The sequence below is a fragment of the Bombina bombina genome, chromosome 5 (assembly GCF_027579735.1).
Source record: "Bombina bombina isolate aBomBom1 chromosome 5, aBomBom1.pri, whole genome shotgun sequence".
Lineage (NCBI taxonomy): Eukaryota > Metazoa > Chordata > Amphibia > Anura > Bombinatoridae > Bombina > Bombina bombina.
This window is the reverse complement of record NC_069503.1, coordinates 177,412,119-177,556,297: the sequence shown is the minus strand read 5'-3', so window position 1 is coordinate 177,556,297 and position 144,179 is coordinate 177,412,119. Positions and strand designations below refer to the sequence as shown.

General features: G+C 39.7%; 1 protein-coding gene across 1 annotated transcript; it reads left to right on the top strand.

Moving 5' to 3' along the window:
• Nucleotides 1-23,840: 23,840 nt before the first annotated feature.
• RHEB (Ras homolog, mTORC1 binding) lies at nucleotides 23,841-121,501 on the top strand. The gene is made up of 8 exons (XM_053713797.1): nucleotides 23,841-24,306; nucleotides 45,982-46,053; nucleotides 71,503-71,570; nucleotides 80,721-80,803; nucleotides 81,622-81,678; nucleotides 81,772-81,819; nucleotides 92,956-93,037; nucleotides 120,966-121,501. Exons 1-8 carry the CDS (start codon nucleotides 24,255-24,257, stop codon nucleotides 121,056-121,058), a joined length of 555 nt encoding a protein of 184 aa, XP_053569772.1. The 5' UTR covers nucleotides 23,841-24,254; the 3' UTR covers nucleotides 121,059-121,501.
• Nucleotides 121,502-144,179: the final 22,678 nt, after the last annotated feature.

Here is a 144,179-nt window from a genome sequence, read left to right as displayed (position 1 = left end):
GGAATTTGTTGCTTCAAGATTGAGTTCTAAGAGTAAATCTTAAGCTTATATTAGTTTGTTCTTAATAAGGAACGGAATCCTAATTCTTCCCCAAGTAACATGTTTATAATTGGAAGCTTTCTTCAACATGGAATGAATTTAAGCTATTTAAAACATCAAAGTCAGCCCCCCAAATTTGCATGTAGGTGCGGTTTTTTTATTCCAGCTTAGCTGGTAAGGGGCAGGTTTTGACTTTTTTTAAATTTGTTTGGTTCAATTCGGTCCAAACTTCTTAGATTGGGGTACTGAATAGGATTCAGAGTAAAACCGCCTGTGAGAAGTTTTTTTCTCTCTAGCATATTCCAGCTATTCCAGTAAAGGCTCACACTTTTCTGAATTATGTTTCAGACCTGTATGTGTTGGGTACTTGTGAGGCGCGGCTGGTTACCCGTTGGGGTCTCAAGGCGCTGCTCAGACCTGGAGTTATCTGGGGTATTCATACCAGTTCCATTTCAGGAACAGGGTTTGAGGTTTTGTTCAAAACTATTCATTGTCCCAAAGAAAGAAAATCTTTTTGATTTGTCATATAAGAGTTCCTTCTTTCAGAATGGTGTTTATATGGTCTATTCTGCCTTTTTGGTCAGTAAGGGCATTATTTGTTTACAATAGATGCATATCTTCTTCTGTTTTCATTCAGATTATTTTCATTTTCTGAGATTCTCTTTTTTTCACAAGCATTACCAATTTGTTGCTTTTCCTTCTGGTCTAGCAACAGCTCTGAGAATCTTTTCAAGATTCTCAGTGTTTCCTTATTTAGACGATCTCGTGGTACTGGCTCAGTCTTTTTCGTTCTGCAGAATTTCATACGATTCAACTTTTGTTGTTTCTTCTAAGACATGGTTGGAGGATCTTTTTATCAAAAGATCCTTGGTTGCTCAGACAAGGGTCACCTTTTTTAGGTTTCTAGATAGATTGTGTCAATGTCTTTGTCTCTAACAGACAGGAAACAATTATATTGGGTTCAGTTTGTCGGAACCTTCAGTCTCTATTATTTCCTTCAGTAGCTATATGCATGGAAGTTTTAGGTCTCATGGCTGCAGCATTGGATTCAATTCCCTTTGCTCATTTTCATATGAAACCTTTCCAGTTTTTTATGCTGAATAATGGTGCAGGGATTCTAGGATATAATTTTTAATATCTTTGAATTCCAATGTTCAACTATCTTTGACTTGGTGGTTAGATCACCATCATATAGTTGTACGGGTCTCTTCGATTCATCCAACCTGGACCTTGATCACTATAGATGCGAGTCTTTTAGGTTGGGAGGCTGTCTGGGGATCTCTGTCAGCACAAGGGGTTTGGAAATCTCAGGAGGCGAGATTACCATTCAATATTTTGGAACTCCGTGCATTCTCAGAGTTAGTCAGTTTTGGCTTCTTTTTGAAGAGACGTTATTGTTTTTCAGACAGACAATGTCACAACTGTGGCGTATGTCAATCATCAGGGTGGGACTCTCAGTCCTTAGGCTGTGAAAGAAGTATCTCGGATACTTGCTTGGGCTAAATCCAGCTCCTGTCTAATTTCTGCGGTCCATATCCCAGGTTTAGACAATTGGGAAGCGGATTATCTCTGTCAATCAAGCTTTACATTCGGGAGAATGGTCTCTTTACCCAGATGTGTTTTTTCAAATTGTTCTGATGTGAGGGTTTCCAGTAATAGTTCTGATGACATCTCATCTAAACAAGAAAACTTCCCAGGTACCTATTCAGGTCCGGGGATCCTCAGGCGGAAACAGTGTATGCATTGACACTTCCTTGGAGTTATCAATCTGCCTATATTTTTGCTCCTTCTGGTTCTTCTTTTTAAGAGTGATTTTTCAAAATCATGGAGCAATTGTTTGTGCTGCTGGTGGCTCCAGCATGGCCGCTCAGGTTTTGGTATATGGTTCTTGTTCGGATATACAGTTGCCAACCTTGGTCACTTCCATTTAGGCCAGACCTTATATCTTAAGATTTGTTTTTTCCGTCAGGAAATCAAATTATTAAATTTGATGGTATGGAAATTAAAACGCTTAGTGCTTAGTCATAGAGGTTTCTCTGACTCAGTGATTAATACTATGTTGCAGGTTCGTAAATCTGTGTCTAGAAAGATTTATTATCAAGTTTGGAAGACTTACATCTTATGATGCTCTTCTCATAATTTCTCTTGGCATTCTTTTAGAATTCCTAGGATTTTATAGTTTCTTCATAAGGTTTTGTCTGCAAGTTCCTTGAAAGGACAAATCTCTGCTCTTTCTGTGCTGTTTCACAGAATAAAATGCTAATCTTTCTGATATTCATTGTTTTGTTCAGGCTTTGGTTCATATCAAGCCTGTCTTTAAGCCAATTTTTCCTCCGTGGAGTCTTAATTTGGTTCTGAGGGCTTAACAGGCTCTTCCGTTTGAGCATATGCATTCTTTGGACATTGAATTACTTTCATGGAAAGTATTGTTCCTTTTGGCCATCTCTTCTGCTATAAGAGTTTTTGAATTATCTGCTCTTTCTTGTGAGTCTCCTTTTCTGATTTTTCATCAGGATAAGGTGGTTTTGCTGTCTTTATTTAAATTTTTACCTCAAGTTGTGAATTCTAACAACATTAATAGAGGAATTATTGTTCCTTCCTTGTGTCCTAAATCCTAAGAATTTTTTGGAAAGATCCTTACATTCTTTGGATGTGGTCAGAATTTTGAAATATTATTTTGAAGCTACTAAGATTTCAGAAAGACTTCTAGTCTATTTGTTATCTTTTCTGGTTTTAGGAAAGGTCAGAAGGCTTCTGCCATTTCTTTGGCGTCTTGGTTAAAGCTTTTGATTCATCATGCTTATGTGGAGTCGGGTAAATCCCTGCCTCAAAGGATTACGGCTCATTCTACTAGGTCAGTTTCTACTTCCTGGGCTTTTAAGAATGAAGCTTCTGTAGCAACTTGGTCTTCTTTGCATACTTTTACTAAATTCTACCATTTAGATGTTTTTTCTTCTTCAGAAGCAGTTTTTGGTAGAAAAGTACTTCAGGCACCTGTTTCAGTCTGATTCTTCTGCTTATAATTTCAGTTTTTTTCATTATAAAGATTAAAACTTTTGATTTGGGTTGTGGATTGTTTTTTCAGCGGAATTGGCTGTCTTTATTTTATCCCTCCCTCTCTAGTGACTCTTGCGTGGAGTTCCACATCTTGGGTATCCCATACGTCACTAGCTCATCCCATACATTACATGAAAGAAAACATAATTTATGTAAGAACTTACCTGATAAATTAATTTCTTTCATATTGGCAAGAGTCCATGAGACCCACCCTTTTTTGTGGTGGTTATGATTTTTTTGTATAAAGCACAATTATTCCAATTTCTTGTTGATGCTTTCGCTCCTTTCTTATCACCCCACTTCTTGGCTATTCGTTAAACTGAATTGTGGGTGTGGTGAGGGGTGTATTTATAGGCATTTTGAGGTTTGGGAAACTTTGCCTCTCCTGGTAGGAATGTATATCCCATACGTCACTAGCTCATGGACTCTTGCCAATATGAAAGAAATGAATTTATCAGGTAAGTTCTTACATAAATTATGTTTTTCAGCAAAGGATATCAAAAGAATGAGCAAATTAGATAATAGACAATAGACAGATAAATAATTAGATAATAGACATAAAATAGAAAGTTGTTGAAAATGACATGCTCTGATGGACTTCCGGTAGGCGGGATCAAGCGAGCAGACGCGTGTGAAGTACGCAGCCTGCTTCCAGAGGCCTAAGAAAGGAACCGCGGCATTGAGTGCCTATAGGCGGGCCCAAACCACCCAGCCCAGGACCCGTATTTGCCGCCGCCAAGGAGGCCGATAGCCCTGCAGAGACTGCTTACATCGGCCTATATGGCCCATCTACAGTGAGCGCTACGCAAGCCCCCAGAGACACACGCTGCCCGCCAGGACCCAAGGAGCAGTTGGTGAGCGGGAGTAGCAGCGGGAAAGGTGTCATAGACATCAACTTCTTGGCCCAGGAGGAAAGGAGACAAGCGTTTCTTGTTCACCAGCTCAGAAAACGGCCCAAAGGGATTCTGAGCATAACATCACCTCGGCCTGCCAGCAAGTCTATATATTTGAAGTAGCCGCAGGAGAGAAACCCCTGTCGTGCGGAGGAACCACAGAACTTAAAAATAACTCTACTGAACAAGATAAGTTTGAATTTGTTGCGCTCAGTAACTTTGATGAAACATTGATTGCATATATATGGTAGGGGGGGGGTGTCAGGTGTAGAGCTACATTGTGAACATATTAGAGTTCCTGCGAGAGTAGGGCCTGACGCAGGTTACTTATCCCCCCCCCCCCCCCCCCTCCCAGTGCATTACAACCCCCAGAAGGAAAAAGGACTTGATTGAAGGTTACCAGCATACTGGGAACTATTACTTCCCCTGTAAGAAAGGACGGTAAAGAGTGAACTAATAAAGAAGAGAAGAGCAATTACTGGCCTAAAAGGGAAAAGAGAAAGGAAAAAGAAAACGAGATCTTTTAAAGCATAGGTTATTGACTGGGTTTGCTGCTGGAAAAGAAAGGAAAAGAAAGCCCAGAGAGACGTTTTTCTTTTCATTCTTGCTTACTGAATTAAAATGTGGGAGTTATAAACATTTTCAAGCAACTTCTGCCATAACAACACCAGTAGTGGAACTATTAGTATTCTTGTACAAGCATACTGGTCAAAGGAACTTTTAGTGAACGTGGCCCTGTGGTTAACCCTGGGTTAAAAGAGACATATTACTTATTTTCTTTTTTTGTTTTTGGCCTGATAATTTTGTTATAGGGTTAAAAACCACGATAACATGTAAATAACTATAACATTAAGTAATACTATATATGTCTTACCCTTAGATACTTAAAATACTTCAGTTTGGTGTATTATGCAAAGTAATATAGGGTTAAAAGCTAAGGTGAAAAAGGTGACAATATACAAATAAGCTAGCTTTAATTCCTAAGACAAAAACCACTCCAGGATCCAAACCTGCAAGCCTTTTCTTTTATAAGTAGTATACAACTTAACATTGAACTTTCCTGTTGGAATTTTCTTTTTTGTTAGACAAGGGCAATAATTATCACGATATTATAGGCCAGATAGAAAAATGCAAATATAAGGCCTAACCTGTAAGAAGTGGTAAAGGATTTAGGTGATAAGGTCAGATATATACACCATACAGAGTGATTGAGAGATCTCTTACTGTCTTACTTCTAGGACTAAGGATTTTATATTTCCCTATGTGCCTATATCTACAATTACTGACTGTTCATAAGGTCTTATAAGTAAAATCTGGTAAAAGAGGAAAGTTGGAAAATTAACTGAATCTAAACCAAGGGTCACTAAACATTGTATATGCTATAAATAGTTTGGAATAGTAGAAAAGCCTTGCTTCCAAGTGTTAACCGCTAAATCTAGCTTAATACTGAACTATTGTATTAGAAATCTTTCTCAGAAACCCTTAGTAAAAACCAACTATTACTGTGGTTGGTAAGTTAAACAGAAAATTAAAAGCAAGTATAGAGGTCTTATATGTAAAGGTGTGGTAAAAGATAATATGTCCTGTACGGGTTAAGCCTGAACTTAAGAAACTACCTAAAATAGGATTGGTACATATAACTTTAAAATTTTGGAAAGTATAAACCCAACTCACTTAGATATAACTCCCCCCTCTAAGCAGGCGTCAAGATTTTAAATTAGATTTTTGCAGATCTCTGCATTTAATAGTCACAATATAGATGGTCTAAAAAAAGGTACATTATACACATAAAATTAATCTCAGGCCCTGAAGTATAGAGTACGCAAAACTTGAACAACATATATTCAGCTTACACAGCTGAAGGTAGAAGGGAAAAATAACAAACACGGACAAATATGCCTATGTTCACTTAAAGGGGCAGTTTATAATCTAATTCAACTCGGAGAAGTTATTTGTACCCCCTTATCAATAGAGTAGGGCCTTAAACACCCTCAAGAATAAATACACAGTCTGGTCTCATTTATTAATACATAGTCACATTTTTTAAACATAAGGGGATATCACTTAACTGAGGGGCAAAGGAGGAGAACACACACACACACATATATATATATATATATATATATATATATATATATATATATATATATATATATATATATAAAAATATTTAAATAAAAGCAAAATCACTTCACCAGGTATGTCTTCCAGAAGTAAAAATCAAGAAAAAAAAGGGAATAGAATTTCCCAGGAATCACATGGGGGAATAGGGGAAATGAATCTTGCACAAAGTTCTAACAATGACGAATTGATCAAACAGCTTGACGCACTATTTACACCCAAGTTTGACTTAATACAGAATAATATCACCTCACTAACACTTGAAGTAAAACAATTTGCAACCAGACTCACCTATGCAGAACAAAGAATATCAGATATTGAGGATGGGGCCCTACAGAGGGAACAGACATTACGCACTATGTCCACCCAGATTGAAAATATGAAAAATAAACTTGAGGACCTAGAAAATAGGGCCAGAAGAAATAATTTGCGCCTTATTGGCCTGACGGAGGATATTCATGAGAAAGATCTCAAGAGATTTATGGAGGTAGATTTAATGGGTCTATTGAATATTGGAGCTGAAGCTCAAAATATAATAATTGAGAGAATACATAGAATAGGCCCAGAAAGACAAGACGAGGGAAGGAATAAAACAGGTAGACCGGTTATTATGAAACTGCTGAATTTTCAGGAAAAAGTTAAAATTATGAACGCCTATCGGAAGGCAAATGGTGAAATTAATTATAAGGGTAGGAAACTTTTATTGTTTAACGACTTTTCTTATGAGACATCTAATAAACGGCGACTACTTGCGCCAATATGTACCAAACTAATACAAGAAGGATGGAGAGTCAGACTTTTATACCCAGCTAGACTCAGTATACACACTAATGCAGGGAATAGGGTATTCACGGACGTAGAGGAAGTTAATGAGTTTCTTAAAGACCATAGAGACAGCTTAGAGAGACAACAAGGTCTTGCATTATGAATCTTGCTTCTTCTTTCTTGAAACCTTTTTGTGCTGGTTTTCTTCTGCTTGTTTAACATATAAAAGAGTGTAATGTATATAAATTATGTTTTTAGAAAAATGTTTAGAATAAAATTGAGGCATGGGGAAAGAACCCCCTTTAAGGGGAAACTGGAAGGAAAGAGGAAGATTTCCACTGAAACAAATGGAATTATCGAAGTCTTGGTAATCCATAGTGATAGTTTAGAGAGACATAAAAATTGCCCCCTTTTTTTTTTCTTCTTCCTCTCTCTCTTTCTTTTTTCTTCTGTTCCCCCTCTTACTTGCCCCTCTCCTTCCCCCCCTCTCCCCATTCTTACCCCTTGTCCGCTATTATTGGTGCTCTATCCCGCAAATATACCAATAGTCATGGATATATCACATTGGAATTAGCTAAACCCATACATTTATAAAATGAGTCTTAAAGTAGTATCCTGGAATATAGGGGGAGTTACATCACCCATGAAACGTAAATCTATTCTGAGATACGCAAAAAAAACTAGGTGCCCAAATACTGCTTTTGCAGGAAACACATCTAAAAGGGGAAGAGGCTATCAAATTAAAAGGGGGATGGGTTAAAGAGGTTATATATACCACAGGGCATCAAAGGAAAAAAGGAGTGGCTATTCTGTTTAGCAAAATAATAGACTATAAAATTGATAAACTAGTGAGAGACGAGGAAGGAAGATATATTATACTGGAAGTTGAAATAGCGGATAGAAAGATTGTTATATGCAATGTTTATGGTCCAAACGAGGAGGATGCAGACTTCTGGCAAAGCTTACGGGATAAGTTGTTAATATACTCTGGAAATACTATAATTATAGGAGGAGATTTTAATATTGCTCCCAATACCACATTAGATAGAAGTAGATGTAGCGTAGACCAAGTAATAAGGCAAAAATCACTAGATAAATCTACAATAGCGAGAAGAAAAAGAGAGTCCCTTGTTATAAAGAGGTTTCAACAAGATTTAAAATTAATTGATATATACAGAATTAGACATCCTGATGAAAAAGAGTATACATGTCTCTCGAAATCAATTTTTTTTTTATCTAGAATAGATTACTTCCTTATCTCAGAGAAGTTAATAGACTGTATTCAAGAAACACTTATTGACATGATAACTATATCAGATCATGCCCCTATCTCAATCACATTAGATCCTAAACAAAAGAGTCGGAAATTCAATCAGTTCTTTTTTCCGAAATATTTAACAAAAAATAATAAGTTTATAAACTTTCTAAAGTCTAAGTGGGCTGAATATAAGCAGTTTAATATTAGTTCTTTTGACAAAACTCATATATACTGGAATGCCGCGAAAGCTGTACTAAGAGGCGAGATTATGGCATACCAAATAAAACAAACCAAAAAAATGCATGCATATAGACAGCAGATAACTAACTGCTTGATTAACAAATATTCTAGCTATATTCAGGCAAAAACTGTAGATAACTGGCAGCAATATATTCAGGCTAAAAAAAATAGAGACAATTACCTTATGCAAAATGAAATCAGAGAAAATATAAAATCTTGCACACAGTTTTATAGGTATGGTAACAAGGTGGGCAGCTTTCTAGCACGAATTGATAAAAATTATAAAACTAAAAGTTTTATAAAAAAAATTAAAGACAAAGACCATATAAGGACTCATACCGGGGACATACAAAAGGCCTTCCTTGAATACTTTACGGAGCTCTACTCAGCACAGCATATTAATCTTAATACAAAGGAGACATTTTGGAACTCCCTGACATTTCCAAAGCTACAAAGTAACTGTCTAATAAAAATTAACGAACCTATTACAGAAAATGAAATAAGACAAACAATCAAAGTAATGGCAAATAACAAAGCGGCAGGTCCGGATGGTCTCCCAACCAAATTCTACAAAATTCTTATAGATGAAATAACTCCTACATTGAATGCTTTGCTGAATGGGCTCTGGAGCGGACAATTGGAACCATCAGCTGATTTTAATAAATCTACAATAATAGTAATACCTAAACCGGGAAAAGACCCACAATTAATAGACTCTTATAGACCTATCTCATTACTCAACATTGATTATAAAATATTGACTAGTATATTAGCTAAAAGGATACAGGTTTCATTGGACACAATAATACATCCCGACCAAACAGGTTTTATGAAAGGGAGGTCTTCAAATGTTAATTTAAGGAAGGTCTTTTTAACAATCTCAGATCAATGGTATAATGATAAATATAATAAAAAAGTAAATAAAGAGGACATCTCAATAGTATCACTGGATGCAAGCAAAGCTTTTGACTCTGTCACGTGGGACCACCTTGTTACCTCTCTTATAAAATTTGGATATACAGGTAATAGTCTTAACTTAATTAAGAAACTTTATAGTGAGTCTAGGGCCGCCATAATTATTAACGGTAACAAAACATCTTATTTCCCCCTCTTAAGAGGGACAAGGCAGGGATGTCCTTTATCGCCCCTAATTTTTAATATCGCTTTGGAACCTTTATTGATTGCTCTTAGAAGCAATATACAAGGGATTGAGATAGGTGGCAAGAGAATACAACTGGCGGTTTATGCAGATGATTTACTGGTATTCTCTAGAAATTCGAACAAAAATGTTAACAAAATATGCCAGATTATAGAAAATTACGGCTCTTTTTCAGGGTATCATATTAATCAGTCTAAATCTGAAGTATTATGGCTTCATAAAAACCAGAAACAAAAATATTTAAATAAGTAACTAAATATATGACATATTTGGGGGTTAAAATATCTAGTGATCCTACAGAATGGTATGCTCTGAATATTTTGTGAAACCGTCAAAAGATGGAGCTCTCTCCCACTTTCTATTTCTGGTAAAATAAACTTGCTTAAGATGATAGCACTCCCAAGGTTATTGTATCTTTTTCAGAATATACCTTTCTTAATTAAGAAACACGATATTAAGATAACTAATCATGCAATTAAAGAATATATATGGAAGAACAGAAAGCCTAGACTTAGTTACCAAAAATTAGTATTTAAAAAAAAGAACATCTGGGCATGGGCCTCCCTAATTTAGTAATATATAATCTTGCAGCAGTGACAAGATTGCTTTAGATTGGCTCTTGGAGAGTAATCATTTTACTTTACTAGAGATAGAAAATGGTCTGATAAAACCTCTCTACTTAAAAATTATTCTCCATCTAGAAGTTAAAAATCTTCCACCCTATGTTAAAAGAGTAGATCTCCTCAGGGATACCGTTGTAGCATGGCACAGAACATGTAAATACTTAGGTATATATCCCTATGCAACACAATACTTACCTATTAAAGGAAATTCAGAATTCAAACAGGGTCTCTCCTCCAAAATCTTCTCAGTTTGGCATGAAAAGGGATTATCTAATGTTATCCAATTAATAAAAAATTATCAGGGTACAATTCAGGTTGAAGATTTCGAAATAATTAAAAATAAATATCTCCTTTCAGAGAAGCATTTTTTCTCTTTTTTACAAATCAGGCACTATTGTCTGAAACTAATACAAATACAAGGGAATAACTGGGATCTCTTACCACTAGCTCCGGTAATTAATCTTATTAAAAGCGGTAAATATTCGATATCATTGTTATATAATCTAATAAATAATATTAATTATAAACAATATATTGAAAATGGAACTGCAAAATGGAGAGAATTGTTCTTTCCGAACCTCACCACGCAATTAATGTTAAAAAGTGTGGAGAGAGTGGAAGAGGCATCACTAGCTATCCCTATGCGTGAACAGCATGTAAAGTTAATGTGGATGGTGTATATTACACCTGAGAAGATTGCCAAATGGGGTGGCATGGGGGAAGGAACGTTGTGTACCAAATGTAGACAACCAAAGACAAATTTGATACATAGCTTTTGGCTTTGCCCTAAGATACAAAGATTCTGGGGAAAGATAAATTACTGGCCAAGTAAAGTTTATCAAAATCAAATTCTCTTACAACCAGAACAGATTTTTTTTTTCCATTATAAGAAAGAACAGTTGCAAAACAGGAAATTTATAACAATGGTAATATTGTTAGCAAGGAACCTTATATTGAAAGGATGGAAGAATGCAAAATCACCCTCCTTTGGGAATCTTGGGAAAATTATTCACCACCAATTTCTTATAGAACTACAAGATACTTTATATCACATTGACACTAACACAATATGTTTTTTTAATAAATTAGAGAATTGGATTAAAACTAGGGAGATTGAAGAGCAGAAGAAAATAATTAGAAATTTTGAAAACACAGTCTATATGGAAAATTGCAGACTGAGAGGGGAATGGCTTTTTGAAGAGGTTGACTAGATCAGATTACAGACTGGGGGGGGGGGGAAGGAGGAGAGAGAAGCCCTTTCTTTTTTTTTTTCCTCCCCGGGTATGGATTGGGAGTTGGGGGGGGAATTTAGTTATTTCAGTAATATGTGCCTCAAGATATTATAAATTCAAACTGATTGTCTCTTATATAGAACTTAGGGGGAAAGGTATCAATATAGATTTCTTTGTGGTTGAAAAGGAGAAAAGATAGAAGGTATGTTAGATCTTCTTTTTCTCTCTGGCAATAGGGAAGGGAGAATGTTATCTCTTCTCCCATTATCGTTACCGTTATGTTTCACTGATATGCTTTCTCTTTATAAGATTTAATTTATGAAATTGGTTAAAGTAGAGAAAATATATATTCTATTAAATATTAGTTGAAACAAAAAGTATAGATTATGAAAATGTTATACTCCGACTTTGTTAAAAATCTGGAAAGATTGATTGCTCAGAGTTTGTATTTGATGTATGAAATCAATAAACCTTTTGAAAAAAAAAATAAAAAAAAAAAAATTACATGCTCTTTCTAAATCATGAAAGAAAAAAAATGAGTTTCATGTCCCTTTAAGTAGCTTTTCTGGAAATGGTAAAACATGTGTTTCATTTTTTCCAATTCAATACCTATTTTCATGTCTGTAACATCTTTGGCTTTTGAGATATAAGTATCCTTATAAATCACACCCCCCCTTTAGTGGATTTCCGGGAAATGGTAAACTACGAAAAATGTAAATACCGATTTTCATGTCTGTAACATCTTTGGTTTTTGAGATATAGGTATCCTCATAAATCACCCTCCCATCCTTAAGTTGATTTTTGGGAAATGGTGAAACACGTGCTCCTTTATTTTTAAAGGAGAATGTAAATACCAATTTTCATGTCTGTAACTTCTTTGGCTTTTGAAATATAGGTATCCTCATAAATAAATTACCCCCCTTTTCCACCCCCTTAGGGACGTAATTTCTAAAAATTCTTCCTTAGTGGGTGCCTACGTCATAAAAAAAAACGTACCTGTGACGAACCAAGGTTATCCAACCCTGCGCCCGTCACTTATTTGGCACAGAAAGGGTTTTCAGCCCCCTTTTCTGTCACCTATAGGTCACAATCTAGCCACACCAGGCAAGCTTGTGATTCAGTTTAGTGGGTGCAAGAGTTAATTCGCATTCCCTTAATCTGTACTAGACGTAAGAGAAATGCCCAACACTCCCTTGTAATGCCACCCACAATAAACTATAAATCCTATAGCTCAAATGCTGCCACCACTTAAAATTTATTAAAGGGAAAATCTTAAGGAAAACCCCAGACTTTACACATTAACTCTAGAAATACAATTTAGCAGAAAATAACCTAAAATTATACAGTTCTAATATTCCAGTCTCTTTCAGTAACGTGGTTCAATTATTAGACAAAGGCCAAACTTAATAAAGGAATTATTTATTATGCCAAAAATATTATGCACAATGCATGATTAATAAAAAGTTGTTACAAATAAAATTACACACGCAAACAGTATTTTAAAATAAAAAGGAGAAAAACAGAATTGAATACTTTCCTAGTCTTCAAGATCTGCGCCAGGGGCTGGCATGAAAATGATGGCTCCTTACTTCTGTACAGCAGCTCCCCTTGTAAGAATGACAATCTTATTGTTAAAAAATAAGAATCTTAAACCTACTTCTCAGAGATCATGTTGCTTAACCACACCCTCCTGGGCGGGCTAAGAAACCCCACTGTCTTTACAAACTTCAATAGACTAAATTTCTTGCCTGAATTTATACAATCCATTATCATTCCTGCTAGGTAAGAAATTTCTATATTTACATATTTAGAACCTCTTAGTTTTATTGGGAGAACCAGTTTGATATCAAATATGCCATAGGTTGTCATATTTACCTGCCGTTAAAGTTATAACACTTTTAACCCACATATGTACATAGTATACCAATGTCCTGTCAGTGACCTGGTCAGTTTTTGTAATGAAGGGCCTGTTTTGCATCATGCATTCTATTGACAGCTTAAGCCATAAACTTTATCCTGTGTATCTCTGTGACTAAGAGCTTCAGTGATTTTATGACTCAATGCATACACACTAGCATTTGGTGGCTAGTTAGAGGGTTCTGGCACTTCAAAGAAAATACAAACACAATTCTTCTTGAAAACAAATAACTGTTTTGAGTGCAAGCTGCACAAAGTTAACTCCTTAGGAGCTGAATCCTGAGATATTTGTGACACCTCCCCCAATAAGAGACGCAAAAGGGGGTGGCTACAAGCCACTCCCGATGCGTGTCAAAAGGAGCTTCCCCTTGCGGTGAGAACACCATTGCTAGACAGATTGCACCTAGCAGTTTTGGCAGCAGGATGCCCTCCTTTTAAAAGTAACACACTAGTTGCTCTACCCAACTGATTGAATATATTGCAGGGCCCTTCCCATGCAGCCTCTAGTTTGTTCTGTCTTATGGGCGTGAGTACAAGAACATTATGGACCATCTCACACACTCCCTCTCTGGCAGTAAACTCCTGCAACTGTTTTTGTGTGAATATGGCATCTCTGGGTTTTGCAGGTACCTCCCCCAATAAGGTTGGCATCTTATCCCTGAACAACACATCATCCCCTGTTACAGAGGTGCCTGTGAAACCTAGTGTCTTGCTACCTATGGTGTGCTCTCTAAACATATTGTGTGCTGTCAGTTGCTGCTTAACTACCATAGGCTCTTGCCCTCCCACTGGAGTAGAATTCCTGTACTCCTGCACTCTGTTATGGTTGGTAGGGGGTTGACTAACTGCCCCCCTTCTCCTCACTGTGGGTTCTAACTGCTGAGCCTGCTGGGGACACTGATGCTGCACATCTATCAGTGTATTTGCTGAATGGCACTGTGGGGCTGTGTAAATACACTTCTCTGTACTCCTCCCCCCTGTGCCTGCAGTCTGTGTCAGTCTCTGTCCCCTAGCCTGTGCAGTCTGTTTATAGGTCACAGCTGAGGTTACTGGGGTCTCTGTCACCCACAATCTTTCACACTCACCCTGGGGGTCCCTCAAAGAGTATCCTGTACCCTCCTCCCCCACACACTCTGAAATCTGTGGTTTTGCTGCTTCTGTCATAGAGTGGGCTAGTTTGCCCCCCTGCTCTCTCTCACAGTCAGTCTGCCACTTTGCATAATCACACAGAATCTGAGATCCTATTGACACTGGTGCAGACAAGCACACATCTTCCTTCTGCCATTTATCACAACTATTGTGTCTTTTCAAAGGGTACGGAATTGTCCCTGGCAGAGACTGGCACACATCATCCAGCGGCCCAGTCACCCAGTCATTCTCTCCCCCGTCAATCTCACCTCCTTCTATAGAATCCACTGATTCAATCACAGGCAGACACGCACCCCTCATCTGCCTTCTCTCACAAACAGCTTCTCCCTGTACAGGTAAACTCAGTTCAGGCACAGACAGACCCACACAGTCTATCGGCCTTTCTCCATCATCAGTTTCTCCCTGAACAGCTAATGGTAATTCTGCCGATACTGCTGGTTTAAGTACAGGAAGACACACACCGTCTGTCTGTCGTTCTCCCCAGTCAGCATCTCCTCGTACAGCTTCACCTCTCAGCACAGACACCCCCAGTTCAGGCACAGCCCTGCGCACACATGCACTCTGTCCTCCCTCCTGGTCATAATGTCTCTGAGCATTTTTACACACAGCCCTTTCCACATAAGGGTCCGCAACTAATGTCACTAGGTCACATGTAGCATTGTCAGGCACATAAAGAGATAACAATCTACCCAAATCAGTACCCAGTAAAACATCATTAGGAATATTTTCAGATACCCCCACATTTCTTAAACCTCTCCCCACACCCCAATCAAGATATATACGTGCCATAGGCACTGCAAGTTTCATTCCCCCAATCCCTTTAACTGCTAGAGTCTTTCCAGGGATAATGTTCTCAGAGTTCACTAGCTTTGGATGCACCATAGTCACTTCTGCACCTGTGTCCCTTAGCCCTAGGGTTACCTTATCTCCAACAGTCACAGGTTGCAAGTTCTCATGGTTGTTTTCCTCTGGACAGGTAACAAACAAAATAGATGCTGGTACTTCTGAGGGATTACTTCCTCCAGCTGATTGCCCCAAGTTAATCCTCTCTGGGCAAGTGGAGCTGATGTGGCCCACTTTGTTGCAAACAAAACATCTGCGGGTATCCCCCTGCCCAGATGCAGCACTCGCCCCTCCTTTCCCAGAGGGAGCAGACACACTGGATAAAGGCACAGCAGGTTTTGTGAAGGGGGGTCGTGCAGCAGCTCCTTTACAGGTGGATCCCCCCTTAGAAAAGGATTTCCTCCCATTCTCTGGAGACCTGTTAGCTGTGTAAAAATCAGCCAGCTCGCCAGCTTCCAATGCTGTTATGGGCTTCCGATCTAAAACCCATTCTTGAACTCCGGCTGGGCACAGCTGCATAAATTGCTCCTTCACAATCAAATCTTCCAGCTCCTCCATAGTGGCAACTTTTAATCCTCTGACCCACTGTTTAAAGGCTGTCCTCAAGTTTCCAACAGCTGTAATATAGCTCTCTGACACACCTTTCTGCAGGGAACGGAATTTCTTTCGGTAAACTTCAGGAGTAAGATTGTATCTCCTCTGCAGGGCAGCTTTAATGGAATCATAGTCCTGATCAAACTCTGGGGGTAGTTCAGCAAACGCCTCCAGTGCAGGACCTTTCAGGCCAGGGGTAAGGTACTTGGCCCACTGCAACTGTCTGCAAACTTTCTCAAAGCTACGCAGGAATACATCCACATCTCCATCTTTCTCCAGGGTGGGAAAGTTCTCTGCACGCACTCTGGGAGCAGGTAGGTCTCTAGGTTCACCAACAACAGGTGAGACCATCCCTCTCTCCAACCGTGCAAGCTGTAGCTGATACTCTCTCTCTGCCTGTCGTTCAGCAGCCTGTCTCTCAGCTGCCAGAGACGCCTGTCTCTCAGCCACAGCAGCTTGTCGTTCAGCAGCCTGTCTTTCATAAAACTTTGTAATCAGTTCCATGCGCAAACTTGCATCCACTGAGCCCATATGTTTAAGAACAGTTTGCAAATAACAGTCCAAGGGATCCCCAGATTCTGATGAATCGCTGCCCCCAGCTGCAGACATCTCTCCTGAGACCTCAACTGGTGTGATTTGGCTGTTATCATATTCAACAAGAGCTTGTATTAGTAAATCTTTGTTCTTTGAACGTGTTGGAATATCCCGCTCCTGGCATAGGAGTATAAGTGCCTCTTTAGATCGCTGCTCGTATGCCTCCATAGCAAAAATAAAATAGAAAAGAACAACAGAGAATAGGGAAGGGGACTGTTTGCAATGTGTCACTATATAATGCACTGAGTTTTAGCCTTTGGAAATTGTAAGAAACAATCTCTTTTAGTACCGGGATTTCCACACTAGCAAATCCACAAGCACTAAAATCTAATAATAAAAAAATTTATCTACACCGCTGCCCACCAATTTGTGACGAACCAAGGTTATCCAACCCTGCGCCCGTCACTTATTTGGCACAGAAAGGGTTTTCAGCCCCCTTTTCTGTCACCTATAGGTCACAATCTAGCCACACCAGGCAAGCTTGTGATTCAGTTTAGTGGGTGCAAGAGTTAATTCGCATTCCCTTAATCTGTACTAGACGTAAGAGAAATGCCCAACACTCCCTTGTAATGCCACCCACAATAAACTATAAATCCTATAGCTCAAATGCTGCCACCACTTAAAATTTATTAAAGGGAAAATCTTAAGGAAAACCCCAGACTTTACACATTAACTCTAGAAATACAATTTAGCAGAAAATAACCTAAAATTATACAGTTCTAATATTCCAGTCTCTTTCAGTAACGTGGTTCAATTATTAGACAAAGGCCAAACTTAATAAAGGAATTATTTATTATGCCAAAAATATTATGCACAATGCATGATTAATAAAAAGTTGTTACAAATAAAATTACACACGCAAACAGTATTTTAAAATAAAAAGGAGAAAAACAGAATTGAATACTTTCCTAGTCTTCAAGATCTGCGCCAGGGGCTGGCATGAAAATGATGGCTCCTTACTTCTGTACAGCAGCTCCCCTTGTAAGAATGACAATCTTATTGTTAAAAAATAAGAATCTTAAACCTACTTCTCAGAGATCATGTTGCTTAACCACACCCTCCTGGGCGGGCTAAGAAACCCCACTGTCTTTACAAACTTCAATAGACTAAATTTCTTGCCTGAATTTATACAATCCATTATCATTCCTGCTAGGTAAGAAATTTCTATATTTACATATTTAGAACCTCTTAGTTTTATTGGGAGAACCAGTTTGATATCAAATATGCCATAGGTTGTCATATTTACCTGCCGTTAAAGTTATAACACTTTTAACCCACATATGTACATAGTATACCAATGTCCTGTCAGTGACCTGGTCAGTTTTTGTAATGAAGGGCCTGTTTTGCATCATGCATTCTATTGACAGCTTAAGCCATAAACTTTATCCTGTGTATCTCTGTGACTAAGAGCTTCAGTGATTTTATGACTCAATGCATACACACTAGCATTTGGTGGCTAGTTAGAGGGTTCTGGCACTTCAAAGAAAATACAAACACAATTCTTCTTGAAAACAAATAACTGTTTTGAGTGCAAGCTGCACAAAGTTAACTCCTTAGGAGCTGAATCCTGAGATATTTGTGACAGTACCTTACAAATTTCATGTTCCTAGGTTAAACGGTCTGAGCTGGGCATTGATGAGTCAGTCAGGACTTATATATATATATATATATATATATATATATACATACATATATACATATATATATATATACATACATATACACTGTATATCCATACAGTCATGGCCAAAAATATTGGCACCCCTGCATTTCTGTCAGATAATGCACCACTTCGCCAAGAAAATTGTTGCAATTACAAATGTTTAGGCATTTTCATATTTATTTATTTTGTTTGTATTGGTATGACACAAAAAAAGTGTAGAAAAGAAAGCCAAATCTGACACATTCTACGCAAAACTCCAAAAATGGACTAGAAAAAATTATTGGCACCTTCTCAAAATTGTAAGAAATAATTGCATTCCAAGTTTGTGATGCTTCTGTAATTTGTAATTAAACTCACCTGTATCAATTAACAGGTGCTGACAATATATAAATCACACCGGCAACCAGTTAAAATGGTTAAAAATTGACTCAACCTTTCTGTTGTGTGTCGCTGTGTGCCACACTGAGCATGGAGAAGAGAAAGAGCAGCAAAGAATTGTCTGAGGATTTAAGAACAAAAAATGTGGAAATAGCATTGTGGAAAAGTCCATCTCCAGAGATCTTAATGTTCCTGTATCCAATGTATGCAACTTTGTCAAGAAGTTTACAGCCCATGACACTGTAGCTAATCTCCCTGGACGTGGACAAAAGAGAAGAATTGAACAAAGGATTGTTTGAATGGTGGATAAAGAACCTCGATCAAATTCCAGACAAATTCAAGCTGACCTTCAGGCACAGTTTATAAATTTGTCAGCTTGCACTATACGTTGCAATCGAAATAAAAAGGGACGCTATGGTAGGAAACCCAGGAGGACTCCACTGCTGACACAGAAACATAAAAAAGCCAGATTGGAGGCAGTCAAAATCATTTTGGGAGAATGTGCTGTGTACAGACTAAACAAAATTACAGCTTTTTGGTAAAGCCCATCATTCTACTGTTTTCAGAAATGGAAATGAGGCATTTAAAGAAAAGAATACATTCCCTACAGTAAAACATAGTGGAGGTTCACTGATGTTTTTGGGTTACTTTGCTGCTTCAGGCACTGGATGTCTTGACTGTGTGCATGGCATAATGAAATCTGAAGACTACCAAAGAATTATGTGGTGCAATGTAGGGCTGTGTCAGAAAGTTGGGTCTCCGTCAGAGATCATGGGTCTAACAGCAGGACAATGACCCAAAGCACACGTCAAAAAGCACCCAGAAGTGGTTTAAGACAAAGTGCTGGAGAATACTGAACTGGCCAGCAATGAGTCCAGATCTCAATCCCATAGAGCACCTGTGGAGAGATCTCAAAACAGCAGTTGGAAAAAGGAACCCTTCCAATCTGAGAGACCTGAAGCAGTTGGCGAAAGAAAAGTGGTCCAAAATTCCAGTAGAGAGGTGTAAGAAACTAATTGATGGTTACAGGAAGGGATTGATTTCAGTTATTTTTTCTAAGGGGTGTGCTACCAAATATTAAATTGAGGATGCAATAATATTATCCAGTCGATTTTTGCGAGGAATGTGTCTGATTTGACTTTTTTTCTCCACTTTTTGTGTCATACCAGTACAAACAAAATAAATAAACATGAGAATGCCTAAACATTTGCAATTGCAACAATTTTCTGGGCAAAGTTGTGCATATATATATAAATACACACACACACAGGGTATATTAACGTGTGTATACAGGTAACCCTTATCTTGTGCCAGTTCAGTTTGCGTAGTTTCACAATAGTGTCTGTTCCAAGTGATCAGGGGACCAGAATTAAGGAAATGATTCCACTGGCTTATTTGCTGAAAACAAAAGATTTGCAGAAGAGTTTTCGCCACCTGCATTTATAGCACAGCACTGTAATACTGTGTACAGCACATGTGAGCAATTTGTCACTTGTTTGTTTTCTTAAAGGGCCAGTACAATGAACTGTAACAACAAAAATTGCTATCATGCATATAGAAGAGCTGGCCTTTTTGATATTTAAGCAAACAGGAAGTGTATGTCTCTGCACATTTAGCCACCAATAAGCAAGCATAACCCAGGTTCTGAACCTAAAATGGGCTGGCTCCTAAGCTTACATTCCTGCTTTTAACATAAAGATAGCAAGAGAACGAAGAAAAATTGATAATAGGATTAAATGAGAAAGTTGCTTAAAATTGCATGCTCTATCTGAATCGTGAAAGAAAAAAAATGGGTTTAGTATCCCTTTAAGTACTTACACTGCATAAAAACTGCATACAAAATACATTTTAAAAGCATTAAAACTGCTATTTTGTTTATCAAATGTTACTTTGTATATCAGGGACCTACCCCTTGACAATCTTCCCAAGTAGAAAAATAAGACTTAGCACTGATCACTTATTGTGTAGAATGTTGCAGGATCAAGGTTCTAAAATCTGAATCCTGCTTCTCCTCCCATATGATGATATAAAGGGACATAAAATAAATTGTCTTTATATATGCATAGTATTAACATTACTGTATGCAAAGTAAATGTTTTAAATAGCAATAAAACTGTCCTGTTTAGCTGTCCAGTAAAATTACATTTTAAAATCATCTTATTTCCTCTGCAGAGAACAATTCGGGACACATAAATGAACTACTATAGCAGAGCTTTCCAAACTTTTCATGTTGGAGACACACTTTTTAGACCTACATCATTTTGCGACACAGTAATTAAGTTGTACTAGCAACCAGGAGGTTAAACTAATTTGTTTAAAGAGATAATGACACATACATAAATTATATAATAACAAAACATATTTACAAGTAACAGTATGTATGTGCAAGAATTAAAAAAGTTTAATAACACCAATTGCTACTTACTATTTTAAAGGGATGTATGAGGTTGATGGGATGAACACGGTTTCTGAATATTTAGTGGAATATTAGATAAGGACACTCGCATTTCATCATCAAGTATTTTTAAGCTTCCACTTCCGATCCATATATCAAGAGCAGGAGCAGCAATGCACTACTGGGAGCTAGCTGCAAAAAAACCAACACTTTGACTTCTGCTCAGCGTTTAAGCTAGAGAAAATATATAATGAGCGCAGAATGTGGCCACCAAACTCCTGTAACACCTAAGAGTCCCTTACGTAGGCTAGGTACTAGAAGAATATAAAAAAGAGCAGGAGCGCTGCAGCTAAAGGTGGATAGAGCTAGACAATAGAAATAATGTGAAACAAGTAAGTGAGCCAAACTAAATAAATAAAGTGGATCAAATATAATTAATATGTATAAATGCAAAAAGTTAATGCACAAAAACAGTTAATAATGGCAATGCCAAGATTTAATAAAGGTACAAATAAGAACAGTACGAGCAATAAAAAACAGTCACTAATATCAGCTAAAAACTAATACTAATGTCAACTAAAAACGGACGTCTCCGTATAAAATAAGGGGAACAGGTTGCCACCACATTAAATGGAATAACAAACAGTCACAAACTTCAGATAGTGCAAATAGCAAATCCGGATAAGTAATAAAATGACTCCTTTAAGTTCTGGTAACAGTCTTACCCGCGGGCAGTGTGTGGCTTAGGAGCCTCCGTGAAAAACTTACAGCCGTGGACGGATGACGTCACCTTTATGGGCGCTGTCCCATAGAAACAATCTGATTGGTCTTATAGCGATCCTCTTGAATGAGATAACAGTGTAGCTGCCGGACTCCCCACAGCAAAGTAGCCGCTCATCAGTGCCTAAAAGCACACAGGGTACTTGTTGAGAATGAGGTGTGGGAAGTGCAAATAGCAATCTTGGTTCACAGTGATTCCACTGCAGATTAGGTCAGTGACCTAGCTGTAAATTTAAGTTAGCCGTCTCAGTGCACAAATTAATTCCGGTACAATGATAGGTCGTGCTGGCTTGTTCGATAGTTGTTTGAATCTTTCCAACCAGGTCTCATAGGCACCACAGATCCAACAACGTGGTGTAAATAATGTAGCTCAAACTACAAAGATAAATATATAACATCTGTAGGTTGCATTTTCACATCAACGCGTTTCTCCCTCAGGAGCAGCAGTGCTCTGCAGGTCCCAAAAAGTATTTCTATTATGTGTTTAAAAGCTATACGGGGAAAATAAAAGCATGGCGGTCTATGGTTAAAATTACCTGCTCTAAGGCAGGCGTGGGCAAGAGGTAGATTGCGGTCTACCAGTGGACCGCGAGTGAATTTTAAGGTGACCGCCTGTAAGATTTCAAAAGTCTGCATAATAAGAGAAAGATTTCTCAAACATCTACAGTGGTGAGGCTCTTCACTGAGAATCTAGAATTCTAGATAGAATCTATATTCTGAGTGAAGAGCCTTGCCACCATAGATGTGTGAGAAATCTTTCTCTTATGCAGATTTTTGAAATCGGCTATGACTCTGAGTCTATGACGGCGGTATGGGCACTGTACTTCAACATGCGACGTGGTTGTAGCTGAACTCGCTGCCCCAGCTTTGGTTACAGGACCTGCCCACTAATCAACCTGACAATGGTGTCCAGCCAATAAAGCTACTTTGTAGAATGAGTCTCGAGCCATCTTGATTGTGAGACTACTTATCATACGCAGACACAATACACAAATAAGGTTTCTCGACGGTCCCAGCATGACGTCGTAAAGAGAGAGCTCTCGCAGTAAGGTCCTATTTGTTTTAAAAAATACAATTTTCAGCCAGCAGGTCCTATATGTGTCAAAAATTCGATTTTCAGCCAGCAGGTCCTATTTGTGGCAAAAATACAATTTCAGCAGGTCATAGTTGTGGCAAAAATACAATTTCAGCAGGTCCTATTTGTGGCAAAAATACAATTTCAGCAGGTCCTAGTTGTGGCAAAAATACAATTTCAGCAGGTCCTATTTGTGGCAAAAATACAATTTTCATCCAGCAGGTCCTATTTGTGGCAAAAATATTTTTTTCAGCCAGCAGGTCCTATTTGTAGCAAAAAAAAAAAAAAAAATTGCACCCAGTTACACAGTGTGTGCTGGACTATTCTTTGTGTTTTTTTTTTTTTTAAATAAATAAATTATTGTAATTATTATTATCATCAAGACTGGTGTTTTTTTTTTTTTAGTTAGGCGACCATGTCACTTGGAATACAATTTTAGGTAGCCCTTGCCTTTACAAAAGTCTGCCCACCCCTGCTCTAAGGAATTGTTTTTTTACTATAATGACACTTTAAACAACCTAACGACACACTAGTGCTTCAAAAATATTGATGATCAGCCCCATTTGTTTGGATTTTTTTCATTCTATGATGGTTTATATTACATTTTCAAAGAGTTTAAAAAAAAAAAACAATTGACAGAATAAAGCAAGTTATTTAACTTTTATTTCGGAATGACCTGCATCTTAATCAAAAAGAACAGAAGTATCAATTGCACCCAAACTATTTTTAAATTTAAAAAAAAAAAACAGAGAAATTTTGATTGCCATGACCGCCAACGCCAGATACCGCGATATGATATAACCTAAACCCAGCCCCTTGCAGTAAAATACAGGCGGGACAATGCGCCACCAACGCACTACGCACAATGTAGCCCTATAGCTTCCTTCCCTTCTAATGACAATCTGTCTCCGCCTTACCTGTCAGCAGCCAATAGTTGTTCAACAAATTCCACCCTCACCTGTCAGAGAGGCATGGTTATTATCGAATTAGGGACAGGATATTGTCGCAAGTTCCGCCTCCTGCTCAACGAATTATCCAATCAGGTTCTTTATGACAAGAATACGACCCAACCATAGACGCGCGGGGAGGGAATGACGCAGCGAGTTTTGAGCTGTCCTATCTTCGGATTCTAGCGAGGGAGGAAGGAAAGAGTCGTGAAGAAGAAAAAAAATAATAAAAACAAATACGTATTAAAGGAAGGAAGTAGGAGGGAGTAAAAATAAGAAGCGGTGACGTGATACGTATATTGATTAACGCGCGTGTTAAACTGAAGATTGCTGGAGGTTTTTCGAAACAGCGGGTGGGAGGACATTCTTGATACCGGCATACAGACGGTGTTTGAGGAGTACAACTTCTAATATCTCGTGCAACCCGCGTATTTATTAACCGGTTACTTGCTTCGGTGCGGGTTGTAGCGGATGAGACTCCCTTTACTTTGATAAAAAAGAAACCATTTTACCTCCGAAAACGGAGACCAAGATGCCGCAGCCTAAGTCGCGGAAGATGGCCATCCTGGGGTACCGGTCAGTTGGTAAGTGTTGGGGGGTGACTAGCGCGCCGGGCGGGTTTGGCAAGTGAGCACCAAGCGCACACGATTCTGCTTTTGTAGCTGCGCCTCACCTGCCTGTTGTGTAATGGTGCACATGGCTGGGGTACACGCATTCGCCCCCCTTTCTGCAAGTGCACTAGTTTACACGGAACTTCTGGCAGAAGGAAAGTGAGTGGGGGGTGCTGCTAATTCCTACATCCCCAATAATCAGGATACACGCTGGCTCAAAGGCCTGTGTACTGGCTCAGTGCGGTTTCCCCAGTGGCCGAAAGTTGTCTGTCCGCTGACACATGTTCCTTTTTGTACTAAACGTGTATCTGCTGTGTGTAAACTGCCCAGGAAGGTGACGTTTCTTTTTTTTTTTTTTTTTTCTGTTGTGAGTATTGGCTCAAATATTCAGATTTATTCTGCTCTATTTAATATTGGTGCCTTGTATAGTAGTGCCCATAAATCTGCCACTGGGTAGTAAGTGGAGTAGTATATAGGGGTAAAATGGCCTTGCCCAAACTAGTTAATTTGTACTTGTGAATACATTCCACATCAGTTTTACTGACACTTTTTGTATTAACCCCTTAAGGACCAGCGACGTACCCTGTATGTCACTGGCCTTTTTTTGGAACTTGATTGTTTTATAGCACGGTCTTGCCACCAGCGTTGAGACTGCTCTATTCCACAAAGCCTGCTGGAGGGAGGGCATTAATAGCGTGTTCTTGCTAGACTTGTGCTATTATGTCCTGAAAAAACCTTTAACGACCAGTGACATACAGGGTACATTGTGGTCATTAAGGGGTTAATAATCAAAATAGTGAAGTGAAGTGAAATCTTCTATAGTAGGTTGCAGGCAGACACAGTTCTCCCACAAAAGAGAGAGCTTTTTGTGATGACGGGAACATTAAAATGTAACTTGGTGCTAGCTAGTTCCTGGCAAATGTTCAGCCCCCTAGAAGTTAAAGGGACACTGAACCTAATTTCTTTCGTGATTCGGATAGAGCATGCAATTTTAAACAACTTTTTAATTTGCTCCTATTAATGTTTCTTCGTTCTCTTTCTTTATTTGAATAAGAAGGCATTTAAGCTATTTTTTTTGGTTCAGGACCATGGAAAGCACTTGTTTGGTGGGTAAATTCACCTACCAATAATCAGCAAGAACAGTGTGTTGACCATAAATGGGCCGGCATCTAAACCTACTTTCTTGCATTTCATATAAAGATACCAAGAGAATGAGAATAATTTGATAATAGGAGTAAATTAGAAAGTTACTTAAAATTGCATGCTTTATCTGAATCGCAATAGAAAAAATTTGGGTTCAGTGTCCCTTTATGATTTAGAAGTTAAAATAGCTCTTATTTCTAAATTCTTAATCAGATTAGAATAGAAAGATACTTAACTTTTTACACAGAATAGATTTATGGTTCCATATGTGACAGTTCTGTGATGGCTACAGATCCTTTCAATAGACTTAGAAATTGATACAAAAGTAAAAAAACAGTATTAAAATATAAATGCAAAAGTATCTTTTTAAAGTAATATTTAGATTAGATTTACACAATTCTGAAATCACATTGTATTCTGCTACAATCCATATTGCCAATTATTGTATAAATGCTTTGGATTGGTAGCGAGTACAAATATTACTGTAAAATGTCCTTTATTTACTCTATCTTTTATAACCCTCTCCACCCCCCCTCAAAATCAGCCCAGTTCACATGCAGGTTGTGTGAGCCTAATAATTGCTGCTATCCAACATTTACACTTTTTTGTTGTTGTTGTTGTTTCTCCTTTTACTTGGGTGTTTACATGTGATACATATTTATATGTATTGGTAGCCAGGCTGTTCATGGATTTTATATTGAGACCTAAATACATCTCCTAGTTTTTTATTGGCCTGGGGGGGTGTCTAGTGGCTTTTTTAAATGGACATTGCACATTGTTTTAATTTTTAATTGTCCCTAACTGGCCTGAGCAGCAGAAATAAGATAATACACAGAGGCTTCCACTATTATGTAAAATTTTAGTTTTATTATTATAACTTTTTTTCCCTTATTAATCTCAGGCATATCTTTGCTTTAGACACACACTAAATGCTAGTTGTGTTCAGTGTTCTTCAGGTTTGTATGCAAATACCATTTTTTTTTTGTGTGTGCTTCTGTATTTTATTGTATAATTGCTTTATAATGTCAGTTACCCACCACAATTCTTTAAATGATAAAATACACTAAAACATCAGTTAACATCTTGAGAATTTAATATAGAAGGTTTAGATATACATAGTAAAACAACTTTGCAATTTACTTTCGCTGTTATTTTGCTCCGTTTTCATGTCATTTATCTTGGAAAATTGTGGCTTTTCAAATACTCAGAACTGAAAAAGCACATTGCAGGCTTATGAAAGCTACCCCTGCTACATAGATTGCAACAATTGGCTTTAACAGATAATTGCAAAACAAATCTTTATACCACTGACTTTCAAACCTGTCCTCGGGCCACATTTTGAGGATATTCGAACTAGAACTCAGGTGAAACGGCTAATTAGTAAACCTGGTTATTTTACCTGCTCTCATTCAAGGTAATCAAGAAAACCTGGACTGTTGGGGAGGCCTGAGGACAGGTTTGAAAACCACTGCTCTATACTAACATAATGACTTGTACCTAGCCTTCTCAGCTGCAAACTCAAGCCCATATTGATTCCTCTAAATGAAGCAATGCTGTACATTTTTTGAAAAATTAAAATAAAATGGTTTGACATTATGTTCTATAGCTAATCAACAAGTAATGTATTGTAATTAATGTTTTTGCTCATGTCGTTTTTTATTTATTTTTTTGGAGAACATTTTAGTGGAGTTGAATATATGTATACAAAACGTTTACATTATTAGGAAATATGAACTCATATCTGCTAAGGTTAGAATGTGTCAGTATGCATTCACAGCTTCTGACACATTGGGCTTGATTTATCAAGCAAGGGTGGACAAGGATGTACATATTCGCCCCTGTCCGCCCCAACTCTCCTCTGGTGGGCAGCAAACCGTTGGCAGAATTCAACATTGGACACAAGCACTATTTTGTTTGCACTTGCTTGCAATCCTCCTGCCTGCCCGCTGACAAGAGCTGTCAATAGAAGAAATAGCGCGTTCCTACACCTGCCATATTCATCAAATGACCAATCTGAAATTAACTAATCGTTCCCCCCCCCCGGGGCGTTAAGCCCTTTTGCACAAACGTCATGGCCCGGGGGGGAAACAACGATTAGTGGATCATCTGTCAATTGATGAATATGGCTGGCGGAGGAACGGCACTTATCCTATCATTACAAGGTACAAATCACAGAAGATAAGTATATACTACACAATTGATGAATGAAACTCTCATTCATTATTAAAATTCTTTCCTATGGCTTGAGCGACACTGCTCAAGTTGACATTCACTTTGAAGGGTTATGAAACTCAAATCCACAAAGTTCACTAAAAAAAGATTAAAGTATTAGTCTTACTATTATTCCCTTAATCTATATAAGCAACATTACTTCACCACTCTTATCTCTATTCTTTCTTCAAACCCCAAAACGTCTGTTCTCCACGTTCAATACTCTTCTCCGCCCACCTCCTACTAAAACTTCTCTCAGCTCAAGATTTTGCCAGCTACTTCAATAACAAAATAGACTACATCAGAAATGAAATCGGCTCTCAACATGCTACCGGTCTCAAACCCCCTCAAAACCTCACTATCATCCAAAACCCAGATAGCCATAAATTTATCTTTTACCACGTTTCTGCCATTATAATAGCCTCTCTCCTCACTACCTGTCCCCTCGACCCCATCCCCTCACAGCTACTCCCTGCCCTCTCTTCTACCCTTACTTTTATACTCGCACATCTTCAACCTCTCCCTCAGCACTGGTATATTTCCCTCAACTCTTAAACACGCACTGGTCACACATATCCTCAAAAAAACCTCTCGACCCAACCTCCCCATCCAACTACCGCCCTATTTCCCTACTCTCTTGCCTCAAAGCTTCTAGAAAAGCTAGTATATAAGTCTATCCCATTTTCTTACACTAATCAACACTCCGGCCGGAGACAAAATACCCCTAGAATAGACCCCTACAGCTAGTATATAAGTCTATCCCATTTTCTTACACTAAACTCCCTCCTTGACCCGCTGCAATCTTTATTTCGCCCCCATCACTCCACTGAGACAGCAATTGTTAAAGGAACACTAAACCCAAAATTTTTCTTTCATGATTCAGATAGAGCATTCAATTTTAAGCAACTTTCTAATTTACTCCTATTATCAAATTTTCTTCATTCTCTTGCTATATGTATTTAAAAAGCAGGAATATGATGCATAGGAGCCGTCCCATTTTTGATTGAGAACCTGAGTTATGCTTGCTTACTGGAGTGTAAATGAAAGCATCAAATAAGCAAGCGCTATCCATGGTGCTGAACCTAAAATGGGCTGGCTGCTAAGATTTACATTCCTGCTTTTAAAATATAGATATCAATTTTTATTAATTCTCTTGCTAATAGGAGTAAATTAGAAAGTTGCTTAAAATTTCATGCTCTATCTGAATCATGAAAGAAAAAATTTGGGTTCAGTGTCCCTTTAAGGTTAACAACGACCTACTTACAGCAAAATCCAAAGGCCACTACTCTCTGCTTATCCTTGATCTGTCTGCAGCCTTTGATACGGTCGACCCCCCTCTTTTGCTCCAAATCTTCGGCATTTGCGTCACAGCTCTCTCGTGGTTCTCTTCCTATCTGTCTAACCGTACCTTTAGTATAGCCTTCTCTGGGGCATCCTCTGCCCCGTTACCACTTTCTGTTGGGGTACAACAAGGCTCCGTCTTCTCTTCTCAATCTACACATCTTTAGGTTCCTTAATAAAGTCCCATGGGTTTCAATACCATTTGTATGCCGATGACACCCAAATCTACCTCTCTGCACCAGACCTATCTTCTTCCTTGCAAACCCGTGTCATCAACTGTTTTTCTCATCTTGGATGTCCTCTCAATACCTTTAAGGGGCACTGAACCCCAAAAAAAGGATTTTGTGATTCATATAGAGCATGCATTTTTTTTAATTTTTTTTTTTTCCTTTTTTTTTTCTTCCTTTTAAATATTTATTTAGAGCATGCAATTTTAAGCAACTTTCTAATTTACTCCTATTTCTTCATTCTCTTGCTATCTTTATTTGGAGAAAAAAAAAGGCATCCAAGCTAAGGAGTCAGCCAATATTTGGTTCAGTACAATGGACAGCACTTGTTTATTGGTGGAAGAATTTATCCACCAATCAGCAAGGACAACCCAGGTTGTTCACCAAAAATGGGCCGGTATCTAAACTTACATTCTTGCTTTTCAAATAAACCTACCAAGAGAATGAAGAGAAATTGATTATAGGAGTAAATTAGAAAGTTACTTAAAAATTGCATGCTCTATCTGAATCACAAAAGAGAAAATTTGGGGTTCAGTGTCCCTTTCAGCTAAATCTCTCCAAAACTGAGCTCCTTATTTTCCCCTCTTCAAAAATCTCCACCCCCAACTTCTCTAACTGTAACTCCATAATTTTCCTTACCTCACATGCTCAATGTATTGGAGTCACACTTGACTTAGATCATTCTTTCACTCCTCACATTCAGTCCATGGCTAAAGCCTGCCGCTTCCACCTTTAAAAACATCTATAAAATTAGATATTTCCTTTCACAAGACACAACTAAGATTTTAATCCACTTTCTCATCCTTCCCCGCCTCGACTACTGCAACTCCATCTTCTCTGGTCTCCCTAGCTGCCGCCTAGCTCATTTACAATCCATAATGAATGCCTCTGCCAGGCTCATCTTCCTTACACTTAGCTCTTAATTTGCTGCACCTCTCTGCCAATCCCTTCACTGGCTTCCTCTTGCCTCCAGGCTTAAACACAAAATTCTCACTCTGACACACAAAGCCCTCAAATGCACTGCCCCCCCCACCCCCACATCTCAAACCTTGTCTCCAGATACTCTCCCTTCCGACCCCTTCGCTCTGCCCACTATCTCCTCCTCCTGCTCGTTACCTCCTCAAATTCTTGTTTACAAGACTTCTCCAGACTGACTCCCATCTTGTGGAACTCTGTCTTGCTCCACAAGACTCTCCCTTAGTTTTGAAAGCTTCAAGCGCTCCCTAAAGACTGTACTATTCAGGGATGCATACAACCTACACTAACTTTTCCTAACTCCACTGCTATCCCCTTGAACCCCTTAGCATGTAGGCCTATGAGCACAACTGTTTGTAGATCACCCACGTAAGAGCCAATTACAACCGGGCAACTCTCGGCATGGACCTCTACCCATTTGACCTCCTTAAATGTTACCTTGTATACAGCATATATTTGGAATCTATTAGCGCTCTACAAGATGATGATGATGTCAAAATTAAACATTCATGATTCAGAGCATTCAATTTTAGCATCCTTCTAATTTACTCCTATTCTTCATACTCTTGGTATCTTTATTTGAAAAGGCAGGGGTGGAAGCTTAGGAGCCGTTGTTTCACTGGTCACCTTTTGAAGATCTTTTGTTAGTTCATAATCTATCCACTGACCTACCTTTCAACACATACACATGCTTAAGTAAATGTAGATAAAACGGCAAATGATGATATATATTTGTCTACATTTACATTATAAAAACATTACTTCCTCTTTGTGGCATATTTATCATAGTTCATACAGTGTTCTCAGGTAGTTAACCATCCTACCTATTTTTGCTGCTTGCAGGTAGCATTTCTTTCCCATATTTATCATTGCACATGCAAAAACTTTGACAAGGTCTGTTCTTACAATTGGTTGCCCATCATCCCAGTCAGATCAGTCCAGGGTGATTTTAATCTGCCAACCTCTGAGGTGGCAGAGGGTTTAGGAAGCAGTGAGCCTGCAGTCTCAACACTTCCACCCATACAGACCTGCAGCGCTCAGGCTTCAGCTCCTGCCCTGTTGAGTTCTTCAGCGTTGGCACGAACTGGATAGTCACGTGACCGGTGCTTGAAGACAGTCTCCGTCAAAGCGGAAACACACAGAAACTGTAGTAAACTGGCTCAGCACTAGGTAATGAGCAATCTCTGTAGCCACAAAATATAAAACTTTGAAATTTTTTCGAACATCTTAAACATAGGATCCAATCAAACATGATAGTGGTAACAATTGTTAAGTGAACACTTACCATTTTTTTAAGACCGAGTACAAGTACCGATACTTGTTTTCAAATACTCGCCGATACCAATTACCAATACTTTTTTTTATGTCATGTGACAGTTTACCAAGCACAATACAGACTAATTATTTAAGATTCCTTCTTTATAATTATGAAGGACTGTAGCTCAAAATACATTATGAAATAATAAAACAGGTTTTATTTGTCACAAAGTTCACAGAACATGTTTAGAAATAAAAATATTACAATAAAATATATTAACAATAAATAATAAATATAAAATTGCAACCAACCAAAAGTGCCATATAGTAAAAAATAGAACAGAATACTGTTTAATCATGGTGAACAACACTATGAGCTAGATTACATTTGACTGGTAAGCTTTACCAATGCTCTCAATACACGTCCTACTCCATTAAAGGCTATGGAGTTGGAAATGTGAACAGAGCATTGGTAAAGCTTACCAATCAAATGTAATCTAAATCTAGTCCTATAATTGCAGGATGAGTATTCATTGGGATTAACTTAATTTTTCTTATGAGTACTCTTCCTGCAATTATATAAGCTAAGATGTTCCTCAGAGTACAGTATGTTTTGAACATAATTGTGCAAGATGAGAACTAGCAGTATAAAAGGCAATGAAATGGGAACATGCAGTTTGAAAAAAACACCACAAGATAGCATATGGGTAGTAAGTGGAGGTATCGGTTTAAGTATCGGTGCATTTGCACGAGTACAAGTACTCATGCAAGTACTTGGTATCGGTACCGATACTAGTATCGGTGCAACCCTATATATATATATAAACACCACACACACACACACCACACACACACCACACACACACACACACCACACACACACACACACCACACACACACACACCACACACACACACACCACACACACACACACACACACACCACACACACACACACCACACACACACACACCACACACACACACACCACACACACACACACCACACACCACACACACACACACACACCACACACACCACACACACACCACACACCACACACACACACACCACACACACACACACACACACACCACACACACCACACACACCACACACACACACACCACACACCACACACCACACACACACACACCACACACACCACACACACACCACACACACCACACACAAACCACGATAAGAATATGTGCATTTGAATCCTGCGTTAGGATCCAAATGTGGAAGATGGCCGCTAGTGGTGTTCGGCTATTTTCACAAGACCAAATCTATCTCTGAAAGTTCCACACTAAGATCTGTGCAAATTCATGTCTTAGTATGTTGAACTTTCATAAGAATAAATATGGTTATGAAAGAGCCAAATCCCTTGAGCGGCCACCTTCTTCCGCATTTGCATTCGAACAAAGGATCCAAATACGTATCTAATGATGAGTGTAGCAAATCTTGTAACCTTTGAATGCGCACATCAGTCTGAACTTTGCTAGTATCATGATTCTTTTAACAGGTAAGTATCCAGATATTAAGCCACCCACTGTCTACCTTCATATAAATATATTCATAAAGCTTTGTATGTTTTATCAATTGGCCTTTGAACCATTTGATTTAAAATAATGTGAATTTTAATTTATTTAAAGTGAAGGTCAATTTTGACAAATTAGTGCCCGCTATTTAATAATCCTATTAAAGGGCCACTAAGTAAATATTTTCTATGCCTGTTACTAACTAACTATCCCAAATACGCTTTTTATCAATAGCATTTCATTAACATATCTCTACCGTATATCAGAAATCTTGTCTGCAAATTTAATTGTTTTCCAAACCTACTCCGTGAGTATCCTTTGCTCTGTACCAATCCGTTTACAATACCTAGGTTTCAAAATGGCGCTTTAAACACAAAGTTATTGGTTTAAGTATTTTGAACATGCAGTGCTGAAAATAGTGGGCAGGATAACGTGACATCATCGGCGAATAAAAGCTATAACTTTTAGAACGTTATGAAACTTTGTTTTGGAGAAAATATAGGTCAGTAGATTTTAATTAATGTTTATTAACTTTAATATGTTAGTTGTTTAGCTTAAAAATTATAACAGAAAGTAATCCTTTAAAAACATGGGCACTTTAATTCATCAAAATTGACATTTCAAGCGTTTTTCTTCAAAAACTTACCTTTTTATTCCTGACAGCCGCTGCAGTGATTTCTCCGCCCGTCACAAGCCCTCTTTGCGGGTGCAAAATGACTAACCTGGCTTCATCCAATCGCAGAGTTTCCCGGGGGAACGCCGTGATTGGAGGAAGCCGGATTTAATTTCTGACGTAAGCAGAGGCTTCAACGGCTGGGGGAAATCGATGGAGCAGCTTTCAGGATTAAAACGTAAGTTTTTGAAAAAAACGCTTGAAATGTCAATTTTGATGAATTAAAGTGCTCTTGTCTTTAATAGGATTATTAAACGGGCACTAATTCGTCAAAATTGACCTCCACTTTAATTGATTCACATTTTGTAGACAAAATTCTTCCTTTTTATGGAAGATTCATGTTACCTTGCAGAGCTTAGACTGATGTTCCCAGAAAATCTTGGAATCTGAGTCCTACATCATTGTGATTTTATTTTTCTGATAAGATCATTGGTGCTGTCTGTTCTCTTCATGTTTATTCTCCTTGGCCTCTGGTCCTTTTTTTTTTTTTTTTTTTTTTTTTTTTTTTTTTTTTACGTTCCATATACTTTCCCTAGTCGATAAGAGACCTGAAACCCACTTTTTTTTTTTTTTTTTTTCTTCTCGGGATTCAGACAGGTCATGCAATTTCAAACGACTTTCTAATTTACTTTTATCAAATGTTTGTTCTCTTGGTATCTTTTGTTGAAAAACAAGGACATAAGCTCAGGAGGGTGCACATGCCTGGAACACTATATATGGCAGCAGTTTTACAAGAATGTTTTCCACTTGCAAGACCACTAGATGGCAGCTTTATTTCCTGCTATGTAGTGCTCCAGAAACTTACCTAGGTATCTCCTCAACAAAGAATATTATGAGAACAAATCATATTTAATAATGGAAGTAAATTGGAATATTTTTTTTTTTTTTAATTGTAGGTTCTGTCTGAATCACAAGATAAGTTTTAGCTTTCATATCCTTATAAGTATTGTAAACTATATTTATACTTCACCTCTTGCTTTTGTGTAAATTATGCTTGTCTCGCTCTCCCGTCAATGGCAAACAAGCAATTTCTATAACCTAGGTTTTCTTAAACCAGCCATTAAAACCTAGATTACAGACTTTGCTTTTTATCTTCTGGGGACTGTGTGACAAGCACAATAGTTACATAAAAGCAAGAAAAGGTGTGAATATCCTTTTAAATATCTTGTAACCACTGTGATGGATAAGATAAGTAAGGTCTTTGTTACAGTTATAACATTTTTATACCTAGAATTCTCTGATAACTGTCGGCTGCTAAACAGTGGTGAACTAATTGTCACCTTTTGCAGAAGCTTCGTGAAGCACTATTTCTGTCATATTAACCTAGACAAACAGCTAGTGACATTTCAGGTCACACTGATGGGTTCTAGTCCAGAAAAATCACAGCAAGCAGCAATTGTATCCAAAGGGGCTTTATAGATTTGTGCAAAACTTCAGCATTAAATTGGTCAAATGTTTACCAAAGTATTGACTTATTTTTAACCTGTAATAATCGTGCCACCAGTCACCTCAGGTTAAATTTGCTCCTGTGGTTTTCACTTTTTTTTTTGACAAAAAATGTTTCTCTATTTTAGAATGATACATATCTCTGTTGGTTTAGTATATTTTTCTGCCTGTGTCCCTTTTAATAAACAGTAAATCTTAAATGTATGGCTTACGGATAGCATGCAATTAGGGAAAAAATAATTTCCAATCTATTTCTTTAAGTGGCATTGTACTTTTTGGTATCCTTTGAAGACTAAACCTATGTATTTTCATAGGAGCGGAGTAGTGTGTACATGTCTAGCATTACAGAAGGAGTGTTTTCAACAATGTTTGTAGCAATGCTATACATTGTTGCAAACACTGCTGTCAGAACCACATGCATGCTTTAGGTTTTTACTCGAGCTACAGAGAGGAAAGCAATTTCGATAATAGTTGCAAGCTGAATTTTTTTTTTCCACGTTATTTTTTCACAAAAATACAAGACGGCAAATTATATACTATTTGCATATAGGTAGAAAGAGGGTATAAGTATTACAAAAAGGGGAAAAAACAAACATCCCGATCAGATTTGTTACAACTTAATCTATCTATCATTGGCAATGTACATTGTGCCTTCTCTACAGCCAACTATGCTGCTGAGCAAGGCCTCTAATCTGTCCACACATTGATTTTATGACTCTGCAAGTTCTCATAACAAAAATACTAGGAGTTGGTTCACCTTGCTTCTTTGGACATTGGGTGGAGATTGTACAGCCGCAGGTTAAGTCTCTGCCAGGGTAAAAGTGTGGTTCTACACCTTATTGGTGGAAGGGATTGCAATTTCAAGGGAGAGCTGTATAGCTTAAAGCAGGGCTCGACAAACCTTTATACAAATACCACCGTCTGGCTCCTAAAATTATATCTGGCTACTAAATGCTCTTACTGGCTCCTACATTTTAAAGTTTTGTCAACCCCTGGCTTAAAGGAATACAAAACCCCAATATTTTTTTCATGATCAGATAGAACATGCATCTTTCTAATTTACTCAATGTTTCTTCATTCTCTTGGTATCTTTATTTGAAAAGCAGAAATATAAACTTAGGAGCTGGCCCACCAATCAACAATGCATGTTCTATCTGGATCGTGAAAGGAAAAAATTGGGTTTAGTGTCCCTTTAAACAAATATTGAGCCTGCTATTAGTGTTCTAATACAGGGCTCAAAATTTTAAGTCATAAGCTACTAGCCAGGGCAAAATGTTACTCACCACTTCTGATCGCACCCACTACTCCACATATGTTTAGACATTGTGAAATACCTTATTGTGTAGTCATTTTTGATATTTTTATTTTCTATCATAACAAATTAAATGGTTACATACAGTAACAAAAATAAGTTCATAGCCGTATAGAAACATCCACTAGGGGTTTTGGGAAGACAACCGCTGAATGGAAAAAAGGAAGTTGTTGAACTGAGGGAATGCAGAGTGCTGAATTTTTTTTTTTTTTTTTATTTTTTTTTTAAATCTTAATCTTCTCTAGACTTTCCCTTCTCTCATATACTTTTTTTCTTTATCTCCATTCTCTTAGAGTGAATGTTAATTTTTTTTTTTGATGAATGTTTGGTTTTTAAAAATACTATTAAACAGGGACACTTTCATAAAAATTTACATTGCAGCGTGTTTTTGTTTTTAAATACTTTTTTCTTTAGCAAACGCAGACAGTCGGTGTTCCTCCGCCTGCAGCTCCTCTGTAATTGCCTCGGCAATGATGAAACCGGTTTCCTCCATCGTGGCGTGCACCCCAGAGCGTCAATCTCGTGAGGCACGCCGTAAATGGAGGAAGCTGGTTTCATTATTGAAGTGGTAAGTACAGAGGAGCTGCGTGTGGAGGATCGCGGTCTGTTTGCTAAAAAAAAAGGTAAGTATTTAAAATAAAAACGCTGCAATGTATAGTTTCATGAATGAAAGTGTCCCTGTTTTTAATAGTTTTAAAAAACTGGCACTCATTCATGAAATTTTACTTTCACTTAAAATTTCTTCTCCACTTTTACTTTTCCTGTCCAATCCCTCTCTCTGTGCCAGTCTACCCTCTCAGAAGTAAGTCTAAGCACTAATGGGGTCCCTACATCTCTAGAGGAATAACTTATCCTTGCACTTTCATGGATATATAATATCCCTTCAGAAACTATTTTAGCACATAGCCCAAAATGTACACTCCTACTGCAGAACTGAAAATGTGCTAACTTTGCTACTTACAACACCCCACAGTGAGTGAATGTTGGTTCAACTTCACTCACTAACTTTCACTTGCCAGAGTTACATTTCCAATGGTTAGTGGGCGAGTGGAAATTGAGGCCTGTTCTAATAACAATACAAATATAGTATAATAGTAATAAAACATAGCAATTTAAGGTTTTACATGTAAGTGTGTATGTGGAGAAGGCCTTTCAAGCCTCAGGTTATAAGTAATGAGGGATTACCCAAATATAATAAGGCACATTTGAGGGGTGCCAAACAAAGTATTTTCTTCATGTACCAGTTAGATCTTTAATTCAATTTTTTTTTTTTTTTTTTTTTTTTAATAAGTAGAATTTTACAGTTGTAGCTTTAGCTGGGCTTTAAATTGTAAGATGAGGTCTGGGGGTAAGGGTATTTATAAAGGCTGTGCCTTAGCTAAGTGGGTTGTAGTAAACACAACATCAGATGTGTATATACTTGCAGAGGCTGAAAGCAATGCTCAGCTAGAGCTGAACCTGCTAGCGGGACCAATAGCAAAAGTATTGTCTAATTAGATTATCATATCTCCAGGTTGGAAATATACTAAATGAGCATATAATGGCACTCTGCACCTCAAGACACATTTGACTGAGCTAACGTGGTTAAAGGGACAGTAAACACCAAACACTGTTATAGAAATATACTTTTTACCTCTAATTACCTTGTATCTAAGCTTCTGCAGAATGCCTTCTTATCTCAGATTTTTGACAGACTTGCATTTCAGGAAACTAGTGCTGACTCTTAAATAACTCCACCTGATTGAGCACAGTTATTTATATGAAACACATGAACTAATGCTTTCAGATAAGAGGCGTCCTTCAATGGCTTAGAAATTGGCATATGAGCCTACCTAGGTTTAGCTTTCAACTAAGAATACCAAGAGAATAAAGCAAATTTGATGATAAAAGTAAATTAGAAAGTTGTTTAAAATTATGTGCCCTATCTGAATCATGAAAGTTTAATTTGGACTTTACTAGCCCTTTAAATGCCTCACTCGGTTAATCATAGGACACCAAAGATCAAATGTAACTCTTACCCTTATTAAGGGAACAGGGAAATGGCCAATGCAAACAGTAGCAATAAAAAAAAAATGTGAATAGAACAGTAAAACACTGCTGTATGCTGTACCTAGTTTTATTTTGTTTGGTTAAAGCAGGCATCCATCAATGTATGAGTTGGCTTGAGAAGGCATCATGCATTGTCCCTTTTACTTTTAGTCACAATCAGCCATCAAAACTGCTAATGGATATTAATACTTTTGAAGTCAGTCACTGTTTGATTACGATGGGGGACAAGGGATGAAGAAAGGTCAATACAGTTACAAAGCAAAACCCTGCATGTTTACTCCTGTGACTATGCTCTGGCAATCCATAGCTCAGCCCTCAGAGCCAGATAGAAGTTCACCCCATTCCTGCCTGGGCCTTCACATCACATTTGGCAAGGACATTTACCATCCCAGGTAAGGAAACAAGATATGCAATCCTATCCAGGTCATGCCAGCATTAATAGTGCAAGCATTAGGGACTCGACTAAATAAGCCTTCACTGGTCAAAGCTCTACGTTGTGCGATCTCCATTTACTCTTTCCTCCAGGTTACTCTGATTTCTGACATGTCCATTGGGCAGGACAGATGCAGCAAGTTGTGCTGGCTATTCAAGGTCTAAAGTAGCAGTACGTGAATTTTATTGGCAAAAATTGTCCCCCTCCAGCTGTTAACTTTGTGATGGACATAGCCGATGCTTGGCTCCTTCCCTGGACTTTTTAAATTGTGTTTTCTAGGTGCGTTATTAAAGATTAATGTTGACTTTTCTCACATCTTGAACGAGAACTTTTGTACTTCCGAAAAAAATATTTTTTAAAAAAAAAATAAACAATGTGATGTCCAGATTGCTTTTGGAAATGAACCCTTCCCTTATTTTGTGTTCACATGCATACCACAAGTCCCAGGCATGGATTTTTAACTTGTGTCGATTACCTGTAACAGAAACAGATGAGTGTTGTCCCCTCTTTCAAATGATTAGGTTTTTATCAGTTAATTACAGTAGCACAGTGGTCACCCGATAGACCCATATGCCACAAATTCATTGTAGGTGATGTAGCCCCTCTGTCGCTCCCATAAATACATAGGGCTCGATTTATTAAGCCTTTACCTATTGACTGCAAGTTTACACACAAGTCAGGATTTATTAAGCCTTTAACTACCTATTGACTGCAAGTTTACACACAAGTCAGGATTTATTAAGCAGCAGTAATCAGACTGCTGTTTCCCTGCCCTGTTCTCTCCACCACTTGGAGAATTACAATCTCCCCGGTGTCTTCCGACCGAGGAGGTTGACAGCTGTGCATGGGCAATGGGCAGGGTTGCACAGGAGCGCTTGTGGTCATCAGAAAGATTGACAGCTTCTGCCCACGTGTGATTGGCTGTGCGTGGGCAGGGGGTGGTGTTGCACAAGAACGCAAAATAGTGCTCTTGTGCAATGCTGAATTCCGGCAGCAGATTGATGTCTGCCCTAGCTTGATAAATCAAGCCCATTGTATCAATTGTTGAAAAAGGAGAGAATATGTACATATCGTATCCTATACTAATGGGAGCTGCTGCTAATTGGTGCCTGCACACACTTGTCTCTTGTGATTGGCTTACTAGATGTGTTCAGCTAGCTGCCAGTAGTGCATTGCTGAGCCTTCAGCAAATTATATTAAGGGAATTTGTTTATAATTGTATGTTCTATCTGTACCTTTTTAAAGGGACATAAGTGCAATAGTAAATGCTCTAATGCACTAGAGCACTTTACAGTTGCATCGATTTGTACCTCATATGTATGTAAACCCCACTGAGAGATTAAAAACATTTAAGAGTATCAATAGACACCACAGCTGATTGGAACCTGTGACCAACTCAGTTGCATGCAGTTGTGGTATAGTAAAGTGCAGAAGAGCAATTTACTATTATTTGTATGTCCCTTTTTATGTTCGAGACTTAAAGTGAATGTAAAGTCAACTGCAATCGGTCACGCCACAGGGGTGCGCTGTATATGTCAGACATGTAGAACAAGAAAGTCGGCTCTGGGACATTCACTTTAAAACTGCAAAAAGAAAAATGTCTTAATGCACTATTGCTTGCATATGACATAGGTAATGTAATCACCTAGTTAAAGGGACTATTTACTCAAATGGTCTCCATTTAATTTGTTCCCAATGATCCACTTTACCTGCTGGAGTGTATTAAATTGTTTACAAGTATTTCCATTAGCCTTATATTGGCATTTGAATTAGTTTATTTAGCCTGTGGTATCCCCACCCACCCTGAAAGTTTTTGGCCTCAAGGCCCAGCTGTGTTAACACAGCCAGTAGAAGAAAGTACCCTCCCAGTGGGTTATAGAAGAGATAAGGTAATAATACAAAGTTGATTTTCCATTGTTCTCTCCATCAAGTATTGGTGATTTGTTTATGGACAGATATAAGATAAAGAAGCTGGTATATGTATACAATGTGATAAAGTAATGAGATCTGATTATACCTAGACGCTTAACCCATTGTATTAGGTTGTGGCTTCAAAACACAATCGGCTAATTCATATACACAAATAAGCCTTATAAAAGCAAATCTCATACATTTCATGCTCTGCAGCTGGTAAAAAAAAAGTAATTGGAAACACATTAACAATTTTATAGCATACTGCCCCTTTAAATTCTGCTCCAGAGCAGTAAAGCACTAATCAGACCTAGCTAAACATATCAGGTGACTAGAGGCAATGTGTCTGTAGCTACCGATCACCAACTACCTCACAGTAACACATTACTGCTCCTGAACCTACTTAAATGTGTTTTTTGTTTGTTTTTTAACAAAGTAAATTTGGCATTTAGAACAAACTGAACAAAGTACATTTCGTAATTGAAGTAAATTGAAAAGTTCTTTGAACTTGCGTTCCCTTTAATACTCTTTGCAAAGAAAGATCAAATTGCTTTCACAAAAGTGCAAGATGATACAAAGTTAAATTTATGTTTACTCTACAAATTTTCAATTTTTATTGCAAAACACTATCTTGTTTAGGGCTGCAACTAACTATTTTCATAATCGATTAGTCGGCCGATTATTTTTTCAATTAATCGACTAATCGGATAAAAAAAAAAATCAATAATTGTTTCCTATATTTTAAATAGAATCCACATACTGAGTGTTAAAAATATAAACTTCAGACTAAAACTTTACATTAACACAACGGTTTGTCCAATTTATAAGCAGCAGAGCAGTGTTTTATAATTAAGCTAAACAAAAACTGTTTGAAAAGAGGTAGAACTTCCAGCTTGGCAAGCGGCCTCTCAAAAAAAGTAACCCTTGACTTCATTCTAACATAAAACATATCTTTAATATCTATATGCAATGGTAAATAACCAGCTATAAGGTTAGGGGAAAATATCTAGTCCGCTCTAAAAAATAACATATAGACTTATAAAGGATGAATCTGGTACATATCACAATTGAGTAAAAATATAAAAAAAAACAATAAAAACAAATCAAAAGCACTAAGGACTATATATAAACATGACAAAGCCTTACACATTTATGTATACAGTACATTAATCATTAGCGGATCACTTGCTATTGCTGATTATAAGTGCACATCAATTCAAATAACTCCCATCAATCTAGGGGCAAGGTATAAATAACAAGCTCAGCACTATATCATGCAAAGCATAGTTCCAAATCACCAGATTTAATATAAACAATACAAATTGTGACTATTCTATCTGGGTTGCACATAAGTCAGGGGTAGTTGTAAACTTATACTGTCTTGAAAAAGGGAAAAGTAAATGTCTGTAGACGTCCTTTAGGCTAAGGACATAACCATAAAACGCAATACCATGTGCTGGAGCTCAGTGGAGTGAAGCAGCTGGTGTTGTGCACAGACCAACTAATTGCAAACCAACTAATCGATTATGAGATTCGTTGACAACTATTTTCATAATCGATTATTATGATTATGCCGATTAGTTGTTGCAGCTCTAATCTTGTTCTTTTTAAAGAAGCTGAACTGGTATTCAAGAATCAGTGTAGTAATTAGGAAGTCATTACTCATGCTGGTGATTCCCTTGTACGGTAGAGAAAATGACAGAAAAAAAATCCCTTTGTTTTCATTCTTTGTGGGGGATTTTTACAATTTGAGTATTTAATTTTGGTTGGTCTGCTGGAAAAACAGCATATGATCTGCGTAAGATTAAAAGCAGTGAGTGCAAAAGCCTAAAATAGCTTTAGTACATTTGTGTGAAACAGCGCTGCAGTGAAAGGGTTAACTGGAATATCCAAGTGATTACCTCTGAAAAAGTTCTAAAACTATCAAAACGGATAAATATATTATATAAAGCCGGGTTTGACAGATTTATATAAAAATTAGGAGCCAGTTTTAATTTATATTTTTTTTTTAAATTGATTTATTATGGTGCCTGCATATTTTTATTTAATTTGTAATATAGGGGAATCCAGATAAAATAGGATACAGAACTAGAATTTAAGAAGGCATGGCTTCCATGGTTTGTCAAGCCCAAATGTAAAGGCTTTTTTAAGATTGTGTTATGGCGTAGAACTTTGTTGTACTTGTCTTTAGGTTTACTCAGCCTGAGTCTTTAAAGGGACATTGTACACTAGATTTTTCTTTGCATACATGTTTTGTATATGATCCATTTATATAGCCCATCTGGTATATTTTATTTTTTAAAAATGTATAGTTTTGGTTTTTTTAAAAAAAACGTTGTGCTGATGTTCAGACTCCTAACCAAGCCCCACATTATCAGATGTATACATGCATTTAGACTCCTGCAGGCTCCTACTTATCTGTCTTTTCGTATGCAGGGAGGTGGGAGAGTGTCTGTTCTTGTTTACCCAGCCCCTTTCAGTGAGTGTCCCAGACCACCTCATATAATTGCTAAACTGGGAGCTTCCAGGTAATTTTTTAAACTGGATTTGTAGCTCAGCATCTGTGAATATTCTTTATCGTAGTGTCGTCTACATGCACTTATATGAAAATTAGTGTATACTGTCCCTTTAAGACACCACACTTAGGTGTGGTTATCTAAAAATATCTATAATTGCTATGAGGTCTTTCACCAGATTCCTGAAAGACATATTTTACATTGAAACCTGAGTATATCCACTGGGGCATACTCTATCTCTGATATTATAGTTGTCGGCAAATCATTTTGAAAGGGCCATAATATTGCATGTAATTTTAATTCTTGCGACCCTGCGCTACGATGTGTTCCCCCCCCCCCCACAGAGGTTTAACACACATTAGAAGTACCACTCGGGACTCGCAGTACTAGTTATATAGCTGGGTCATGTGGCTAGCGCTGCTGAATGGTTTAATGTTTCCACTGGGAAATACCTTGGAAAATATTGTATTGTATAATGCAATGACAAACTAAAAAGTACTGTAATAGGGGCGCCCTCTTTCTTTCGTTTTGTCTACCATAATTCAAAACCTTTATTTTTATATTAGAAAATGGGGTGTTCCTTATGCAGCATGTCTGAATTTCTCTCTCAGGTTATATCATATTCTCTAAGCCATTTTATACCTGGAGGTTTCCCTGCATTATCTTGCAGAATGTAAACTGGAGAGTTTGTCCAAAATGCTCTTAAAGGGATATACAACACATTTTCTTCTGTGATTCAGAAAGAGCATACCGTTTTTTAAAGTTCCCAATTTACTTCTTTTATCAAATATGCTTTGTTTCCAAGGTTCTTTGTTGAAGAGATACCTAGGTAGGTGTCAGCTGCAGCATTTCCTGCTATGGATGCTCCAATCTAGTGCTCTTGCAAATGCGTTACATTCTTGCAAAACTGCAGCCACACAGTGCTTTCAATAAAAGATGCCAAGAGAACCAAGAACTTGGTAATAGAAGTAAAGTAGACAATTGCATGCTCCATCTGAATAAGATCATTTTAGTTTCATGGCCCTTAAAGATGAGAGAGAGATGCAAATTAAACCATCTTGAAAACATGGTAAATTTTAATCTCGGGTTGCTTGAATTATTTGATCCGTGTTTAGTTCCGTGGAACATTTGCTCTAGTCTCTTAAGTTTCTCTGTTCCAGAGAACAGGTTTACTTTCTGTGGGAGTCATCTTGCAATTCACTGGTGCAGGTACAACCCGGATTTTAAAAGAATTGAGTAAGGTCTGCTCCTTTGAGTGTCATACTGATAGACTGTCTGCCATGTGGCGGTGGCATGAAATATACCAGAATGTAGCAAGCAGCGCCATCCAGGGTCTGAACCAAAAATGGTCTGGCTCCTAAGCTTAGAATCCTGCTTTCTAAATAGATAGCAAGTGAACAAAGATAAATTTATAATAGTAGTAAATTAGAAAGTTGCTTAAAATTGCATGACCTATCTGAATCATGAAAGAAAAAACGTGGGTTTAGTGTCCCTTTTAATCTAAAGAGACTTTAAGATGATTAGGGTGTAGACTGTCCCTTTAAACAAATGTCACATTACTTGAAATTATGCAAGGAAGATGACAAATCAGCATAGTACTTTCCCTGAAGTACTCGTGTACTACTTCAGTATTTGTAGTATTAATATTCTAAGCTGTGCAGGTAACTCTCTTGTGTTGACCAATGCATTATCTAATAGATTAGCCTGATCACAGGCCATTTTTTCTTGTATCTTGTTGCAATTCTCATCTTATGGCAGCTGCAGTTTCGGCAGCAAATTTTTTTTTTTATAAAAACTTATCTCGCAAAACTTTCACCTTTTTGGAGTTTAAAGTGATTGTAAATTTAGTGCAATTTGGAATTGCCAGCGTATTCCTTGTGTCTGTAGCACCTAAATCTGTTTTTTTTTTTTATTATGTAAAAGGTATGTTTATAAATTTAGATTTTAATTACCGAGTTTTAAAAATGTTGGCTCCGCCCCCGGCATTTCATCCTGGTTTGTTCATGATCTAAGTAGAGAGCGGATCCACCCGCTCTCTACGTCATATGAACATCTCTGTCTTCATGGTTAGATTTGCACATGCGTTCCGACTATCTGTCTGCCATCTAACATGTAGCGCATTCGCTTTGAAAATGGGAGGCGTGTTTGTTTGTTTTTTACAGTCGCTGACTGGCCTGAATTTTGATTGCATGTTAAAAAAATAAAATACAAAAGTGACTTTCAAAATCAATGGCAGCGTTTCTACGGGTGGAGGAATGGAGGGTCAATTGGAGGATTATAAAAGTAAATATTTTTTAAAAACTAGCGTTTTAAGAGATTTTGATGAATGAAAGTCATTTTGATTTACTGTAGGACTGCATGTTTGAAACTGTCATTGTTTACCATCACTTTAACTCCCTGAAAATTTCTTGTTTCACATTGTGTGGGAATCCTTATAAATTTTATTTTGGTGGACCTAGCTTCCTAAAAGGTTTGGCACCGGGCTAGCACTTAACTTGCATTTTCACTTCTGAGGGTTCAGGACTTGTAGATTACATATGCTACTGTTTTATTAATAAAGGGCTATATATCTGTACGTCAACTAACATTGAAATATTTTTTTTATTTTTTTCAGGGAAGTCTTCACTGACCATTCAGTTCGTTGAAGGCCAGTTTGTTGATTCTTATGATCCAACTATAGAAAACAGTAAGTGTTCTACAGAATAAATTATGTGCATATTTTATAGTTTTACTATGTTAGTATTTTGTTTTCTCCAACATTGGTGTGTCCGGTCCACGGCGTCATCCTTACTTGTGGGATATCTCTTCCCCAACAGGAAATGGCAAAGAGTACCAGCAAAGCTGGCCATATAGTCCCTCCTAGGCTCCGCCCACCCCAGTCATTCTCTTTGCCGTTGCACAGGCAACATCTCTACGGAGATGGTTAAGAGTTTTTTGGTGTTTAAATGTAGTTTTTATTCTTCTATCAAGTGTTTGTTATTTTAAAATAGTGCTGGTATGTACTATTTACTCTGAAACAGAAAAGGATGAAGATTTGTTTGTGAGAGGAAGATGATTTTAGCAGACAGTAACTAAAATCGATTGCTGTTTCCACATAGGACTGTTGAGATGAAGTAACTTCAGTTGGGGGAAGCAGTTAGCAGACTTTTCTGCTTAAGGTATGACTAGCCATATTTCTAACAAGACGATGTAATGCTGGAAGGCTGTCATTTCCCCTCATGGGGACCGGTAAGCCATTTTCTTAGTCAAACAAACAGAATAAAGGGCTTATTATGGGCTAAAAAACTGGTAGACATTTTTATGGTCTAAATCGATAGCTTTATTTGGGCATTTTATTCATATTTATGCTGACAATTTGCATTTATAAACTTGGGGAACGTTTATTAAACGGCAGGCACTATGTTAGACACCTTTTCCAGTCAGGGGGCCTTCCTAGTTGTAGACTGAGCCTCATTTTCGCGCCATTACTGCGCAGTTGTTTTTTGAGAGCAGGGCATGCAGATGCATGTGTGAGGATCTAAAAATTGCTGGAAAAGCTTCTAGAAGGCGTCAATTGGTATCGTATTCCCCTCTGGGCTTGGTTGGGTCTCAGAAAAGACTATAGCTGGGACTGTATAGGGGTTAAATTTATAAACTGCTCCGGTTCCGTTATTTTAAGGGTTAAAGCTCTGAAATTTGGTGTGCAATACTATTAATGCTTTAAGACACTGTGGTGAAATTTTGGTAATTTTTGAACAATTCCTTCATACTTTTTCACATATTCAGTAATAAAGTGTTTTCTGTTTAAAATTTAAAGAGACAGTAACGGTTTTGTTTTAAAACGTTTTTTGTGCTTTGTTGACAAGTTTAAGCCTGTTTAACATGTCTGTACCTTCAGATAAGCTATGTTCTATATGTATGAAAGCCAATGTGTCTCCCCATTTAAATTTATGTGATAATTGTGCCATATCGTCCAAACAAAGTAAGGACTGTACTGCCACAGATAATGAAATTGCCCAAGATGATTCCTCAGATGAGGGGAGTAAACATGATACTACATCATCTCCTACTGTGTCTACACCAGTTTTCCCCACGCAGGAGGCCCCTAGTACATCTAGTGCGCCAATACTTATTACCATGCAACAATTAACGGCTGTAATGGATAACTCCATAGCAAATATTTTATCCAAAATGCCTACTTATCAGAGAAAGCGCGATTGCTCTGTTTTAAACACTGAAGAGCAGGAGGGCGCTGATAATTGTTCTGTCATACCCTCACACCAATCTGAAGGGGCCATGAGGGAGGTTTTGTCAGATGGAGAAATTTCAGATTCAGGAAAAATTTCTCAACAAGCTGAACCTGATGTTGTGACATTTAAATTAGAACATCTCCGCACACTGCTTAAGGAGGTGTTATCTACTCTGGATGATTGTGACAACCTGGTCATTCCAGAGAAATTATGCAAGATGGACAAGTTCCTAGAGGTTCCGGTGCACCCCGACGCTTTTCCTATACCCAAGCGGGTGGCGGACATAGTAAATAAGGAGTGGGAAAAGCCCGGCATACCTTTTTGTTCCCCCCCTATATTTAAGAAATTATTTCCTATGGTCGACCCCAGAAAGGACTTATGGCAGACAGTCCCTAAGGTCGAGGGGGCAGTTTCTACTCTAAACAAACGCACTACTATTCCTATCGAAGATAGTTGTGCTTTCAAAGATCCTATGGATAAAAAATTGAAAGGTTTGCTTAAAAAAGATTTTTGTACAGCAAGGTTACCTTCTACAACCCATTTCGTGCATTGTTCCTGTCACTACAGCAGGGTGGTTCTGGTTCGAGGAACTAGAAAAGTCGCTCAGTAGAGAGACTCCATATGAGGAGGTTATGGACAGAGTTCACGCACTTAAATTGGCTAACTCTTATTTTAGATGCCGCTTTGCAATTAGCTAGATTAGCGGCGAAAAATTCAGGGTTTGCTATCGTGGCGCGCAGAGCGCTTTGGCTAAAGTCTTGGTCAGCGGATGTGTCATCCAAGACAAAATTGCTTAACATCCCTTTCAAAGGTAAAACTCTATTTGGACCAGAATTGAAAGAGATTATTTCAGACATCACTGGGGGAAAGGGCCACGCCCTTCCACAAGATAGGTCTTTCAAGGCTAAAAAGGTCTAATTTTCGTTCCTTTCGCAATTTCAGGAACGGACCGGCCTCTAATTCTGCATCCTCTAAGCAAGAGGGTAATGCCTCACAACCCAAACCAGCCTGGAAACCGATGCAAGGCTGGAACAAGGGTAAGCAGGCCAAGAAGCCTGCCGCTGCTAACAAAACAGCATGAAGGAGTAGCCCCCGATCCGGGACCGGATCTAGTGGGGGGCAGACTCTCTCTTTGCTCAGGCTTGGGCAAGAGATGTTCAGGATCCCTGGGCGCTAGAAATAGTTTCTCAAGGTTATCTCCTGGAATTCAAGGAACTACCCCCAAGGGGAAGGTTCCACATGTCTCACTTATCCTCAAATCAAATAGAGACAGGCATTCTTACATTGTGTAGAAGACCTGTTAAAGATGGGAGTGATACACCCAGTTCCAATAAAGGAACAAGGAATGGGATTTTATTCCAATCTGTTCGTAGTTCCCAAAAAAGAGGGAACTTTCAGACCAATTTTGGATTTGAAGATCCTAAACAAATTTCTCAGGGTACCATCGTTCAAGATGGAAACCATTCGAACGATTCTACCCACTATCCAGGAAAGTCAATTTATGACTACTGTGGATCTAAAGGATGCGTACCTACATATTCCTATCCACAAAGAACATCATCAGTTCCTAAGGTTCGCTTTTCTGGACAAACATTACCAGTTTGTGGCCCTCCCATTCGGGTTAGCCACTACTCCAAGGATTTTCACAAAGGTACTAGGGTCCCTTCTAGCGGTTCTAAGACAGAGGGGCATTGCAGTAGTACCTTACTTGGACGACATTCTAATACAAGCGTCGTCCCTGTCAAAAGCAAAGGCTCATACAGACATTGTTCTGGCCTTTCTCAGATCACACGGATGGAAGGTGAACATAGAAAAAAAGTTCTGTCTCCGTCGACAAGAGTTCCCTTCTTGGGAACAATCATAGATTCCTTATAAATGAGGATTTTTCTTTCATGTAATTAGCAAGAGTTCATGAGCTAGTGACGTATGGGATATACATTCCTACCAGGAGGGGCAAAGTTTCCCAAACCTCAAAATACCTATAAATACACCCCTCACCCACAATTCAGTTTTACAAACTTTGCCTCCTATGGAGGTGGTGAAGTAAGTTTGTGCTAGATTCTATGTTGATATGCGCTCCGCAGCAAGTTGGAGCCCGGTTTTCCTCTCAGCGTGCAGTGAATGTCAGAGGGATGTGAGGAGAGTATTGCCTATTTGAATGCAGTGATCTCCTTCTACGGGGTCTATTTCATAGGTTCTCTGTTATCGGTCGTAGAGATTAATCTCTTACCTCCCTTTTCAGATCGACGATATACTCTTATTTATATACCATTACCTCTGCTGATTTTCATTTCAGTACTGGTTTGGCTTTCTACAAACATGTAGATGAGTGTCCTGGGGTAAGTAAATCTTATTTTCTGTGACACTCTAAGCTACGGTTGGGCACTTTGTTTATAAAGTTCTAAATATATGTATTCAAACATTTATTTGCCTTGACTCAGGATGTTCAACATTCCTTATTTTCAGACAGTCAGTTTCATATTTGGGATAATGCATTTGAATCAATCATTTTTTCTTACCTTAAAAAATTTGACTCTTTTTTTCCCTGTAGGCTGTTAGGCTCGCGGAGGCTGAAAATGCTTCATTTTATTGCGTCATTCTTGGCGCTGACTTTTTTGGCGCAAAAAAATCTTTTCTGTTTCCGGCGTCATACGTGTCGCCGGAAGTTGCGTCATTTTTGACGTCCTTTTGCGCCAAATAATGTGGGCATCTTATTTGGCGCCAAAAAATTTGGGCGTCGCTTTTGTCTCCACATTATTTCAGTCTCATTTTTTCTTTGCTTCTGGTTGCTAGAAGCTTGTTAATTGGCATTTTTTCCCATTCTTGAAACTGTCATTTAAGGAATTTGATCAATTTTGCTTTATATGTTTTTTCTCTTACATATTGCAAGATGTCTCACGTTGCATCCGAGTCAGAAGATACTTAAGGAAAATCGCTGTCTAGTGCTGGAACTACCAAAGCTAAGTGTATCTGCTGTAAACGTTTGGTAGCTATTCCTCCGGCTGTTGTTTGTATTAATTGTCATGACAAACTTGTTAATGCAGATAATATTTCCTTTAGTAATGTACCATTGCCTGTTGCAGTTCCTTCAACATCTAAGGTGCAGAATGTTCCTGATAACATAAGAGATTTTGTTTCTGAATCCATCAAGAAGGCTATGTCTGTTATTTCTCCTTCTAGTAAACATAAAAAATCTTTTAAAACTTCTCTCTCTACAGATGAATTTTTAAATGAACATCATCATTCTGATTCTGATGACTCTTCTGGTTCAGAGGATTCTGTCTCAGAGATTGATGCTGATAAATCTTCATATTTATTTAAAATGGAATTTATTCGTTCTTTACTTAAAGAAGTACTAATTGCTTTAGAAATCGAGGATTCTGGTCCTCTTGATACTAATTCTAAACGTTTAGATAAGGTCTTTAAATCTCCTGTGGTTATTCCAGAGGTTTTTCCTGTTCCTAATGCTATTTCTGAAGTAATTTCCAGAGAATGGGATAAATTGGGTAATTCATTTACTCCTTCTAAACGTTTTAAGCAATTATATCCTGTGCCGTCTGACAGATTAGAATTTTGGGACAAGATCCCTAAGGTTGATGGGGCTATTTCTACCCTTGCTAAACTTACTACTATTCCTACGTCAGATGGTACTTCGTTTAAGGATCCTTTAGATAGGAAAATTGAATCCTTTCTAAGAAAAGCTTATCTGTGTTCAGGTAATCTTCTTAGACCTGCTATATCATTGGTTGATGTTGCTGCAGCTTCAACTTTTTGGTTGGAAACTTTAGCGCAACAAGTAACAGATCATGATTCTCATATTATTATTATTCTTCTTCAACATGCTAATAATTTTATCTGTGATGCCATTTTTGATATTATCAGAGTTGATGTCCGGTTTATGTCTCTAGCTATTTTAGCTAGAAGAGCTTTATGGCTTAAAACTTGGAATGCTGATATGGCTTCTAAATCGACTCTACTTTCCATTTCTTTACAGGGTAACAAATTATTTGGTTCTCAATTGGATTCCATTATCTCAACTGTTACTGGTGGGAAAGGAACTTTTTTTACCACAGGATAGAAAATCTAAGGGTAAAAACAGGGCTAATAATTGTTTTCGTTCCTTTCGTTTCAACAAAGAACAAAAGCCTGATCCTTCATCCTCAGGAGCAGTTTCAGTTTGGAAACCATCTCCAGTCTGGAATAAATCCAAGCCTTCTAGAAAAGCAAAGCCAGCTTCTAAGTCCACATGAAGGTGCGGCCCTCATTCCAGCTCAGCTGGTAGGGGGCAGGTTACGTTTTTTCAAAGAAATTTGGATCAATTCTGTTCACAATCTTTGGATTCAGAACATTGTTTCAGAAGGGTACAGAATTGGTTTCAAGATGAGACCTCCTGCAAAGAGATTTTTTCTTTCCCGTGTCCCAGTAAATCCAGTGAAAGCTCAAGCATTTCTGAATTGTGTTTCAGATCTAGAGTTGGCTGGAGTAATTATGCCAGTTCCAGTTCTGGAACAGGGGATGGGGTTTTATTCAAATCTCTTCATTGTACCAAAGAAGGAGAATTCCTTCAGACCAGTTCGGGATCTAAAAATATTGAATCGTTATGTAAGGATACCAACATTCAAAATGGTAACTATAAGGACTATCTTGCCTTTTGTTCAGCAAGGGCATTATATGTCCACAATAGATTTACAGGATGCATATCTGCATATTCCGATTCATCCAGATCATTATCAGTTCCTGAGATTCTCTTTTCTGGACAAGCATTACCAGTTTGTGGCTCTGCCGTTTGGCCTAGCTACAGCTCCAAGAATTTTTACAAAGGTTCTCGGTGCCCTTCTGTCTGTAATCAGAGAACAGGGTATTGTGGTATTTCCTTATTTGGACGATATCTTGGTACTGGCTCAGTCTTTACATTTAGCAGAATCTCATACGAATCGACTTGTGTTGTTTCTTCAAGATCATGGTTGGAGGATCAATTCACCAAAAAGTTCATTGATTCCTCAGACAAGGGTAACCTTTCTGGGTTTCCAGATAGATTCAGTGTCCATGACTCTGTCTTTAACAGACAAGAGACGTCTAAAATTGATTTCAGCTTGTCGAAACCTTCAGTCACAATCATTCCCTTCGGTAGCCTTATGCATGGAAATTCTAGGTCTTATGACTGCTGCATCGGATGTGATCCCCTTTGCTCGTTTTCACATGCGACCTTTTCAGCTCTGTATGCTGAATCAATGGTGCAAGGATTACACAAAGATATCTCAATTAATATCTTTAAAACCGATTGTACGACACTCTCTAACGTGGTGGACAGATCACCATCGTTTAATTCAGGGGGCTTCTTTTGTGCTTCCGACCTGGACTGTAATTTCAACAGATGCAAGTTTCACAGGTTGGGGAGCTGTGTGGGGATCTCTGACGGCACAAGTTGTTTGGGAATCTCAGGAGGTGAGATTACCGATCAATATTTTGGAACTCTGTGCAATTTTCAGAGCTCTTCAGTCTTGGCCTCTTCTAAAGAGAGAATCGTTCATTTGTTTTCAGACAGACAATGTCACAACTGTGGCATACATCAATCATCAAGGAGGGACTCACAGTCCTCTGGCTATGAAAGAAGTATCTCGAATTTTGGTTTGGGCGGAATCCAGCTCCTGTCTAATCTCTGCGGTTCATATCCCAGGTATAGACAATTGGGAAGCGGATTATCTCAGTCGCCAAACGTTGCATCCGGGCGAATGGTCTCTTCACCCAGAGGTATTTCTTCAGATTTTTCAAAAGTGGGAGCTTCCAGAAATAGATCTGATGGCCTCCCATCTAAACAAGAAACTTCCCAGGTATCTGTCCAGATCCCGGGATCCTCAGGCGGAAGCAGTGGATGCATTATCACTTCCTTGGAAGTATCATCCTGCCTATATCTTTCCGCCTCTAGTTCTTCTTCCAAGAGTAATCTCCAAGATTCTGAAGGAATGCTAGTTTGTTCTGCTGGTAGCTCCGGCATGGCCTCACAGGTTTTGGTATGCGGATCTTGTCCGGATGGCCTCTTGCCATCCGTGGACTCTTCCGCTACGACCAGACCTTCTGTCGCAAGGTCCTTTTTTCCATCAGGATCTCAAATCCTTAAATTTAAAGGTATGGAGATTGAACGCTTGATTCTTAGTCAAAGAGGTTTCTCTGACTCTGTGATTAATACTATGTTACAGGCTCGTAAATCGGTATCCAGAGAGATATATTATAGAGTCTGGAAGACTTATATTTCTTGGTGTCTTTCTCATCATTTTTCTTGGCATTCTTTTAGAATTCCGAGAATTTTACAGTTTCTTCAGGATGGTTTAGATAAAGGTTTATCCGCAAGTTCTTTGAAAGGACAAATCTCTGCTCTTTCTGTTCTTTTTCACAGAAAGATTGCTAATCTTCCTGATATTCATTGTTTTGTACAAGCTTTGGTTCGTATAAAACCTGTCATTAAGTCAATTTCTTCTCCTTGGAGTTTGAATTTGGTTCTGGGGGCTCTTCAAGCTCCTCCGTTTGAACCTATGCATTCTTTGGACATTAAATTACTTTCTTGGAAAGTTTTGTTCCTTTTGGCGATCTCTTCTGCCAGAAGAGTCTCTGAATTATCTGCTCTTTCTTGTGAGTCTCCTTTTCTGATTTTTCATCAGGATAAGGCGGTGTTGCGAACTTCTTTTGAATTTTTACCTAAAGTTGTGAATTCCAACAACATTAGTAGAGAAATTGTGGTTCCTTCATTATGTCCTAATCCTAAGAATTCTAAGGAGAAATCGTTACATTCTTTGGATGTTAGAGCTTTGAAATATTATGTTGAAGCTACTAAGTCTTTCCGAAAGACTTCTAGTTTATTTGTTATCTTTTCCGGTTCTAGAAAAGGCCAGAAAGCTTCTGCCATTTCTTTGGCATCTTGGTTGAAATCTTTAATTCATCTTGCCTATGTTGAGTCGGGTAAAACTCCGCCTCAAAGGATTACAGCTCATTCTACTAGGTCAGTTTCTACTTCCTGGGCGTTTAGGAATGAAGCTTCGATTGATCAGATTTGCAAAGCAGCAACTTGGTCCTCTTTACATCAAAATGGAAGAATTTAGTAAAAGTATGCATTTTCTTCTGAAGCAGTTTTTGGTAGAAAAGTACTTCAGGCAGCGGTTTCAGTTTGAATCTTCTGCTTATGTTTTTCATTAACCCCTTAATGACCGAGGACGTGCAGGGTACGTCCTCAAAAAAAAGGCAGTTAACGCCTGAGGACGTACCCTGCACGTCCTCGGTGTGGAAAGCAGCTGGAAGCGATCCTGCTCGCTTCCAGCTGCTTTCCGGTTATTGCAGTGATGCCTCGATATGGAGGCATCCTGCAATAACCTCACATGGCCATCCGATGCAGAGAGAGCCACTCTGTGGCCCTCTCTGCACCGGACATCGATGGCCGGTATCGTTGGTGGGTGGGAGCCGAATTGGGAGGCGGGTGGGCGGCCATCGGTGTGCCGCGTGATGTCACGGGGGGCGGGATCGGGGGCGTGACCGTCAGGGGCGCGCACGGGCGCGCGCGCGTGCACGGAGGGTGGCGGGCGGGCGCGTGCACGGGGCGGGAGCGGGTGGGAACCGCTACACTACGGAAAAGTATTTCATAATCATTTCATAAAACCTGGCTAATCATGTTTGTGCAAAAGCACAAAAAACGATCGTGGAGGGGTGGGGGGGTTGGTTTGTGTGTGGGGAAGCTACACTACAGAAAATTTCAACAAATTAAAAAAACAAACCATTTTTTTCTTCTAAACTGGGTACTGGCAGACAGCTGCCAGTACCCAAGATGGCGCCCATTAAGTTAGAGTGGGAGGGGATAGAGCTGTTTGGGGGGGGGATCAGTGAGGTTGGGGGCTAAGGGGGGATAGTACACAGCAGCATATGTAAATATGCTTAAAAAAATCATTAAAAAAAAATATATATAGCTTTTATTTTAGTACTGGCAGACTTTCTGCCAGTACTTAAGATGGCGGGGACAATTGTGGGGTGGGGGAGGGAAGAGAGCTGTTTGGGAGGGATCAGGGGGTCTGATGTTTTAGGTGGGAGGCTGAGCTCTACACTAAATCTAATATTAACCCTGCAAGCTCCCTACAAGCTACCTAATTAACCCCTTCACTGCTAGCCATAATACACGTGTGATGCGCAGCGGCATTTAGCGGCCTTCTAAATACCAAAAAGCAACGCCAAAGCCATATATGTCTGCTATTTCTGAACAAAGGGGATCCCAGAGAAGCATTTACAACCATTTGTGCCATAACTGCACAAGCTGTTTGTAAATGATTTCAGTGAGAAACCTAAAATTGTGAAAAATTTTACGTTTTTTTTAATTTGATCGCATTTGGCGGTGAAATGGTGGCATGAAATATACCAAAATGGGCCTAGATCAATACTTGGGGTTGTCTACTACACTACACTAAAGCTAAAATTAACCCTACAAGCTCCCTACATGCTCCCTAATTAACCCCTTCACTGCTGGGCATAATACACGTGTGGTGAGCAGTGGCATTTAGTGGCATTCTAATTACCAAAAAGCAACACCAAAGCCATATAAGTCTGCTATTTCTGAACAAAGGGGATCACAGAGAAGAATTTACAACCATTTGTGCCATAATTGCACAAACTATTTGTAAATAATTTCAGTGAGAAACCTAAAGTTTGTGAAAAAAATTGTGAAAAAGTGAACGATTTTTTTTATTTGATCGCATTTGGCGGTGAAATGGTGGCATGAAATATACCAAAATTGGCCTAGATCAATACTTTGGGTTGTCTACTAAAAAAAAATATATACATGTCAATGGATATTCAGGGATTCCTGAAAGATATCAGTGTTCCAATGTAACTAGCGCTAATTTTGAAAAAAAAGTGGTTTGCAAATAGCAAAGTGCTACTTGTATTTATGGCCCTATAACTTACAAAAAAAGCAAAGAAGATGTAAACATTGGGTATTTCTAAACTCAGGACAAAATTTAGAAACTATTTAGCATAGGTGTTTTTTGGTGGTTGTAGATATGTAACAGATTTTGGGGGTCAAAGTTAAAAAAAGTGTTTTTTTTTTTCAATTTTTCCTCATATTTTATAATTTTTTTATAGTAAATTATAAGATATGATGAAAATAATGGTATCTTTTGAAAGTCCATTTAATGGCGAGAAAAACGGTATATAATATGTGTGGGTACAGTAAATGAGTAAGAGGAAAATTACAGCTAAACACAAACACCGCAAAAATGTAAAAATAGCCTTGGTCCCAAACGGACAGAAAATGGAAAAGTGCTGCGGTCATTAAGGGGTTAAACTTTATTTTGGGTGTGGATTATTTTCAGCAGGAATTGGCTGTCTTTATTTTATCCCTCCCTCTCTAGTGACTCTTGCGTGGAAAGATCCACATCTTGGGTAATCATTATCCCATACGTCACTAGCTCATGGACTCTTGCTAATTACATGAAAGAAAACATAATTTATGTAAGAACTTACCTGATAAATTCATTTTTCATAGTAGCAAGAGTCCATGAGGCCCGCCCTTTTTTGTGGTGGTTATGATTTTTTGTATAAAGCACAATTATTCCAATTCCTTATTTTATATGCTTTCGCACTTTTTTCTTATAACCCCACTTCTTGGCTATTCGTTAAACTGAATTGTGGGTGTGGTGAGGGGTGTATTTATAGGCATTTTGAGGTTTGGGAAACTTTGCCCCTCCTGGTAGGAATGTATATCCCATACGTCACTAGCTCATGGACTCTTGCTAATATGAAAGAAATGAATTTATCAGGTAAGTTCTTACATAAATTATGTTTTCTGACAGAGGTCAGAAAATCAAAACTTCTAAGCTCTTGTCAAGTTCTTCATTCTGTTCCTCGTCCTTCCATAGCGCAGTGCATGGAAGTAGTAGGGTTGATGGTTGCAGCAATGGACATAGTTCCTTTTGCACGAATTCATCTAAGACCATTACAACTGTGCATGCTCAAACAGTGGAATGGGGATTATACAGACTTGTCTCCAATGATTCAAGTAGATCAGAAGACCAGAGATTCACTCAGTTGGTGGCTGACCCTGGACCATCTGTCCCAGGGAATGAGCTTCCGCAGACCAGAGTGGGTCATTGTCACGACCGACGCCAGTCTAGTGGGCTGGGGCGCGGTCTGGGAATCCCTGAAAGCTCAGGGTCTATGGTCTCGGGAAGAGTCTCTTCTTCCGATAAACATTCTGGAACTGAGAGCGATATTCAATGCTCTCAAGGCTTGGCCTCAACTAGCAAAGGCCAGATTCATAAGGTTCCAATCAGACAACATGACGACCGTTGCGTATATCAATCATCAGGGGGGAACAAGGAGTTCCCTGGCGATGAAAGAAGTGACCAAAATAATTCAATGGGTGGAGGATCACTCCTGCCACCTGTCTGCGATCCACATCCCAGGTGTGGAAAACTGGGAGGCGGATTTTCTGAGTCGTCAGACATTCCATCCGGGGGAGTGGGAACTCAACCCGGAGATCTTTGCCCAAATAACCCAATTATGGGGCATTCCAGACATGGATCTGATGGCGTCTCGTCAGAACTTCAAGGTTCCTTGCTACGGGTCCAGATCCAGGGATCCCAAGGCGACTCTAGTAGATGCACTAGTAGCACCTTGGACCTTCAACCTAGCTTATGTATTTCCACCGTTTCCTCTCATTCCCAGGCTGGTAGCCAGGATCAATCAGGAGAGGGCCTCGGTAATCTTAATAGCTCCTGCGTGGCCACGCAGGACTTGGTATGCAGACCTGGTGAATGTCATCGGTTCCACCATGGAAGCTACCTTTGAGACAGGACCTTCTTGTTCAGGGTCCATTCGAACATCCAGATCTGGTCTCCCTCCAGCTGACGGCTTGGAGATTGAACGCTTGATTCTATCGAAGCGTGGGTTTTCAGATTCTGTGATATACTCTGGTTCAGGCCAGAAAACCGGTAACTAGAAAGATTTACCATAAAATATGGAAAAGATATATCTGTTGGTGTGAATCCAAAGGATTCCCATGGAATAAGATAAAAATTCCTAAGATTCTCTCCTTTCTACAAGAAGGTTTGGAGACAGGATTATCTGCAAGTTCTCTAAAGGGACAGATCTCTGCTTTATCTGTCTTACTACACAAAAGACTGGCAGCTGTGCCAGATGTTCAAGCATTTGTTCAGGCTCTGGTTAGGATCAAGCCTGTTTACAGACCTTTGACTCCTCCCTGGAGTCTAAATCTAGTTCTTTCAGTTCTTCAAGGGGTTCCGTTTGAACCTCTACATTCCATAGATATTAAGTTACTATCTTGGAAAGTTTTGTTTTTGGTTGCAATTTCTTCTGCTAGAAGAGTTTCAGAGTTATCTGCTCTGCAGTGTTCTCCTCCTTATCTGGTGTTCCATGCAGATAAGGTGGTTTTGCGTACTAAGCCTGGTTTTCTTCCTAAGGTTGTTTCTAACAAGAATATTAACCAGGAGATAGTTGTACCTTCTTTATGTCCGAATCCAGTTTCAAAGAAGGAACGTTTGTTACACAATTTGGACGTAGTCCGTGCTCTAAAATTCTATTTAGAGGCTACAAAAGATTTCAGACAAACTTCTTCCTTGTTTGTTTATTCTGGTAAAAGGAGAGGTCAAAAAGCGACTTCTACCTCTCTTTCCTTTTGGCTTAAAAGCATCATCCGATTGGCTTATGAGACTGCCGGACGGCAGCCTCCTGAAAGAATCACAGCTCACTCCACTAGGGCTGTGGCTTCCACATGGGCCTTCAAGAACGAGGCTTCTGTTGACCAGATATGTAAGGCAGAGACTTGGTCTTCACTGCACACTTTTGCCAAATTTTACAAATTTGATACTTTTGCTTCTTCGGAGGCTATTTTTGGGAGAGAGGTTTTGCAAGCTGTGGTGCCTTCCGTTTAGGTAACCTGATTTGCTCCCTCCCTTCATCAGTGTCCTAAAGCTTTGGTATTGGTTCCCACAAGTAAGGATGACGCCGTGGACCGGACACACCAATGTTGGAGAAAACAGAATTTATGCTTACCTGATAAATTACTTTCTCCAACGGTGTGTCCGGTCCACGGCCCGCCCTGGTTTTTTAAACAGGTCTGATGAATTATTTTCTCTAACTACAGTCACCACGGTACCATATGGTTTCTCCTATATATATATTTCCTCCTGTCTGTCGGTTGAATGGCTGGGGTGGGCGGAGCCTAGGAGGGACTATATGGCCAGCTTTGCTGGGACTCTTTGCCATTTCCTGTTGGGGAAGAGATATCCCACAAGTAAGGATGACGCCGTGGACCGGACACACCGTTGGAGAAAGTAATTTATCAGGTAAGCATAAATTCTGTTTTTTATCTCTAAATTATTGTTCTAGTAAATCTACAAAGACCTAGCGGCCAGTGAAGGGTTGGTGATACTTTAAAGAACTGTTGTTCAGACACAGCCTACAATTTTAAAAATATTTCCAACAATTTACTTATCAAATTTGCTTTGTTCCCATGATATTTCTTGTTGAATAGATACCTAGGTAGGTGCCTGGAGCACTACATATCAGGAAATAGTGATGCCATCTAGTGCTCTTGCAAATTGATAACATTCTTGAAAAACTGTTGCCATATAGTGCTGGTGCCTCAAAGTATCTATATAAAAACATTGTGCTAAATTTGATAATGGAAGTAAATTGGCAAGACTCTTAATGCATGCTCTATCTGAATCAGGAAATTTTTAACTTTGATTTAATGTCCCTTTAACAAGTGCGAGTTTGTCAGATAAAGATGCTGCTTATTAGATGTTGAATGAACTAATAATGCGTATTAAATCACCTTTATATGGGTCAAATTTGTGACCATTTACAAGTGTGATATTGGCACTTGTGTACAACGTCAGTATTTGTAGTGTTAATAGTTCTAATCTGTGCAGGTACTTATGCTCTAAACTGTAATTGTGTTGACTATTGCACTTTCTAATAGACTAGCATGATCACAGGCTACTTCTTTCCTAAGATATAGCCTGTCTTTCCTAAGATATAGCCATCATTCCAATTACTAGTGGGAATATCACTCCTGTCCAGCAGGAGGAGGAAAAGGGCACACGGCAAAGCTGTTAAGTGTCACTCCTCTACCCATAATCTCCAGTGATTCTCTTTTCCTCTGTCAATGGAAGTGGAGAAGTTTGGTGTCTGAAGAAAAATTAAATTCTTTTTTCGCTACAAGCAAGATTTGGGGTCTAGCTGTGTCCACATCAATCTCTTCAGTAGAGTAGTGGTTCCTTTTAAGCAGAAAGTTGTGAGGTAGTCCTTGCTTGGTTTTCTAACATGTTTGCTGCCCTTAGTATAGAAGGCCAGAGTTGGTTACTCTGTTCTTTCTTTTTCTACAGGCCTCTGTAAGGAGTATGTGTCCTTTCATGCCTTGTGAGCTTTCTACCTGCTGAGATAGCAGGATTTGCAGGTAAGTGCTTTTGTCTTCTAGGTCTGGGAGACTTGCACTTAAAGGACCAGTCAACACATTAGATTTGCATAATCAACAAATGCAAGATAACAAGACAATGCAATAGCACTTAGTCTGAACTTCAAATGAGTAGTGGATTTTTTTTATAACAAATTTCAAAGCTATGTCTATTTCCACTCCCCTTGTACCATGTGATAGCAATCCGCTAATCACAAATGCATATATGCATAGACTGTGCTCAGTAGGAACTGGTGACTCAAAAATTGTAAATATAAAAGACACTGCACATTTTTTTTTAATGGAAGTAAATTGGAAAGTTGTTCAAAATTACATGCTGTATCTGAATCATGAAAATGTAATTTAACCTGAGTGTCCCTTTAAGAGGTTCTTTCTGCATCCTATATTTGGGACATTCTGAATGCTTAGTAAGGATTTAATCCAGGCACATATAATGCATGTGGTTAGACTTGGGGCTTAACCTCTTTTATGGGATATAAAGGGGTTAACTTTTGTGGCTCATTTGTTTACAATAGTCTTCCCAGTGGTCTTTTTTTTTTTTTTTTTTTTTTTTTTAACTGTTTTTTGACATTGCTATGCAAGGCTGCAACTTTTCTTGTTCAATGTGATCACGGTGGATTACTGTTATGAGGGAATGGCTGACAGTCTAAAGGTGTCAGTTTCTCTGTTAGTCGGCTTTGAATCACATGCTTTACTCAGTGGCGCAGTTTCATTTTAGCTGTTAACATGACCCTCCATTCCGCCCTTAGATAAGGAGCGGTTTTGGCTGTGCTGTTGAGACCGGCTACTTTTCTCTTGGTTTAATCTTTTGACTGTCAAGATTTGTTATACCGGAGGGGCAGGTAGGCACCTCAGTCAGATGCTGAGTGGTAGAAGTTTCATATTAAGGGGTTTATTTTGAGTGCAAAATTGCTCTACAAAAATTTAAAGTGACGGTATCCTTTATAAATTCTTATTTTGTTTTAATACTTGTCATTGAGCAGGAGTCTGCATTTGTAATACAATTTGGTTTTCTAGAAACTAAAAATTTGTCCATAGGAACAATTTTGTACCTAATGTCTAGATAGAACATTGAAATGTAAAAATACTTTTTTTTTTGTTTCTGAGGCTAATGCCTCTAAGGATGATGCTGTTCAGGCTATGCCACAGCTTTCTCCTCAAATGTCCCAAGCCTCAATGGCGTCCGTGCCCTGCAGTTCCTCTCAGCCTCCTGGGGGAGATAACTTCTGCGATACCTACGGCATTATCTGCATTTCCCATGATGGGGAAGCACAAGAGGAAATCTAAAAAAGTGTCAACGCAGGTTGTTCTCCCTCACAAGTGTGGTGAGGATACCTCGGTAGCCTCTGAGGGTAAAATCTCAGATTCATACAGTATAATTCCTTCATCTGATACTGAAGAAGTAAACTTAAGATTTAAGCTTGAACACCTTCGTGTATTGTTGAAGGAGGTATTGGCTACTTTGGACTACTCAGATTCTTCTGTCGTTGTCAAGCCTAAGCAATCTAGTAAACTTAATAAATACTATGTTACTTCCTCTGTGGAAGTGTTCCCTGTTTCAGATCGAGATACCGAGATACCTGTCTCCCGTTTTTAAAAACGGGTTTCCTGTTGCTGACTCCATTAAAGATTCATGACGCACGGTGCCTAAAGTAGAAGGGGCTCTTTTAACTCTGGCTAAGAGAACTATGATCCCTATAGAGGATAGCTGCTCCTTTAAGGATCTAGTGGATCAGAAGCTGGAGGCTTATTTGAAGGTCTTCAATGGCAACCTGCAGTTTGCATTGCCACAGTAGCAAGTGCGGCATCTTTTTGGTGAATTCCTTTATTTCTGATGCTAACATGCAAGTTATTAGACTGGGAGCCAAGATGTCTGGCTTCACTGTCCTAGCCTGCAGGGCGTTGTGGCTAAAATCTTGGTCAGCTGTTACCTCCAAATCCAAGCTTCTGGCGCTTCCTTACAAGGGTGTTAAACCTTAATTGGACCTGGTCTGGCAGAAATAATTTCTGATATTACGGGTGGCAAAGGGTCTTTTCTACCACAAGACACGAATAACAGACCTAAAGGAGGTCAAACTAATTTTCGTTCCTTTAGTACCTTCAAAGGCCAAAAGTCTTCCTCTCCCTTTTCCAAGCAGGAGCAGTCCAAGTTCTCTTGGAAGCCCAATCAGTCTTGGAACAAAGGGAAGCAATCAAAGAAACCTTCAGCTAAGTCTAAGTCGGCATCGGCCCCTGGTCCGGGATCGGATCCAGTGGGGGGCAGACTTTCCCTGTTTTGTCATGCATGGATACGAGATGTCCCAGATCCTTGGGCTGTGGACATAGTATCTCAAGGTTGCAAAATGGAATTTAAAGCTTTTCCTCCCAGGGGCAGATTCCATCTCAAGATTATCTGCAGACCAGGTAAAGAGAGGCATTCTTGAACTGCGTTCAGGACCTTTGCTCCCTGGGAGTGATAGTTCCAGTAAGGGAACAGGGTCTTGGATTCTATTCAAATTTGTTTGTGGTTTCCAAAAAAGAGGGAACTTTTCAACCCATTTTAGACCTAATGTGCCTCAACAAGTTTCTCAGGGTACTGTCCTTCAAAATGGAAACCATTCGTTCCATTCTTCCTTTGGTCCAAGAGGGTCAGTTCATGACGACCATAGACCTGAAGGATGCATATCTTTATGTTCCCATCCACAGGGATCATCACAAGTTCCTGAGATTTGCCTTTCTCCTGTTAAGTGTAGTCAGTCCACGGGTCATCATTACTTATGGGATATTAACTCCTCCCCAACAGGAAGTGCAAGAGGATCACCCAAGCAGAGCTGCTATATAGCTCCTCCCCTCTACGTCACACCCAGTCATTCTCTTGCACCCAACTAATAGATAGGATGTGTGAGAGGACTGTGGTGATTAAACTTAGTTTTTTATATCTTCAATCAAAAGTTTATTTTAAACGACACCGGAGTGTGTTGTTTCCTTCTCAGGCAGAATTTGAAGAAGAATCTACCTGAGTTTTTTGTATATGATCTTAGCGGACGTAACTAAGATCCGTTTGCTGTTCTCGGCCATTCTGAGGAGTAAGGTAACTTCAGATCAGGGGACAGCGGGCAGGTTCACCTGCAAAGAGGTATGTTGCAGTATATTATTTTCTAAGGAATGGAATTGACTTTGAAAATACTGCTAATACCGATATAATGTAAGTACAGCCTTAAATGCAGTAGTAGCAACTGGTATCAGGCTGACATGTATATATGTTAACACTTAAGTATTTCTGGGGAATGGAACTTCACTGGGAAAATACTGTATGCATATATCTTTTAGCCTAACTTGCAGTGGGAGTGACTAGCACAGGCTTTTTAAAGACATTTCATATATTAGATTTTAAACGTTTACTGGCATGTTAAATCGTTTAATTATCTGAGGTACTTGGTGAAAATTGTTTTGGGCTTTATTTTCCACATGGCTGTCGTTTTAAATTAAAACAGTTTACTCAGCTCCCCTCACTGTTGTAGTGTGAGTGGGAGGGGCCTATTTTGGCGCTTTTACTACGCATCAGAAATTCAGTCACAGTCTGTCTTTTTCTCCCTGCATGATCCAGGACGTCTCCACAGAGCTCAGGGGTCTTCAAAACTAGTTTTGAGGGAGGTAATCACTCACAGCAGACCTGTGAGACTGTGCTTGACTGTGATAAAAACGTTTATATTGTCAATTGTTATACGTTTTTTTTCTGATATTAAGGGTTAATCATCCATTGCTAATGTGTGCAATCCTTTGCTAAATTTGGTTTATATAACTAATCCGGTTCATTGTTATTCAACTGTGACAGTTTTTGTGTGCTTCTTAAAGGCACAGTAACGTTTTTACATATTGCTTGTAAATTTAGTTGAAAGTATTTCCAAGCTTGCTAGTCTAATTGCTAGTTTGTTTAAACATGTCTGACACAGAGGAAACTCTTTGTGCAATATGTTCAAAAGCCGAGGTGGAGCCCAATAGAAATTTATGTACTAATTGCATTGATGCTACTTTAAATAAAAGTCAATCTGTACATGTTAAGCAACATTCACCAGACAACGAGAGGGAAGTTATGCCGACTAACTTGCCTCACGTGTCAGTACCTGCATCTCCCGCTCAGGAGGTGCGTGATATTGTAACCCCAAGTACATCAGGGCAGCCATTACAAATCACTTTACAAGACATGGCTAATGTTATGACTGAAGTTTTGTCTAAATTGCCAGAACTTAGAGGTAAACGAGATCACTCTGGGATGAGAACAGAGTATACTGATAATGCTAGGGCCATGTCTGATACTGCGTCACAATATGCAGAGCATGAGGACGGAGAGCTTCATTCTGCGGGTGACGGATCTGATCCAAATAAATTGGATTCAGACATTTCAAATTTTAAGTTTAAGCTGGAAAACCTCCGTGTGTTGCTAGGGGAGGTGTTAGCGGCTCTGAATGATTGTAACACAGTTGCAATCCCAGAGAAAATGTGTAGGTTGGATAAATATTTTGCGGTACCGACTAGTACTGACGTTTTTCCTATACCTAAAAGACTTACTGAAATTATTACTAAGGAGTGGGACAGACCCGGTGTGCCTTTCTCACCCCCTCCTATATTCAGAAAAATGTTTCCAATAGACGGCACCACACGGGACTTATGGCAAACGGTCCCTAAGGTGGAGGGAGCAGTTTCTACTTTAGCTAAGCGTACCACTATCCCAGTGGAGGATAGCTGTGCTTTTTCAGATCCAATGGATAAAAAGTTAGAGGGTTACCTTAAGAAAATGTTTGTTCAACAAGGTTTTATATTACAACCCCTTGCATGCATTGCGCCTGTCACTGCTGCGGCTGCATTTTGGTTTGAGTCTCTGGAAGACACCCTTGACTCAGCGACATTAGATGAGATTTCACTTAAGCTTAAAACCCTTAAGCTAATTCATTTATTTCTGATGCCGTAGTACATTTAACTAAACTTACGGCTAAGAATTCCGGATTCGCCATTCAGGCACGCAGAGCACTGTGGCTAAAATCCTGGTCAGCTGATGTAACTTCTAAATTGAAACTACTTAACATACCTTTCAAGGGGCAGACTTTATTCGGGCCCGGTTTGAAAGAAATTATCGCTGATATTACGGGAGGTAAAGGCCATGCCCTGCCGCAAGACAGAGCCAAACCCAGGGCTAGAAAGTCTAATTTGCGTGCCTTTCGTAATTTCAAGGCAGGAGCAGCTTCAACTTCCTCTGCTCCAAAACAGGAAGGAGCTGTTGCTCGCTACAGACAAGGCTGGAAACCTAACCAGGCCTGGAACAAGGGCAAGCAAGCCAGAAAGCCTGCTGCTGCCCCTAAGACAGCATGAAGTGAGGGCCCCCGATCCGGTAACGGATCTAGTGGGGGGCAGACTCTCTTCGCCCAGGCTTGGGCAAGAGATGTCCAGGATCCCTGGGCGTTGGAGATCATATCTCAGGGATATCTTCTGGACTTCAAAGCTTCTCCTCCACAAGGGAGATTTCACCTTTCAAGGCTATCTGCAAATCAGATAAGGTTGTCAACAAACCAGATAAAGAGGCGTTTCTACGCTGTGTACAAGACCTTTTACTAATGGGAGTGATCCATCCAGTTCCGCGGTCGGAACACGGACAAGGGTTTTACTCAAACCTGTTTGTGGTTCCCAAAAAAGAGGGAACCTTCAGACCAATATTGGATTTAAAGATCCTAAACAAATTCCTAAGAGTTCCATCATTCAAGATGGAAACTATTCGGACAATCTTACCCATGATCCAAAGAGGTCAGTACATGACCACAGTGGATTTAAAGGATGCTTACCTTCACATACCGATTCACAGAGAACATTACCGGTATCTAAGGTTTGCCTTCCTAGACAAACATTACCAGTTTGTAGCTCTTCCCTTCGGGTTGGCTACGGCTCCAAGAATCTTTACAAAGGTTCTGGGCTCTCTTCTGGCGGTACTAAGACCGCGAGGAATTTCGGTTGCTCCGTACCTAGACGACATTCTGATACAAGCGTCAAGCTTTCAAACTGCCAAGTCTCATACAGAGTTAGTACTGGCATTTCTGAGATCACATGGGTGGAAAGTAAACGAGGAGAAGAGTTCTCTCTTACCACTCACAAGAGTTCCCTTCTTGGGGACTCTTATAGATTCTGTAGAAATGAAAATTTACCTGACAGAGGACAGGTTAACAAAGCTTCTAAATGCTTGCCGTGTCCTTCATTCCATTCAACACCCGTCAGTGGCTCAATGCATGGAGGTAATCGGCTTAATGGTAGCGGCAATGGACATAGTTCCTTTTGCACGCCTGCACCTCAGACCACTGCAATTGTGCATGCTAAGTCAGTGGAATGGGGATTACTCAGATTTGTCCCCTACGCTGAATCTGGATCAGGAGACCAGAGATTCTCTTCTATGGTGGCTTTCTCGGCCGCATCTGTCCAGGGGGATGCCCTTCAGCAGACCAGACTGGACAATTGTAACTACAGACGCCAGCCTTCTAGGTTGGGGCGCTGTCTGGAATTCCCTGAAGGCTCAGGGATCATGGACTCAAGAGGAGAGTCTCCTTCCAATAAACATTCTGGAATTGAGAGCAGTTCTCAATGCCCTACTGGCTTGGCCTCAGTTAGCAACTCTGAGGTTTATCAGGTTTCAGTCGGACAACATCATGACTGTGGCTTACATCAACCATCAGGGAGGGACAAGAAGTTCCCTAGCGATGATGGAAGTATCAAAGATAATTCGCTGGGCAGAGTCTCACTCTTGCCACCTGTCAGCGATCCACATCCCAGGAGTGGACAACTGGGAGGCGGATTTCCTAAGTCGCCAGACTTTTTATCCGGGGGAGTGGGAACTTCATCCGGAGGTCTTTGCCCAAATACTTCGACGTTGGGGCAAACCAGATATGGATCTCATGGCGTCTCGCCAGAACGCCAAGCTTCCTCGTTACGGGTCCAGGGACCCGGGAGCGGTCCTGATAGATGCCTTGACAGCACCTTGGACCTTCAGAATGGCTTATGTGTTTCCACCATTTCCGATGCTTCCTCGTTTGATTGCAAGGATCAAACAGGAGAAAGCATCAGTGATTCTAATAGCGCCTGCGTGGCCACGCAGGACCTAGTATGCAGATCTAGTGGACATGTCATCCTGTCCACCTTGGTCTCTGCCTCTGAGACAGGACCTTCTAATTCAGGGTCCTTTCAAACATCAAAACCTAATTTCTCTGAAGCTGACTGCATGGAAATTGAACGCTTAATTTTATCAAAGCGTGGATTTTCAGAGCCAGTAATTGATACCTTAATACAGGCTAGGAAACCTGTTACCAGGAAAATTTACCATAAGATATGGCGTAAATACTTACACTGGTGCGAATCCAAGGGTTACTCATGGAGTAAGGTTAGGATTCCTAGGATATTGTCTTTTCTACAAGAAGGTTTAGAAAAGGGTTTATCTGCTAGTTCGTTAAAGGGACAGATCTCAGCTCTGTCCATCCTTTTACACAAGCGTCTGTCAGAAGTTCCAGACGTTCAGGCTTTTTGTCAGGCTTTGGCCAGGATTAAGCCTGTGTTTAAATCTGTTGCTCCGCCGTGGAGCTTAAACTTAGTTCTTAACGTTTTACAGGGTGTTCCGTTTGAACCCCTTCACTCCATTGATATCAAGCTGTTATCTTGGAAAGTTCTGTTTTTAATGGCTATTTCATCGGCTCGTAGAGTCTCTGAATTATCAGCCTTACATTGTGATTCTCCATATCTGATTTTTCATTCAGATAAGGTAGTTCTGCGTACTAAACCTGGGTTCTTACCTAAGGTAGTCACTAACAAGAATATCAATCAAGAGATTGTTGTTCCATCATTGTGTCCTAACCCTTCTTCAAAGAAGGAACGACTTCTGCACAATCTAGATGTAGTCCGTGCCCTGAAATTTTATTTACAGGCAACTAAAGATTTTCGACAAACTTCTTCCCTGTTTGTCGTTTATTCTGGACAGAGGAGGGGTCAAAAAGCATCTGCTACCTCTCTATCCTTTTGGCTTCGTAGCATAATACGTTTAGCCTATGAGACTGCTGGACAGCAACCTCCTGAAAGGATTACAGCTCATTCTACTAGAGCTGTGGCTTCCACTTGGGCCTTTAAGAACGAGGCCTCTGAACAGATTTGCAAGGCTGCAACTTGGTCTTCTCTTCATACTTTTTCCAAATTTTACAAATTTGACACTTTTGCTTCTTCGGAGGCTGTTTTTGGGAGAAAGGTTCTTCAGGCAGTGGTTCCTTCCGTATAGAGATCCTGCCTGTCCCTCCCGTCATCCGTGTACTTAGCTTTGGTATTGGTATCCCATAAGTAATGACCCGTGGACTGACTACACTTAACAGGAGAAAACATAATTTATGCTTACCTGATAAATTCCTTTCTCCTGTAGTGTAGTCAGTCCACGGCCCGCCCTGTTTTTTAAGGCAGGTCTAAATTTTTTAATTATACTCCAGTCACCACTGCACCCTATAGTTTCTCCTTTCTCGTTTGGTTCCTGGTCGAATGACTGGGTGTGACGTAGAGGGGAGGAGCTATATAGCAGCTCTGCTTGGGTGATCCTCTTGCACTTCCTGTTGGGGAGGAGTTAATATCCCATAAGTAATGATGACCCGTGGACTGACTACACTACAGGAGAAAGGAATTTATCAGGTAAGCATAAATTATGTTTTTTAGACTATCACTTTGTGGTTCTGGGGGCTCTTTTGGCAGTGATCAGGTCTCGGAATTGCAATGGCACGCTACCTGGACGACATATTGATTCAGGCACCATCTTTTCAACAAGCAAACTCTTGTGCAGAGAATCCTGTCTTTCCTACGTTCCCACGGATGGAAAGTGAATCTGGAGAAGAGTTCCCTTGTCCAGCTACAAGGGTGGTTTTATTAGAATCCATAATAGATTCCTTATCTAGGACAATTTTCTGAGACAGGTCAGAAAATCCTCTTTCCTCTTCTCTCTTCAGTCTACTGTTCAGCCATCAGTAGCTCAATGCATCAAGGTAATTGGTCTGATGGTCGCTTCCATGGACATCATTCACTTTGCCCGATTCAGTATGAGAGCTATGCAGTTATGTATGCTCATTCAATGGAACGGAAATCATTTGGATCTGTCTCAGAGGATAGCTCTAGACCAGTCGACCAGAGACTCTCTTCTGTGGTGGCTTTCTCAGGAGCATCTGTCTCGGGGCACATGCTTCCGGAGACCTTCCTGGGTGATCGTGACCATGGAGTAGTCTGGGACTCTCTAAAGGCGCAGGGACTATTGACTCAGGAGGAGTCTGCTCTCCCCATAAACGTATTGGAGTTGAGAGCGATTTACAATGCTCTGTTGGCTTGACCTCAATTGTCCTTAGCCCAGTTTATCTGGTTCAAGTCGGACAGCATCTCCTCAGTGGCTTACATCAACCACTAGGGAGTAACTCTGAGTTCCTTAGCCATGAATGAGGTGGCTAGGATTAGTCAGTGGGCGGTAGCTCAATTTGTTTATCTGCCATCCACATTCAAGGAGTGGACAACTGGGAGGCGGATTTCCAGAGCAGACAGACTTTTCATCCCGGGGAGTAGGCTCTCCACACGGAGGTGTTCAGTTTAAACATCAAGTAGGGTGTGCCGGAGTTGGGTCTGGTGTCTCTGCAGAACACAAAGGTTTGGTTCAAGGTCAAGAGATTCGCAGGCCGCTCTGATAGATGTCTGGCTGTTACTTGGGATTTCAGTCTAGCATACCTGTTTCCTCTCTGCTCCTTCCACGAGTCATTGCTCGTATCAAACAGGAGAGAGTCTGTACTTTTTTTTTTTTTTTTTTTTATTGGCTCCTGCATGGCCTCGCAGGATCTGGTATGCAGACCCAGTGATGTCATCTGTCACCTTGGAGGTTGCCTCTGAGGAAGGACCTAACTCGGGGTCCATTCCATTCCTCCAGCCAAATCTTGTTTCTCTGAAGCTGACTGCTTGGAGATTGAACTCTTAGTTCTGGCTAAGTCGACCAGGCTCGCAAGCCTGTCACTCGTAAAAATTTATAAGGTATGGCGTAAATGCCTTTTTTTTAATTTTTTAATTGGTGTGAATCAATGGGCTACTCTTGGAGTAGGGTCAGGATTCCTAGAATTGTCTTTTCTCCAGGAAGGTCTGGAGAAAGGGTGACAGACATGAATTTATCCGGAAAGCGTAAATTTTGTTAGTTTTACACTCAAATTTCCATTTAAATGGGTCAATCTGCTTTAAAAGGGCCCTTTGAAAGCATACCAGTATATTTCAGTTTAAATGGAAATTTGTACACCATACATGTTTAGCAAAAGTCTTCTGCTATAAGCCATGGGCAATATAAAAACTGTTTAGTCAACCGAATATTTTGTTTTGTGGGGGAATAGGAGTAGAAATAAGTGTGTATTACAACTTCTTTTTTTTCTCCCTTTAGCTTTTACTAAGCTGATTTCTGTGAATGGACAAGATTATCATCTTCAGCTTGTAGACACTGCTGGACAAGTAAGTTTTATTCTGTTTGTTTAAGAATAGGCTAGACAAGTGATTTCAGATTGGTCTGTTGTAGCACATGACAAACAGAATTTCAGGATCTGTGCTTGAATACATTTTTCAGGTTTGTCTGCTTTGATGCTGCTACATTTAGTGATGTAAATTATGCCTTTTTAGAAAAACATCCCTCATTCTCTATACTTTAGTGTCTTGCACTATCCCTGCAATACAGTTTTGCTTACAGTGTAAGAAACAACAATTATACATTATCGCCTTAGTGTAAAAATAAAATATGGGAGAGCGGTGATATAGCAGGGTGGATTTTATTTAAATGCTTACTTTAAATCACTAGTCATTAATACTATTTAATTAATGGATTCATTTTTAAAAGTATTTTCAGATTATTTTTTCAGCTATATAAAAGTAAATTAATTCTGAAATTGAACATATCCCAATAAAGGGATATAAAAGAGCGCTGATATTTAAAATATAAAAAAGCAATAATCAATATAAAACCAGGTAGTACACTTAAAATATAGTAGATCAAGTCTACCGTATTAGTCCTGTTTAATGTCCATAGACTGGTAGTAAATTGAAGGGATAAAGGTATCCTCCTGTTACGTGGGTAGGGCTGCTCCACTTGATCCCAGAGAGTGTGGAACTGTTAAAATAGAAAGTAGAGGGCGCCACAATAGCGTGATAACGTCTGGATATGTAGGTATAGATATAAGTAAGTATTATGCTTACCAGATGGTGTGACACTGTGCTGTGACTAGTGCAAGAAAGCAGACTAGCACTTATCAGTGGCTAGTACACTGTGGAAGCCAAGCTCCAAAGGCACTTGTCCTAGTTGAAACTCTGAGTGTGTCTCCTGTTGGCTGGACTTCTGGTGCTGCAGAGGTGTAATCTTTTGTGTGTTCAGTTGGTATTGATACACTACAACACAGACAACTTCAATAAAATGGCTTTTAATACTTATGACGCGTTTCTCAACCTCAAACAGGTTGTTTCATCAGATAAAAAAGTGAATGCCATCATTAACAATTAACAATTTATACACATTTGTGTGTCAAGAGGAAGTTGTCATCATATGTGTGATCCAATAGAAAAACATTTGTGTGCATTCAGCTTTGGAAACCACAACAGGCTCCCAGCTGTTACAATTTAAAAATTAGACAGAGTAACAAGGTTAAAATAGGGTGTGTATAAATGTAAGAATCTAAACTTTTAACCTATTGGTTACATTGTAAAAATGAATGAACAAAATAAAACAATCTTATCACTTTGTTTACATTAAAGGTTATTACATATATAACCTCACTTAATCATTTATTGTAATAGACACAATCCTTTTGAAAAAAATATATATGTTTAATTTAAAATAAGTGTATGTATGGAAAATGCATAGTTCATTAAGTAATCAGGATCTGAAAGGGAGTCTAAACTTTTAACCTATTGTTTGCATGGTGAAAGTGATGATTTAAAGAAAATGTTATTAGGTTTTTGTAGAAGATACTTGTATAGCCCCAATATAGTTTGTTATAATGGCTTGCAAAATGTTTCACCTCAATAGTTTGTTATAATAAACATAATCTATTTTAAAAGGAAATTATCACTTTGTTTTCATTAGAAGTTATTGCCTATGTAACCTCACTTGGTAGTTTATTGTGATAGACACAATTCTTTTGAATATGAAAAAATGTTTAATTGTAAACAAAATGTGTGTATGTATAAAAGGGTGATACATTAAATAATAAAGATCTGGATAGGAATCTTGACCTTTAACCTGTTTGCATTATAAATATGAAGAATTAAAAAAGTGTTATTACTTGGTTTATGTTGAAGATAAATACTTATGTAGCCTCAATATAGTTTGTTATAGTGTATTAATGTGTATATATAACCTCAAGAAAACGAGTTTGTTATAATATACACAATCTTTTTTTGAATATAAAAAGGTGTGTTTGTACATAGGGATGTGTATGTATGAAATGAATTGTTCAATAAACAGAGGTATTATTGCATATGCATGCAAACATGTTTATAAACCCCCCCTCTCCTTGTCAAATGTCTGCATCATGTGCCTGTACACCTACGCTTATAGTTGTGTTGTGTGTAATTGTTTGTTTGGGAAAATAATTGTTTTGTTAGAAAGATGAAGAAAAGAAATATTTCTCTTTGAGTGTATGGTATGTGTAAAGTGTGAATAATAATTAGTAATCTATGTCTGAAATTTCATAATGAAATCTCAATTGTCTTTTGTGATTGGCTGACTAGATGTGTTCATTTTGCTGCCAGTAGTGCAATGCTGTTCCTTCAGCAAAGGACAGCAAGAGACCGAAGCCAGTTTTAATAATGGACAGCTAGTTATAAAATGTGACCAAATGGACATGCAACGTAAGAAATTGGCCAGTGGCTAGGTCAACTGCCTCCCAATCCAAAGTTTGTGAGTTCAAACCTAACTAAATTTAGTTAGTGTAACTGCCTTTTTTCACTGTTATTTCAAATTTTGACTAAATTTGTTTCTTAAAGGTGCAGTAACGTTTTTTATATTGCTTGTAAACTTGTTTAAAGTGTTTTCCAAGCTTGCTAGTCTCATTGCTAGTCTGTTTAAACATGTCTGACACAGAGGAAACTACTTGTTCATTATGTTTGAAAGCCATGGTGGAGCCCCATAGGAGAATGTGTACTAAATGTATTGATTTCACCTTAAACAGTAAAGATCAGTCTTTAACTACAAAAGAAATATCACCAGAAGATTCTGACGAGGGGGAAGTTATGCCGGCTAACTCTCCCCACGTGTCAGATCCCGCTCAGGGGATGCACGCTAATATGGCGCCAATTACATCAGGGACGCCCATAGCGATTACCTTGCAGGACATGGCTGCAATCATGAATAATACCCTGTCAGAGGTATTATCCAGGTTGCCTGAATTAAGAGGCAAGCGCGATTGCTCTGGGGTTAGGAGAAATACAGAGCGCGCAGATGCTGTAAGGGCCATGTCTGATACTGCGTCACAATATGCAGATCATGAGGACGGAGAGCTTCAGTCTGTGGGTGACATCTTTGATTCGGGGAATCCTGATTCAGAGATTTCTAATTTTAAATTTAAGCTTGAGAACCTCTGTGTGTTGCTTGGGGAGGTATTAGCTGCTCTGAATGACTGTAACACAGTTGCAGTACCAGAGAAATTGTGTAGGCTGGATAAATACTATGCGGTACCGGTGTGTACTGACGTTTTTCCTATACCTAAAAGGCTTACAGAAATTATTAGCAAGGAGTGGGATAGACCGGGTGTGCCTTTTTCCCCACCTCCTATATTTAGAAAAATGTTTCCAATAGACGCCACTACACGGGACTTATGGCAGACGGTCCCTAAGGTGGAGGGAGCAGTTTCTACTTTAGCAAAGCGTACTACTATCCCGGTTGAGGACAGTTGTGCTTTTTCAGATCCAATGGATAAAAAATTGGAGGGTTACCTTAAGAAAATGTTTATTCAACAAGGTTTTATTTTACAGCCCCTTGCATGCATTGCGCCTTTCACGGCCACGGCGGCATTCTGGTTTGAGGCCCTGGAAGAGGCCATCCATACAGCTCCATTGACTGAAATTGACAAGCTTAGAACACTTAAGCTAGCGAACTCATTTGTTTCTGATGCCATTGTTCATTTGACTAAACTAACGGCTAAGAATTCCGGATTCGCCATCCAAGCGCGTAGGGCGCTATGGCTTAAATCCTGGTCAGCTGACGTGACTTTGAAGTCTAAATTACTCAACATTCCTTTCAAGGGGCAGACCTTATTCGGGCCTGGTTTGAAGGAAATTATTGCTGACATTACTGGAGGTAAGGGTCACACCCTTCCTCAGGACAGGGCCAAAGCAAAGGCCAAACAGTCTAATTTTCGTGCCTTTCGAAACTTCCTCCGCTTCAAAACAAGAGGGAACTTTTGCTCAATCTAAGCAGGCCTGGAAACCTAACCAGTCCTGGAACAAAGGCAAGCAGGCCAGAAAGCCTGCTGCTGCCTCTAAGACAGCATGAAGGAACGGCCCCCTATCCAGCGACGGATCTAGTAGGGGGCAGACTTTCTCTCTTCGCCCAGGCGTGGGCAAGAGATGTTCAGGATCCCTGGGCGTTGGAGATCATATCTCAGGGATATCTTCTGGACTTCAAAGCTTCCCCTCCACAAGGGAGATTTCATCTTTCAAGGCTATCTGCAAATCAGATAAAGAAAGAGGCATTCCTACGCTGTGTGCAAGACCACCTAGTTATGGGAGTGATCCATCCAGTTCGGCGGACGGAACAAGGACAGGGTTTTTATTCAAATCTGTGGTTTCCAAAAAAGAGGGAACCTTCAGACCAATTTTGGATCTAAAGATCTTAAACAAATTCCTCAGAGTTCCATCTTTCAAAATGGAAACTATTCGGACCATCCTACCCATGATCCAAGAAGGTCAGTACATGACCACAGTGGACTTAAAGGATGCCTACCTTCACATACCGATTCACAAAGATCATCGGTTTCTAAGGTTTGCCTTTCTAGACGGGCATTACCAATTTGTAGCTCTTCCCTTCGGGTTGGCTACAGCCCCGAGAATCTTTACAAAGGTTCTGGCCTCACTTCTGGCGGTTCTAAGACCGCGAGGCATAGCGGTGGCTCCGTGTCTAGACGACATCCTGATACAGGCGTCAAGCTTTCAAGTTGCCAAGTCTCATACAGAGATGGTTCTGGCATTTCTGAGGTCGCACGGGTGGAAAGTGAACGAGGAAAAGAGTTCTCTATCCCCACTCACAAGAGTCTCCTTCTTAGGGACTCTTATAGATTCTGTAGAAATGAAAATTTACCTGATGGAGTCCAGGTTATCAAAACTTATAAATGCTTGCAGTGTTCTTCACTCCATTCCTCGCCCTTCGGTAGCTCAGTGTATGGAGGTAATCGGCTTAATGGTAGCGGCAATGGACATAGTGCCATTTGCGCACCTTCATCTCAGACCGCTGCAATTATGCATGCTGAGTCAGTGGAATGGGGATTACACAGATTTGTCCCCTCTGCTAAATCTGGATCAAGAGACCAGAGATTCTCTTCTCTGTTGGTTGTGTCGGGTACACCTGTCCAAGGGTATGACCTTTCGCAGGCCAGATTGGACAATTGTAACAGATGCCAGCCTTCTAGGTTGGGGTGCAGTCTGGAATTCCCTGAAGGCACAGGGATCATGGACTCAGGAGGAGAAACTCCTTCCAATAAATATTCTGGAGTTAAGAGCGATATTCAATGCTCTTCTGGCTTGGCCTCAGTTAGCAACACTGAGGTTCATCAGATTTCAGTCGGACAACATCACGACTGTGGCTTACATCAACCATCAAGGGGCAACCAGGAATTCCCTAGCGATGTTAGAAGTCTCCAAATATAATTCGCTGGGCAGAGTACCACTCTTGCCACCTGTCAGCAATCCATATCCCAGGAGATCTGGGAGGCGGATTTTCTAAGTCGTCAGACTTTCCATCCGGGGGAGTGGGAACTCCATCCGGAAGTGTTTGCTCAGTTGATTCATCGTTGGGGCAAACCAGAGTTGGATCTCATGACGTCTCGCCAGAACGCCAAGCTTCCTTGTTACGGATCCAGGTCCAGGGACCCAGAAGCGACGCTGATAGATGCTCTAGCAGCACCTTGGTTCTTCAACCTGGCTTATGCGTTTCCACCGTTTCCTCTGCTCCCTCGACTGATTGCCAAAATCAAACAGGAGAGAGCATCTGTGATTCTGATAGCATACTTGGTATGCAGACCTAGTGGACATGTCATCCTTTCCACCATGGACTCTGCCTCTAAGACAGGACCATCTGATACAAGGTCCTTTCAATCATCCAAATCTAATTTCTCTGAGACTGACTGCATGGAGATTGAACGCTTGATTCTATCAAAGCGTGGCTTCTCTGAGTCAGTCATTGATACTTTAATACAGGCACGAAAGCCTGTTACCAGGAAAATCTACCACAAGATATGGAGTAAATATCTTTATTGGTGTGAATCCAAGAATTACTCATGGAGTAAGGTTAGGATTCCTAGAATATTGTCTTTTCTCCAAGAGGGCTTGGACAAAGGATTATCAGCTAGTTCCTTAAAGGGACAGATTTCTGCTCTGTCTATTCTCTTGCACAAGCGTCTGGCAGAGGTTCCAGACGTCCAGGCATTTTGCCAGGCTTTGGTTAGAATTAAGCCTGTGTTTAAACCTGTTGCTCCCCCGTGGAGCTTAAACTTGGTTCTTAAAGTTCTTCAAGGAGTTCCGTTGGAACCCCTTCATTCCATTGATATTAAACTTTTATCTTGGAAAGTTCTGTTTTTGATGGCTATTTCTTCGGCTTGGAGAGTCTGAGCTATCTGCCTTACAATGTGATTCTCCTTATCTGATTTTTCATGCAGATAAGATAGTCCTGCGTACCAAACCTGGGTTTTTACCTAAGGTGGTTTCTAACAAGAATATCAATCAAGAGATTGTTGTTCCATCATTGTGTCCTAATCCTTCTTCAAAGAAGGAACGTCTTTTACATAATCTGGACGTAGTCCGTGCCTTGAAGTTTTACTTACAAGCTACTAAAGATTTTCGTCAAACATCTACCCTGTTTGTCGTTTACTCTGGACAGAGGAGAGGTCAAAAAGCTTCGGCAACCTCTTTCCTTTTGGCTTCGGAGCATAATATGCCTAGCCTATGAGACTGCTGGACAGCAGCCCCCTGAAAGGATTACAGCTCATTCTACTAGAAGGGCCTTTAAAAATGGGCCTTTAAAAATGAGGCCTCTAAAAATGAGGCCTCTGAACAGATTTGCAAGGCCGCGACTTGGTCTTCGCTTCACACTTTTTACAAATTTTACAAATTTGATACTTTTGCTTCTTCGGAGGCTGTTTTTGGGAGACAGGTTCTTCAGGCAGTGGTTCCTTCCGCTTAATCCTGCCTTGTCCCTCCCATCATCCGTGTACTTTAGCTTTGGTATTGGTATCCCATAAGTTATGGGAACGGTGTAAAAGCCGGAACGGAACAGGCCTTTTATGTAGGAAATTGATTTAAAATATAATGGGATGTGTTAGACTCTTGAGAACAATTTTAGGAACAAGAAGATTTGTGATATAATAATTAATTAACCCTTTAACTACCAAAATAGTGTCCGGAACCAAACATAACAGCCCGGAACAGCACCTTACCAGCAAACCAGATACACCAAATTCACCAGTCACACATGACTAAATGTTATAAGTGTAATCGGCCACAAACCATCCACAGAAACCACATTATATCTGTTCCGGCCTTTAATACACTTTTTTTTTATAAAAAGTGACGGAACGGCACCTTCCCAGCAAAATATACAGACCAAATTCACCAGCCACACATAACTATATGTGATAAGTGTAATCAACCACAAACCATCCACAGAAACCACGTTCCAATACCCGTTCCGGCTTGTAAAACGCTTTTTCATGAAAAGTGACGGAACGGCACCTTACCAGCAAACCAGATACACCAAAATCACCAGTCACACATGACTAGATGTGATAGGTGTAATCAACCACAAACCATCCACAGAAACCACGTTGCAACATCTAGTTATGTGTGGCTGGTGAATTTGGTCTGTATATTTTGCTGGGAAGTTGCCGTTCCGTCACTTTTTATAAAAAAGTTTATTAAAGGCCGGAACAGATATAATGTTTCTGTGGATGGTTTGTGGCCGATTACACTTATAACATTTAGTTATGTGTAACTGGTGAATTTGGTGTATCTGGTTTGCTGGTAAGGTGCTGTTCCGTCACTTTTCATGAAAAAGCGCTTTACAGGCCGGAACGGGTATTGGAACGTGGTTTCTGTGGATGGTTTGTGGCTGATTACACTTATTACATTTAGTCACATGTGACTTGTGAATTTGGTGTATCTGGTTTTCTGGGAAGGTGCTGTTCCGGGCTGTTATGTTTGGTTCCGGACACTATTTTGGTAGTTAAAGGGTTAATTATATCACAAATATTCTTGTTCCTAAAATTGTACTCAAGAGTCTCTAATACATCCCATTATATTTTAAATAAATTTCCTTCATAAAAGGCCTGTTCCGGCCTGTTTCGTTCCGTTCCGGCTTTTACACCGTTCCTAAGTAATGGATGATCAGTGGACTGGATACACTTAACAAGAGAAAACATAATTTATGCTTACCTGATAAATTTATTTCTCTTGTAGTGTATCCAGTCCACGGCCCACCCTGTCCTTTTAAGGCAGGTCTAAATTTTAATTAAACTACAGTCACCACTGCACCCTATGGTTTCTCCTTTCTCTGTTTGTTTTCGGTCGAATGACTGGATATGACAGTTAGGGGAGGAGCTATATAGCAGCTCTGCTGTGGGTGATCCTCTTGCAACTTCCTGTTGGGAAGGAGAATATCCCATAAGTAATGGATGATCCGTGGACTGGATACACTACAAGAGAAATAAATTTATCAGGTAAGCATAAATTATGTTTTTAAGCAACTTTCTAATTTACTCTTACTATTTTTCTTCATTCTCTTGCTATCTTTATTTGAAAAAGCAGGAATGTAAGGCTAGGAGCCGGACCATTTTTGGTTCAGCGCCTAGGTAGCGTTTGCTAATTGGTGGCTGCATTTAGACACCGATCGGCAAGCACTACCCAGGTGCTGAACCAAAAATGGGCAGTCTCTTAAGCTTACATTCCTGCTTTTTTCAAATAAGATACCAAGAGAACGAAGAAAAATGAATACTAGGAGTAAACTAGAAAGTTGCTTAAAATTGCATGCTCTGATTCATGAGAACATTTGGGTTTAGTATCCCTTTAATAAAACTAAGGCTAAAACCAGTTTTCACAAAACACCAGGACAAGGGGTTATGATCTCATGTTTTATGGTATTAGGTAAGGGGTATTTTGCAGAAACTCTTCTTATAGAAAGGGTAATTTGATTAATGGGGTCAACAAATACTATGTACAGTGGGGGAAAATCTCTTTAAATCAAACGATGTATAAGGAGGGATTGTTGTGGATTTCCAGCCTTTAGTGCTTTTTACTTTCACATTGTCTCATATGTTGTATTACAAGGTAACATTTGAATGAGCTATGTTGACATTGTTAAATCACTTATGAATTTTGATCACGTTTTTTTTTTTCTCTCCTACATTCTAGGATGAATTTTCAATATTCCCTCAGACTTACTCTATAGATATTAATGGGTACATACTTGTATATTCAGTCACTTCAACCAAAAGGTAATTAAATAAAAATATATATATTCTTATGTTGTGCTTGCTCTGCAAGATTTTGTTTTAGAGTAATGTGGCCATCTCTTATTAGACTTCTTGGAATTAGTTTTTTTATTTTTCCTCACTTCTAAATTATCTATTTGTCAGTACACGTTTTGAAAAAATGTTGTTTATGGCATTTGCTCCATTATTCTGGTTCTCTCTAGCATTATACAAAATAACTTGCAAGTCTGTAAACAATTACTTGTAGTGCAGGTGGCAGAAACTACTTTTTCATAGGACAAAAGCTGTTTGAAATTAATAAATAAATATACCCCAAGAGGTTAAATGAATAATTGAGAATACTTTAAAGAGAACTTTAGTCTATGCCCTTTTTAATTTAAGAAATGTTGTTGCAGACAGGACCAGATTTATCATTGGGAGCACGGCTTGGTTTAGGCTTTCCGCTGCTCTATGCACACTCTTTGGGGTCACATTTTTTTTTTTTTTTTTTTTTTTTTTTATAAACTAATGCTGTCTTCAGGGAAGTGATATTTGCATTTCCCTCCTGAAACTAGCTAGCTAAACTTACCTGGTGAGCCAATGATGAGGCATGTGTACAGCCACCAATCAGATGGCATTGGCTATCTAGATATTCTCTAATAAAGGATATAAATAGAACAAATCAAATTTGCTAATAGAAGTAAATTGTGACATTGTTTTTAACATTACATTTTGTAATTGAACCATAAGTTTTTAGTTTTTGATTTTCCTTCCCCTTTTAAATGTCTGATTTGTACTAAACACTTTTTTTTTTTTTTTTTTTTTTTTTATTATAATTGCAGCTTTGAAGTGATCAAAGTTATTCATGAAAAGTTGTTGGATATGGTGGGAAAAGTTCAGTAAGTTCTGTAATTGTGTGTACATAATATAGTTTTTTTTGCTTTTTTTGTTTGTTTAATTTGTCCCCCTTCCCCCTTTTTGTTTCTTAACAGGGTTCCCATCATGTTAGTTGGAAACAAGAAAGACTTGCACATGGAAAGGTTTGTGACCCATTCATTACATATTTTTTAATTTGACAATTATAGTTAAAGGGACACTGAACCCAATTTTTTTCTTTTGTGGTTCAGATAGAGCATGCAATTTTAAGCAACTTTCTAATTTACTCCTATTATCAAATTTTCTTCATTCTCTTGCTATCTTTATTTGAAAAGCAATAATGTAAGTTTAGATGCCGGACCATTTTTGGTGAACAGCCTGGGTTGTTTTTGCTGATTGGTGGATAAATTCACCCACCAATAATCAAATGCTGTCCAGAGTTCTAAACCAAACATTGTCTGGCTCCTTAGCTTAGATGCCTTCTTTTTCAAATAAAGATAGCAAGAGAATAAATAAAAATTAATAGGAGTAAATTAGAAAGTTGCTTATAATTGCATGCTCTATCTGAATCACGAAAGACAACATTTGGGTTCAGTGTCCCTTTAATGCTTATGTATCCTGTGACATCAAAAAAAGCAAACTTAAATTATCTATTTTGTGAGAATCGTTATTTTAGCAATCCCACACTCATATTATTGTGGTTTTTTTTGTGTTTAAACTAACCTGAAGGGATTAAACAAATTAAGGCCAAATAAAATATTCACCCTATATATCACTTGGGATCTAAATTTATTTTAAACACTGCTATAAACATTTGTCTGTTTCTCTTGTAAGATGCATCCAGTCCACAGATCATCCATTACTTGTGGGATATTCTCATTCCCAACATAAAGTTGCAAGAGGACACCCACAGCAGAGCGATCTATATAGCTCCTCCCCTAACTGCCATTCAGCCATTCTCTTGCAACTCTAAACAAACATGGAGGTAGTAAGAGAGAAGTGGTGAAATGTAGCTGTTATTTTGCTTCAATCAAAAGTTTATTATTTTTAAATGGTACCGGAGTTGTACTATTTTGTTCCAGGCAGAAAAAAAGAAGAATCTGTCTGTTATTTATATGATCTTAGCAGGTTGTAACTAAGATCCATTGCTGTTCTCACACATGACTGAAGAGAGAACTTCAGCAGTGGAATGGCGTGCAGGTTATCCTGCTATGAGGTATGTGCAGTTAAGATTTTTCTAGAAGATGTGAATGCTAGAAAATGCTGCTGATACCAAATTTATGTAAGGTAAGCCTGAATACAGTGATTTAATAGAGACTGGTATCATGCTTACTTTCTGAGGTAATACTCTTTTCTCCAACATTGGTGTGTCCGGTCCACGGCGTCATCCTTGTGGGATATTCTCTTCCCCAACAGGAAATGGCAGATGATCCCTCCTAGGCTCCGCCCACCCCAGTCATTCTCTTTGCCGTTGCACAGGCAACATCTCCACGAAGATGGTTAAGAGTTTTTCAGATTCGGTGATAGATACTCTGGTTCAGGCCAGAAAACCTGTAACTAGAAAAATTTACCATAAAATATGGAAAAAATATCTGTTGGTGTGAATCCAAAGGATTCCCATGGAATAAGATAAAAATTCCTAAGATTCTCTCCTTTCTTCAAGAAGGTTTGGAGAAAGGTTTATCTGCAAGTTCTCTAAAGGGACAGATCTCTGCTTTATCTGTCTTACTACACAGAAGACTGGCAGCTGTGCCAGATGTTCAAGCATTTGTTCAGGCTCTGGTTAGGATCAAGCCTGTTTACAGACCTTTGACTCCTCCCTGGAGTCTAAATCTAGTTCTTTCAGTTCTTCAAGGGGTTCCGTTTGAACCCTTACATTCTGTAGATATTAAGTTACTATCTTGGAAAGTTTTGTTTTTGGTTGCAATTTCTTCTGCTAGAAGAGTTTCAGAATTATCTGCTCTGCAGTGTTCTCCTCCTTATCTGGTGTTCCATGCAGATAAGGTGGTTTTGCGTACCTAAGCCTGGTTTTCTTCCTAAAGTTGTTTCTAACAAAAATATTAACCAGGAGATAGTTGTACCTTCTTTGTGTCCGAATCCAGTTTCAAAGAAGGAACGTTTGTTACACAATTTGGACGTTGTCCGTGCTCTAAAGTTCTATTTAGAGGCTACTAAAGATTTCAGGCAAACATCTTCCTTGTTTGTTGTTTATTCTGGTAAAAGGAGAGGTCAAAAAGCGACTTCTACCTCTCTTTCCTTTTGGCTTAAAAGCATTATCCGTTTGGCTTATGAGACTGCCGGACGGCAGCCTCCTGAAAGAATCACAGCTCACTCCACTAGGGCTGTGGCTTCCACATGGGCCTTCAAGAACGAGGCTTCTGTTGACCAGATATGTAAGGCAGCGACTTGGTCTTCACTGCACACTTTTGCCAAATTTTCCAAATTTGATACTTTTTGCTTCTTCGGAGGCTTTTTTTGGGAGAGAGGTTTTGCAAGCTGTGGTGCCTTCCGTTTAGGTAACCTGATTTGCTCCCTCCCTTCATCCGTGTCCTAAAGCTTTGGTATTGGTTCCCACAAGTAAGGATGACGCCGTGGACCGGACACACCAATGTTGGAGAAAACAGAATTTATGCTTACCTGATAAATTACTTTCTCCAACGGTGTGTCTGGTCCACGGCCCGCCCTGGTTTTTTAATCAGGTCTGATGAATTATTTTCTCTAACTACAGTCACCACGGTATCATATGGTTTCTCCTATATATATTTCCTCCTGTCCGTCGGTCGAATGACTGGGGTGGGCGGAGCCTAGGAGGGATCATGTGACCAGCTTTGCTGGGACTCTTTGCCATTTCCTGTTGGGGAAGAGAATATCCCACAAGTAAGGATGACGCCGTGGACCGGACACACCGTTGGAGAAAGTAATTTATCAGGTAAGCATAAATTCTGTTTTATATTTACAATATAAAACGTTTGCTGGCATGTTTAAATGTTTTTATATATACTTTGGTGATAAAACTTTATTGGGGCCTAGTTTTTTTCCACATGGCTGGCTTAAATTTGCCTAGAAACAGTTTCCTGAGGCTTTCCACTGTGTTACTATGAGTTGGAGGGGCCTAATATAGCGCTTTTTTGCGCAGTAACTTTTACAGACTGACATCCAGCTTCCTCCAGGAGTCCCCTGAATGCTATAGGACATCTCTAAAGGGCTCTTAGGCTTTCCAAAATCGTTTGTTGGGGAAGGTAGGCCCACAGCAAGGCTGTGGCAGTAGGTGTGTCTGTTAAAAAAAGTATCGTTTTTTTTATCCGTTTTTTTGAACTAAGGGGTTAATCATCCATTTGCAAGTGGGTGCAATGCTCTGTTAGCTTACTATACACACTGTAAAAATTTCGTTTGATTTATGCCTTTTTCACTGTTTTTCAAATTCTGACAATTTGTTTCTCTTAAAGGCACAGTACCGCTTCTTATATTTGCTTGTTAACTTGATTTAAAGTGTTTTCCAAGCTTGCTAGTCTCATTGCTAGTCTGTACAAACATGTCTGACATAGAGGAAACTCCTTGTTCATTATGTTTAAAAGCCATGGTGGAACCCCCTCTTAGAATGTGTACCAAATGTACTGATTTCACTTTAAGCAATAAAGATCATATTCTGTCTTTAAAAATTTTATCACCAGAGGAATCTGACGAGGGGGAAGTTATGCCGACTAACTCTCCCCACGTGTCAGATCCTTTGACTCCCGCTCAAGGGACTCACGCTCAAATGGCGCCAAGTACATCTAGGGCGCCCATAGCGTTTACTTTACAAGACATGGCGGCAGTCATGGATAATACACTGTCAGCGGTATTAGCCAGACTACCTGAATTTAGAGGAAAGCGAGATAGCTCTGGAGTTAGACGAAATACAGAGCATACTGACGCTTTAAGAGCTATGTCTGATACTGCCTCACAATATGCAGAAGCTGAAGGAGAGCTTCTTTCTGTGGGTGATGTTTCTGACTCAGGGAAGATGATGCAACCTGATTCTGATATCTCTACATATAAATTTAAGCTTGAACAACTCCGCGTGTTACTCAGGGAGGTTTTAGCTGCTCTGAATGACTGATACAATTGCAGTGCCAGAGAAATTGTGTAGACTGGATAAATACTATGCAGTGCCGGTGTGCATGGATGTTTATCCAATACCTAAAAGGTTTACAGAAATTATTACTAAGGAATGGGATAGACCAGGTGTGCCGTTCTCTCCCCCTCCTATTTTTAGAAAAATGTTTCCAATAGACGCCACCACACGGGACTTATGGCAGACAGTTCCTAAGGTGGAGGGAGCAGTTTCTACTCTAGCAAAGCGTACTACTATCCCTGTCGAAGACAGTTGTGCTTTCTTAGATCCAATGGATAAAAAGTTAGGTTACCTTAAGAAAATGTTTATTCAACAAGGTTTTATCCTACAGCCCCTTGAATGCATTGCTCCTGTCACTGCTGCTGCAGCGTTCTGGTTTGAGTCTCTGGAAGAGGCTTTACAGGTAGCGACTCCATTGGATGACATACTTGACAAGCTTATCCCAGGGATATCTTCTGGACTTCAAGGCTTCCCCCCCCCCCCCCCAAAAGGGAGATTTCACCTTTCACAATTATCTGCAAACCAGATAAAGAGAGAGGCATTCTTACACTGTGTACAAGACCTCCTAGTTATGGGAGTGATCCATCCAGTTCCAAAGGAGGGACAGGGATTTTACTCAAATCTGTTTGTAGTTCCCTAAAAAGAGGGAACCTTCAGACCAATTTTGGATCTTAAGATCTTAAACAAATTCCTCAGAGTTCCATCATTCAAGATGGAGACTATTCGTACCATCCTACCTATGATCCAGGAGGGTCAATACAGGACTACAGTGGATTTAAAGGGTGCTTATCTTCACATTCAGATACACAAAGATCATCGGTTTCTCAGGTTTGCCTTCCTAGACAGGCATTACCAGTTTGTAGCTCTTCCCTTTGGGTTAGCTACAGCCCCAAGAATTTTTACAAAGGTTCTGGGGTCGCTTAAGGCCGCGGGGCATAGCAGTGTCCCCTTATTTAGATGACATCCTGATTCAGGCGTCAAACTTCCAAATTGCCAAGTCTCATACAGACATAGTGTTGGCATTTCTGAGGTCGCATGGGTGGAAGGTGAACGAGGAAAAGAGTTCTCTATTCCCCCTCACAAGAGTTTCCTTCCTAGGGACTCTGATAGATTCTGTAGAAATGAAAATTTACCTGACAGAGTCCAGGTTATCAAAACTTCTAAATTCCTGCCGTGTTCTTTATTCCATTCCTCGCCGTTCAGTGGCTCAGTGCATGGAAGTAATCGGCTTAATGGTAGCGGCGATGGACATAGTGCCGTTTGCACGCCTACATCTCAGACCGCTGCAACTCTGCATGCTCAGTCAGTGGAATGGGGATTACACAGATTTGTCCCCTCTACTAATCTGGATCAAGAGACCAGGGATTCTCTTCTCTGGTGGCTATTTTGGGTCCATCTGTCCAAAGGTATGACCTTCGGCAGGCCAGACTGGACAATTTTATCAACAGATGCCAGCCTTCTAGGTTGGGGTACAGTCTGGAACTCCCTGAAGGCTCAGGGATCGTGGACTCAGGAGGAGTCACTCCTTCCAATAAACATTCTGGAACTAAGAGCGATATTCAATGCTCTTCAGGCTTGGCCTCAGCTAGCGACAATGAGGTTCATCAGATTTCAGTCGGACAACATCACGACTGTGGCTTACATCAACCATCAAGGGGGAACAAGGAGTTCCCTAGCGATGTTAGAAGTCACAAAGATATTTCGCTGGGCAGAGATTCACTCTTGCCACCTATCAGCTATCCATATCCCAGGTGTAGAGAACTGGGAGGCGGATTTTCTAAGTCGACAGACTATGCATCCGGGGGAGTGGAAACTCCATCCGGAGGTGTTTGCACAATTGGTTCATCGTTGGGGCAAACCAGAACTGGATCTCATGACGTCTCGCCAGAACGCCATGCTTCCTTGTTACGGATCCAGGTCCAGGGACCCCAAGGCAACACTGATAGATGCTCTAGCAGCGCCTTGGTCCTTCAACCTGGCTTATGTGTTTCCACCGTTTCCTCTGCTCCCTCGTCTGATTGCCAAAATCAAGCAGGAGAGAGCATCGGTGATCTTGATAGCGCCTGCGTGGCCACGCAGGACTTGGTATGCAGATCTGGTGGACATGTCATATTTTCCACCATGGACTTTGCCGCTGAGACAGGACCTTCTACTTCAGGGTTCTTTCAACCATCCAAATCTAATTTCTCTGAGGCTGACTGCCTGGAGATTGAACACTTGATTTTATCAAAGCGTGGTTTCTCTGAGTCAATCATTGATACCTTAATTCAGGCACAAAAGCCTGTCACCAGGAAAATCTATCATAAGATATGGTGTAAATATTTTTATTGGTGTGAATCCAAGGGCTACTCATGGAGTAAGGTCAGGATTCCCAGGATATTATCTTTTCTCCAAGAAGGATTGGAGAAAGAATTGTCAGCTAGTTCCTTAAAGGGACAGATTTCTGCGCTATCCTTTTGCACAAGCGTCTGGCGGATGTCCCAGACGTTCAGGCATTTTGTCAGGCTTTAGTTAGAATCAAGCCTGTGTTTAATCCTGTTGCTCCACCTTGGAGCTTAAATTTGGTTCTTAAAGTTCTTTTTTTGGTAGCTATTTCCTCGGCTCGTAGAGTTTCCGAGTTATCTGCCTTACAATGTGATTCTCCTTATCTGATCTTCCATGCAGATAAGGTAGTTCTGCGTACCAAACCTGGGTTTTTTACTTAAGGTGGTATCTAATAATATCAATCAGGAGATTGTTGTTCCTTCACTATGTCCTAATCTTTCTTCAAAGAAGGAACGTCTATTACACAATCTTGATGTGGTCCGTGCTTTAAAATTCTATTTACAAGCTACGAAGGATTTTTTGTCAAACATCTGCTTTGTTTGTTGTCTACTCTGGACATAGGAGAGGTCAAAAGGCTTCGGCAACCTCTTTTTTTGGCTAAGAAGCATAATCCGCTTAGCCTATGAGACTGCTGGCCAGCAGCCTCCAGAAAGGATTACAGCTCATTCTACTAGAGCTGTGGCTTCCACGTGGGCCTTTAAAAATGAGGCTTCTGTTGAACAGATTTGCAAGGCGGCGACTTGGTCTTCGCTTCATTTTTCTTGTCAAAATTCTACAAATTTTATACTTTTGCTTCTTCGGAGGCTATTTTTGGGAGAAAGGCTTTACAGGCAGTGGTACTTTCCGTTTAAGTGCCTGCCTTGTCCCTCCCTTCATCCGTGTACTTTAGCTTTGGTATTGGTATCCCACAAGTAATGGATGATCCGTGGACTGGATACACCTTACAAGAGAAAACATAATTTATGCTTGCCTGATAAATTTATTTCTCTTGTGGTGTATCAGTCCACTGCCCGCCCTGTCATTTTAAGGCAGGTATTTTTTAATTTTAAACTACAGTCACCACTGCACCCTATGGTTTCTCCTTTCTCTGTTTTCGGTCGAATGACTGGATATGGCAGTTAGGGGAGGAGCTATATAGACAGCTCTGCTGTGGGTGTCCTCTTGCAACTTCCTGTTGGGAATGAGAATATTCCACAAGTAATGGATGATCCGTGGACTGGATACACCACAAGAGAAATAAATTTATCAGGTAAGCATAAATTATGTTTTTAAAGTAGCTCTTGTTGTATGAAAATACAGCAGTTAAACGGTCTGTGAATATTAGATGCTAGATATGATTTATTAAAATTAAAGATTAAAGTAACTTTTACAGATTTAAGTCTCTCTCCTATGCAGACATTATTTGCACACAGTAGCTGTCCCTAATTTACTCAGAAGTGGTTATAAGGGAAACTTAGGCATCAACATGATGCTGTCCATTACTTTATATCATCTCAAGGGAAGTGGAAACCATTTTTAACCCTTTATCGCTGGTCTTTGAACGGGGATTGTTTTTGATAGCACTGGCAGCGAGACCGCACTATTCCAGGATGCTTGAGGGAAGTCATAATGGCACGATCCTGCTGCTCGCGGTGACACTATGTCCAGGAAAAACCCTTAAAGTGATGGGTAAATTCTGACAATCAATTCATCAGCACACTGAATTATTTCACTTTTATTACCGCTCTGTTACCGTATTGAAACCAGCCTCTCTAAGATTTTTGATGATCCTTCTTGTGAGTGGCATCTGTTCTTGCCAATCACAGCCTCACCATGCGCCCCATGAAAAAGTATCTGCACAACGCTGACATGTTATTGAAATGCGTATACGCTACAACTTGCGCTATTTGAGCAATATAATAAGTGAATTGGCTGCTTCGCTAACAGTAAACAGTGCATCTGTTTAAAGCAAACAGTCGATCATTCCCTTATTATATTGCGGAAAATGTGTAAGTTGCAGCGCATGCACATTTCAATAACATGTCGGTGTTCCGAGCACGGGAGCGTGCAGATAGACGTTTTCATGGGGCACATGGTGAAGCTGTGATTATCTAGAAGAGATGCCACTCAAAGAAGGATCTTCCAAGATCTTAGAGAGGATAGATTCAATCCGGTAACGGAGCGGTAATAAAAGTGAAATAATTTAGTGTGCTGATGAATATTGAGAGAATATCAATATGCTAGTTAGGATAAGACCTTTAGAAATGTCAGAATTTACCATCACTTTAATGACCAGGACTTACAGGGTACATCATCAAAGATAAATTACAGGATAGGGGGCGCAAAATAAAGTTTATTCAGCACAGGAGCATCAGCTTTTTAATAAAAATAGTTGTTTGAAATATTCCCTTTTTTTATTTATTGTTATGGCCATTTAATGGGACAGTAAACACCTTGATTTAACCCCTTCAGGACAAGCATCAGTCCAAATTTAGAACATAAACATTGGGCAGTAAAGGAAGTCACATGAACATCTTTGCTATCTCATGGCTCTAAGTAGTGCTGATTGGCTCCTAGGGGACTGCCTGCGTTGCTAGGCACATCCCCCAGTCTGATTCACCAGAGTTGCTTCAAGGAGGGGTTGAACAGGATGCCGCCAAAGTTAGGATGTTCCATGCTATCCTAAAGCCCAGGGCTCTTAGGACAGCATGGAACGTCCAAACGGAGTCTGGGGTTAGTAGAATATGTTTAATGCATAGTACAAATTTGTGGTATGCTTTCATTTATTTTTGCCTATTTTTCATGTAATTTAAACTCTTAAAATTGTAGATTCTCTAATTCAGAGCTAGAAATGCACCCTGTTGACTTCTCAAGGCTAACTTTATATTGCATATCTTTTCCCAATTGGCTTCAGCCAAGGGTGTGGAACTTTTTTTTTCCTTCTTTATTATTTAAATCTACTTGTCAAAGGCACAAAAGTTGTAGCCCAATCTGCTTGTCCTTCATGACACGCAAAATTTAAACAATAGTATTTAAGGTCTTTATTGACTACAGCCTAGAGACAAACATAACCATTTTAACATTATCTTTAAAAAATGCAAGTAATGAGTTTAAACTTAACAGATCTCCAAAGATCTTGCAATAAATAAAAACAAATTTAAGTAACATTATTGTAAATATGAGACACATAAAATAGACGCAGTCTGAACCATGAGGCCTCTTTTATATCTACTCACATGCTTTGTTCCACCAGATATGAGCCAATAATAAACTGCTGCTGGGGTCATATTCCTCAAATTCAGGACCCTCCATTTTATCAAGCATTGAAGGACAACTAAATACAGTAGAATATAAGACCATGCAAAAGTATTTAGTCTGAATTTCACATGAGTAGATTTATTCCTTCTCCCCCCCCCCCCCCCCGACACTTGAGTTGTGTTGGGTTTTTTTTCCACTGCATCATGTGACAGCCATCAGCTGTGTGCGCTAAATCTGAATCATGAAACTTTAGTTTTGACTTTAGTGGTTGTTTTGTCCTGCATTATCTTGTCTTTTTTTAAGCCTTGTTCTTAGTTTAAATATTGGGGGTGTTTTCAACCATGAACATATTTAAAAATCCACTAACATAATTTATTAAAAATATATGTACAAGTTCTGACTTACTTGCTCTGATTTCATCATTCAAGCAATTTATTTAGCATGTAATGTCCCTTTTTAAGCTTTAGTAGTCAGTCTGCATATGTTTTTATTTAAAAGGACAGTCTACTCTCCACCTGGGTGCTAAGCTGTTTAACGTGTTTTTTTTTTTTTTTTTTTTTTTTTTTAAAGATCCCAAGACTTACACTGTTGGAAAGGTTAGGCGATTACCTTTCCAACGGTGGGTCTTGGGTCTGTAGATACAGACTTCTAAGCAGCATGCCCCCTTTTTCCAATTAACGTTATTTTTAAATAGTTGAGTGGTGATGTTGTCGTCACGTTATTGCGCGTGACGTCACCGCGCATAACGTGAAGCCCAGACGATGCCTGCCGCTATACAAGCCCGATTCCCGGGGTAGGAGCCACCAGATCTCCCTTAAGGTGGGAGAGTGCTAGCGATGGCTCTGAGCCGTTATTAGCACCTGAGTGGAAAACTTTGCGACGGCTCAGAACCATCGTTGGCACTGAAAGGGTTAATTAAATAGATAATCCCTTTACTACCCATTCCCCAGTTTTGCATAACCAGCACGGTTATATTAATATACTTCTTACCTCTGATTGCCTTGTTTCTAAGCCTCTGCAGACTGCCTCCTTATCTTAGTGCTTTTTACAAAGATGCCATAAACCAGAACTAATTGGCTAAAATGCAAAACTCCACTGGAGTTAGCAAAACATTATCGGACACATGAACTAGTACTGTCTGGCAGTGAAAAGCTAATAAAATGCTGAGATAAGTAGCAACCTGCAGGGGTTAAAAACAGGCAGATATTTAGAGATTATGAACGATATTAAAATAGCAATGTTGGTTGTGCAAAGCTGGGGAATGTGTAGTAAAGCCATAATCTCTTTTTAAACGATTTAAAATAAAGTAGACTGTCCCTTTAACTGCATGTATAGTAGTAAAAAGTGTTTTTTCTAACCAATGAAAAGTCTAGTTTATAAACTTAAAGCACCACTGCCCTCCAAGTGCAGCCCCTTATAAAATAATTCACAGGAGAGCACATTTGGAAGGTAATGGAAAGCTCTGGAAGTAGCTGTGCTTTTTAAATGGAAGAAATGGAATTTTCATGTGTGGGGTGTTTTATTTATGTATCAATCCTTTTTGGATTGACACATTTAAAGATTCAGAATGACTGATTTTCATACCCTTGTACATAAGATTTATGTATTTTCATTTTAAAATTAGAGTGATCAGCTTTGAAGAAGGAAAAGCTTTAGCAGATTCATGGAATGCCGCCTTCTTAGAGTCCTCGGCAAAAGAGAATCAGGTATGTTACCTAGGTACTAATTTGTCAAATGGTGCATGGGTACAGCCAAAAAGCACATTAGAACTCCTTGTTTTAGTAACACTGCTACAAATCGCTACCATACACACAATATGTATTTATGCTCTTTTAAATTGACTATGAAATGTGAGAGGTATATAATGAATTGCTACTAAGAATTCCTTTATCGATGGGTTCTGTTAATTTAGCAATCTTTTGGGCAGATAGTTTTGTCAATGTTATTCTGTCATAAAAGTTAAATGTTTACTAGCAGATTGTGTAGGTTATAATAGAAGCTTAAGGATATTTGCTATGCCTTTACTATAAAGTGTCCCCATTGTATGGCAAGGTCAGTTTACGTATATAGTTAGTATACGTTGCTTAAGTTCCCTAACTAGGAGAGAGCCTGCTTATATTACTTTCTGAAAAAAAAATTCCGAAGAGAAAGCAATTTCCTCTGCCCCTCCTGCCTTGTTGAATTCTAACCTAGTTTTGTGTAATTGAGCAGTTAGCTGCTTATTATGAGGTTGGCATTTATGATTATATCAATCTGTTCTACATTTTTGTAAAAGGGTTTGATTATTCTTGTTGCACGTCTTTAAGTAGAGCTTTTTGTTTAAGAATTTCTCCCCTGACCACCACTTTATGTGCTACCCATATCGTTTGGATGTTAGTGTGTGTGGCTAGATTGTGTTGAGAATACTCCTTTTAAAGTTTGCGCAATTTTACTTTCAACTATGGGCTTGTGTATAAGTCGTCCAAATTCAAGCAAAATTCTGTTAATGGCATGACAGGCTAATTCATACATAATACATAGTCCAATTTGAAATATGTCTTATGGGAAGTAGAGGAAAGTGTAGCATGTTTTGGGTATGGTGCAGTGTTCTGCTCCATACATCGAATAGAAAATTGTCAGCAAGGGACTTTAAAATGGCTGTCAACGAGCTATGTGGGAGCACTACTAGGATGAGAAATCTACCATCTATATTTACTCCTTCAGGAACTGAATAGGAAACATTCTATAAAAAAAAGTATTACCAACATGTTGTGTTTTGTAGCCTTAGAATTAAAATATCCAACAGGGTATAAGTGTGAAGTAAGGTGATAAAGAATCCAACATCTCTTCGGATAAAGGGTTAGAATTGGAGGACAGAAATAACATAAGATGTAGCAACAGTGGTATTTTTATGGAATGTAATGACTGCCCTTTCTAGAATTCCTGTCTCAAGATGGCGTCTCTAATCTAGAATAAACCTAATGATTATAAGAGTACATGTTTAACTAAAACATTAAAAAATAATCTCAAAGGCAATACTCAAAGCCATACGAATTAAATGCAGCCTGAAAAAAACAACCATTGGAGTTGGCCTTTGATAAGCTGAAGTAACTATAGGTGGTCTAAATATAAACAGATATCTCTCTGTAAAAAGTCCCTTTTCAAATTTCTGAGGTTGAAGGGTAAAGGGTCTATCTGGTTTGATGGGATCCTTAGGAGGCAGTTGATTATTTTCAGTTTCCTTGTCCTGTAAGAGGAAGAGAATGTTGCAGGATGTCAAGCTGTTGACAGAAGCGTTTCAGGTAATTTGGTGACTTATAAACACCTGGCTTCCTTTGAGGCAGAAAGGGAAGCTCCATCTATATGGTATCATGTCCTGATGGTGGGTGGTGAGACATTTTGGCTTCGCTTGGATAAAGTGAGGTTATTTACAAGCTAGTATCTTCTACCTTAATGGGGTGAGTCTAACAGGCAGCAGCTAACATTCTTTCATGTAATTGGCAAGAGTCCATGAGCTAGTGACATATGGGATATAAAATCCTACCAGGAGGGGCAAAGTTTTCCAAACCTCAAAATGCCTATAAATACACCCCTCGCCACACCCACAATTCAGTTTTACAAACTTTGCCTCCCTATGGAGGTGGTGAAGTAAATTTGTGCTTTATTTTTTTTCTGTGATACGCTCTTCTCAGCATTTTGAAGCTCTATTCCTCTTGAGTACAGTGTTTGTCAGAGGGATGTTAAGGGAGTATGGTTTTCCTTACAGGAATTTTTTTTTCATAGGTTCTCGGTTATCGGTCGTAGAGATTCATCTCCTACCACCCTTCAGATCGACGATATACTCTCATATTCCATTTCCTCTACTGATAACTGTTTCAATACTGGTTTGGCTATCTGCTATATGTAGATGGGTGTCTTTTGGTAAGTATGTTTTCATTACTTAAGACACTCTCAGCTATGGTTTGGCACTTTATGCATTAATATAAAGTTATAAATATATGTATTGTACTTATATTTGCCATGAGTCGGGTTTATGTATATTTCCTTCAAAATTGGGAAACCTATTTAGGAAGTTCTTACCTGGGGTATAGTCTTTTCTTCAAATTGATAGTTTTTTTTTTTTTTGGTTTTTTTTTTCATTAAATTTCACAGCCAAAATTAGGCTCGCAGGGTCGCAAAATGCTGATATTGCATTATTTTTGGCGCAAAGGTACGTTCGGTGATGCAAATTCGTAATTTCCGGCGTCTTTGTTAACCCCAGGTGCCCTTGCACAAGGTTGTCTGCCATGACGCAAGTTGTCATTTCTGGCACCAAAAGTTTATTTTGCATTTGCGTGCATCAAACTTGCCGCCAAATTTAATTTAAACCCCACTTCCTATATGCCTCTTGCCTTTTTTTTATGCCCAGAGGGCTATGCGGTTTGCATTTTTTTTTCTCTTACATTGGCAAGATGTCTCAATCTGATCCTTTCTCAAACAACTGTTGGAACCCTGCTGCCTGATAACAGTTCTACCAAAGCTAAGTGTATCTTTTGTAAGTTAGCAGATATTATATCTCCAGCTGTAGTATGTAACAGTTGTCATAAGCTTTTACATGCAGAGAATGTATCCTTCAGTACTAGTACAATGCCTGTTGTTCCTTCCACATCTAATGTACATGATATCCCTGTGAATATAAAAGATTTTATTGCTAATGCGATTCAGATGGCTTTGTCTGCTATAACGCCTTCTAATAAACGTAAAAGGTCTTTTAAAACGTCTCAAAGTTGATGAATCTTCAAATGACCTACACCATACTGAATTATCCTCCTGAGGCTCTATCTGATTCAGAAGATCCTACCTCAGTTATTGACACTGACAAATCTACTTATCTCTTTAAGATGAAGTATATACGTTCCTTGTTAAGAGGTGTTGATTACTTTGGATATTGAGGAATCTAGTCATCTTGATACTAAAACTAGTAATTGTTTAAATTCTGTTTATAAACCTCCTGTGGTTACTCCAGAGTGTTTTCAATTTCCTGATGCTATTTCTGATATGATTTCAAAGGAATGAGATGGGCCTGGTACTTTTATTCCTTCTAGGTTTAAAAAGTTGTATCCTTTGCCAGCAGATTGGAGTTTTGGGAAAAAATCCCCAAAGTTGATGGATATTTTTACTCTTGCTAAACGTACTACTATTCCTATGGAAGATAGAACTTCTTTTAAGGATCCTTTTACATAGGAAACTTGAATCATATTTATTTTCTGGCTATATTCTTAGGCCTGCTTTATCTATGGCTGATGATGCAGCTGCATCAACTTTTTGGTTGGAAAGCTAAGCGCAACAGGAAACAGATCCTGATTTATCTAGCATTGTTGGCTTGCTTCAACATGATGATCATTTTATCTGTGATGCTATTTTTGATATCAAAATTGATGTTAAATATGTCTTTAGCTAGGAGAGCTTTGTGGCTCAAATATTGGAATGCTGACATGGTATCTAAGTCTAGATTACTATCTTTCTTCCCAAGGTAACGATTTATTTGGTTCTCAGTTGGATTCATTAATTCAACTGTCACTGGGGGGGAAGGGAGTTTTTTTTTTTTGCCTCAGGATAAAAGATCTAAGGGTAAATCTAAAGCTTCTAATCGTTTTTGTTCTTTTCAACTGAGTAAGGAACAGAAAGCTAATTCTCCCCCCCCCCCCCCCCCCAAAATAATCTGGTTCCAATTGAAAACCATGTTGGAATAAATCCAAGCCTTTTAAGAAACCAAAGCCAGCCCCCAAGTCTGCATGAAGGTGTGGCCCTCATTCCAGCTCAGCTGGTGGGGGGGCAGATTCTGTCCAAAATCAGTGGATTCAGAGTATTGTCTCAAGGGTATCGAATAGGATTCAGAGTAAGACCTCCTGTGAGAATTTTTCTCACACGTTCCAGCAAATCCAGTAAAGGCTCAGGCTTTTCTGAAGTGTTTCAGATCTAGAGCTTTCAGGGGTAATCATACCAGTTCCGTTTCAGGAACAGGGTCTGGGGTTTTATTCAAATCTATTCATTGTCCCAAAGAATGAAAATTCATTCAGGCCAGTTCTGGATCTGAAAATTTTTAATAGTTTTTGTAAAAGTGACATCTTCCAAAATGGTGACTATAAGGACTATTCTGCCTTTTGTTAAGCAAGGTCATTTGTCCATGATGGAATATTAAGATATGAATCCTGTAAGTCTGATTCATCCAGACCACTATAGATTTCTGAGATTCTCTTTTCTAGACAAGCATTACCAATTTGTCGCTCTTCCATTTGACCTAGCGACAGCTTCAAGAGTTTATTTGAAGGTTCTCTGTGCCTTACTCTCTGTAATCGCATGGTATTGCGGTGTTTCCTTATTTGGACAATATCTTGGTACTAGCTCAGTCTTAACATTCTGCCGAATCTCACACGAATCAACTAGTGTTATTTCTTCAGACATGGTTGGAGGATTAATTTACCAAAAAGTTCCTTGATTCCTCAGACAAGGGTCACCTTTTTAGGTTTCCAGATAGATTCAGTGTCCATGACTGTGTCTCTAACAGACAAGAGACGAATAAAATTGGTTTCAGCTTATTGAAACCTTCAGTCTCCATCATTCCCTTCAGTGGCTATGTGCATGGAAGTTTTAGGTCTCATGACTGCAGCATTGGACGCGATCCCCTTTGCTCATTTTCATATGAGACCTCTTCATCTTTGTATGCTAAATCAATGGTGCAGGGATTATACAAGGATATCACAATTAATAACCTTAAATCCCAATGTTCGACTCTGACTTAGTGGTTAGATCACAATCGTATAGTTCAAGGGGCTTCTTTTGTTCATCTAACCTGGACTGTGATCACAACAGATGCAAGTCTTTCAGGCTGGGGAGTTGTCTGGGGATCTTTGACAGCACATGGGGTTTGGAAATCTTAAGAGGCAAGGTTACCAATCAATATTTTAGAACTCTGTGCTATTTTCAGGGCTCTTCAGGTTTGGCCTATGTTGGAGAGAACCATTCATTTGTTTTCAGATGGACAATATCACAACTGTTGCATATGTCAATCAGGGTGGGACTCTGTCCCTTAGCTATGAAAGAAGTATCTCGGATACTTTCTTGGGCGGAATCCAGCTCTGGTCTAATTACTGCGGTACATATCCCAGTTGTTGACAATTGGTAAGGGAATTATCTCAACTGTCAGACTTTACATCCGGGTGAGTGGTCTTTCCATCCAGATGTGTTTTTTCAGATGTGGGGTCTTCCAGAAATAGATCTGATGGATTCTCATCTAAACAAGAAACTTCCCAGGTACTTGTCCAGGTCCAGGGATCCTCAGACGGAGTCGGATGCGTTAGCAGTTCCTTGGTTTTACCAACCTGCTTATACCTTCCCGTCTCTAGTTTTTCTTCCAAGAGTGATCTCCAAGATCATCATGGAACAATCATGCAGCACCAGCATGGCCTCACAGGTTCTGATATGCAGATCTTGTCCGGATGTCCAGTTGCCAACCTTGGCCAACTTCTTTAGGATCAGGATCTCAAATCGTTAAATTTGAAGGTATGGAAATTGAACGCTTAGTCAGAAGTTTCTCAGTGATTGATACTATGTTACAGGCTCGTGAATCTGTTTCTAGGAAGATTTATTATCGAGTTTGGAAGACTGAATATTTCATGGTGTTCTAATAAATTCTCTTGGCATTCGTTTAGAATTCATAGAATTTTAGTTTCTTCAGGATGGTTCGGATAAAGGTTTGTCTGCAAGTTCCTTGAAGGGACAAATCTCTGCTCTTTCTGTTTTATTTCACAGAAATAATGCTAAGCTTACTTATATTCACTGTTTTGTACAGGCTTTGGTCCGTATCAAGCCTGTCATGAAATCAATCTCAATTTGGTTTCAAAGGCTTTACAGGCTCCTCCTTTTGAGCCTATGCATTCTTTGGATATTAAACTACTTTCTTGGAAAGTATTTTTCCTTTTGGCTATCTCTTCTGCTAGAAGAGTTTCCAAATGAGCTGCTCTTTCTTGCGAGTCTCCTTTTCTGATTTTCCATCAGGATAAAGCAGTTTTACAGACTTCATTTACATTTTTACCTAAAGTTGTGAATTCTAACAATACGGAAATTGTTGTTCCCTGTTTGTGTCCTAATCCTAAGAATTCTTTGGAGAGATCCTTACATTCTCTGGATGTTGTAAGAGCTTTGAAATATTATGTTGAAGCTACTAAAGATTTCATGAAGACTTCTAGTCTATTTGTTTTTTCTGGTCCTAGGAAATGTCAGACAGCTTCTGAAATTTCCTTTTGATCTTGGTTAAAGATTTTGATTAGTCAGGCTCCGCCTCAGTGAATCACAGCTCATTCTACTAGATCAGTCTCCACTTCGTAGGCTTTTAAGAATGAAGCTTCAGTTGATCAGATTTTCAAAGCAGCAACTTGGTCGTCTTTGCATACATTTACTAAATTCTACTATTTTGATGTATTTGCCTCTTCGGAAGCAGTTTTTTGGAGAAAAGTTCTTTAGGCAGCTGTTTCAGTTTGATTCCTCTGCTTATGTTTTAAGTTTTTTCTTTTCAATTATGAGAAATTTATTTTTTTGGATGTGGATTTAATTTTTCAACGGAAAATGGCTGTTTTTATCGCTCCCTCTCTAGTGACTCTTGTGGAGTACCAGATCTTGGGTATTACTATTCATATGTCACTAGCTCATGGACTCTTGCCAATTACATGAAAGAAAATATAAGAACTTACCTGAAATTCATTTTTCATATTGGTATGAGTCCATGAGACCCACCCTTTTTATGGTGGTTGTTTTTTATATAAAGCACAATTATATTTCCAGTTCCTTTTTTTTTTTTTTATATTATGCTTTTTACTCCTTTTTCCATCTCCACACTGCTTGGCTATTCGTTAAACTGAATTGTGGGTGTGGTGGGGGGTATATTTATAGGCGTTTTGGGAAACTTTGCCCCTCCTGGTAGGATTGTATATCCCATACGTCACTAGCTCATGGACTCTTGCCAATATGAAAAATTAATTTATCAGGTAAGTTCTTAAATTGATTTTTGTTGCAGAATCTGAGAAATGTAATGACTTCCCTAGTGCCTTATGATCCCTTTCCATGGGCAATTTAAGAGATTCTGCGTCTCGTAAAATGGTTTTGGAAGAGTTTCAGCAATTAAATCTAATTGATTAGTCAAAACCTGCTCTTTGATCACTCGTATCCACAGGATTTGTCTCCTCCCCTATTATCCAGATATTCTACTTGTTCCTCTGTTATGAGATGATCTTAACCCCTTAAGGACCAGCGACGTACCCTGTATGTCACTGGCCTTTTTTTGGGACTTGATTGTTTTACAGTGTTGTCTTGCTACCAGCGTTGAGACTGCTCTATTGCACAAAGCCTGCTGGAGGGAGGGCATTAATAGCGTGTTCCTGCTAGACTTGTGCTATTATGTCCTGAAAAAACCCTTAACAACCAGTGACATACAGGGTGCATTGTGGTCATTAAGGGGTTAATGTTGATTGTGTTAGGGATTCTGAATTGAGGAGCTCCAGGAAAGTTGTTTAGGCCTCCGTGTCAAATAGGTGCCTGCTTAAATTTTTCCCATCCATTTTTTCTTGGACTCCGCAGCTTTGGTATTAGATACCAGATGTAATGGTTCAAGGACTCTCACCACCTTATGAGTAAAACCTATTTTTACTTGCTTTATAAATGTCTTTCATGGTGGTGAGTCCATAAGACACGTCCAGACTTCTGTTCAATTGCTGGTGTTATATCAAATGAGACACTGAACCCAAACTTTTTCTTTTGGGGTTCAGATAGAGCATGAAATTTTAAGCAACTTTCTAATTTACTCCTATTATCAAATTTTCTTCATTCTCTTAGTATCTTTTTTTGAAATACAAGAATGTAAGTTTAGATGCTGGCCCATTTTTGCTGAACAGCCTGGGTTGTTCATGCTGATTGGTGGATAAATTAATCCGCCAATAAAAAAATGCTGTCCAGAGTCCTGAACCAAAAAGAACTTGGATGCTTTTTTTTCAAATAAAGAAAGCAAGAGAATGAAGAAATTGATAATAGGAGTAAATTAGAAAGTTGCTTAAAATTGCATGCTCTATCTGAATCGCGAAAGAATAAATTTGGGTTCAGTGTCCCTTTTAAGCTACCCATCTAAAGAAAAAGCTACCTTATCACTGCTCATGCGCTTTGTCATGTCACTGGATTCCAAATACGTATCACAAATTAGTTTTTGAATGCTGTGACATCAGACCAAACGTGCACAGTGAATAGAGTAGCTTAACTTGACGGTGGGAAACTTCTCAAGCTATACTCTTACTGCTTGTTTTCAAAGGTAGCTTTTCTTTTTGTATATTTCTGTACGACGCAATGACTGCGAAATGGAAAGGCAGCAACTAACCTCAGTTAAAATTGGTTGCCTGTTATATAATTATGATCGATTTTATATTAATGTAAAAATTTGTAATCCGTTTTGGACATGTAATTAACCCCATATAAACTTGGTTGCACCGTTAAAATGTTTATTAATAAAGCATCTGTGTTAAAAAAAAAAAAAAAAAAAAAGTACCTGGCTTGCACACAGGCTGTTTGCTTAGTTTAACCCTTACATGCATGCTTTCTATCCTGTTGCTGGCATTCGCATGCACAGTTATCGTGTGTAGTATAAAGAAATATCCATAAGATACTTCGGTTTAACAAGCAGATTCATGGCTTAGTTTCTCCCCGTCAAATTAAGCTACCCTAAAACTGTGCATGCGTTCTGATGTTGCAGCATACCAAACATATCTGATACATGTTTGGGATGCAGTGGATAGGGTAGCTTTTTTTTTTTTTTTTTTTTTTTTTTTTTGGTAGCTTAATTGGACAGAACTGCCGTTCTAGTTTGCACCTCATGGTACATTTAGGCATCTTTGACTCCTAGTGACCAGGAGTTTAATCCAAGATATAATTTATGGACTTTTTCTACCATGAAATTTATTTTTATGTTTTTGTTTTGCTAAAACATGGTTTATCCCTGGTTCATAGTGTGTGTGTATATATACAAATGTTAAGTAGGGGGGCTTAGGAAATTGCACTGTAGGTTTCCATTCAGAGATAAGTTGGTCATACTAGAGTATTCTGTCTGCTCATTGTTTCTCTTGTTAAGTGTGTTCAGTCCACGGGTCATCCATTACTTATGGGATATATTCTCCTTCCAAACAGGAAGTTGCAAGAGGATCACCCAAGCAGAGCTGCTATATAGCTCCTCCCCTCACATGTCATACCCAGTCATTCTCTTGCAACCCTCAACAAAGAAGGTCGCGAGAGGAGCTTGAGTTTTTACTTAATTATTCTTCAATCAAAAGTTTGTTATTTTAAATGGCACCGGAGTGTGCTGTTTTTCTATCTCAGGCAGTATTTGGAAGAAGAAACTGCCTGCGTTTTCTATGATCTTAGCAGGCGTAACTAAGATCCACTGGCTGTTCTCGACATTCTGAGGAGTGGGGTAACTTCAGAAAATGGGATTAGCATGCAGGGTCTCCCGCAAATGAGGTATGTGCAGTACAATATTTTCTGGGAATGGAATTGACTAAGAAAACACTGCTGTTACCCGTATGATGTAAGTACAGCCTTAAATGCATTAGTAGTGACTGGTATCAGGCTGATAAATGTATGCACAGTAGAGTTATTTTCTAGGGACTAGAATTTGACTGAAAAAATACTGTTAATACTGATGTGTGAGCCTTAACTGCAGTAGAAGCGACTGGTAGCAGGCTTAGTAATAACTTTACACAGCATCTGAAATGTTGTTTTTTAAAACGTTTACTGGCATGTTAATCGTTTTGTGAGGTACTTTGGTGATAAATCTTTTTGGGCATGATTTTTTTCCACACGGCTAACGTATATTTCTGCATAGAAACAGTTATATCAGGTCTCCCACTGTTGTAATAGGAGTGGGAGGGACCTTTTTTAGCGCCTAGTTGCGCAGTTAAAATTCTAGCACAGTCTTCCTGCTTCTTCCTCTTTGATCCAGGACGTCTCCAGAGAGCTCAGGGATCTTCAAAATTCGTTTTTGAGGGAGGTAATCAGTCACAGCACACCTGTGACAGTGTGTTTGACTGTGAGAAAAGCGTTAAATCTTAATTTGATATCTGTTTTCTCCAACATAGGTGTGTCCGGTCCACGGCGTCATCCTTACTTGTGGGACATTCTCTTCCCCAACAGGAAATGGCAAAGAGCCCAGCAAAGCTGGTCACATGATCCCTCCTAGGCTCCGCCTTCCCCAGTCATTCTCTTTGCCGTTGTACAGGCAACATCTCCACGGAGATGGCTTAGAGTTTTTTAGTGTTTAACTGTAGTTTTTATTATTCAATCAAGAGTTTGTTATTTTAAAATAGTGCTGGTATGTACTATTTACTCTGAAACAGAAAAGAGATGAAGATTTCTGTTTGTAAGAGGAAAATGATTTTAGCAACCGTTACTAAAATCGATGGCTGTTCCACACAGGACTGTTGAGAGGAATTAACTTCAGTTGGGGGAACAGTGAGCAGACTTTTGCTGCTTGAGGTATGACACATTCTAACAAGACGATGTAATGCTGGAAGCTGTCATTTTCCCTATGGGATCCGGTAAGCCATTTTTATTACAGAAAGAAAAAAAGGGCTTCACAAGGGCTTTCTAAGACTGTAGACATTTTCTGGGCTAAATCAATTTATATTTTATACTCCATAGCCTTGAGGAATTATTTTAATCTTGGGAATTATGTAAAATAACCGGCAGGCACTGTATTGGACACCTTATTCTCTAGGGACTTTCCCTAATCATAGGCAGAGTCTCATTTTCGCGCCTGTATTGCGCACTTGTTTTTGAGAAGCATGACATGCAGATGCATGTGTGAGGAGCTCTGATACATAGAAAAGACTTTCTGAAGGCGTCATTTGGTATCGTATTCCCCTTTGGGCTTGGTTGGGTCTCAGCAAAGCAGATACCAGGGACTGTAAAGGGGTTAAATATAAAAACGGCTCCGGTTCCGTTATTTTAAGGGTTAAAGCTTCCAAATTTGGTGTGCAATACTTTTAAGGCTTTAAGACACTGTGGTGAAATTTTGGTGAATTTTGAACAATTCCTTCATACTTTTTCGCAATTGCAGTAATAAAGTGTGTTCAGTTTAAAATTTAAAGTGACAGTAACGGTTTATTTTAAAACGTTTTTTGTACTTTGTTATCAAGTTTTTGCCTGTTTAACATGTCTGAACTACCAGATAGACTGTGTTCTGAATGTGGGGAAGCCAAGGTTCCTTCTCATTTAAATAGATGTGATTTATGTGACACAAAATTTAGAGAAAATGATGCCCAAGATGATTCCTCAAGTGAGGGGAGTAAGCATGGTACTGCATCATCCCCTCCTTCGTCTACACCAGTCTTGCCCACACAGGAGGCCCCTAGTACATCTAGCGCGCCAATACTCCTTACTATGCAACAATTAACGGCTGTAATGGATAATTCTATCAAAAACATTTTAGCCAAAATGCCCACTTATCAGCGAAAGCGCGACTGCTCTGTTTTAGAAAATACTGAAGAGCATGAGGACGCTGATGATATTGGTTCTGAAGGGCCCCTACACCAATCTGAGGGGGCCAGGGAGGTTTTGTCTGAGGGAGAAATTTCAGATTCAGGGAAAATTTCTCAACAAGCTGAACCTGATGTGATTACATTTAAATTTAAATTGGAACATCTCCGCGCTCTGCTTAAGGAGGTGTTATCCACTCTGGATGATTGTGAGAATTTGGTCATTCCAGAGAAACTATGTAAAATGGACAAGTTCCTAGAGGTCCCGGGGCCCCCCAAAGCTTTTCCTATACCCAAGCGGGTGGCGGACATTGTAAATAAAGAATGGGAAAGGCCCGGTATACCTTTCGTCCCTCCCCCATATTTAAAAAATTGTTTCCTATGGTCGACCCCAGAAAGGACTTATGGCAGACAGTCCCCAAGGTCGAGGGGGGCGGTTTCTACTCTAAACAAACGCACCACTATACCCATAGAAGATAGTTGTGCTTTCAAAGATCCTATGGATAAAAAATTAGAGGGTTTGCTTAAAAAGATGTTTGTTCAGCAAGGTTACCTTCTACAACCAATTTCATGCATTGTTCCTGTCACTACAGCAGCGTGTTTCTGGTTCGATGAACTAGAAAAGGCGCTCAATAATAATTCTTCTTCTTATGAGGAGATTATGGACAGAATTCATGCTCTCAAATTGGCTAATTCTTTCACCCTAGACGCCACTTTGCAATTGGCTAGGTTAGCGGCGAAAAATTCTGGTTTTGCTATTGTGGCGCGCAGAGCGCTTTGGTTAAAATCTTGGTCAGCGGATGCGTCTTCCAAGAACAAATTGCTTAACATTCCTTTCTCCAACATAGGTGTGTCCGGTCCACGGCGTCATCCTTACTTGTGGGATATTCTCTTCCCCAACAGGAAATGGCAAAGAGCCCAGCAAAGCTGGTCACATGATCCCTCCTAGGCTCCGCCTACCCCAGTCATTCTCTTTGCCGTTGTACAGGCAACATCTCCACGGAGATGGCTTAGAGTTTTTTAGTGTTTAACTGTAGTTTTTCATTATTCAATCAAGAGTTTGTTATTTTCAAATAGTGCTGGTACGTACTATTTACTCAGAAACAGAAAAGAGATGAAGAATTCTGTTTGTATGAGGAAAATGATTTTAGCAACCGTAACTAAAATCCATGGCTGTTCCACACAGGACTGTTGAGAGCATTAACTTCAGTTGGGGGAACAGTTTGCAGTCCTTTGCTGCTTGAGGTATGACACATTCTAACAAGACGATGTAATGCTGGAAGCTGTCATTTTCCCTATGGGATCCGGTAAGCCATGTTTATTACGATTGTAAATAAGGGCTTCACAAGGGCTTATTTAGACTGTAGACATTTTTTGGGCTAAATCGATTGATATTAACTCTTATTTAGCCTTGAGGAATCATTTATTCTGGGTATTTTGATATAATAATATCGGCAGGCACTGTTTTAGACACCTTATTCTTTAGGGGCTTTCCCAAAGCATAGGAAGAGTCTCATTTTCGCGCCGGTGTTGCGCACTTGTTTTTGAGAGGCATGGCATGCAGTCGCATGTGAGAGGAGCTCTGATACTTATAAAAGACTTCTGAAGGCATCATTTGGTATCGTATTCCCCTTGGGGTTTGGTTGGGTCTCAGCAAAGCAGATACCAGGGACTGTAAAGGGGTTAAAACTTAAAACGGCTCCGATTCCGTTATTTTAAGGGTTAAAGCTTCCAAAATTGGTGTGCAATATTTTCAAGGCTTTAAGACACTGTGGTGAAAGTTTGGTGAATTTTGAACAATTCCTTCATGTTTTTTCGCAATTGCAGTAATAAAGTGTGTTCAGTTTAAAATTTAAAGTGACAGTAACGGTTTTATTTCAAAACGTTTTTTGTACTTTCTTATCAAGTTTATGCCTGTTTAACATGTCTGAACTACCAGATAGACTGTGTTCTGAATGTGGGGAAGCCAGAATTCCTATTCATTTAAATAAATGTGATTTATGTGATAATGACAATGATGCCCAAGATGATTCCTCAAGTGAGGGGAGTAAGCATGGTACTGCATCATTCCCTCCTTCGTCTACACGAGTCTTGCCCACTCAGGAGGCCCCTAGTACATCTAGCGCGCCAATACTCCTTACTATGCAACAATTAACGGCTGTAATGGATAATTCTGTCAAAAACATTTTAGCCAAAATGAACCCTTGTCAGCGTAAGCGTGGATGCTCTGTTTTAGTTACTGAAGAGCATGACGACGCTGATATTAATATCTCTGTAGGGCCCCTAACCCAATCTGAGGGAGCCAGGGAGGTTTTGTCTGAGGGAGAAATTACTGATTTAGGGAACATTTCTCAGCAGGCTGAATCTGATGTGATTACTTTTAAATTTAAATTGGAACATCTCCGCATTTTGCTTAAGGAGGTATTATCCACTCTGGATGATTGTGAAAATTTGGTCATCCCAGAGAAACTATGTAAAATGGACAAGTTCCTAGAGGTGCCGGGGCTCCCAGAAGCTTTTCCTATACCCAAGCGGGTGGCGGACATTGTTAATAAAGAATGGGAAAGGCCCGGTATTCCTTTCGTCCCTCCCCCCATATTTAAAAAATTGTTTCCTATGGTCGACCCCAGAAAGGACTTATGGCAGTCAGTCCCCAAGGTCGAGGGAGCGGTTTCTACTTTAAACAAACGCACCACTATTCCCATAGAGGATAGTTGTGCTTTCAAAGATCCTATGGATAAAAAATTAGAAGGTTTGCTTAAAAAGATGTTTGTTCAGCAGGGTTACCTTCTACAACCCATTTCATGCATTGTCCCTGTCACTACAGCCGCATATTTCTGGTTTGATGAACTGATTAAGGTGCTCGATAGTGACTCTCCTCCTTATGAGGAGATTATGGACAGAGTCAAAGCTCTCAAATTGGCTAATTCTTTCACTCTAGACGCCTCTTTGCAATTGGCTAAGTTAGCGGCTAAGAATTCTGGGTTTGCTATTGTGGCGCGCAGAGCGCTTTGGTTGAAATCTTGGTCGGCTGATGCGTCTTCCAAGAACAAGCTACTAAACATTCCTTTCAAGGGGAAAACGCTGTTTGGTCCTGACTTGAAAGAGATTATCTCTGATATCACTGGGGGTAAGGGTCATGCCCTTCCTCAGGATCGGCCTTTCAAGGCAAAAAATAGACCTAATTTTCGTCCCTTTCGTAAAAACGGACCAGCCCAAGGTGCTACGTCCTCTAAGCAAGAGGGTAATACTTCTCAGGCCAAGCCAGCTTGGAGACCAATGCAAGGCTGGAACAAGGGAAAGCAGGCAAAGAAACCTGCCACTGCTACCAAGACAGCATGAAATATCGGCCCCCGATCCGGGACCGGATCTGGTGGGGGGCAGACTCTCTCTCTTCGCTCAGGCTTGGGCAAGAGATGTTCTGGATCCTTGGGCGCTAGAAATAGTCTCCCAGGGTTATCTTCTGGAATTCAAGGGACTTCCCCCAAGGGGAAGGTTCCACAGGTCTCAGTTGTCTTCAGACCACATAAAAAGACAGGCGTTCTTACATTGTGTAGAAGACCTGTTAAAAATGGGAGTGATTCATCCTGTTCCATTGAGAGAACAAGGGATGGGGTTCTACTCCAATCTGTTCATAGTTCCCAAAAAAGAGGGAACATTCAGACCAATCCTAGATCTCAAGATCTTAAACAAATTTCTCAAGGTCCCATCTTTCAAGATGGAAACCATTCGAACTATCCTTCCTTCCATCCAGGAAGGTCAATTCATGACCACGGTGGATTTAAAGGATGCGTATCTACATATTCCTATCCACAAGGAACATCATCGGTTCCTAAGGTTTACATTCCTGGACAAACATTACCAGTTCGTGGCGCTTCCTTTCGGATTAGCCACTGCTCCAAGGATTTTCACAAAGGTACTAGGGTCCCTTCTAGCTGTGCTAAGACCAAGGGGCATTGCAGTAGTACCTTACCTGGACGACATTCTGATTCAAGCGTCGTCCCTCCCTCGAGCAAAGGCTCACACGGACATCGTCCTGGCCTTTCTCAGATCGCACGGCTGGAAAGTGAACGTGGAAAAGAGTTCTCTATCCCCGTCAACAAGGGTTCCCTTCTTGGGAACAATTATAGACTCCTCAGAAATGAGGATTTTTCTAACAGAGGCCAGAAAGACAAAGCTTCTGGACTCTTGTCGAATACTTCATTCCGTTCCTCTTCCTTCCGTAGCTCAGTGCATGGAAGTGATCGGGTTGATGGTAGCGGCAATGGACATAGTTCCTTTTGCGCGCATTCATCTAAGACCATTACAACTGTGCATGCTCAGTCAGTGGAATGGGGACTATACAGACTTGTCTCCAAAGATACAAGTAAATCAGAGGACCAGAGACTCACTCCGTTGGTGGCTGTCCCTGGACAACCTGTCACGAGGGATGACATTCCACAGACCAGAGTGGGTCATTGTCACGACCGACGCCAGTCTGATGGGCTGGGGCGCGGTCTGGGGATCCCTGAAAGCTCAGGGTCTTTGGTCTCGGGAAGAATCTCTTCTACCGATAAATATTCTGGAACTGAGAGCGATATTCAATGCTCTCAAGGCTTGGCCTCAGCTAGCGAGGACCAAGTTCATACGGTTTCAATCAGACAACATGACGACTGTTGCGTACATCAACCATCAGGGGGGAACAAGGAGTTCCCTAGCGATGGAAGAAGTGACCAAGATTATTCTATGGGCGGAGTCTCACTCCTGCCACCTGTCTGCTATCCACATCCCGGGAGTGGAAAATTGGGAAGCGGATTTTCTGAGTCGTCAGACATTGCATCCGGGGGAGTGGGAACTCCATCCGGAAATCTTTGCCCAAGTCACGCAACTTTGGGGCATTCCAGACATGGATCTGATGGCCTCTCGTCAGAACTTCAAAGTTCCTTGCTACGGCTCCAGATCCAGGGATCCCAAGGCGGCTCTAGTGGATGCACTAGTAGCACCTTGGACCTTCAAACTAGCTTATGTGTTCCCGCCGTTTCCTCTCATCCCCAGGCTGGTAGCCAGGATCAATCAGGAGAGGGCGTCGGTGATCTTGATAGCTCCTGCGTGGCCACGCAGGACTTGGTATGCAGATCTGGTGAATATGTCATCGGCTCCACCTTGGAAGCTACCTTTGAGACGAGACCTTCTTGTTCAGGGTCCGTTCGAACATCCGAATCTGGTTTCACTCCAGCTGACTGCTTGGAGATTGAACGCTTGATTTTATCGAAGCGAGGTTTCTCAGATTCTGTTATCGATACTCTTGTTCAGGCCAGAAAGCCTGTAACTAGCAAGATTTACCACAAAATTTGGAAAAAATATATCTGTTGGAGTGAATCTAAAGGATTCCCTTGGGACAAGGTTAAGATTCCTAGGATTCTATCCTTCCTTCAAGAAGGATTGGAAAAAGGATTATCGGCAAGTTCCCTGAAGGGACAGATTTCTGCCTTATCGGTGTTACTTCACAAAAAACTGGCAGCTGTGCCAGATGTTCAAGCCTTTGTTCAGGCTCTGGTTAGAATCAAGCCTGTTTACAAACCTTTGACTCCTCCTTGGAGTCTCAATTTAGTTCTTTCAGTTCTTCAGGGGGTTCCGTTTGAACCCTTACATTCCGTTGATATTAAGTTATTATCTTGGAAAGTTTTGTTTTTAGTTGCAATTTCTTCTGCTAGAAGAGTTTCAGAATTATCTGCTCTGCAGTGTTCTCCTCCTTATCTGGTGTTCCATGCAGATAAGGTGGTTTTACGTACTAAACCTGGTTTTCTTCCAAAAGTTGTTTCTAACAAAAACATTAACCAGGAGATTATCGTTCCTTCTCTGTGTCCGAAACCAGTTTCAAAGAAGGAACGCTTGTTGCACAATTTGGATGTTGTTCGCGCTCTAAAATTCTATTTAGATGCTACAAAGGATTTTAGACAAACATCTTCCCTGTTTGTTGTTTATTCAGGTAAAAGGAGAGGTCAAAAAGCAACTTCTACCTCTCTCTCTTTTTGGATTAAAAGCATCATCAGATTGACTTACGAGACTGCCGGACGGCAGCCTCCCGAAAGAATCACGGCTCATTCCACTAGGGCTGTGGCTTCCACATGGGCCTTCAAGAACGAGGCTTCTGTTGATCAGATATGTAGGGCAGCGACTTGGTCTTCACTGCACACTTTTACCAAATTTTACAAGTTTGATACTTTTGCTTCTTCTGAGGCTATTTTTGGGAGAAAGGTTTTGCAAGCCGTGGTGCCTTCCATTTAGGTGACCTGATTTGCTCCCTCCCTTCATCCGTGTCCTAAAGCTTTGGTATTGGTTCCCACAAGTAAGGATGACGCCGTGGACCGGACACACCTATGTTGGAGAAAACAGAATTTATGTTTACCTGATAAATTTCTTTCTCCAACGGTGTGTCCGGTCCACGGCCCGCCCTGGTTTTTTAATCAGGTCTGATAATTTATTTTCTTTAACTACAGTCACCACGGTACCATATGGTTTCTCCTATGCTATTATTCCTCCTTAACGTCGGTCGAATGACTGGGGTAGGCGGAGCCTAGGAGGGATCATGTGACCAGCTTTGCTGGGCTCTTTGCCATTTCCTGTTGGGGAAGAGAATATCCCACAAGTAAGGATGACGCCGTGGACCGGACACACCGTTGGAGAAAGAAATTTATCAGGTAAACATAAATTCTGTTTTCAAGGGGAAAACGCTGTTTGGCCCTGACTTGAAAGAGATTATCTCTGATATCACTGGGGGCAAGGGCCACGCCCTTCCTCAGGATAGGTCTTTCAAGGCCAAAAATAAACCTAATTTTCGTCCCTTTCGCAGAAACGGACCAGCCCCAAGTGCTACGTCCTCTAAGCAAGAGGGTAATACTTCTCAAGCCAAGCCAGCCTGGAGACCAATGCAAGGCTGGAACAAAGGAAAGCAGGCCAAGAAACCTGCCACTGCTACCAAGACAGCATGAGATGTTGGCCCCCGATCCGGGACCGGATCTGGTGGGGGGCAGACTCTCTCTCTCTTCGCTCAGGCTTGGGCAAGAGATGTTCTGGATCCTTGGGCGCTAGAAATAGTCTCCCAAGGTTATCTTCTGGAATTCAAGGGGCTTCCCCCAAGGGGGAGGTTCCACAGGTCTCAATTGTCTTCAGACCACATAAAAAAACAGGCATTCTGACATTGTGTAGAAGACCTGTTAAAAATGGGAGTGATTCATCCTGTTCCATTAGGAGAACAAGGAATGGGGTTCTACTCCAATCTGTTCGTAGTTCCCAAAAAAGAGGGAACATTCAGACCAATCTTAGATCTCAAGATCCTAAACAAGTTTCTCAAGGTTCCATCGTTCAAAATGGAAACCATTCGAACTATTCTTCCTTCCATCCAGGAAGGTCAATTCATGACCACGGTGGATTTAAAGGATGCGTATCTACATATTCCTATCCACAAGGAACATCATCGGTTCCTAAGGTTCGCATTCCTGGACAAGCATTACCAGTTTGTGGCACTTCCGTTCGGATTAGCCACTGCTCCAAGGATTTTCACAAAGGTACTAGGGTCCCTTCTAGCGGTGCTAAGACCAAGGGGCATTGCAGTAGTACCTTACTTGGACGACATTCTGATTCAAGCGTCGTCCCTTCCTCAAGCAAAGGCTCACACGGACATTGTCCTGGCCTTTCTCAGATCTCACGGGTGGAAAGTGAACGTAGAAAAAAGTTCTCTGTCTCCGTCAACAAGGGTTCCCTTCTTGGGAACAATAATAGACTCCTTAGAAATGAGGATTTTTCTGACAGAGGCCAGAAAATCAAAACTTCTGAACTCTTGTCAAATACTTCATTCTGTTCCTCTTCCTTCCATAGCGCAGTGCATGGAAGTAATAGGTTTGATGGTAGCGGCAATGGACATAGTTCCTTTTGCGCGCATTCATCTAAGACCATTACAACTGTGCATGCTCAGTCAGTGGAATGGGGACTATACAGACTTGTCTCCGACGATACAAGTAAATCAGAGGACCAGAGATTCACTCCGTTGGTGGCTGTCCCTGGACAACCTGTCACAGGGGATGAGCTTCCGCAGATCTGAGTGGGTCATTGTCACGACCGACGCCAGTCTGGTGGGCTGGGGCGCGGTCTGGGGACCCCTGAAAGCTCAGGGTCTTTGGTCTCGGGAAGAATCTCTTCTACCGATAAATATTCTGGAACTGAGAGCGATACTCAATGCTCTCAAGGCTTGGCCTCAGCTAGCAAAGGCCAAGTTCATACGGTTTCAATCAGACAACATGACGACTGTTGCGTACATCAACCATCAGGGGGGAACAAGGAGTTCCCTGGCGATGGAAGAAGTGACCAAAATCATTCAATGGGCGGAGACTCACTCCTGCCACTTGTCTGCAATCCACATCCCAGGAGTGGAAAATTGGGAAGCGGATTTTCTGAGTCGTCAGACATTTCATCCGGGGGAGTGGGAACTCCATCCGGAAATCTTTGCCAAAATCACTCAATTGTGGGGCATTCCAGACATGGATCTGATGGCCTCTCGTCAGAACTTCAAGGTTTTTTGCTACGGGTCCAGATCCAGGGATCCCAAGGCGACTCTAGTAGATGCACTAGTAGCACCTTGGACCTTCAAACTAGCTTATGTATTCCCTCCGTTTCCTCTCATCCCCAGGCTGGTAGCCAGGATCAATCAGGAGAGAGCATCGGTGATCTTGATAGCTCCTGCGTGGCCACGCAGGACTTGGTATGCAGACCTGGTGAATGTCATCGGCTCCACCATGGAAGCTACCTTTGAGACGAGACCTTCTTGTTCAAGGTCCGTTCGAACATCCGAATCTGGTCTCACTCCAACTGACTGCTTGGAGATTGAACGCTTGATCTTATCAAAGCGAGGGTTCTCAGATTCTGTCATTGATACTCTTGTTCAGGCCAGAAAGCCTGTAACTAGAAAAATTTACCACAAAATATGGAAAAAAATATATCTGTTGGTGTGAATCTAAAGGATTCCCTTGGGACAAGGTAAAAATTCCTAAGATTCTATCCTTCCTTCAAGAAGGTTTGGAGAAAGGATTATCTGCTAGTTCCTTGAAGGGACAGATTTCTGCCTTGTCTGTGTTACTTCACAAAAAACTGGCAGCTGTGCCAGATGTTCAAGCCTTTGTTCAGGCTCTGGTTAGAATCAAGCCTGTTTACAAACCTTTGACTCCTCCTTGGAGTCTCAATTTAGTTCTTTCAGTTCTTCAGGGGGTTCCGTTTGAACCCTTACATTCCGTTGATATTAAGTTATTATCTTGGAAAGTTTTGTTTTTGGTTGCAATTTCTTCTGCTAGAAGAGTTTCAGAATTATCTGCTCTGCAGTGTTCTCCTCCTTATCTGGTGTTCCATGCAGATAAGGTGGTTTTACGTACTAAACCTGGTTTTCTTCCGAAAGTTGTTTCTAACAAAAACATTAACCAGGAGATAGTCGTTCCTTCTTTGTGTCCGAATCCAGTTTCAAAGAAGGAACGTTTGTTGCACAATTTGGATGTTGTTCGTGCTCTAAAATTCTATTTAGATGCTACAAAGGATTTTAGACAAACATCTTCCTTGTTTGTTGTTTATTCTGGTAAAAGGAGAGGTCAAAAAGCAACTTCTACCTCTCTCTCTTTTTGGATTAAAAGCATCATCAGATTGGCTTACGAGACTGCCGGACGGCAGCCTCCTGAAAGAATCACAGCTCATTCCACTAGGGCTGTGGCTTCCACATGGGCCTTCAAGAACGAGGCTTCTGTTGATCAGATATGTAAGGCAGCGACTTGGTCTTCACTGCACACTTTTACTAAATTTTACAAATTTGATACTTTTGCTTCTTCTGAGGCTATTTTTGGGAGAAAGGTTTTGCAAGCCGTGGTGCCTTCCATCTAGGTGACCTGATTTGCTCCCTCCCTTCATCCGTGTCCTAAAGCTTTGGTATTGGTTCCCACAAGTAAGGATGACGCCGTGGACCGGACACACCTATGTTGGAGAAAACAGAATTTATGTTTACCTGATAAATTACTTTCTCCAACGGTGTGTCCGGTCCACGGCCCGCCTTGGTATTTTAATCAGGTCTGATAATTTATTTTCTTTAACTACAGTCACCACGGTATCATATGGTTTCTCCTATGCAAATATTCCTCCTTTACGTCGGTCGAATGACTGGGGAAGGCGGAGCCTAGGAGGGATCATGTGACCAGCTTTGCTGGGCTCTTTGCCATTTCCTGTTGGGGAAGAGAATGTCCCACAAGTAAGGATGACGCCGTGGACCGGACACACCGTTGGAGAAAGTAATTTATCAGGTAAACATAAATTCTGTTTTTTGGGTACTGAGGGGTTAATCATTCTTTTGCTAATGGGTGCAATCCTCTGCTAATTAATACATTTAAAGAATTGTTGACTATAACTGAACTAGTTCTTTGTTATTCAATTGTGTTTTTTAAAAAAAGCGCTGCAGCGTTTTTTATATTGCTTGTAAACTTATTGAAGTAATTTCCAAGCTTACTAGCTTCATTGCTAGTCTGTTTAAACATGTCTGATACAGAGGAATCTGCTTGTTCATTATGTTTAAAAGCCGATGTGGAGCCCAATAGAAATATGTGTACCAATTGTATTGATATTACTTTGAATAAAAGTCAATCTGTACCGATAAAGAAATTATCACCAGACAACGAGGGGGAAGTTATGCCGTCTAACTCTCCTCACGTGTCAGTACCTTCGTCTCCCGCTCGGGAGGTGCGTAAGATTGAGGTGCCAAGTACATCAAGGCCCTTACAAATCACTTTACATGATATGGCTAATGTTATGAAAGAAGTATTATACAATATACCCGAGTTAAGAGGCAAGTGCGACAGCTCTGGGTTAAGGACAGAGCGCGCCGATGACACGAGAGCCATGTCTGATACTGCGTCACAATTTGCAGAATATGAGGACGGAGAGCTTCATTCTGTGGGTGACGGTTCTGATTCGGGGAGACCGGATTCAGAAATTTCAAATTTTAAATTTAAGCTTGAGAACCTCCGCGTGTTGCTAGGGGAGGTGTTAGCGGCTCTGAATGATTGTGACACGGTGGCAATCCCAGAGAAATTATGTAGGCTGGATAAATACTATGCGGTACCGGTGTGTACTGACGTTTTTCCTATACCAAAGAGGCTTACAGAGATTATTAGCAAGGAGTGGGATAGACCCGGTGTGCTTTTTTCCCCTCCTCCGATATTTAGAAAAATGTTCCCTATAGACGCCACCACACGACTTATGGCAGACGGTCCCTAAGGTGGAGGGAGCAGTTTCTACTTTTAGCCAAGCGTACCACTATCTCGGTGGAGGATAGCTGTGCTTTCTCAGATCCAATGGATAAAAAATTAGAGGGTTACCTTAAGAAAATGTTTGTTCAACAAGGTTTTATATTACAGCCTCTTGCATGCATTGCGCCTGTCACTGCTGCAGCGGCATTCTGGAAGAGGCGATTCGCACAGCACCATTGGATGAATCTTTGAGCAAGATTAGAACCCTTAAGCTGGCTAATGCGTTTGTTTCGGATGCCGTAGTGCATTTAACCAAACTTACGGCTAAGAATTCCGGATTCGCCATACAGGCGCGCAGAGCGCTATGGCTTAAATCCTGGTCAGCAGATGTAACTTCTAAGTCTAAACTACTAAACATTCCTTTCAAAGGGCAGACCTTATTCGGGCCCAGCTTGAAGGAAATTATTGCTGACATTACTGGAGGTAAGGGCCACACCCTTCCTCAGGACAGGGCCAAATCAAAGGCCAAACAGTCTAATTTTCGTGCCTTTTGTAATTTCAAGGCAGGAGCAGCATCAACTTCCTCCGCTCCAAAACAGGACGGAACTACTGCTCGTTACAGACAGGGTTGGAAAGGCAACCAGTCATGGAACAAGGGCAAGCAGGCCAGAAAGCCTACTTCCGCCCCTAAGACAGCATGAAGACAGGGCCCCCTTTCTGGAGACGGATCTAGTGGGGGGCAGACTTTCTCTCTTCGCCCAGGCTTGGACAAGAGATATACAGGATCCCTGGACGTTGGAGATTATATCTCAGGGATACCTTCTGGATTTCAAAACTTCTCCTCCACAAGGGAGGTTTCATCTGTCAAGGTTATCAACAAACCTAGTAAAGAAAGAGGCATTTCTACAATGTGTACAAGACCTCTTAGTGATGGGAGTGATCCACCCAGTTCCGCGAACGGAACAGGGGCAAGGGTTTTATTCAAATCTGTGGTTCCCAAGAAAGAGGGAACTTTCAGACCAATCTTAGACTTAAAGATCTTAAACAAATTCCTAAGGGTTCCGTCCAAGATGGAAACCATTCGGACCATCCTACCCATTATCCAAGAGGGTCAATATATGACCACAGTGGACTTAAAGGATGCCTACCTTCACATACCGATTCACAAAGATCATTATCGGTACCTAAGGTTTGCCTTTCTAGACAGGCATTACCAGTTCGTAGCTCTTCCCTTCGGGTTAGCTACGGCCCCTAGAATTTTTACAACGGTTCTGGGCTCACTTCTGGCGGTACTAAGACCACGAGGCATAGCGGTGGCTCCGTACCTAGACGACATTCTGATACAAGAGTCAAGTTTTCAAAATGCAAAGTCTCATACAGAGAGAGTTCTAGCATTTCTGAGGTCGCATGGGTGGAAAGTGAACGTGGACAATAGTTCTGTTACCACTCACAAGGGTCCCTTTTCTAGGGACTCTTATAGATTCTGTAGAGATGAAGATTTAACTGACGGAGTCCAGGTTATCAAAGATTCTCAATGGTTGCCGTGTCGTTCACTCCATTCCAAGCCCATCAGTAGCTCAGTGCATGGAAGTAATCGGCTTAATGGTCGCGGCAATGGACATAGTGCCATTTGCGCGCCTACATCTAAGACCGCTGCAACTATGCATGCTAAGTCAATGGAACGGGGATTATTCAGATCTGTCCCCTTTGCTAAATCTGGACCAGGAGACCAGAGATTCTCTTCTCTGGTGGTTGTCACGGGTTCATCTGTCCAAAGGAATGACTTTTCGCAGACCAGATTGGACGATTGTAACAGATGCCAGCCTACTAGGCTGGGGAGCAGTCTGGAACTCCCTGAAGGCTCAGGGATCCTGGACTCAGGAGGAGAGACTCCTCCCGATAATCATTCTAGAATTAAGAGCAATATTCAATGCTCTTCTAACTTGGCCTCAGTTAGCAACACTGAGGTTCATCAGATTTCAGTCGGACAACATCACTACTGTGGCTTACATCAATCATCAAGGGGGAACCAGGAGTTCCCTAGCGATGTTGGAAGTCTCGAAGATAATTCGCTGGGCAGAGTCTCACTCTTGCCACCTGTCAGCGATCTACATCCCAGGCGTGGAGAACTGGGAGGCGGATTTTCTAAGTCGACAGACCTTTCATCCGGGGGAGTGGGAACTTCACCCGGAGGTATTTGCTCAACTGATTCGTCGTTGGGGCAAACCGGATCTGGATCTCATGGCATCTCGCCAGAACGCCAAGCTTCCTTGTTACGGATCCAGGTCCAGGGACCCGGGTGCGGTGCTAGTAGATGCACTAGCAGCCCCTTGGGTTTTCAACATAGCTTATGTGTTTCCACCTTTTCCGTTGCTACCTCGACTGATTGCCAGGATCAAACAGGAGAGAGCATCAGTGATTCTGATAGAGCCTGCATGGCCACGCAGGACCTGGTATGCAGACCTAGTGGACATGTCGTCCTGTCCACCATGGTCTCTACCCCTGAGGCAGGACCTTCTAATCCAGGGTCCTTTCAACCATCCAAACCTAATTTCTCTGAGGCTGACTGCTTGGAAATAGAACGCTTGATTCTATCAAAGCGTGGGTTTTCGGATTCGGTTATTGATACATTAATACAGGCTCGGAAACCTGTTACTAGAAAAATTTACCACAAGATATGGCGTAAATATTTATATTGGTGTGAATCCAAGAGTTACTCATGGAGTAAGGTTAGGATTCCTAGGATATTGTCTTTTCTACAAGAGGGTTTAGAAAAGGGCTTATCCGCTAGTTCGCTAAAGGGACAGATTTCTGCTCTGTCTATTCTTTTACACAAGCGTCTGGCAGAGAATCCAGACGTCCAGGCTTTTTGTCAGGCTTTGGCTAGGATTAAGCCTGTGTTTAAAACTGTTGCTCCTCCGTGGAGCTTAAACTTGGTTCTTAAAGTTCTTCAGGGTGTTCCGTTTGAACCCCTTCATTCCATTGCTATTAAGCTTTTATCTTGGAAAGTTCTGTTTTTGATGGCTATTTCCTCGGCTCGAAGAGTTTCTGAGTTATCTGCCTTACATTGTGATTCTCCTTATCTGATCTTTCATTCAGACAAGGTAGTCCTGCGTACTAAACCTGGGTTTTTACCTAAGGTTGTTTCTAACAGGAATATCAATCAAGAGATTGTTGTTCCATCGTTATGTCCTAATCCTTCTTCAAAGAAGGAACGTCTTTTGCATAATCTAGACGTGGACCGTGCCCTGAAGTTCTACTTACAGGCAACTAAAGATTTTCGACAAACTTTTTCTCTGTTTGTCGTTTACTCTGGACAGAGGAGAGGTCAAAAGGCTTCGGCTACCTCTCTCTCTTTTTGGCTTCGTAGCATAATACGCTTAGCCTTTGAGACTGCTGGACAGCAGCCTCCTGAAAGAATTACAGCTCATTCCACTAGAGCTGTGGCTTCCACCTGGGCCTTTAAGAATGAGGCCTCTGTTGAACAGATTTGCAAGGCTGCAACTTGGTCTTCACTTCATACTTTTTCCAAATTTTACAAATTTGACACTTTTTTGCTTCTTCGGAGGCTGTTTTTGGGAGAAAGGTTCTACAGGCAGTGGTTCCTTCTGTTTAATGTTCCTGCCTTGTCCCTCCCATCATCCGTGTACTTTAGCTTTGGTATTGGTATCCCATAAGTAATGGATGACCCGTGGACTGAACACACTTAACAAGAGAAAACATAATTTATGCTTACCTGATAAATTTATTTCTCTTGTAGTGTGTTCAGTCCACGGCCCGCCCTGTCTTTTTTTTGAGGCAGGTTCTAAATTTTAAATTATAACTCCAGTCACCACTGCACCCTATAGTTTCTCCTTTCTCGTCTTGTTTCGGTCGAATGACTGGATATGACATGTGAGGGGAGGAGCTATATAGCAGCTCTGCTTGGGTGATCCTCTTGCAACTTCCTGTTGGGAAGGAGAATATATCCCATAAGTAATGGATGACCCGTGGACTGAACACACTACAAGAGAAATACATTTATCAGGTAAGCATAAATTATGTTTTTGTCTATGGATGAAGAGCAGGATGAGTGCAGATATAAAAAAAGCCACTAGGTAGTGGTTTCCGACCTCCCTATCAAAGAATGTTAAAGTAAAAGAAATATAGAGCAGCATTAAAAAGGTTTAAGCTGTGGAAATAGGTATTAAAACTAACAGTAACACCATGTTTGGGCACATTTAATCTCTACAGACTGCTCACTGTCGTAAAGACGACCCTGTACCTTGACTAGAGCATAAATATTTTATGTAGTCCTTTTAAGTATGCTTTTTCATTTCATTAGCCAAGTAATTGAAAGTCAATTAATGCAGTTTGTAGAAAAAAACTACTTTTAAGCCCCTGCTGAAAAATGTATCTTGGCGTATGGTGTAAAATGCTCAAATTGACGCACAATTCCAGTTATATTTTAAGACTAATGGAACTGTCACACTTGTTCAACTGAATTTTGAATGTCTGGAATTCTGTTTTTGAATAAAATATTTTGTTTAAGAGAAAAAAATAACTTAATGCTCTGAGTAATTTGTTTCCTTGTTCAAAATTTTTAATGTTATCTTTAAAAAAATATTTGATAGTATAGACTATTAACTGGAAAATTCTCAATGGTAGAATGAAGATTAGTCATTCACTCTGAAATTAGATGGCAAATAATTCCCTCTTTGAATTTTAATCTAATAGCCACAGAATGAATGATCCAGGTGTGCTGATTAAATCTAGCCTTTTATGGAGAGCTACTGTTAAATAAGCTATAATGAATGACATGCATTTTTTTCTCTAGTGATTTGTGTGTATTAACAGTTTTTTTTTCTTCCATTCAGACTGCCGTTGATGTTTTTAAAAGGATAATTTTGGAAGCTGAAAAAATAGATGGAGGATGCCCACAAGGGAATAAATCGTGCTCTTTAATGTAATACCACTACACAACCTGCGGACACTGGGAATATATTCTACTTGAATAAGCAAACTGCCTGTTCTACTTCAAAACTAGGCTTCTGTTTAATATTAAAATAAATGGTCAGCCTTCCCATAATTTTTATTAATTTTTTGTTACTCCTTCCACCCACTCCCCAGCCAACAGAAAATGCAGGATCTGACTTTTGAGCAGATGATCTCACTACCATCTTTTAAATGTATCAGTCATCAATAACAACTTCAATTTGTATATCCAATTTCTTAATATTATGGCCAAGACTTTTACTGGCATTCATTTTTTTTTCAGTGTAGTTTGTTTATAATATTGTAATCATTCAAATGATGCATATTGTTACATAACTCTTTACTTAACCAGGCTTGAATGTCAGTGATTCTTTCATTGTTTAATGTAAACTTGTAAATAAAACAGCTGCAGACTTTACGGTGTTCATCATTTATTTCCTCCATGCTTTTCTTTATTTGCATATAAATACCCCCTTTTGGGTGTAACCAATAAAATGTATTTATTTCAGAAGGTGGTATACAAGCCGTCACATGTGGGATTAAAATCCACTGTTAAGAAAAAATTCCCACCATACCTAGAGCTTTTAATCGCCCTTCCCTGTTAAACTCAGTCAAGACTCGCTCCACAAGAGGTCAGAATTTGAAATGCTCTTCAAATATATTGTGTTCTCAAACCAATGTGAGACTCATTATCCCCCTCAGACAGGTATAGGACAGTTTTTTTTCTCCCTGTGTCACAAGCCTGCCCTAGGTGTAGCTGTGATTCAGGCTCTTCCTCTATGCCTTTCATGTACCTCTGATCCAGACCCTGCATCAGTGTGCATGTTACACAGTATGGGCTTTCTACTTGTAGCAGGACTCCTGCAGCTTTGTAAGCACAATAGAGTGTGCTTGCACAAGAATATGCAATAAGAAAAGAGGAAGACTGGTGACCTTTATTTCTTTCCTAAGATATGGTGAGTCCACAACGTCCTCAATTACTGTTGGGAATATCACTCCTGGCCTGCAGGAGGAGGCAAAGAGCACCACAGTCCAACTGTTAAGTATCCCTTCCCATAAACCCCAGTTATCCTTTGCCTTGGTGCATGGAAGAGGTGAAGTTTTGGTGTCTGAAGAAATTGGACTTCAAGCAAGATTATAGAAAGCCAGAGTAGGTTTACGCTTTCCCTTTCAAGGATTGGGTCTAGCCGTACTCTGTTAGTCTCTTCAGTAGGGCAGTTGGTGGTTTTAAAGCAGTTAGAAAAATGCAGTGAGCCCCCCCTTACAAGTTAACATATTTGCTGCCCTAGTATAAAAAGCCAGAGTCCATGAGCTAGTGACGTATGGGATATACAATCCTAGCAGGAGGGGCAAAGTTTCCCAAACCTCAAACACCCACAATTCAGTTTTACAAACTTTGCCTCCTATGGAGGTGGTGAAGTAAATTTGTGCTAAGATTTCTATGTTATGCGCTTCTCAGCTTTTTTGAAACCCGTTTCCTCTGAGTACAGTGAATGTGAGAGGGATGTGAAGGGAGTATCACCTTTTGAATGCAATGGTTTTCCTCACAGGGATCTATTTCATAGGTTCTCTGTTATTGGTCGTAGAGATTCATCTCCTACCTCCCTTTTCAGAACGACGATATACTCAAATATTCCATTACCTCTACTGATAACCCTTTCAGTACTGGTTTGGCTATCTGCTATATGTGGATGGGTGTCTTCAGGTAAGTATTTTTTCATTAGTTAAGACACTCTCAGCTATGGTTTGGCACTTTATGTATTTATATAGTGTTTTAAATATATGTTTCTTTCATGTAATTAGCAAGAGTCCATGAGCTAGTGACGTATGGGATATACATTCCTACCAGGAGGGGCAAAGTTTCCCAAACCTCAAAATGCCTAAAAATACACCCCTCACCACACCCACAAATCAGTTTTACAAACTTTGCCTCCTATGGAGGTGGTGAAGTAAGTTTGTGCTAGATTCTACGTTGATATGCGCTCCGCAGCAGGTTGGAGCCCAGTTTTCCTCTCAGCGTGCAGTGAATGTCAGGGATGTGAGGAGAGTATTGCCTATTTGAATGCAATGATCTCCTTCTACGGGGTCTATTTCATAGGTTCTCTGTTATCGGTCGTAGAGATTCATCTCTTACCTCCCTTTTCAGATCGACGATATACTCATATATATATATATATATATATATATATATATATATATATATATATATATATATATATATATATATATATATATATATATATCATTACCTCTGCTGATTTTCGTTTCAGTACTGGTTTGGTTTTCTACAACATGTAGACGAGTGTCCTGGGGTAAGTAAGTCTTATTTTCTGTGACACTCTAAGCTATGGTTGGGCGCTTTTTTATAAAGTTCTAAATATATGTATTCAAACATTTATTTGCCTTGACTCAGGATGTTCAACATTCCTTATTTTCAGACAGTCAGTTTCATATTTGGGATAATGCATTTGAATCAATAATTTTTTCTTACCTTAAAAAATTTGACTCTTTTTTTTCCCTGTAGGCTGTTAGGCTCGCGGGGGCTGAAAATGCTTAATTTTATTGCGTCATTCTTGGCGCAGACTTTTTTTGGCGCAAAAAATCTTTTCTGTTTCCGGCGTCATACGTGTCGCCGGAAGTTGCGTCATTTCTTGACGTTCTTTTGCGCCAAAAATGTTGGCATTCCGGATGTGGTGTCATTTTTGGCGCCAAAAGCATTTAGGCGCCAAATAATGTGGGCGTCTTATTTGGCGCTAAAAAAAAAATATGGGCGTCTCTTTTGTCTCCACATTATTTCAGTCTCATTTTTCATTGCTTCTGGTTGCTAGAAGCTTGTTCTTTGGCATTTTTTCCCATTCCTGAAACTGTCATTTAAGGAATTTGATCAATTTTGCTTTATATGTTGTTTTTTCTCTTACATATTGCAAGATGTCTCATGTTGCATCTGAGTCAGAAGATACTTCAGGAAAATCGCTGCCTGGTGCTGGAACTACCAAAGCTAAGTGTATCTGCTGTAAACTTTTGGTAGCTGTTGTCATGACAAACTTGTTAATGCAGAAAATATTTCCTTTAGTAAAATACCATTACCTGTTGCAGTTCCATCAACATCTAATGTTCAGAGTGTTCCTGATAACATAAGAGATTTTGTTTCTGAATCTATTAAGAAGGCTATGTCTGTTATTCCTCCTTCTAGTAAACATAAGTCTTTTAAAACTTCTCTTTATCCAGATGAATTTTTAAATGAACATCATCATTCTGATTCTAATGATTCTTCTGGTTCAGAGGATTCTGTTTGAGGTTGATGCTGATAAATCTTCATATTTATTTAAAATGGAATTTATTCGGTCTTTACTTAAAGAAGTCCTAATTGCATTAGAAATTGAGGATTCTGGTCCTCTTGATACTAAATCTAAACGTTTAGACAAGGTCTTTAAATCTCCTGTAGTTATTCCAGAAGTTTTTCCTGTTCCTGGTGCTATTTCTGAAGTAATTTCCAGGGAATGGAATAATTTGGGTAATTCATTTACTCCTTCTAAACGTTTTAAGCAATTATATCCTGTGCCGTCTGACAGATTAGAGTTTTGGAACAAAATCCCTAAAGTTGATGGGGCTATCTCTACCCTTGCTAAACGTACTACTATTCCTACGGCAGATGGTACTTCCTTTAAGGATCCTTTAGATAGGAAAATTGAATCCTTTCTAAGAAAAGCTTATTTGTGTTCAGGTAATCTTCTTAGACCTTCTATATCTTTGGCGGATGTTGCTGCAGCTTCAACTTTTTGGTTGGAAACTTTAGCGCAACAAGTAACAGATCATGATTCTCATAACATTATTATTCTTCTTCAACATGCTAATAATTTTATCTGTGATGCCATTTTTGATATTATCAGAGTTGATGTCAGGTTTATGGCTTAAAACTTGGAATGCTGATATGTCTTCTAAATCGACTCTACTTTCCCTTTCTTTCCAGGGTAATAAATTATTTGGTTCTCAGTTGGATTCTATTATCTCAACTGTTACTGGTGGGAAAGGAACTTTTTTACCACAGGATAAAAAATCTAAGGGTAAAAACAGGGCTAATAATCGTTTTCGTTCCTTTCGTTTCAACAAAGAACAAAAGCCTGATCCTTCATCCTCAGGAGCAGTTTCAGTTTGGAAACCATCTCCAGTCTGGAATAAATCCAAGCCTTCTAGAAAAGCAAAGCCAGCTTCTAAGTCCACATGAAGGTGCGGCCTTCATTCCAGCTCAGCTGGTAGGGGGCAGATTACGTTTTTTCAAAGAAATTTGGATCAATTCTGTTCACAATCTTTGGATTCAGAACATTGTTTCAGAAGGGTACAGAATTGGTTTCAAGATGAGACCTCCTGCAAAGAGATTTTTTCTTTCCCGTGTCCCAGTAAACCCAGCGAAAGCTCAAGCATTTCTGAAATGTATTTCAGATCTAGAGTTGGCTGGAGTAATTATGCCAGTTCCAGTTCTGGAACAAGGGCTGGGGTTTTATTCAAATCTCTTCATTGTACCAAAGAAGGAGAATTCCTTCAGACCAGTTCTGGATCTAAAAATATTGAATCGTTATGTAAGGATACCAACATTCAAATGGTAACTGTAAGGACTATCCTGCCTTTTGTTCAGCAAGGGCATTATATGTCTACAATAGATTTACAGGATGCATATCTGCATATTCCGATTCATCCAGCTCACTATCAGTTTCTGAGATTCTCTTTCCTGGACAAGCATTACCAGTTTGTGGCTCTGCCGTTTGGCCTAGCAACAGCTCCAAGAATTTTTACAAAGGTTCTCTGTGCCCTTCTGTCTGTAATCAGAGAACAGGGTATTGTGGTATTTCCTTATTTGGACGATATCTTGGTACTTGCTCAGTCTTCACATTTAGCAAATTTCATACGAATCGACTTGTGTTGTTTCTTCAAGATCATGGTTGGAGGATCAATTCACTAAAAAGTTCATGGATTCCTCAGACAAGGGTAACCTTTTTGGGTTTCCAGATAGATTCAGTGTCCATGACTCTGTCTTTGACAGACAAGAGACGTCTAAAATTGATTTCAGCTTGTCGAAACCTTCAGTCACAATCATTCCCTTCGGTAGCCTTATGCATGGAAATTCTAGGTCTTATGACTGCTGCATCGGATGCGATCCCCTTTGCTCGTTTTCACATGCGACCTCTTCAGCTCTGTATGCTGAACCAATGGTGCAGGGATTACACAAAGATATCTCAATTAATATCTTTAAAACCGATTGTACGACACTCTGACGTGGTGGACAGATCACCATCGTTTAGTTCAGGGGGCTTCTTTTGTTCTTCCGACCTGGACTGTAATTTCAACAGATGCAAGTCTTACAGGTTGGGGAGCTGTGTGGGGGTCTCTGACAGCACAAGGGGTTTGGGAATCTCAGGAGGTGAGATTACTGATCAATATTTTGGAACTCCGTGCAATTTTCAGAGCTCTTCAGTCTTGGCCTCTTCTGAAGAGAGAATCGTTCATTTGTTTTCAGACGGACAATGTCACAACTGTGGCATACATCAATCATCAAGGAGGGACTCACAGTCCTCTGGCTATGAAAGAAGTATCTCGAATTCTGGTTTGGGCGGAATCCAGCTCCTTTCTAATCTCTGCGGTTCATATTCCTGGTATAGACAATTGGGAAGCGGATTATCTCAGTCGCCAAACGTTGCATCCGGGCGAATGGTCTCTTCACCCAGAGGTATTTCTTCAGATTGTTCAAATGTGGGAACTTCCAGAAATAGATCTGATGGCTTCTTATCTAAACAAGAAACTTCCCAGGTATCTGTCCAGATCCCGGGATCCTCAGGCGGAGGCAGTGGATGCTTTATCACTTCCTTGGAAGTATCATCCTGCCTATATCTTTCCGCCTCTAGTTCTTCTTCCAAGAGTAATCTCCAAGATTCTGAAGGAATGCTCGTTTGTTCTGCTGGTAGCTCCAGCATGGCCTCACAGGTTTTGGTATGCAGATCTTGTCCGGATGGCCTCTTGCCAACCGTGGACTCTTCCGTTAAGACCAGACCTTCTGTCGCAAGGTCCTTTTTTCCATCAGGATCTCAAATCCTTAAATTTAAAGGTATGGAGATTGAAGGCTTGATTCTTGGTCAAAGAGGTTTCTCTGACTCTGTGATTAATACTATGTTACAGGCTCGTAAATCTGTATCCAGAGAGATATATTATAGAGTCTGGAAGACTTATATTTCTTGGTGTCTTTCTCATCATTTTTCCTGGCATTCTTTTAGAATTCCGAGAATTTTACAGTTTCTTCAGGATGGTTTAGATAAAGGTTTGTCCGCAAGTTCCTTGAAAGGTCAAATCTCTGCTCTTTCTGTTCTTTTTCACAGAAAGATTGCTAATCTTCCTGATATTCATTGTTTTGTACAAGCCTTGGTTCGTATAAAACCTGTCATTAAGTCAATTTCTCCTCCTTGGAGTTTGAATTTGGTTCTGGGGGCTCTTCAAGCTCCTCCGTTTGAACCTATGCATTCATTGGACATTAAATTATTTTCTTGGAAAGTTTTGTTCCTTTTGGCCATCTCTTCTGCCAGAAGAGTCTCTGAATTGTCTGCTCTTTCTTGTGAGTCTCCTTTTCTGATTTTTCATCAGGATAAGGCGGTGTTGCGAACTTCTTTTAAATTTTTACCTAAGGTTGTGAATTCCAACAACATTAGTAGAGAAATTGTAGTTCCTTCATTATGCCCTAATCCTAAGAATTCTAAGGAGAAATCATTGCATTCTTTGGATGTTGTTAGAGCTTTGAAATATTATGTTGAAGCTACTAAGACTTTCCGAAAGACTTCTAGTATATTTGTCATCTTTTCCGGTTCTAGAAAAGGCCAGAAAGCTTCTGCCATTTCTTTGGCATCTTGGTTGAAATCTTTAATTCATCGTGCCTATGTTGAGTCGGGTAAAACTCCGCCTCAGAGGATTACAGCTCATTCTACTAGGTCAGTTTCTACTTCCTGGGCGTTTAGGAATGAAGCTTCGGTTGATCAGATTTGCAAAGCAGCAACTTGGTCTTCTTTGCATACTTTTACTAAATTCTACCATTTTGATGTGTTTTCTTCTTCTGAAGCTGTTTTTGGTTGAAAAGTACTTCAGGCAGCTGTTTCAGTTTGAATCTTCTGCTTATATTTTTAATATTAAACTTTATTTTGGGTGTGGATTATTTTCAGCGGAATTGGCTGTCTTTATTTTATCCCTCCCTCTCTAGTGACTCTTGCGTGGAAGATCCACATCTTGGGTAGTCATTATCCCATACGTCACTAGCTCATGGACTCTTGCTAATTACATGAAAGAAAACATAATTTATGTAAGAACTTACCTGATAAATTCATTTCTTTCATATTAGCAAGAGTCCATGAGGCCCGCCCTTTTTTGTGGTGGTTATATTTTTGTATAAAGCACAATTATTCCAATTCCTTATTTTTTATGCTTTCGCACTTTTTCTTATCACCCCACTTCTTGGCTATTCGTTAAACTGATTTGTGGGTGTGGTGAGGGGTGTATTTATAGGCATTTTGAGGTTTGGGAAACTTTGCCCCTCCTGGTAGGAATGTATATCCCATACGTCACTAGCTCATGGACTAATATGAAAGAAATGAATTTATCAGGTAAGTTCTTACATAAATTATGTTATACTGAAACCTGAATCATGGCAAATATAAGTACAATATTTCCTTTTGCAGACTGTCAGTTTCATATCTGGGAAATGCATATTTTAGAAACTTATTTCTTACCTGGGGTGTAGTCTTTTTTTCAATTGACTGTAATTTTTCTAAATTGTAGGCAGAAGTAGGCTTGTGAGGGAGCAAAATGCTAAAGTTTATTGCGTCATTCTTGGCAAGTTACATTCGTTGACACAATTCGTCATTTCCGGCGTCTTAGTTGACACCGGGTCCTTTCACAAGGTTGCGTCATCTATGACGCAAGTGTCTTTTCTGGACGTTTTTGGCGCCAAAAAATATTTTTGTTGTGGGTCATACTTGGCGCCAAATATTTTCATTATTTTAGACCCCATTCCTATTTGCCTCTTGCCTTTTTCTATGTCAGAGGGCTATTCTGTTTGCATTTTTTCCCATTCCTGAAACTGCCATATAAGGAAATTGATAATTTTGCTTTATTTTTCTTTCATGTAATTGGCAAGAGTCCATGAGCTAGTGACATATGGGATATACAATCCTACCAGGAGGGGCAAAGTTTCCCAAACCTCAAAATGCCTATAAATATACCCCTCACCACACCCACAATTCGGTTTTACAAACTTTGCCTCCTATGGAGGTGGTGAAGCAAGTTTGTGCTAAGATTTCTACGTTGATATGCGCTTCTCAGCATTGTTTAAGCCCCATTCCTCTCAGAGTACAGCGAATGTCAGAGGGACGTGAAGGGAGTATCACTTATTGAATACGATGATTTCCCTAACGGGGGTCTATTTCATGGGTTCTCTTATCGGTCGTAGAGATTCATCTCCTACCTCCCTTTTCAGATCGACGATATACTCTCAATTTACCATTACCTCTCCTGATAACTGTTTCTGTACTGGTTTGGCTATCTGCTATTTGTGGATGGGTGTCTTTTGGTAAGTATGTTTTTTATTACTTAAGACACCTCAGCTATTGTTTGGCACTTTATGCATTTAAATATATGTATTGTACATTTGCCATGAGTCAGGTTCATGTATTTCCTTCTGCAGACTGTCAGTTTCATATTTGGGTAATTTAAACCTCTTTTAAAGAAAAATTTTTCTTACCTGGGGTTTAGTCTTTTTTTTTTAATTGACTACTTCTTGCAAATTGCGGGCGGCATTAGGCCCGCGGGTGCGTCAAATGCTAAACTTTATTGCGTCATTCTTGGCGTGAAAATATTTTTGGCGCGGAAAAATACGTCTGACCCAACTTCGTCATTTACTTGACGCCGAGACCTTTCACACGGTTGCGTCAGTGACGCGAGTGTCATTTCTGGTTATTTTTGGCGCCAAAAGGTTTAAGTTACGTTGTGCGTCATACTTGGCGCCAAACTTTTTTATTATTTCAATACCCCATTGATGTTTGCCTCTTGATTTATTTATTTTTTCTCTATCAGAGGCCTATGCTATTTGTTTTTTTCCCATTCCTGAAACTGTCATATAAGGAAATAAGATAATTTTGCTTTATATGTTGTTTTTTCTCTTACATTTTGCAAGATGTCTATCTATCTGATCCTGCCTCAGAAGTTTCTGCTGGAACATTGCTGCCTGACATCGGTCTTACCAAAAGCTAAGTGCATTTGTTGTAAAATTGTTGAAATTATTTCACCGAATGTCATTTGTAATAGTTGTCATGATAAACTTTTTGCATGCAGATAGTGTATCCATCAGTTGTAGTTCCTTCAACTTCTAATGTGCATGATATACCTGTAAATTTTTTAAAGAATTTGTTTCTGATTCTATTCTGAAGGCTTTGTCTGCATTTCCACCTTCTAATAAACGTAAAAGGTCTTTTAAAACTTCTCATTTAGTTGATGAAATTTCAAATGACTAACATAATTTATCCTATTCTGATGAGGATCTATCTGATACAGAGGATCCTTCCTCAGACATTGACACTTACAAATTTACTTATTTATTTTAAATAGAGTATATGCGTTCTTTATTAAAAGAAGTGTTAATTTCTTTGGATATTGAGGTAACCAGTCCTATTGACGTTCAGTCTAATAAACGTTTAAATGCTGTTTTTAAACCTCCTGTGGTTTCTCCAGGGGTTTTTCCTATTCCTGAGGCTATTTCTGATATGATTTCTAGGGAATGGAATAAGCCAGGTGGTACTTTTATTCCTTCAAGGTTTTAAAAATTGTATCCTTTACCAGCAAAATCTATAGAGTTTTGGGAAAAAATCCCCAAAGTTGATGGGGCTATTTCTACTCTTGCTAAACATACCACTATTCCTATGCAAGATAGTACTTCCTTTAAGGATCCTTTAGCTAGGAAGCTTGAATCCTACCTATGGAAGGCCTATTTATATTCAGGTCATCTTTTCAGACCTGCTATTTATTTGGCTGATGTTGCGCCTGCATCAACTTTCTGGTTGGAGAATTTAGCGCAACAGGAATTGGATTCTGACTTATCTAGCATTCGCCTATTGCAAGATGCTAATCATTTTATTTGTGATGCAATTTTTGATATCAAAATTGATGTTAGATCCATGTCTTTAGCTATTTTAGCTAGAAGAGCTTTGTGGCTTAAATCTTGGAATGCTGATATGACATCTATATCTAGATTACTATCTTTTTCTTTCCAAGGTAATTTATTTGGTTCTCAGTTGGATTCTATTTTTTCAACTGTCACTGGGGGAAAGGGAGTTTTCTTTCATGTAATTAGCAAGAGTCCATGAGCTAGTGACGTATGGGATATACATTCCTACCAGGAGGGGCAAAGTTTCCCAAACCTCAAAATGCCTATAAATACACCCCTCACCACACCCACAATTCAGTTTTACAAACTTTGCCTCCTATGGAGGTGGTGAAGTAAGTTTGTGCTAGATTCTACGTTGATATGCGCTCCGCAGCAAGTTGGAGCCCGGTTTTCCTCTCAGCGTGCAGTGAATGTCAGAGGGATGTGAGGGAGAGTATTGCCTATTTGAATGCAGTGATCTCCTTCTACGGGTCTATTTCATAGGTTCTCTGTTATCGGTCGTAGAGATTCATCTCTTACCTCCCTTTTCAGAACGACGATATACTCTTATTTATATACCATTACCTCTGCTGATTTTCGTTTCAGTACTGGTTTGGCTTTCTACAAACATGTAGATGAGTGTCCTGGGGTAAGTAAATCTTATTTTCTGTGACACTCTAAGCTATGGTTGGGCACTTTTATATAAAGTTCTAAATATATGTATTCAAACATTTATTTGCCTTGACTCAGAATGTTCAACATTCCTTATTTTCAGACAGTCAGTTTCATATTTGGGATAATGCGTTTGAATCAATCATTTTTTCTTACCTTAAAAATTTGACTTTTTTTCCCTGTGGGCTGTTAGGCTCGCGGGGGCTGAAAATGCTTCATTTTATTGCGTCATTCTTGGCGCTGACTTTTTTGGCGCAAAAAATCTTTTCTGTTTCCGGCGTCATACGTGTCGCCGGAAGTGGCGTCATTTTTTGACGTCCTTTTGCGCCAAAAATGTCGGCGTTCCGGATGTGGCGTCATTTTTGGCGCCAAAAAGCATTTAGGCACCAAACAATGTGGGCGTATTATTTGGCGCCAAAAAATATGGGCGTCGCTTTTGTCTCCACATTATTTCAGTCTCATTTTTTCTTTGCTTCTGGTTACTAGAAGCTTGTTTATTGGCATTTTTTCCCATTCCTGAAACTGTCATTTAAGGAATTTGATCAATTTTGCTTTATATGTTGTTTTTTCTCTGACATATTGCAAGATGTCTCACGTTGCATCTGAGTCAGAAGATACTTCAGGAAAATCGCTGTCTAGTGCTGGAACTACCAAAGCTAAGTGTATCTGCTGTAAACTTTTGGTAGCTATTCCTCCGGCTGTTTGTATTAATTGTCATGACAAACTTGTTAAAGCAGATAATATTTCCTTTAGTAATGTACCATTGCCTGTTGCAGTTCCCTCAACATCTAAGGTGCAGAATGTTCCTGATAACATAAGAGATTTTGTTTCTGAATCCATCAAGAAGGCTATGTCTGTTATTTCTCCTTCTAGTAAACATAAAAAATCTTTTAAAACTTCTCTCTCTACAGATGAATTTTTAAATGAACATCATTCTGATTCTGATGACTCTTCTGGTTCAGAGGATTCTGTCTCAGAGATTGATGCTGATAAATCTTCATATTTATTTAAAATGGAATTTATTCGTTCTTTACTTAAAGAAGTACTAATTGCTTTAGAAATAGAGGATTCTGGTCCTCTTGATACTAATTCTAAACGTTTAGATAAGGTGTTTAAATCTCCTGTGGTTATTCCAGAGGTTTTTCCTGTTCCTAATGCTATTTCTGAAGTAATTTCCAGAGAATGGGATAAATTGGGTAATTCATTTACTCCTTCTAAACGTTTTAAGCAATTATATCCTGTGCCGTCTGACAGATTAGAATTTTGGGACAAAATCCCTAAAGTTGATGGGGCTATTTCTACCCTTGCTAAACGTACTACTATTCCTACGTCAGATGGTACTTCGTTTAAAGATCCTTTAGATAGGAAAATTGAATCCTTTCTAAGAAAAGCTTATCTGTGTTCAGGTAATCTTCTTAGACCTGCTATATCTTTGGCTGATGTTGCTGCAGCTTCAACTTTTTGGTTGGAGACTTTAGCACAACAAGTAACAGATCATGATTCTCATAATATTATTATTCTTCTTCAGCATGCTAATAATTTTATCTGTGATGCCATTTTTGATATTATCAGAGTTGATGTCAGGTTTATGTCTCTAGCTATTTTAGCTAGAAGAGCTTTATGGCTTAAAACTTAGTTGATTTAGAAGCCATATCAGCATTCCACTTTCCATTTCTTTCCAGGGTAACAAATTATTTGGTTCTCAGTTGGATTCCATTATCTCAACTGTTACTGGTGGGAAAGGAACTTTTTTACCACAGGATAAAAAATCTAAGGGTAAAAACAGGGCTAATAATCGTTTTCGTTCCTTTCGTTTCAACAAAGAACAAAAGCCTGATCCTTCATCCTCAGGAGCAGTTTCAGTTTGGAAACCATCTCCAGTCTGGAATAAATCCAAGCCTTCTAGAAAGGCAAAGCCTGCTTCTAAGTCCACATGAAGGTGCGGCCCTCATTCCAGCTCAGCTGGTAGGGGGCAGGTTACGTTTTTTCCAAAAAATTTGGATCAATTCTGTTCACAATCTTTGGATTCAGAACATTGTTTCAGAAGGGTACAGAATTGGTTTCAAGATGAGACCTCCTGCAAAGAGATTTTTTCTTTCCCGTGTCCCAGTAAATCCAGTGAAAGCTCAAGCATTTCTGAATTGTGTTTCAGATCTAGAGTTGGCTGGAGTAATTATGCCAGTTCCAGTTCTGGAACAGGGGATGGGGTTTTATTCAAATCTCTTCATTGTACCAAAGAAGGAGAATTCCTTCAGACCAGTTCTGGATCTAAAAATATTGAATCGTTATGTAAGGATACCAACGTTCAAAATGGTAACTGTAAGGACTATCTTGCCTTTTGTTCAGCAAGGGCATTATATGTCCACAATAGATTTACAGGATGCTTATCTGCATATTCCGATTCATCCAGATCATTATCAGTTCCTGAGATTCTCTTTTCTGGACAAGCATTACCAGTTTGTGGCTCTGCCGTTTGGCCTAGCTACAGCTCCAAGAATTTTTACAAAGGTTCTCGGTGCCCTTCTGTCTGTAATCAGAGAACAGGGTATTGTGGTATTTCCTTATTTGGACGATATCTTGGTACTTGCTCAGTCTTTACATTTAGCAGAATCTCATACGAATCGACTTGTGTTGTTTCTTCAAGATCATGGTTGGAGGATCAATTTACCAAAAAGTTCATTGATTCCTCAGACAAGGGTAACCTTTCTGGGTTTCCAGATAGATTCAGTGTCCATGACTCTGTCTTTAACAGACAAGAGACGTCTAAAATTGATTTCAGCTTGTCGAAACCTTCAGTCACAATCATTCCCTTCAGTAGCCTTATGCATGGAAATTCTAGGTCTTATGACTGCTGCATCGGACGCGATCCCCTTTGCTCGTTTTCACATGCGACCTCTTCAGCTCTGTATGCTGAATCAATGGTGCAGGGATTACATAAAGATATCTCAATTAATATCTTTAAAACCGATTGTACGACACTCTCTAACGTGGTGGACAGATCACCATCGTTTAATTCAGGGGGCTTCTTTTGTGCTTCCGACCTGGACTGTAATTTCAACAGATGCAAGTCTCACAGGTTGGGGAGCTGTGTGGGGATCTCTGACGGCACAAGGAGTTTGGGAATCTCAGGAGGTGAGATTACCGATCAATATTTTGGAACTCCGTGCAATTTTCAGAGCTCTTCAGTCTTGGCCTCTTCTGAAGAGAGAATCGTTCATTTGTTTTCAGACAGACAATGTCACAACTGTGGCATACATCAATCATCAAGGAGGGACTCACAGTCCTCTGGCTATGAAAGAAGTATCTCGAATTCTGGTTTGGGCGGAATCCAGCTCCTGTCTAATCTCTGCGGTTCATATCCCAGGTATAGACAATTGGGAAGCGGATTATCTCAGTCGCCAAACGTTGCATCCGGGCGAATGGTCTCTTCACCCAGAGGTATTTCTTCAGATTGTTCAAATATGGGAGCTTCCAGAAATAGATCTGATGGCGTCTCATCTAAACAAGAAACTTCCCAGGTATCTGTCCAGATCCCGGGATCCTCAGGCGGAAGCAGTGGATGCATTATCACTTCCTTGGAAGTATCATCCTGCTTATATCTTTCCGCCTCTAGTTCTTCTTCCAAGAGTAATCTCCAAGATTCTGAAGGAATGCTCGTTTGTTCTGCTGGTAGCTCCGGCATGGCCTCACAGGTTTTGGTATGCGGATCTTGTCCGGATGGCCTCTTGCCATCCGTGGACTCTTCCGCTACGACCAGACCTTCTGTCGCAAGGTCCTTTTTTCCATCAGGATCTCAAATCCTTAAATTTAAAGGTATGGAGATTGAACGCTTGATTCTTAGTCAAAGAGGTTTCTCTGACTCTGTGATTAATACTATGTTACAGGCTCGTAAATCTGTATCCAGAGAGATATATTATAGAGTCTGGAAGACTTATATTTCTTGGTGTCTTTCTCATCATTTTTCTTGGCATTCTTTTAGAATTCCAAGAATTTTACAGTTTCTTCAGGATGGTTTAGATAAAGGTTTGTCCGCAAGTTCCTTGAAAGGACAAATCTCTGCTCTTTCTGTTCTTTTTCACAGAAAGATTGCTAATCTTCCTGATATTCATTGTTTTGTACAAGCTTTGGTTCGTATAAAACCTGTCATTAAGTCAATTTCTCCTCCTTGGAGTTTGAATTTGGTTCTAGGGGCTCTTCAAGCTCCTCCGTTTGAACCTATGCATTCATTGGACATTAAATTACTTTCTTGGAAAGTTTTGTTCCTTTTGGCAATCTCTTCTGCCAGAAGAGTTTCTGAATTATCTGCTCTTTCTTGTGAGTCTCCTTTTTTGATTTTTCATCAGGATAAGGCAGTGTTGCGAACTTCTTTTGAATTTTTACCTAAAGTTGTGAATTCCAACAACATTAGTAGAGAAATTGTGGTTCCTTCATTATGTCCTAATCCTAAGAATTCTAAGGAGAAATCGTTACATTCTTTGGATGTTGTTAGAGCTTTGAAATATTATGTTGAAGCTACTAAGTCTTTCCGAAAGACTTCTAGTTTATTTGTTATCTTTTCCGGTTCTAGAAAAGGCCAGAAAGCTTCTGCCATTTCTTTGGCATCTTGGTTGAAATCTTTAATTCATCTTGCCTATGTTGAGTCGGGTAAAACTCCGCCTCAAAGGATTACAGCTCATTCTACTAGGTCAGTTTCTACTTTCTGGGCGTTTAGGAATGAAGCTTCGATTGATCAGATTTGCAAAGCAGCAACTTGGTCCTCTTTGCATACTTTTACTAAATTCTACCATTTTGATTTTCTTCTTCTGAAGCAGTTTTTGGTAGAAAAGTACTTCAGGCAGCGGTTTCAGTTTGAATCTTCTGCTTATGTTTTTCATTAATCTTTATTTTGGGTGTGGATTATTTTCAGCAGGAATTGGCTGTCTTTATTTTATCCCTCCCTCTCTAGTGACTCTTGCGTGGAAAGATCCACATCTTGGGTAATCATTATCCCATACGTCACTAGCTCATGGACTCTTGCTAATTACATGAAAGAAAACATAATTTATGTAAGAACTTACCTGATAAATTCATTTCTTTCATATTAGCAAGAGTCCATGAGGCCCACCCTTTTTTTGTGGTGGTTATGATTTTTGTATAAAGCACAATTATTCCAATTCCTTATTTTATATGCTTTCGCACTTTTTTATCACCCCACTTCTTGGCTATTCGTTAAACTGAATTGTGGGTGTGGTGAGGGGTGTATTTATAGGCATTTTGAGGTTTGGGAAACTTTGCCCCTCCTGGTAGGAATGTATATCCCATACGTCACTAGCTCATGGACTCTTGCTAATATGAAAGAAATGAATTTATCAGGTAAGTTCTTACATAAATTATGTTTTTTTCTGCCTCAGGATAAAAAAACCTAAGGGAAAATCTAAGGCTTCTAACCGTTTACGTTTCTTTCGTTAGAATAAGGAACAAAACTCAATTCTCCCCCCAAGGAGTCTGCTTCCAATTGGAAGCCTTCCTCACATTGGAATAAAATCCAAGCCATTTAGGAAACCAAAGTCAGCACCTAAGTCCGCATGAAGGTGCGGCCCTCATTCCAGCTCAGCTTGTAGGGGCAGATTAAGGTTTTTCTAGGATATTTGGATAAAATCTGTCCAAAATCAATGGATTCAGAGCATTGTCTCTCAAGGGTATCGAATAGGATTCAGAGTAAGACCTCCTGTGAGAAGATTTTTTTCTCTCACGTATCCCAGCAAATCCAGTAAAAGCTCAGGCTTTCCTGAAGTGTGTTTCAGACCTGGAGTCTTCAGGGGTAATCATGCCAGTTCCTCCTCAGGAACAAGGTTTGGGGTTTTATTCAAATCTATTCGTTGTACCAAAGAAGGAAAATTTATTCGGACAAGTTCTGGATCTGAAAATTTTGAATCGTTAAGTAAGAGTACCAACTTTCAAGATGGTGACTATAAGGACTATTCTGCCTTTTGTTCAACAAGGACATTATATGTCCACAATAGACTTGCAGGATGCATACCTTCATATTCCGATTCATCCAGAACATTATCAGTTTTCTGAGATTCTCTTTTCTAAACGAGCATTACCAATTTGTTGCTCTTCCATTTGGCCTAGCAACAGCTCCAAGAATCTTTTCAAAGGATCTGGGTGCCCTACTCTCTGTATTCAGAGAACAGGGTATTGAGGTGTTTCCTTATTTAGGCGATATCTTGGTACTAGCTCAGTCTTTGCGTACTGCAGAATCTCACACAAATCAACTAGTGTTGTTTCTTTGGAAACATGGTTGGAGGATCAATTTACCAAAACGTTTCTTGATTCCTCAGACAAGGGTCACCTTTTTAGGCTTCCAGATAGATTCAGTGTCCATGACTCAGTCTCAGTCATTCCCTTCAGTGGCTTTGTGCATGGAAGTTTTAGGTCTCATGACTGCAGCATCGGATGAGATCCCCTTTGCTCATTTTCACATGAGACCTCTACAGCTTTGTATACTGAATCAATGTACGACACTCTCTGACATGGTGGATAGATCACCATTGTTTAGTTCAAGGGGTTTCTTTTGTTCGGCCAACCTGGACTGTGATCTCAACAGTTGCGAATATTTCTGATTGGGGAGCTGTTTGGGGATCTCTGACAGCACAAGGGGTTTGGAAATCTCAAGAGGCGAGATTACCAATAAATGTTTTAGAACTCCGTGCAATTCTCAGAGCTCTTCAGTTTTGGCCTCTGCTAAAGAGAACCGTTCATTTGTTTTCAGACAGATTATCACAACAGTGGCATATGTCAATCATCAGGGTGGGACTCAGTCCCCAAGCTATGAAAGAAGTATCTCGGATACTTGTTTGGGCAGAATCCAGCTCTTGTCTAATCTCTGCGGTGCATATCCCAGGTGTCGACAATTGGGAGGCAGATTATCTCAGCCGCCAGACTTTACATCCAGGGGAGTGGTCTCTCCATCCAGATGTGTTTTCTCAGATTGTTCAGTTGTGAGGTCTTCCAGAGATAGATCTCATGGCTTCTCATCTAAACAAAAAATTTCCGAGATACCTGTCCAGGTCTAGGGATGTTCAGGCGGAAGCAGTGGATGCGCTGACACTTCTTTGGTGTTATCATCCTGCTTACATTTTCCCGCCTCTAGTTCTTCCAAGAGTGATCTCCAAAATCATCATGGAACAATCATTTGTGTTGCTGGTGGCTCCAGCATGGCCACACAGGTTTTGGTATGCGGATCTGGTTCGGATGTCCAGTTGCCCGCCTTGGCCACTTCAGTTACGGCCAGACCTATCTCAAGGTCCGTTTTTCCATCAGGATCTCAAATCATTAAATTTGAAGGTATGGAAATTGAACGCTTAGTACTAAGTCATAGAGGTTTCTCTGACAGAAATTTTATTTATTATAGTTTGGAAGACTTACATTTCATGGTGTTCTTCTCATAAATTTTCCTGGCATTCTTTTAGAATTCCTAGAATTTTAGTTTCTTCAGGACGGTTTGGATAAGGGTTTGTCTGCAAGTTCCTTGAAGGACAAATCTCCGCTCTTTCTGTTTTATTTTTCAGATTGCTATACTTCCTGATACACACTGTTTTGTACATTTGAACCTATGCATTGTTTGGACATTAAACTACTTTCTTGGAAAGTGTTGTTCCTTTGGCCATCTCTTCTGCTAGAAGAGTTTGAGTTATCTGCTCTTTATTGTGAGTTTCCTTTTCTGATTTTTCATCACCATAAGGCAGTTTTGTGGACTTCTTTTCAATTTTTACCTCAGTTGTGAATTCTAACAACATTAGTAGAGAAATTGTTGTCCCTTCCTTGTGTCCTAATCCTTAGAATTCTTTGGAAAACTTTCAGTCTATTTTCTTTTCTGGCCCTAGGAAAGGTCAGGAGGCCTCTATTTCCTTGGGTTCTTGGTTGAAACTTTTGATTCATCAAGCTTATTTGGAGTCGGGTCAGGCCCCGCCTCAGAGAATTACAGCTCATTCTTCTAGATCAGTCTCCACTTCGTGGGCTTTTAAGAATGAAGCTTCAGTTGTTCAGATTTGCAAAGCGGCAACTTGGTCCTCTTTGCATGCATTAACTAAATTCTACCGTTTTTTATGTATTTGCTTCTTCGGAAGCAGTTTTTGGTAGAAAGGTTCTTCAGGCAGCTGTTTCAGTTTGATTCTTCTGCTTTTGATTTAAGTTTTTTTTCTTTCAAATGAAATAAACATTTTTGGGTTGTGGATTAATTATTTTCAGCAGGTTATGGCTGTTTTTATTTTATTCCCTCCCTCTCTAGTGACTCTTATATGGGATATCAATACCCAAGATGTGGATCTCCACTCGTCACTAGCTCATGGACTCTTGCCAATTACATGAAAGAAAACATAATTTATGTAAGAACTTACCTGATAAATTAATTTCTTTAATATTGGCAAGAGTCCATGAAGCCCACCCTTTTTGTGGTGGTTATGATTTTTTGTATAAAGCACAATTATTTCCAAATTTTATTTGTTGATGCTTTTTACTCCTTTCTTTATCACCCCACTGCTTGGCTATTCGTTAAACTGAATTGTGGGTGTGGTGAGGGGTGTATTTATAGGCATTTTGAGGTTTGGGAAACTTTGCCCCTCCTGGTAGGATTGTATATCCCATATGTCACTAGCTCATGGACTCTTGCCAATATGAAATAAATGAATTTATCAAGTAAGTTCTTACATAAATTGTTTTTTTCTCTTACATTTGTGAGATGTCTCAATCTGTTCCTGTCTCAGAATTTACTGCTGGATCCCTGCTGCCTGATAACAGTTTTACCAAAGCTAAGTGCATTTGTTGTAAACTTGTGGAGATTATACCTCCAGCTGTGGTTTGTAATAGTTGTCATGATAAACTTTTACATGCAGCTAATATATCCATCAGTAGTAGTTCATTGCCTGTTGTTCCCTCAACATTTAATGCACAATATATACCTGTAAATTTAAAAATGTATTTCTGATTCTATTCAGAAGGCTTTGTATGCCATTCCGCCTTCTAATAAACGTTAAAGGTCTTTGAAATTTCATCAACCTTATGAGAAGTTTTAAAATGACCAGCAGCATACTGAATTATCATTTTCTGATGAGGATCTATCTGATTCAGAAGATCCTGCCTCAGATATTGACACTGATAAATCCTCTTTATTTAAATTGGAGTATATTTGTTCTTTGTTAAAAGAAGTGTTGATTACATTGGATATGGAGGAAACTAGTCCTCTTGATATTAAAACTAGTAAACGTTTAAATTCTGTTTATAAACCTCCTGTGGTTATTCCTGAGCTTTTTCCAGTTCCTGATGCCATTTCTGATATGATTTCTAAGGAATGGAATAAGCCTGGTACTTTTATTCCTCCTTCAAGGTCTAAAAAATTGTATCCTTTGCCAGAAGTTAGATTGGAGTTTTGGGAAAAGATCCCCAAAGTTGATGGGGCTATCTCTACTCTTGCTAAACGTACTATTACTACGGAAGATAGTATTCTTTTAAAGATCCTTTAGATAGGAAACTTGAATCTTATCTAAGGAAAGCTTATTTATATTCAGGTCATCTTCGGCCTGCAATTTCTTTGGCTGATGTTGCAGCTGCTTCAACCTTTTTGGTTGGATAGTTTAGCGCAACAAGTATCGGATCATGATTTGTCTAGCATTGTTAAGTTGATTCAACATGCTAATTTCATTTGTGATGCCATTTTTTATATGATCAAAATTGATGTTAAATCTGTCTCTAGCTATTTTAGCTAGAAGAGCTATGTGGCTCAAATCTTGGAATGCTGATATGACTTCTAAATCAAGATTGCTATCTTTCTTTCTAAGGTAATAAATTATTTGGTTCTCAGTTGGTTTCAATAATTTCAACTGTTACTGGGGGGAAGGGAGTGTTTTTGCCTCAGGATAAGGGTAAATCTAAAACTTTTAACCGTTTAACCTTTTCTGAAGTGTTTCAGACCTGGAGTTATCAGGGGTAATCATGCCAGTTCTGTTTCAGGAACAGGGTCTTGGGGTTTTATTCATATCTATTCATTGTTCCAAAGAGAATTCATTCAGACCAATTTTGGATCTAAAGATTTTGAATCGATATGTAAGAGTACCAACTTTCAAAATGGTGACTAAGGACTATTCTGCCTTTTGTTCAGCAAGGACATTAGTCCACAATAGACTTACAGGATGCATATCTTCATATTCCGATTCATCCAGATCATTATCAGTTCCTGAAATTCTCTCTTCTAGACAAGCATTACCAATTTGTTGCTCTTCCTTTTGGCCTAGCGACAGCTCCAAGAATCTTTTCAAAGGTTCTAGGTGCCCTACTCTCTGTAATCAGAGAGCGGGGTATTGCGGTGTTTCCTTATTTGGACGATATCTTGATACGCGCTCAGTCTTTACATTCTGCAGAATCTCACACAAATCAACTAGTGTTTCCTCGAAGACATGGTTGGAAGATCAATTTACCAAAAAGTTCTTTGATTCCTCAGACAAGGGTAACCTTTTTAGGTTTCCAGATAGATTCAGTGTCCATGACTTTGTCTCTAACAGACAAGAGACGTTTTAAATTGGTTGCAGCCTGTCGGAACCTTCAGTCTCTGTCATTCCCTTTAGTAGCTATATGCATGGAAGTTTTAGGTCTCATGACTTCAACATCGGACGCGACCACCTTTGCTCGTTTTCATATGAGACCTCTCCAGCTTTGTATGCTGAACCAATGGTGCAGGGATTATACAAGGATATCACAATTAATATCCTTAAATCCCAATGTTCGACTTTCTCTGACTTAGTGGTTAGATCACCATCGTATAATTTTAGGGGCCTCTTTCGTCCGTCCAACCTGGACTGTGATCACAACAGATGCAAGTCTTTCAGGTTGGGGAGCTGTTTGGGGATCTCTGACAGCACAAGGAGTTTGGAAATCTCAAGAGGCGAGATTACCAATCAAGATTCTCAGGGCTCTTCACTTTTGGCCTCTGTTGAAGAGAGAACCGTTCATTTGTTTTCAGACAATGTCACAGCTGTGGCATATGTCAATCATCAGGGTGGGACTCACAGTCCTCAAGCTATGAAAGAAGTATCTCGGATACTTTTTGCAGAATCCAGCTCCTGTCTAATTTCTGTAGTTCATATCCCAGGTATAGACAATTGGGAAGCGGATTACCTCAGTCGTCAGACTTTACATCCGGGAGAATGGTCTCTCCACCCAGATGTGTTTTCTCAAATTGTTCAGATGTGGGAGCTTCCAGAAATAGATCTGATGGCATCTCATATAAACAAAAAACTTCCCAGGTACCTGTCCAGGTCAAGGGATCCTCAGGTGGAAGCAGTCGATGCATTGACACTTCCATGGTGTTATCAACCTGCTTATATTTTCCCGCCTCTAGTTCTTCTTCCAAGAGTGATCTCCAAGATCATCATGGAGCAATCGTTTGTGCTGCTGGTAGCTCCAGCATGGCCTCACAGGTTTTGGTATGCGGATCTTGTCCGAATGTCCAGTTGCCAACCTTGGCCACTTCAACTAAGGCCAGACCTATCTCAAGGTCTGTTTTTCCATCAGGATCTCAAATCATTAAATTTGAAGGTATGGGAATTGAACGCTTAGTGCTTAGTCATAGAGGTATCTCTGACTCAGTGATTAATACTATGTTACATGCTAGTAAATCTGTTTCTAGAAAGATTTATTGAGTTTGGAAGACTTACATTTCATGGTGTTCTTCTCATAAATTCACTTGGCATTCTTTTAGAATTCCTATAATTTTACAGTTTCTTCAGGATAGTTTGGATAAAGGTTTGTCTGCAAGTTCCTTGAAAGGACAAATCTCTGCTCTTTCTGTTTTATTCCACAGAAGGATTGCTAAACTTCCTGATATTCATTGTTTTGGTCAGGCCTTGGTTCGTATAAAGCCTGTCATTAAATCAATCTCTCCTCCCTGGAGTCTTAAAGGGACACTGAACCCAAATTTTTTTAGTTTGTGATTCAGATAGAGCATGCCATTTTAAACAACTTTCAAATTTACTCCTATTTTTCTTCGTTCTCTTGCTTTCTTTATTTGAAAAAGAAGGCATTTAAGCTATTTTTTTGGGGTTCAGAACCATGGAAAGCACTTGTTTATTGGTAGGTAAATTTACCCACCAATCAGCAAGAACACTGTTCACCAAAAATGGGCCGGCATCTAAACTTACATTCTTGCATTTCAAATAAAGATACAAAGAGAATGAAAAGAATTTGATAATAGGAGTAAATTAGAAAGTTGCTTAAAATTGCA

Excerpts from the sequence above, each read along its gene's own strand:
- RHEB (XM_053713797.1), top strand. The coding sequence starts at position 24,255 with ATGCCGCAGCCTAAGTCGCGGAAGATGGCCATCCTGGGGTACCGGTCA. Across the intron at positions 46,054-71,502 it reads TGATCCAACTATAGAAAACA|CTTTTACTAAGCTGATTTCT; the intron begins GTAAGTGTTCTA and ends TTCTCCCTTTAG. Across the intron at positions 71,571-80,720 it reads TTGTAGACACTGCTGGACAA|GATGAATTTTCAATATTCCC; the intron begins GTAAGTTTTATT and ends CCTACATTCTAG.